This window comes from Homo sapiens, chromosome 1 (assembly GCF_000001405.40).
Source record: "Homo sapiens chromosome 1, GRCh38.p14 Primary Assembly".
Lineage (NCBI taxonomy): Eukaryota > Metazoa > Chordata > Mammalia > Primates > Hominidae > Homo > Homo sapiens.
The window spans coordinates 110467395-110579800 of NC_000001.11; the positions used below are offsets into that span (position 1 = coordinate 110467395).

The 112406-nt window shown below is 48.4% G+C and overlaps 1 protein-coding gene, 4 long non-coding RNA genes and 1 pseudogene across 6 annotated transcripts, besides 7 other annotated features; 3 read left to right on the forward strand and 3 right to left on the reverse strand.

Moving 5' to 3' along the window:
- Positions 1–5147: 5147 nt before the first annotated feature.
- On the reverse strand, positions 5148–6252 carry LOC105378899 (uncharacterized). Its single transcript, XR_947699.2, has 2 exons — positions 6171–6252; positions 5148–5466 (listed from the first exon to the last, which is right to left on the reverse strand). It is a non-coding gene; the product is annotated as an uncharacterized LOC105378899 (long non-coding RNA).
- Positions 6253–6362: 110 nt separating this feature from the next.
- Positions 6363–6688, forward strand: LOC105378898 (uncharacterized). The gene is made up of 2 exons (XR_001738181.1): positions 6363–6400; positions 6550–6688. It is a non-coding gene; the product is annotated as an uncharacterized LOC105378898 (long non-coding RNA).
- Positions 9894–10394: an enhancer, noted in NCBI's record as "H3K4me1 hESC enhancer chr1:111019910-111020410 (GRCh37/hg19 assembly coordinates)". NCBI's record gives its function as "activates a minimal SCP1, AML or CMV promoter by ChIP-STARR-seq in primed H9 embryonic stem cells {active_cell/tissue: H9 hESC(primed)}" and the evidence as "EXISTENCE:reporter gene assay evidence [ECO:0000049][PMID:30033119]".
- Positions 9894–10895: a biological region, named in NCBI's record as "H3K4me1 hESC enhancers GRCh37_chr1:111019910-111020410 and GRCh37_chr1:111020411-111020911".
- Positions 10353–10647: a silencer, noted in NCBI's record as "tiled region #9354; K562 Repressive non-DNase unmatched - State 20:ReprD". NCBI's record gives its function as "represses a minimal TATA promoter and a strong SV40 promoter by Sharpr-MPRA in K562 cells {active_cell/tissue: K562}" and the evidence as "EXISTENCE:reporter gene assay evidence [ECO:0000049][PMID:27701403]".
- Positions 10395–10895: an enhancer, noted in NCBI's record as "H3K4me1 hESC enhancer chr1:111020411-111020911 (GRCh37/hg19 assembly coordinates)". NCBI's record gives its function as "activates a minimal SCP1, AML or CMV promoter by ChIP-STARR-seq in primed H9 embryonic stem cells {active_cell/tissue: H9 hESC(primed)}" and the evidence as "EXISTENCE:reporter gene assay evidence [ECO:0000049][PMID:30033119]".
- CYMP (chymosin, pseudogene) lies at positions 13372–23875 on the forward strand (annotated as a pseudogene). Its single transcript, NR_003599.2, has 9 exons — positions 13372–13433; positions 15381–15531; positions 16520–16637; positions 17433–17550; positions 19492–19691; positions 21129–21240; positions 22033–22177; positions 22778–22876; positions 23640–23875. The product of NR_003599.2 is annotated as a chymosin, pseudogene (transcript).
- Positions 15885–16463: an enhancer, noted in NCBI's record as "H3K4me1 hESC enhancer chr1:111025901-111026479 (GRCh37/hg19 assembly coordinates)". NCBI's record gives its function as "activates a minimal SCP1, AML or CMV promoter by ChIP-STARR-seq in primed H9 embryonic stem cells {active_cell/tissue: H9 hESC(primed)}" and the evidence as "EXISTENCE:reporter gene assay evidence [ECO:0000049][PMID:30033119]".
- On the reverse strand, positions 20286–22864 carry CYMP-AS1 (CYMP antisense RNA 1). Its single transcript, NR_108042.2, has 2 exons — positions 22742–22864; positions 20286–22513 (listed from the first exon to the last, which is right to left on the reverse strand). It is a non-coding gene; the product is annotated as a CYMP antisense RNA 1 (long non-coding RNA).
- Positions 26403–27369: an enhancer, noted in NCBI's record as "NANOG-H3K27ac-H3K4me1 hESC enhancer chr1:111036419-111037385 (GRCh37/hg19 assembly coordinates)". NCBI's record gives its function as "activates a minimal SCP1, AML or CMV promoter by ChIP-STARR-seq in primed H9 embryonic stem cells {active_cell/tissue: H9 hESC(primed)}" and the evidence as "EXISTENCE:reporter gene assay evidence [ECO:0000049][PMID:30033119]".
- Positions 49823–51781, reverse strand: KCNA10 (potassium voltage-gated channel subfamily A member 10). The gene has a single exon (NM_005549.2). The coding sequence runs from the start codon at positions 51391–51393 to the stop codon at positions 49858–49860; it is 1536 nt and encodes a 511-aa protein (NP_005540.1). The 5' UTR covers positions 51394–51781; the 3' UTR covers positions 49823–49857.
- A 6277-nt stretch (positions 51782–58058) lies between these two features.
- LOC124904292 (uncharacterized) lies at positions 58059–59433 on the forward strand. Its single transcript, XR_007066353.1, has 2 exons — positions 58059–58125; positions 59073–59433. It is a non-coding gene; the product is annotated as an uncharacterized LOC124904292 (long non-coding RNA).
- Positions 88115–88274: a silencer, noted in NCBI's record as "silent region_1175". NCBI's record gives its function as "represses an Ori minimal core promoter by ATAC-STARR-seq in GM12878 lymphoblastoid cells {active_cell/tissue: GM12878}" and the evidence as "EXISTENCE:reporter gene assay evidence [ECO:0000049][PMID:35858748]".

The window sequence follows — 112406 nt, forward strand, 5'->3', positions numbered from 1 at the left end:
CCCAGTGTCTGTACACCTGTCTCCTTCAGCTGGGACTGTCGGGGTTGGGCATCCGCCAGTCTCCTTCCCCCTTCCATCCTTTCCCCTCGGGACCTCCTGCTCCCATTCTGGACTGGTCCAGGCTGGAGAAGACACTGGTTGGTTCCATCACGGCCTGGGAGTCTGGAGATTTTTCTTTAGTCTGGGCTTTGCCAATATGTGAAGTGGCTCATCCTGTAGACTGTCACTGGGTGGGAGGAGAGGCTTGCCCTATAGACCTCTGCTATTTTGTCTGCACAGTGCAAAAACAAATGGTTGCTCTTATTTCAAAGCTGGTATATTTCTCCCCACATCCACATTTCCTGTATCTCTTGGAAAATGGCAAATCCTGGCATCCCTAGTGTGGGTTCCCACAGTGGCACTAACTTGTGATATTATCTTTCTTTTCAAATGTTCCTGAACCCGCCATTGATCTTGGCCTCCACTATACCTTCCTCAGGGTGGCCATCTGGTGGCTGGGGTTAGCATCTGACCTGCAGACAATTTGGTCTGCAGGTGTTGGCCTGCATTATGCTTAAAAAATAAATTGGGGCCAGGTGCGTTGGCTCGCACCTGCAATCCCAGCAGTTTGGGAGGCCGAGGCAGGCGGATCACGAGGTCAGGAGATCGAGACCATCCTGGCCAACATGGTGAAACCCCGTCTCTATTAAAAATACAAAAATTAGCCAGGCCTGATGGTGTGCGCCGTAATCCCAGCTACTCAGGAGGCTGAGGCAGGAGAATCGCTTGAACCTGGCAGGCCGAGGTTGCAGTGAGCCGAGATTGCGCCGCTGCACTCCAGCCTGGTGACAGAGTGAGACTCTGTCTCAAAAAAAAAAAAAAAAAAAAAATTGGAAGGACACTGGGCCTGGTGGCTCATGCTTGTTATCCCAGAACTTTGGGAGGCTGAGGTGGGAGGATTGCTTGAGGCCAGGAGTTCGAGACCAGCCTGGGCAACATAGTGAGACATCTGAAATGAAGCAATTTGGAAGATAATTAAATTAATTGCATTTTTTTCTTTTTTGATCTGGTTTCTCCTAAAATTATTTTTCAACATTTATTTTTAAATTTAGAATTTGAAGCACAATCTCTAGTATTTTGTAGGCCCATAAAATGTTACATGCCTACTCCTTAGTTTAGTAAAAATAGATATAATTTGGTAGAATCTCTGGTAGGCGATTTTTTTTTTTTTTTTACATCAGCTAACATATTCTTCTCCATTACCTGCCTGGCCCCTGTGGTCATCTGGGCTTTCACCCTTGCCAATGTCACTGAGCCTCATGTTTCTTATCTGTTAAATGAGGCCTGAGAGGCTGGGGTAGAAAGATCATGGATTCTGGAGTTGAACTGGTCCTGGATTGAAATCCTGGCAACACTGTCTTCTCATCTTGGAGCTGAGTAACGACTTAAGTTCTTTAAGCTTCATTTTTCTCATTTGTAAAATATAGATAATAGCAACCACCCTGCATGCTCTTGGTGATGACTAGATGAGAGGAGAATAATAAGAGCTTGCATTCATCGAGTGCCTGCTGTTGCCAGGCACCTTGCATGGCCTCACTGATCATCACAAAAAACCTACAAGGTAGAAGATGTTTCCAGATGAGGACGCCGAGGCTGGGAGGGATGACTGTCACAAGGGCAGAGCAGGGGCGCTGAGCACACAGTGGGCACTCAGGGACCCAGGGCTGTGTAAGAGACATTGCCAAGGTCGCCTCTACTCCTGAAAACCCCATGATTGAGACCCTGTCCCTCTACTTTTCACAGTGACCAGGCCAGGGAGGAGTGAGTTTTGCAGATGTTCAAAGACAGAACATAAAACCTGAAGGTGTCCCTCTTTATATTCTGAGTTTTCAAAAGGTGCATATTCCATTCATTAGATTATAGTTTATGATATTTGGTTCATAAGAGTATACTGATTTTTATTTACAAGTAAACCTATTTTTTTACTGTGTTGTATATGTGACATAGAAGTTACCATTTTAATCATTTTTAAGGGTATGGTTCAGCAGCATTGAGTAAATTCATGTTCTTGGGCAAACATCACCACCATCCATTTCCAGAAATTTTTCATCTTCCCAAACTGAAACTCTGTACCCATTAAACAATAAATCCCCATTCTCTCCCTGGTCCCAGCTCCTGGAAACCACCATTCTACTTTCTGTCTCTGAATTTGACTCCTCTGTGTGCTTCACATAAGCGGAATCATACAGTATTTGTCTTTTTGTGACTGGCTTATCTCACTTAACATAGCATCTTCAAGATTCATCAATTTTGTAGCACGTGTTAGAATGTCCTTTCTTTTTAAGACTGAATAATATTCATATATATATATACACACACACACACACACACACACACAGACATACACACATATGCCACATTTTGTTTATCCATTCCTCTGTGGATGGACACTTGATCCTACCTTTTGGCTATTGTGCATAATGCTGCTACAAACATGGGTATACAAATATCTTTTTGGAACCCAGCTTTCAATTCATCTGAGTGAACTGAAGAATCCCACAAGTGGAATTATTGAATCATACAGTGTTCTACTTTTAATTTTTTGAGGAATTGCCATACTGTTTTCCATAGTGGCTGCACGATTTCACATGCATACCAGCAATATACAAGGTTTCCAGCTTCTCTAAGTATTTGCTAACACTCGTTTTCTCTCCCTTCCTTCCTTCCCTTCTTCCTTCCCTCCCTCCTTTTCCTTCCTTCCCTCCTCCCTTCCCTTCCTTCTTCCCCTATTCCCTTCTTTTGATAGCAGCCATCCTAATGTGTGTGATGTGATATCTCATTGTAGTCTTGATTTGTATTTCCCTAATAATTAGTGATGTTGAGCATATTTTAATACGTTTCTTGGCCATTTGTATCTCTTCTTTGAAGAAATCACTTCTATTCAAGTCATTGGCCCATTTAAAAATCAAGTTATGGCTGGGCGTGGTGGCTCATGCCTGTAATCCCAGCACTTTGGGAGGCCGAGGTGGGTGGATCATGAGGTCATGAGTTCAAGACCAGCCTGGCCAAGATGGTGAAACCCCGTCTACTAAAAATACAAAAATGAGCCGAGTGTGGTGGCGGGTGCCTGTAATCCCAGCTACTCGGGAAGCTGAGGCAGGAGAATCACTTGAACCTGGGAGGTGGAGGTTGCAGTGAGTTGAGATCACGTCATTGCACTCCAGCCTGGGCGATAGAGCAAGACTCTGTCTCAAAAAAAAAAAAAAAAAAAGGGAAAAAGAATAAATCAAGTTATTTGTTTTTTGTAGAAGTTCTTTACATATTCTGGATATTAGCCCCTATCAGATATATGATTTGCAAACATTTTCCCCCATTCCATGGGTTGCCTTTTCACTTCGTTGATGTGTGTCATTTCATGCACAAAGGTTTTAAGTTTTGATGTAGTCCCATTTATCTATTTTTCCCTTTGTTTCTTGTGCTTTTGGTGTCATATCAAGGAGACCTCACCAAATCTAATATTATGAAGATCTTAAACATTAAATTTTGAACCAGTTTTCCTTCCCAACTACTAAGCGATTCCTTACAACTTTCTTTCTTTCTTTCGAGACAGGGTCTTGCTCTGTTGCCCAGGCTGGAGCGCAGTGGTGCTATCTTGGCTCACTGCAGCCTCTACTTCCCTGGCTCAAGCAATCCTCCCTCAGCCTCAGCCTCCTGAGTAGCTGGGATTACAGGCATGCACCACCACCCCTGGCTAATTTTTGTATTTTTTTCTGGAGACAGGGTCTCACCATGTTGCCCAGGCTGGTCTTGAACTCCTGGGCTCAAGTGATCCACCTGCCTCTGCCTCTGGAAGTGGTAGGATTACAGGTATGAGCCACAGTGCCCAGCACAAACTGTATTTACAAAGCAAATCAATCACGATCTCAAGATGTGTGACCTGGTGCTAATGCCTCATTGTCCTGCAGAGGGCTCGTGTTCTGTATGTCCATCTTCGTCATCCCATTTTAGGACTGCCCTGTCCAGTCTTGGTGCCTAGGTATTGTGTGGTGGTGGGGACAGAGCTGGAAGGGACCTGTTTCCTACCAGAGAAACTTCTCACCCCATCCTCCTCTCTCCCACTCTGCTTTCCTCTTCTTTTTACCTCCCTACCTGAAAAATACTCTGAAATGGGATTTAGGACCTGTCTGCTAACCCCACTTCCCTGCAGCCCCCAGTGAATTTGGATCCATTTGCCTGTTTCCCGGGGCAGGGCCCTAGGCTGTGAGTAACCGGCTCTCTCCCTGTCTAGTTTCCACCTTCTTCCTCTGGACATGCGGGGTGGCATGTGTCAAATTTATAAATATGGTTTTGGAGAGGCCTTTGGATTATCTCAATCTTTAAAATCTTTTTATTTAGACATAATTTCAAACTTGCAGAAAGAGTTCTTACATACCTTAACCCAAATATCAGAAATGTTGACACCTCACCACATTTGCATTATTTTTCTGTCCGCTATTCCTCCCTCTCCCCTTCCCCTCTGCTTTTCTCTCTCTCACTCTCTCTAGGTATTAAAATATATATTATATTATATAATATGTAATATATTTATATATTTTATGTATAAAAATAAAACTTAAATATATATAAAATATATAATTATTGATATTTAATACATAAGTATAAAGAAAACACATAGCTATATAAATTATATAGAACATATATGTATGTTTTTCTTCCCCTGGATCTTTTAGGAAGCAAGTTGCAGACATAATACTCTTTTTTTTTTTGAGACGAAGTTTTGCTCTTGTTGTCCAGGCTGGAGTGCAATGGCGCGATCTCGGCTCACTGCAACCTCCACCTCCTGGGTTCAATCAATTCTCCTGCCTCAGCCTTCCAAGTAGCTGGGATTACAGGCACCCACCACCACGCCTGGCTAATTTTGTATTTTTAGTAGAGACCGGGTTTCACCATGTTGGCCAGGCTGGCCTTGAACTCCTGACCTCAAGTGATCCACCTGCCTCAGCCTCCTAAAGTGCTGGGATTACAGGCGTGAGCCACTGTGCCCGGCCTGACATAATACTCTTTACTTCAGTATTCCCCCCAAATCAAGGACATTTTCTTGTAAATATTAACATGAAAATTGGTACAAATATCGAAGTCAGGAAATTAATATCAGAACAATACTATCATCTGATGTAGACTATTTTGCCAATTGTCCTAATCATGCCCTTTACAGCAAAAGGAACATTGTTTTGGATTCTCTCTTGACACACAGGCAAGGGTGGGCTAGAGCCATGGCCAGCAGCCAGGAGGCTGGGTAGCCTCGGTCTTCCTCCCCGTGGTGGAGTCCAGTGGAGGCTCTACACCGCACCCTGGGCGAGAGAGAAAAGCCTGCCTGGTCCCGCCGGCGGCTGCCCAGGAGGAAAGTAGCCTTCATCCCCTGCTTTCCACTCGGCACCTTCTCTGCTTCCAGACATCTGCCCCCATCTCCACGGTGCCTGCTGGGCACTGTAGCAACAAAAATGCAAGTGTCAGCTCCGGCTTTGTGTTGTCACCATCCAGGGCCCTCATTCTAGAGTCATGCTACCTGAGTCTGAATCCTGGGCCTGCCCCTTACTGACTGTGTGATCTTGGGCAGGTTATTGAACTGATCTGTGCTTCGGTTCCCTTAAAATGAGACAGATAGTACCTCATTTACAGGATTGTGGTGGTGTGTGGCTGGGAAGAAGTGATTTTATACATGTAAAGGGCTTAGGATGCTGCCTGGTCAGTGGCCATGCTTGCCAACATTCATTGTTATGTGATCAAGCTTGATGCTTTGCTGAGGGGGCAGCTGGATCTCTCCTCACCACTTCCCAAATTAGCTTGAAATGTTAGTGGCAGGAGCATCATGAAACTGATGTCTAGTCCTCTAGTTGGGAGCATCAAAGAGGGTCCAGACTAGGGGGAGGAGGATCTCCCAGGGGTCATCTCATCTCTCACTCTGTATCTAAGTCAGCATCTCAGTGTTACCTTGATCAGTGCAGCACCTGTCAGCTGAGTTTCCCGGCTAGATCTGCCTAGGGATGTGCTAGATGCTCCCCAGGACTAGCCCCATTATATCCCTTCTAGCCAGCTGTTCTGAAATTTATACCTGGGGTTTGTTTTAATTAGGTATGGTAGGACATGCAGACATGGACATGATTGTCATGAAGGAAGAAGTTTATACTTACAGACCCCTAGACATAGGAGGCATGTAGGGCCACATTGGGAAGCACTGGGGTCAGTCAGGAGGTGGAGGTTGGGGGGGAGTTGTCTGGGGTGGTCAAGGGAAAGGAAATTGTGACATAGAGCCTTTATTGCATTATTACATGAAGGAATGGGTGACACAGGGTAGGTATTCTGAGTAAGCTTAGAATTGTATAGTTTGAGTAATTTCAGCGGACTCTGGGCTGGAGGAGTGGTATTTGACCCTGGGGTGGTTTAGGGCAGGGAGAAAATTGGCTTGCTTTTTGAGAGTTTGATAAAGGAGAGGGTTGGGGGTGTGGGCTGTGGGTGGGTTGGTTCGTATATCAAAGACAGGCTCACAGGGGAGTCTTTCGCCATGCCTAGGAATTAGCTAGTCCTGTGAGGGCAGTCTCTCAAGGATCAAGGCCCCAGATGCCAGAGCATCAAGAATATGGAAAATCAGAGAACATGATCAATATACCAGCTCATCCCTGGATGAAGCTCCCTGCCTTTCCTCATACAGGCGAGTGCTCTACTCTCCCTTCCCCAGTAGCACTGGTCCGTAAGCCAAGGAAAGGACTCATGCATTGAATTATACTTAGTTGCCTACACGTCTGTGTGTTCCACTGGACTACAAGCTCCCTGAGGGCAGGGAGAGGAGCTTACTCACCTCTACATGCTCAGTGCTTGGCACAAGGGCCAGGTGACCTCATTGGCAGAGGAGGAGGTGTTGCTGTGGTGGGCCACAGGCCACTGACTGTCCATATGTGGGTCACGTGGGCACTTACTCCCTGATTTCAGCCACTGGAGACCTCTTTTGGGAAGGAAGTCCCATGGCCTCATTTGCTTACTTCTGTATATAGCTGTTGAGTGAATGGGAGGATGAATTTAACATTTACTGAGTGCTTATTTTAGGTCAGGCATTGTTCTAGGTGTTTAGAGTTACAGAGAAAATTCAGACAAAATTCCTGCCCTAGAGTTCTTAGTCCAGAGGGAGGCTGATGTGTAAGCCATCACTGAGCAGTGAGATAAGCACTCTGAGAACATCCCAGACCGAGGAGCAAACTGCGCTGGTGGTGGAGTGGGTGGTTACTGCAGACAATGTGGGTGGGCTCAACAGAACCTGATTGTCTGCTTCCACTATACAGACAAAAAAGTGCAATCCTCAATTTTCCGGCCTACCTTGTAGCTGGGAGCTATAAAATGAAGTTCATCAGGCATGAGCGGTCTGCTGGTACTGCTTCTTCCCGCTTCCCCTTCTTCTTGCTTTGGGATGGGATGCGATGTTTGCTGCTGTAACAGCCATTTGCAGCCATAAGGAAAAGGCCAAATGAATTGCAGTGGTGTCCATTGAACCAATTCTGTATTTTTCTGGACTTCTTGTTTTGTGAGAAAAATAAACTGCTATTTAAACCACTGTAGTCAGATTTTCAATTACTTGCAGCCAAACCCATTCCTAATTGATCTCATAGGAGATATAAGAAAAGGCTTCACACAGGACATATCATTTTCTAAAATTATTTCTTTATTTATTTACAACAGAGATGGGGTCTCATTATATTTCTCAGGCTGGTCTTGAACTCCTGGGCTCAAGTGATCCTCCTGCCTCAGTCTCTCAAATTGTTGGGATTACAGATGTGAGCCACTGAGCCCATGCCCAGCCCATAGGACATATCTTTTGAGCAGAATCTTGAAGAAGATGGGTAGGCAGAAAATAGAGAGAAGGGCATTTGGGCAGAGGTATAGCATAGGTAAAAGCACAGTGAGGGGAGAAGTTGCATGTCACGTTGAAACACATCAAAAAGTATTAGGTAAGTTTCTCCAAGATGGAGAGAGGTGGGGAGGGTGTTCCAATCTCAATGAAGCACTGAGCAGAGTGTGGAGACAGGATCATGCATGTCATGATTGAGGCATGGTGAGTGTTTGTGCCTGGTTCCTGTTTGGGAAGCTGCAGAGATGAGGCTGGGAAAGTGGATGGGGCCAGACTCCTGGTGGTCAGGAGCTTGGTCTGCAGGTCTCTGCTGGTAAAGGCTCCTGAACTGGGAGTGGCCTGATGAGGTCCTGGTTGACCAGCCTATGGGCTTCTGTCTGCTGGGTGCCGCCCTCCCTGCCCAGAGGCCTGCATGGTAGTTGTGGTAATTGCCTCTTCTCCTTCCTTCTATCCCCCTCTCCCTTCCCATTCAGGAACCAGGAATAGGTTTCACTATTGCTGTTTCTCAGAACTAATAATATGCTCTTCCATGAGCAGGGTGGGGCCCACGCCCCATTCTTTCTCCCAAGAGGACCTGGCAATTCCATCATGCATTGGGCAGAGGTTTCCAGGACTCAGGCCACTTAATGCAGAACAAATAACTGTGCAGGTATGGAGGCTGGGAGTTATTCTCACCTAAATGTTCTGCTGACCTCAGCACGTGGACGGGCCATTACACCACGCACAGTGGCCATTTTGTGGGGAGGAAGAAGAAGGGTGGGGATTTCTACAAATGTGCGGGGCGACGTTTGTTAGGTCTCCACCTCCTGGGGTCTCTTCCACTTGAGCAATTGCTCTCTATTTGTCCTACAGCAAATGCCCCAGGGCCCCTTAGTCTTCTTCAGGCTCTGGGGCTTTTCAAGTGTGGACATGATTCAGTCATCTTTTGCTGAATTGCAGAATTCTAAAAATTCTAAAAAGTGTTTAGAAAAGCCACGATAAGATTTCATCACTGGTTACCTGGTGCTGGAGGGGGATGACTCCCCTTGGTCTAGATTCCTTGAGCCTGGGGACTGACCCACAAAGTGGCTATAACAAATCAGTGCCCAGGGACACCCTGTTTTGTTAGCAGTGGTAGTTATCTGTACAGGTCTGCAGCAACCTCAATTCTTGTCTACCCAGAAAAAAGAATTCAAGTGAGGGGCAAAAGAGCAGAAGGAGAGACCAAGGCAGTTTTAGAGTAGGAGTGAAAGTTTATTAAAAAGCTTTAGTGCCGTAAGGAAAGGAAGGAAAGTACTCTTGGAAGAGGGCCAAACAGGCGACTTGAGACCAAGTGCGTGGCTTGACCTCGTGACTCGGGGTTTTATACATTGGCATACTTCTGGGATCTTGCATTATTTCTCCCGACTCCTGAGATCTTATTGGGAAGCTGCTGATCACCAGTTCCAGGTGTTTTCTATCTACTAGGAGACTGCCTTTTGCTGGTGCTGGCTGTGACCAATTATTACTTTAGAGAGACAGTTAACAACCGCCTGACCATCACCTGATGGTCACCAAACACTCCTGACGTGTGTGTGGAGAGTCTTCTGCTGTACTCATACATGGCTAGCTACCTACTGTAACACCTTGACATAAGCGTCTGATCTCCACTCAGATATGAGCATCAATAAAGATAATTCAAGTCAATTTATTGAGCATCTTCTATGCATTTGCTATGGACACAGAGACTAGGGAGCCCACCATCGGATGGGAGATGGAAGGATCTAATGTGTGACCCCACTGTGAAAAGTACTTCAGGAGGAAGTCCAAAGGGATGATGCCGCATGCTGGAGGGGGCCAGGTGGCAGGGGAGTATAGCCCCTGGGAGTGCATGTGTGACCATCCTGGGCTCAAGTCCTGGGTTGACTGCAAAGCGGTGTGACCTTGAGCAAGTTACTTCTCCATGTCTCATTTTCCTCTTCCAAAGGCTTGAGGCAGAGATACTGAGAGGGTCATGTAAGGATCAAAGATAAGAGTATCAAGTGCTGGCATGTGTTTGGCTTTCTACAAATGTGACTCACAGATGACTACAGTTGTGTGACTCTGAATGACTCAGTTCAATCCCTGGTTCTATTTCCTTATCTGTAAAATGTGAGATTTACAAGCTCATGGTGCTAGTCCAAATCTCAGGTGTGCACAGAGCAGCAGGTCTTTTCGTTTTCTGTAAATCAGTTGAATTTCTGCAGTGTGCCCCCATCTTTCAAGAGCACAGAAAGAGGTGGCTGAGTCTGGCATCCAGGGCCATTGTCCAGGAGAGTTCGCTGCTGAGTCAGGCTGGTGGTGCATCCCTCCCTTCCTCCCCCACTGGCCCTCCTGCCTATCCCTGCCTTCCTCCCTAAGGTTGAGAGGAAAATTAATCTTGGTCATTTTTGTCAATGCCCCATTGTTGTGCTTTGATCCAGGTGACTCTCCAGCATGCCAGGTCTTTCTTGTCCCTGCCCCAGCCCCCGTTGCTTCCATGCCCTGTCTGGGCCAACCTAATCTTCTGGAAGCTGCCTTAGTCATATTCCCCCAGACAGGCCACACAGCCACCCTTCTCTGGGCTTGCCACTTCCCGGGGCTACCACCAGGGAGCAGGGCTCAAGGCCCTGCCACTTGAGGCCTGCCTGTCTCTCTTGCTTCTTCCTTCTGCATCCTCCAGGGAGCCTTGGGTTCTCATATGGGCTTAGGTTTCAGGCAACAGTGCCCTGAAAACACTGCAGGTGACTTCTGTTTCTGCTCTGCACACACCTTTTGTGAGGCAAAGAAAGGCAGAGCAGGCTTTTCCTTTCATGAGATAAAGAGAAAGCAGAAAACAGACTTTCTACATACGTAACACTCTCAGAATATTATTCAGCCCACTAAAAATCTATAATATTTATGGTATATTTACTTAGTGTCAGACACTATGCATTTACTCCTTTAAAAATCTCCATTTCACAGGTGAGCAAACAGAAGTTTAGAATGCTTAACTAAGTTTCCAAGGCACCCAGCTAATAAAAAGTGGAGCTGGAATATAAACTTGGGTCTCTTTGACTCTTTTTAATTCTATCACATGACCTACCCTCCACCCTAAAAGCTTTTTGCAGTTCTTGGCCTGCCGGGATAAGCTCTCCTAATGCTTCATGCCCTCTGGGTCAGGGTTCCTAATAGTGTGTACTTGAATGCTGTTAGACTGACTCCAATCTTGTGAACAAACACAGAGCAACCAGTGCTAAGGGATCTTTGATTCTTGGCTTTGAGAGTCACCTTCCAGTGGAAGAGTTGGCTGAGCCTGATGTCCAGGGTCATTGTTCAGGAGACTTTGTTGCTGGGTTCAGGTTGGATCACTGGTGACACGAGGCAAAGTGGTGCAGCCCTTCTTCCTCCTGATCTTGCTAATCCCAGAGAGCCCTAGCCCTAGATGCGGCAGACAGGGCCCATTGCACATGGATATTACTATCCTGAGGGGTGCCAAGAGGTGGGGAGGAGTGAGCTTGAAGCAGAGCTGCCTCCACACCTGATTTTGTAAACAACTGGGCCCTGTGGTGTAGTGTGCATTGTGTTAGACTAGGAGTCTCAGGATAGTTCCAAGCTCTGTCTTCATTACAGGCCAACCCTTTGACCTCTCTGAGCCTCCATCTCCTTGTCTGCAGGATATCATAAGGATGTCACTTGCTACTTCTCTGGCTGCTTCTCAAAAGTAGTGGCAAGGCCATGCACTCATTCATTTGCTTAACCAAACATTCCTTGAGCACCTACTATGCATTACGCTTGGTGCTGTGTGGCAGGAAGCACTGCTCAGAGGCAGGGCCATCAGCATGGGGCAGGGCGCAGCGCCTGGCAGGGCGGCCACCTCAGGGAAGAAATCAGGAAGCAAGTTGTGCTATTTAGCGTTGACTTTGATTTCTGCTCCCGGCATCTGGGGAGGGTGGGTGCCACAAGACAGCTGGATGTGTTTGTGGCCACTTCCCAGGGCATGAGGAGCGGCAGTGTCCTGGCCTTTTGGGGACCTGGCCTTCGGCTTTGTGAAGGGATGCGGCAGGGTGGGAGGCATTGCCATGGTGGGGATCAGATCTCACCACATTCCTCATTCTGTTACAAAACATCAGTTCTCTTTACTGGCCTTCTGAGGCTCCCTCCTGAGGTTCCCTCCTGAGGCCCCTGCAAATCAAATGTATGCAACTCCAGAGCCTGTCCCTCTCCATGGCACCGGTGTTTCTGCTGCCACCACATGCCAGCCTCTTTGGCTGCTCCTGCCTACCCTTTCTTACATCCCCACCAGGCCTCCTTCTCCACGTGGACATCTGTCCTGCCAGGCATTGGGCAGCTGGCACTCCCACTCTCCCATGGACCTGAAGCCCTTGCCTTCCTATTTTGCCCACCTTACCCTTACACAGTCCTGATTTGCCAGCGTTAGCCTCCCCTGGTCCTTGGAACATGATCTTCTCCACCAGCTTCATGGCCACATCCTTTGTTTTCCTTCTTATCCTGACTCTCTCTCTGGCTACAAGCCTCAGAGAATCTCTGGCCTAGACTCCAGGGGCCTCTACTCAACACATCCCCTGCACATGTGCTTCTGAGGCGCTGTCTCTGTACACTCCAATGGGACTCAGAGGCTGAGTCCTGGCCTAAGCTGTTCCCTACCGTATCACTGCCATATTTCCCTTCTTCTTCTATGTGGGGGCACTTGTCTGCCTTCCTGGTTCAGCCCTGCCCCGTTCTTCCAATGCCAGTGTGATCTGGCATCGATTTACCCCTCCCCTCCTCAGCACCCTTCCACCGTGGAACAGGGCCTATGTCCCTAGGGGTGCATGTGCCTTGGGCCTGCCTTCTCTCTTAGACTGTGCTCTGTAGGAGTGGAGGGCACACCTGCTCTGTGCTCTAAACCCCAAGCTCCACTCACGGGGATGACAGAATGAACAATTCCTCTCTGCCGCAGATGCCACTTTGAGGGAAGACCGAGTACCCCTGCCACTAGAAAATTGGGCTGGGGGCAGATTCATGGATAGGGCAGGCTATCAGCTTCCAGTGGAGTCAGATCACGGGAGGGGAGGCAGATAAGGTTGGAGTGGGATCTGTGGGGAACAGGCCTCTTACAGTGCATAAGGTGGAACATGGAACACATTTCTGGCAGTGCCTCCCCTGTGTTGGCTCGAGAAGTCCCGTCTGCAAGTGGGGAGCAGGTCAGAGAGGCCTATGTTGACATTTCTCAGGCTGAAGACCAGGCATGTATATCCTTCAACTTTGAAGTCCCTGGAATACAGATATTCTGAGACAACACTCAGGATACCTAAGCCCCATGCTGATAAGGGCCACAGATGGCCTCACTCGGTGTGAGTGGTCCTTATCAGCATGGGTCTTAGGTATCCTGAGTGTTGTCTCACTGTATTTGTGGAGTGACCTACAGTCAGGAGCTATCTCTGAAGTCTGGGCTTCCAGCCACAGGACACCTGGCTCCCTCTATAAAGGCTGTGGAGTGGGCTCTGGCTGGAGCAGTGGCCAGTCTGCAGTCCAGGATGAGGGGCCTTGTGGTATTCCTTGCAGTCTTTGCTCTCTCTGAGGTCAATGCCATCACCAGGTGAGTGTCAGAGCCCAGGGGAGGGCAAGGGCATCTCATCGTCCTCTCTGGGAGGTCTGTCCTTGGTCTTCCAGCCATTGGTCCCCCAGGGAGTCTTGGGAGAAGTGCTGCAAGTTCCCAGGGTAACAGCTCCCTGTCAGTCTTGCCTTTGCATGCTGGGACCTTTGCTTCTGTTTACCCCAGCACTTCACAGTGTGGTGAAAAGAACAGGGAGCCAGATGGGCAACTGGGAGGATAGGGCATGGCTCTGGAGTCAAACTACCTGGGGTTTGATCCCCAGCTCCATCACTAACTTAACTCTCTGTGCCTCAGTTTCCTCCTCTGTTCATAAAATTTGAATAATGGTAGTGTCCATCTCATAGGGATGTTGTGAGGATTATAGGAGTTAATATTTAAAAAATGCTTCAAACGATGCACACTGTAAGAGCTATGTATGCATTTGTTAAACAAAATAAAGTTCCCTATTGTACTAATCCTTTGTGGGTGAAGATCTCAGGTTCTCCTCCCAAAGTAATAACTGACATTGATTGAGCTGTTTGCTCCTAGGTGCTAGGCACTCCACTAAGCCACTAATCCTCATGGATTAAGTACATATTATCATTTGCAATTTACAGATGAGACACTGTTGTTTAGGAAGGGTTCCTAAGGAGGGTCCCTGAGCTGTCCGAGGCTGCATGGCTAGTAATGGAGGAGCTAGGACTTGGCCTCCGTGGATTTGCACTCTTGCCATCACATCACGTGGTAATCTACAGGTGCTCAGGTTTGAGTCTGGTCAAGCCCTGAGCACAGAGAAGCCCCGATTACTCCCTGGGAAAGCTGGATCCCAGAAAAGGGGTCAGGGTGCTTTCAACTGGCCCGGAATCTTTGTGGCAGTCCTGAAAATAAAGTTCCTCCAGGTCCCAGGTGCGCTATCTGCCCCAGCACTTGGGATGTGAACAGCCTGCGAAAATCCATTCTCTCTGTGAGTTTTAACACTGCTGCCATTTATGGCTCTCAAAGCACATCTCAACAGTCTCACAGAGGAGGACCACGTGATTCTTAGAGGTAAAAGGGACTGTGGGAATCACTGAGTTCTACTTCTGTCTATAGGAGAGGAAACTAAGGACCAGAGAGGTTAAGCCATAGGGCTAGTCAAACGCAGGGCCAGGAGAATGGCTGGAAAGGAAGGGGTTAACCTAAGGGAGTTGAAACTCAGAGGGCTTTGGGGAGCCACCCAAGTTGACACAGACAGGGCAGTGCCAGGTCTAGAACCAGTTTCTGCATTTCCTCTCTTGATCTCTTCACTGTTGATCTGCCTCCATCATCTAAAACTCGAGCTCCCTCAGGAGGCCCCTGTGAGACCAGGCTCTGTGCTGAGAAACCGTTTGAGAATTTTCCACTCGTCTTAGGGAAAAAGCTATCCAGAGAGCGGAGAAAGGGTATTGACAGAGGGCAGGATCATTGTCGTAGCATTTGTCAGCTTGTGGGAGACACCGTTTTTCACTGCAGACAGTGGGCTCCCGGCGGGCAGAGACGGTGTCCTTTCCAGTGTTGTGTCCCCTGTGCCCTGTACAGTATCTGGCACAGCAAGAATTTGGTGACTGAATGAGTGATAATGTGCTTAGTGCTTTTCAAACCACGGGTTTCGAAACTTATTAGTGGGTTGCAAAATGCCTCTAATGGGTCTCCACCAGCATTAGAAAAAGAGAAAGCAATATAAAATATGAGAGTGCATTGCAGTTAGCAAGGATAGGCATTGATTTTTGAACCGATATAAAATACATTTCTTACTTTGAGTTATGATTTAAAAAAAGTTTGAAAGCCCTTGACCTGGGGTCAGTGGGCCATTGATCAGAAGGCTGGCTGGGAACAGAGTGTACCGAGTGGTTTATGGAGCCCACTTCTGGGAGGCTGGGCAGCCTGCGGGAGATGCACACCCTCCTTACAAATTCTTCCCCATCTCCTCAGGGTTCCTCTGCACAAAGGGAAGTCGCTGAGGAGGGCCCTGAAGGAGCGCAGGCTCCTGGAGGACTTCCTGAGGAATCACCATTATGCAGTCAGCAGGAAGCACTCCAGCTCTGGGGTGGTGGCCAGCGAGTCTCTGACCAACTACCTGGATGTGAGTGGCTCTGCCAGCCTTTCCACTAACGAAGTGGAAAGCGCCCCTCGGCCCCTGCCTCACCACAGCTGTTTCTCTTCGAGAAATCTTGGAGTCTGTGGTAGAGGCAGTCTCCCTGCCCTCAGTCAGCTCCACGAGGGGCTGGTCGACCCAGAAAAGACAGTGCTCCTGCCTGCCAGCTCTGAATGCCACCACCAGGAGGGTCTGAGCTCAGGCGCCTTCCTCACACAACATCCCCCAAGAGTGCATGAACTGCCCCCCTCCCCAACGCCGCCTACCATCCCAACCCTGCACCTGCCTTCCGGGCTGGGGAAGTTCTGTCTTAGTCTGGCTCAGCAGGGATGGAGACAGCGGGTGCCATTCTGCAGCTGCCCAGGACGCGGCTGCCAGCTTGCTCTTCCTCCCACCCAGGACCCAGGCAGGAGCGCCCCTGGTACCTGTTCTTTCCTGGAGCTTGTCTTTCTCTCAGCCGTCACTCTTGCCAGTAAACAACCAGCCTTTTTTCTCTTCTGTGCTCTCATTTTCTTATCTAGGTCATCTTCGCCACCCGCCCCCAGCCTCTGCTCTGACAGTGGGGAGAGCTGGCGAGGAGGCGCGCGTGGCAGGGGCCACTTGGGCCGGAACATGGAGCCCACACCTAGCTGATGCCCCACCTCTCTGTCCAGATTCTTTTTGCCCTGGCAGGGGTGGCCCATGTCCCACCCAGGCAGGATTTAAGTTTAGGACCCAGGTCTGCTTCTGAGGCTGATTCCAGCAGTGGTTGTAGGACTTGTGGAAGGATGAGGCCAAGTGTGTCTGGGGGTGGGAGCCCAGGTGAGGGCTGGAGGTCAAGAACCCTCTTCAGTATCTTCCCCCTCCTTGAGACACCCAGGTCTCTGGGCAGAAAGCACAGGGGCTCCACAAGTGCCCCTGCTCCCCGCCCACCGTTAATCCACACCCTCCTGCCCCCTGATGCTCCCACCTCTGACCCAGTGCCGTCTGTCTTCAGTGTCAGTACTTTGGGAAGATCTACATCGGGACCCTTCCCCAGAAGTTCACCTTGGTGTTTGATACAGGCTCCCCGGATATCTGGGTGCCCTCTGTCTACTGCAACAGTGATGCCTGTCGTGAGTGACCGCCCTCTCCTGACCCAGCCCCTCATGCTTGGATGCCCTGGCCTAGTGGCCAGGGTGGTCAGGGTGGCTGGGGGGAAACGTGGGGTGGCAGGACAGCTGGCTCTGACCTTCCCAGCCTCCTAGTTGTGGTCGATCTCCTCACTCATCCTCCCAACTGGCCACAGACTGGGAAGATTTGAAAATCACGGGTTTTAGTTAAAAATTAGGGACCTTTATTTTATTTTTTGTCTCTACTGGGAGCCAAGGCAACCTGCTTACCCTTTTGGATGCTGAATTTTCCTTTCTATAAAATGGGGCTATGATGTGCCAGTGAGTGCTGGGAGAGTAAAGTGAGAAGGTCTATTACAAATAATGAATACATGCTTAACACACATTAATTATTTATTTCTCCACCAATCCTGGGAGATTGGTGCTCTTTTTATCCCCATTTGACAGATGGGGAAATTAAGGTTTGAAGAGGAAAAGGGACTTGGCTAAGATTACTCAGCTGATAAAAGCAAAACATCCACGGAATCTTCAGCGGGGCTTTTCCCTTTCATTTTTGTGTAGAAGCTACGTAGGTAGCACTGAAAGTCAGAGAGGTAGGGCAAGCAACAAAGAATCATGTTCTTTTTTAAACTGTGGGACCAAGGCTTTAGAAAGAATGGGCTGCTTATTCTCTATAGAGAGAATTGCCAGTATTGAGGCCATATTCTTACAAGGCCTGCTGAGGGGTTCGGCCCTGGCTGGCACCGTGAGTGGTGAGAAGATTCTAAGGGCCCCACTAACTCTGGGTCTGTGTTTCAGAAAACCACCAACGCTTCGATCCGTCCAAGTCCTCCACCCACAGAACATGGGCAAGTCCCTGTCCATCCAGTATGGCACAGGCAGCATGCGGGGCTTGCTGGGCTATGACACTGTCACCGTAAGTGGTGCTGCGCCGGCCAGTGCTCACTGTGCCTTTCCCACCAGCCACTCTCTGCCCACACGGTCCGGTGGGCCACACCTCCACTGTGCTGAGAAGCCCTTTAGGTGCTGCCTGCCCTGGTGGCTCAGGAGGTAAGGAGAGGGATTTTAGCCAGCAGCCAGCTGTCGGCTGTCCCTTCCTCCCGCCTCTTCTTCCTGTGGCAGCACCCAGAGCCCCACCTGAGGGCACTCTCAGGTCCAGGTTCCCGTCTCCCTGATCCTTTTCCATGCATCCTTGACACAGTTAGTTCCGAATTCTGAGCTGGTGCCAGGACTGAGCTCTTCAGTGTCCTATGTATAGTCTTGTTTTTAAATTTTGTTTTTCCAACAGCCCTTTGAGGAAGATGTCATTATCCTCGTTGTTCAAATGAGGAAACCGAGGCTTGTAGTTGATAACTTACCTGAAGTCACACAGCTGGTGCCTGGGGGAGCTGAGTGTGGGACCTCGCCTCTGGCTCTCAGGGCAGTGCTCTTGGTTTGACCTCATGCTTTATAAGTCAGAGCAGCATCTTCTTTCAGGTCCGAGAGCACCTGTCCCTCTAGGATAAGGGTTCCCCTTTCCCTTGACTCTTTTTGGCCTCCAAAGTACCTAATACAGTGATGGGCACATAGTAGGTACCCAGTGGATGTTTGCCTCTTTCTTTCTTTCTGCATGCACCATCTGACGTGAAAACTCTGGTGGTGTCTCTCAGTGCTGACCACCTTGACTTTCCTTGGTCTCTTCCTTGGGTCTGGCTGAAACCTTTCTTGCTTTGAGTCCAGAAGGGCACAGTCCTTCTCTGTGGACAGTATTTTCCTCACTGGGCAGGTGCCCACCAGGGTGCTCTGCTCAGGCCTCCTCGGGATTCCATGCCAGACAGCAGAGGCCTCAGGGCTGCTTGCTGAGCTGGCCAGCAGTCAGGCCTTTGACAGCCAATTCCCCTGCCCAGTCCTATTTCCTCTGCTGGCCTGAGCCATTCACTTTCTTCCCTGCTATTTTCAGTGCATCTTCACTGGAGAGCTGGCCCAGTGCCTGGAACCTCAGCAGTGCTGCAGTGGGCTGCTATCACTCACTACCTTGGGCAGGGGGTCGGGGAAAGCTTCCCTCAGGGGTCTCATGTGGAAGCAGGAGAGGTGTCCTGACCACTTTGGGACAAGAGGCAGTAGTGGTCAGAGTAGGCTGGTGGATACATTGGGCATCTGAAGAAGTGGGCAGATTAAGAAAATATTTTGGAGTTAGCACTTTCTTAGCATAGTGCTGATCCATATTCAATAATCACTTAGTAAATGTCAATAAATGTTCAGTGTTAGTATTATTTAGTCAAAGCCCTGCCTTGAGATGTGAGATGTAGGTATTACTATTCCCTTAAACAGATAAGGGGATTGAGGTTGGGCAGGTACTTGTCCAAGGTCACACAGTTAGCACATGGCAGAACAGGAGCCTACACCTGGGTCTTGGAGACATAAAGCGTGTGCATGTTCTTTTTGGACTTCCTGCTGCTTCTATGGCTTTTTGCTGGGAGGTGTTCCAGACATAGCTGGTGGGAGGGCTGCAGGCCTGCAGAGGGCCTTGGAGCATCCCTCATTCTGCCCCCTTCTTTGAGCTCAGTCCCAACTTTTGCACAATGAGCACCAGGGTCTGTGTCCACCTTGTCCTCTGTTCCCCTCCTCCCCTGCCTCATTAGAACAATTCCTCAAGATCATTGCACTAACTGCCGGGAAAGGAGAGGTGGGTTTTTTTTGTTGCTGTTTTTTGTTTTTGTTTTTTTCTGTCTCTTAAGGGCAAATAACTATGTTGCCTATAAGAGGAAAGGAACTGGAACTGCGATACTGGCTCCTGACCTGGGACTGGCTGCCCTCATGCCTGGGATGTTTCTGTCTCTGGCTGCAGGACCTAGTGGAGGTCATGATTCTCTTGCAGGTCTCCAACATTGTGGACCCCCACCAGACTGTGGGTCTGAGCACCCAGGAACCTGGCGACGTCTTCACCTACTCCGAGTTTGATGGGATCCTGGGGCTGGCCTATCCCTCTCTTGCCTCTGAGTAGTCAGTGCCAGTGTTTGACAACACGATGCAGAGGCACCTGGTGGCCCAAGACCTGTTCTCAGTCTACATGAGTAGGTAAGAGCTGTGCCCAGCCGGGGCCTAAGTTTGATGTCCTTGTAAGGACTGTCCACTCCTTGGGGACACTCAAGGGTAGTCACCAGCATCCAAGCAAACCTTCTCCTTTCCAGGCACATCCAACCTCTTGTCCAAAGGCCCATGATACAGTCATTTGTACAGCCAGAGTTCACTGGATCAAAATTTGACTTTCCTTTCTGGCACTCAAAAAACAAAGCCCGATTCCACCTCTGCACAGGGGCTTTCAAGTTCTTTTTCCCAAAGTGGCAGGGCCTCAATAACCGTTTGCTAATGTCACTGAGATGCACAGACTTTTAGAGCTGACTCCAAAGGAGTCCAACCTACTCCTTTCACTAGGGAGGAAGCTGAGGCTTGGGGAGGGACCAACACCCTGAGTGGTGGCGGCTGAGCCAGGCCTGGAGCCTGGGGCTCCTGCTCCCAGGCCTGTGCTTCCTACTCTACCTCCCTGCACCCCGTGATGATGCAGCTTGGCTCAGAAAGAGGGGAGGATGGCAGGGAGGAGAGAAAGAGACCCTCCCCAGGAGAAGTTGCTGGATGGCCGAGGCAGGAGAATGCAGTTAGGGGGCTAATTAGTGCATTCACTCATGCATTTATTCACCCAGTAGATACTTACTGGGCCCTTACTATGTGCAGAGGCTCTGCCAGAGATGGGGACACATCAGCAGATAAGACAAACTGGCAGTTAACATTTTAGCAGGAGAAGCAGACAGCACACCATTACATACACTATTGTAATCAAACAGTGTGATAAGGGTGCAGCAGGGGAGATTTGGGTGTGTCAGAGGCTGAGTAACAGGGGAAGGCCCAGCCGAGGGCAGCCAGGGCAGTCTTTGCTGAGGGAGGAGTGGGTGCCGTCTGGGGAGAAAGCGTGTACCAGAGCCGGGAGCTGGGATGGGCTGGATGAGTTCTAGGAGCCCAAGGCAGTGCTCCGGAAGTGGGTGGGTACAGTGTGTGTTTCCCAGCCATGTGTGAGACACGGCCCCACGAGGAACAGAGGGGATTTGCGTTTGGGTGGCAGTTTCAATCCAAAGTGTAGATTTTGTTGAAGACCCCCTTTCCTACTAAAGGCAGAAAGCCCTGGGTGGCGGCTGACAGGGAGTAGGAGCCTAGGGAGACAGCTGGGCACACTCAAGGGTGGCTGGGGCACAGCCTGGCAGTCCCAGGACCTGTGGGGTGGGTTACTTCCTCTGGGGTTGGGGTGGGGGCTGCAGCGCTCAGGAGAAAGGATGCTGCCGCTGACTTCAGAGAAAGCCCAGCGGAGGAGGAGCCAGAGGGGGCTGGAGACCTCATCTGAAGCGTGGGGTAGGGGTGGGGCGGAGGAGGGTGGGCTGGATCTCAGTGGTGTCTGCCCCAGGGTGGGGCTGGGCACCGCTTTTCTGAGCCTCGCTGAAACAGCGCGCTGCGCCTTGGTTTCAGGAATGACCAGGGGAGCATGCTCACGCTGAGGGCCATTGATCTGTCGTACTACACAGGCTCCCTGCACTGGATACCCATGACTGCAAGAATACTGGCAGTTCACTGTGGACAGGTGGGTGAGCGGCCACACTGTGTGGGCCTCAGCCAGAGGCTGATCCAGCTGTGGGGATGTGAGGGCCCGGGCGTCAGCCCACCACACTCTGAGGACTGCAGCACAGTAGCTGGTAAGACCACCCATGAGAAGCTGAACTAGACACTTCCAAGGTTGGTGACCTTTGTCGGTGCTAGTGCCACATATTCTACCTGTGCTTTATGAACAAGACCAGCTGCCTTTCTGGGGCATCTACTGCCTGCTAGGCGCTGTGCTGAACGATTATATGACTGTCTCATTTATTCCTCACTGAGACACCATGAGGTGGGTGCTACTATTACCCCACTTTATAATGGACTAACATTGAGTTTGAACCTCAGGACCACCTCTTGAGGAAGTCAAAGAAGGGGTTATTAATGTACCCATTTTGTAGAAGGGAAGCCTGAGTACACAAAGGTTGGGTAACTTGCTGGAGACACACAGCAAGTAAATGGCAGAGCAAAAACTTGAAACCAGATCTCAGGCAACCAGTATGCTACTCGCTCTACTCCTTAATGTGGGTGAATTTGTTGTTTTATTGAAGTTTCTGTCCCATGGAAAGTGGGATGTCCTCAATTTAGCCACTGAATTGGAAGAAAATGGTTTTAGGTTTTTTCTCTGGGCTCAGAAAGTACTGGGGCCTCCAGGAAGGGGCCCCAGGGAAGGGGCTGAGGGCTGGGGGCCTTCCCTCCCTACTGCAGATCCTGGCAGGGGAGGGTAGGAAGGACCTGGGGAGGGAGGGCTGGATGAGGCCATCTTGCATACCTTTGGAAGTGTCATCATTGACGGCGTGGTGGTGGCCTGTGACGGTGGCTGTCAGGCCATCCTGGACACCGGCACCTCCCTGCTGGTGGGGCCTGGCGGCAACATCCTCAACATCCAGCAGGCCATTGGAGCCACTGCGGGCCAGTACAATGAGGTGAGGTCAGGCCCCACCGCCCCACAAGGTTGCCTTGAAGTGGGGGCCCCTTCACACAAACGAGATGATGCAGGGGTGGTTAGGGAGCCCGTTTCCCAGCCGAGGTTGGGGTTTCTCCGGAGGCCTCTGCTGGGGCCTTTGGCTTTGGCTTCATTGCCGTGGGAGCCTCCATGCCTCAGGTAGCGGCTGCCGTCTGACCTCCTGTTCCTCTGGGAGTGGTGCCCTCCCTGACGCGCTGGACTGTGCTGTGCCCCTTCTTCCTCCTCCACCCCCGAGTCTGTTCTTCTCCCCTTGACAGCCAAATGCTCCCAGCATCCCTGTGAGCTCTGGCTGGGCCTAGATGGGGAGACACAGAGGCAACCCCCTTGGGTCCCAAGCTTGGGTCTGTCCCTGGGTTGATGACAGCTATGACTCTTTTGAGAACCATGTCTCAGGACCAGGCCTCACCCTGAGAGCCTCCCTGTGGTCCTAGGTGTAGGCAGGGCCCTCTCCCCACCCCATGGCTCATGGGGTGGCAGGAGGGGTTCTGGGCCCTTCCGGAACCCCTTCAGTCAGCTTACTTACTCGCCGCTTCTAAGAGGGCCTCCCTTGGTTCTTTAGTTTGACATCGACTGCGGGCGCCTGAGCAGCATTCCCACGGCTGTCTTCGAGATCCACGGCAAGAAGTACCCCCTGCCACCCTCCGCCTATACCAGCCAGGTATGAGTCTCAGAGGGGAAGCCCGGGCTCCTCCTCCTCCTTCTTCTTCACCAGCTTCCTCCCCCACCCCCCAGTTGGGCCCCTGGTGAGGCAGTGATGGTGGTGATAAGAAGTGGTATGGACTCCACAGAGAATGGAGGGGCATGCGTTTGGACCAACCGGCCTTTCTGAGTGGGCCATGTTGTCCTGGGGCCTCATTTGTGGCCACTTCAGCCTCATCCTGGGAAAAATGGGGAACAGGAGGGGCGGTGTGCCAAGGTGTCAGGGAGGGTGGGGTAGGCAGGTCCACATCTCCCTATGGGAACCTCCCTCCGCTGCTCAAGCTTCTAAGTCCCGGGGCCTAGAGCTCTGTGCAGGGTTTGCTTAGCTAGCCTGGGCTTTGTGGGGCTCAGCCCTTGGCCCCACTGACCACTGACCTCCACCCCCCAGGCCTGCTCTGGCTGGTCATCAGGGCAGTAGGTGCTGAGAGCAGGAGGCAGGGGCTGGGGAGGACGAGAGATGGGGAGTGGAGTCCAGTGCAGAGGACAGGACTCAGGATGCCAGAACCCCACCCGGTGATCCTAGATTATGTCATTTTATTTTTTGAATCTGAATTTCTTCATCTGTTGAGAGATGAATCCAATACTTGTTTATCTGGGAAGGTCATTTCAAGGATAAAATGACGTCACAGAAGAGGAGGAGTTGTGGGTGAGGTATAAACGCCTATCTTTAGGCACAGCAAATGGGATTGGGACCAGCGTCATCTCTGCCTTGCCTTCCCCAGGACCAGGGCTTCTGCACCAGTGGTTTCCAGGGTGACTATAGTTCCCAGCAGTGGATCCTGGGGAATGTCTTCATCTGGGAGTATTACAGTGTCTTTGACAGGACCAATAACCGTGTGGGGCTGGCGAAGGCTGTCTGATTGCATCACTGGCCATGGACCTCAATGTGACCAAACACACACACGCACATAGATGAGATGTGCAGGCAGATGGTTCCCAATAAACACCGCATTTCTGCAAAGCCTGACTTCCCTTGTTGTCACTGGGGCTGAAGCTCTGCGCCGTTGTGGGGGTGGATGTGACTGCCAGGTGGTGTGTGGGCACAGCAGGAACTACATGGTGGGAAGGGTTGGTGGGTGGAGGCTACCTGGAGGGCAATGACTATTTCAAGCTCAGGTCAGGGAAGACCAAGGCGTGCCTTACCTACCTGTCCTTCACTCTAGAGCTTTCTGGGCAAAGGGCACAAGAGGGGAGACCCTCGCACGATAAGACCCATTTGTTCCTGGGGAATGAGAGGTAAGGGCATGGTGGTGTGGGGATGTAAAGGGAACACTTGGCCCCTGGAGAGGAAGGTTCTGCTGTATTAAGAGAGGGGCCTCAGTGCTGTTGGAAGAAGCCAGATGAAAGAGTGAGCAGGGAGCATGGGGAAAGATCTGAGTCCTAGGCTGCCATCCACCCTGGGGGAGAGCCACAGTCCAGACTCCCATCCTCAGGCTCAGGGGCTCAGGCCCTGGCAGTGGTCAGAGCGGTGCCATTGCCGATGGCAGGTTCGTGTTAACCTGGCTTTCAGAGGCTGATGTGTCAAAGCCAGATGCCAGTGTTCAGAGTTCCTGTGAGTGCCCAGGCTCACAGAGCCCTGCACATTCTCCTGGGAGAGAGCCACGCAGGAAATCCAAATATTACCGGGTCACACAAGGGGATTCAGGTGGCTTTAGGAAGTTTTTCTCAGTGATGCTACTCTAAGGCCCCTCAGCTACCTTGGGAGGGAGGTGGACAGCTCTTGGGGAGATCACAGTGCTTGGAGTCCTCTTGGCAGACTCCTTGGACAGTGCTCTGCTGGGAGCTGCATGCGTCTGCTCTCCAGCCCTCCTCCCTTTTTCTTTGCACCCCCTGCCTTAGATAGTCTTTTTCCCATCGGGGGAAGACAATTGACCAGGCCTTTGTTTTCTATGTCATAGCTAGCCTTGTCCCCTCTGCTTCACCCACCCCAAATATAGTGATCGGACTTTGTCACACCTTTATAGTAGTTCAACCCTCACAAGGCCTTGGGAAGGGGGTGGGGTCATCTTGCTATCTAGCCCCTGCCCCTACCTCAGGCTGACCACGGGCCTGCCCTGCAAACAGCTGGAGCAGGTGAGTAATGCCCATGTCTCCAGGAACCGGAAGCTGCAGGTTTGGCAGTGACACTTCACAAAGGAGACTGTCCTTCATGAGGAGTGAAGCGGGGGGCAGGAGCAGAGTGGGCTCTGGCTTCTTTCTCCCAGTGGCAGCTGCTAATGGGATCCGGTCGACAAGCCATCTGGGGGCATCTCCTGGGGCCTTTCTTAGTGGTACCCAAGAACAAAAGAGATGAGGGACCCAGTCAGTGGAGATGCTGCCTGTGGCGCCTGTCTGGGTTTGCGGCTGTGCAGCCAGCTTGGCCGCAGAGGCAGCCCATGGCTTCCTGCAGGGAAGAGACTGGGCTGTGGGGGTGAAATGGAGCAGGAAGGCTCAAGCTGCCTTTCCTGGGTGAGCCAAGGAGACTGGTGTGGGATGGTGCAGAGGCCACAGGAGAACATCCCAGGACTTCAAGGACAGAGGGTGGTGCCAGCAATGGGCAGGCCTTGGCGTTTGAATCTTACTGGGCCAGCGAGGTAAGCGAGGTGCCAAGGAGTCAGTCTGGCTTTGGGAGGCTTCTCTAAGCCTCGCTGTTCTTATCTAGGACCAATACTGCCTGTTTGCCAAGAACGAGACAGAATTGGGCCACTTTCATTATTTTTACACTTCTTGTGTATTAAAAAAAATGCCAAATAGGCCTACAAAAATGGTTATAGATTTCAATGGTTTACATTTAGCAACTGTATTTTAAACACCCACATCCCAACTGGAGATAATGTAGAAAGTCTAAATATGATGACTTTCACAAATGTGAGGTTTGGACCAAATGGGTCCTGTCTCACCCCCTGCCCAGTTGGCCCTGGTGGTGACCCCTGTCCTGGGAGGGCAGTGAGGGCACAGCGAGGGCAGCTCCCCACTGGGGCTAACGCAGTGTTGCCACACAGCACCCCTGTGGCCTCAGCAATGTTCCTGGCTGCAGAGAACTCTCTGCCTGGAATGTTCTCTACTCTCCAACTCCTCTCCAACTCCTCTGACTTTCAATCAACCTTCAAACCTCAACTCAGTCCACATCTCTTCAGGATGCTTCTGACGAGCCTGGGGGCTTAGTGTCATACCACTTATTTCCCTGTTGGTCTTCCTCATGGCCTCTGGGCTCACTGAGCACAGACATTGTGCACTTCTCATTTTCTTTTCTTTTTTTTTTTTTTTGAGACAGAGTCTTGCTCTGTTGCCCAGGCTGGAGTGCAGTGATGCAATCTCCGCTCGCTGCAACCTCTGCCTCCTGGGTTCAAGTAATTATCCTGCCTCAGCCTCCTGAGTAGCTGTTATTACAAGTATGTGCCACCACACCCAGCTAATTTTTGTATTTTTAGTAGAGATGGGGTTTCACCGTGTTATCCAGGCTGGTCTTGAACTCCTGACCACGAGTGATCCGCTCACCTTAGCCTCCCAGGCAAGAGCCACCATGCCCAGCCTCACCTCTCATTTTGATATCTTAGGTGCCCAATTCATGGAATGTCCCATCAAGTATTGTAGGGTGAATGAATGAATGAGTCACTTGGTAAGGTCCACAAGAGTCACACTGCTTTCTTTGTCTCCTCTTTCCTCTTGGATCTTTATATCCCCCCTTCCCAGCACACACTCAGGCCCACTCCCCATGTCTTCTCCCTCCCCTAGCTGGCCTAGAACACTCCCCATTCCCTTGCTGTCCCCCTGGAACTCCTCTGTGCATGTTAGAAGGACAAATGGCCACCAGGGATTTATGGTTCTGGGACGGGGTCCACATTGGTCTCTGTGGTCAGGCCTTCTGAGGGCTGTGCCAGGTGGTGAATGAGGAGGCTTTGGGAAGGGGCCACCAGCACATCCGTGGTTTGCTTATGAAGAGGGCCTACCTGGAGGCCAGGGAGGAGCTGCAAGGCTAGAGGGGCCCCTTTGCAGGGCGGGGCTGACTTGTTTCTGGATATCCCACCAGCCCTATCTGCCAATAAGGTCCAGGCAGGGAGAGGGCAGCTGAGGAAGCCTTGGTGGCCATTCACGTCCACCCAGCAGGTGTTGCCTGCCGTCTGTCCTTCTGCCACAGCCACATCCAACACCTGCAGGGTTCGCCTCTGGGAGTTTGTGACCCCTGTTCCCTTTGCCTGCTATGCCTTTCCACCTTCTCTAATCTGTGAAGTGCTCCTTCTCCTTCAAGGCCAGCCTAAATGTCACCTCTTCTAGGGTCCCCACTCCTCCACTTTCTCATTGCGTTTATCCTGTCATAGTTGTTCACCGACACATTCGTCTCTCTGACTAAACTGCTGACGAACAGTGCCTGCGTCCTTCCTCCCTGAATCCTCAGCGCCCAGCAGAGTTCCTAGAATGCTGTGGAGGCTCGGCCAATGCCCGAGGGTGGCTTATGCTTTGTGATGCAGCACGAGTAATGAGTGCTGAGAGATGCGAACTCACAAAGACCAGGTGTGGATGTGTGCACAAGCACACACACGTGTGCACACAAGTACATACATGCACACCCATGCCCTGCCCCTGAGTAGACACAGACCCAGGCCCCAGTTCTAGAGCCCTATTCCCAGCCCCTCTCCTCCCCTGTCACTCAACGCCTTGCCAGTTCTTATGCTAATGAGAGGAAGCGTTTGGGCAGAGAGAAGCTTGGAAAGGAAGTCTTTGAAATGGAAATGTTATGACAAAATGATGGATTGTTTTCCGAGCTGTGCAGTTTGTTTCTTTCTTGCAGCAGAAGGGAGAGTATAACAGAGACAAGAGTGGCAGAGGCTGCCCATGTCAGCAAGCCCCAGATGGCAAGGAGTGCGGGTGAAACACTCCGGGACCATGGAGCGAGGGGAAACTGCAAAGCAGGCAGAGGGACACGGCCTAGCTACTGTCCAGAAGCCTTGGTCATGGCTGGGGCCCGACTGGCCAGAGCATACAACGGCTGTCTGGAGGAGGTGGGGTCTCTGAAGACCAGGAGGGACATCTGACCCGTCCTTCTGCCAAGGCTGCCATACTCAACACCCTGCAGGGCTCATCTCTGAGCCTCTGTGCATGCTGTTCCTTTGCCTGATATGACTCCACCTTCTCTAACCTGCAGACTGTTCTTCGTCCTTCAAGACCAGCTGATATGTTATCTCCACTGGGAAGACTCCTACTGTACATGAGGCCTGCTTCACCCAAACTCCCTAAACCATAGGAGAACTCATTGGCTGATCCCTAGCTCCTTGATTGACTTGGGGCTAATTAGAATTGTTGCCTATCTTACTCATTAAAAATATGCATTGCATACTTGCTGTGTGCAAAATGCTGTTCTAGGCACTGTGTCCATTGGTGAACACAAACAGACCCTCCGTCGTCATGGGACTTATGTCCTGGGGGGACACAAACAATGAGATCATAGATGCATAAGTTACGTGGCTTCTGGGTGGTTATAAGCACATGGGAAAAGTGGAGTAATGAGGGAACACGCTTTGCTTTGAAATGAGGTAGGAAGGGCAGGCTCAGTGAGAAGGTGACATTTGAGCAAAGACATGAAAGATGGGTCAGCCATGCAGATATAGGGGCAGGGATGGTGTGTAAAGACTAAACACATCAGCATTTAATAAAGAGAAGCTACAGGTGGATACATATGGATACATTATTTTTTGCTTATGCCAGTTATCTTTCTAATGAAAGATAAGTTGCATCTCAATTGTTTAGCATCCTTTATAGCACTTAGTGTTTGACACGGAATAACTGTTCAGTAGACGTATGTTGAACGAACAAACAAGCTCCAAACTGTCTCCCTCTAAACCCCTTAGCCATGGTGAGGGCTGCCCAGGAGCCAGCTCTTGTCCTGGAGCGCCCTCTAGTGACCAAATCTCAGATGCCAGCTTTGTACATCTTGTTTATATCCTGTAACATTTCTCCTTCCCACCCCAGGAGAACTTAGGGACAGTGGCCAACCAATCAATAGAATTAACTAAGTGTCTCCTATGTGCAGGGCACAGTGGCAGCTTCTACACGAAGCACGCAGACTCAGGATATATGGTCCCTGCCCTCAAATCCCTCACTCACTGGACATCTCTCTGGTTAACCATTTCCTTCTCAACCTTTGCTCTCCGATAATCCCCCCTTTCTGATCTTTCTGGATCATCTGTAATACTGGAATTACATTTTGAGCTAGGGCTGGCTGGGTGAGGATGTGCATGCTGTGTGTGCCTGAGGGGCTTGGGAATAGCATTAGCTTTCCAGGTCAGCAAATTAGCCCATCATTCCGTAGTAGTGGAGGGGTGGAAGACAGCTAGGATCTGGTCCACTAGGCACTCCATGGAGTTTCAGAGCTGAGGCTGATGCTGGCTGGATAACATGCAGACCAAACTTGTCACCCCATTCTGGCTGGTGGAATTGTGCTTCCTTTTTAAGGACTTCTCATGGCCCTGGCCACCTTCTCTGTGCTGGTGGCCTTGGTATCCTCAAAGCCAAAGCTGAAGCTCCATTCCTGGGCACTAAGCCTCCACCACCTTTTGTCCTTGCCCTCTCCTCTGACCCCATCCATGAAACTCGAGAGCCCCTTTCTTTCCCAGGGCTCTGTTTAACACTGAGGCCAGAATAACTGTGTCCTGGTAGCTTTATTTTTAGGGCCTGTAAGAGGGAATAAGGAGCCTCTGGAGACAGGCCTCCCATGTGTCAGGGAGGGTCCTGGGCCCACAGGTGCCAGCCACACCTCCTGCAGCTTTGGAAGTCCAGTGCCAAATCTCAGCCACACCCCCATATCTGCTCCCTGGGGTGCACATTTCTCATCGAGAGCATAGCTCTTATGCAATGAGGTGGCTGTGGGCAAACTGGCTGTCCAGATGCCTAGGCTTAAGTCAGTGCCCTGGGACCTCCCGAGTTATGCTGGTGGCCAGTCTCTTGGCCTCAGCTCCTGAGTTAGGAAGGTAGGTGGCCTCAAGCTGAAGGGATGCTTTGGCTTGACTTCCACCACCTGGGCTCATGCCCCTTGTAGAGTGGATGATACGCAAAGAGTAGAGAATCTCCAAGTGCTTTCCTGAGTCCGCGCTTTTCCTGGGAGTCCCAGACGCAGACCAGTCAGGGTGAGAGTGGACTGGGAATCCAAGAATCTTCAGAAATTATTCTTCGGCTTGAAAGTCTGATGAATGAACTGATTACGGCTGGTGCAGAAAGTGCCCCGTGGACACTCTATCACTGGGTGGCAGCCTGGGTATGGATTTGGACTGGGCTTCAAAGATTTTATTTGGACCCAAGAGGGAGAAAAATGGCTTTCTGCATCCCACGGAGTGCTTCCTGGCAAAGGGCAGTGGGCACTTGTGCATATGTCTCCCAAGCCACCTTCTCTCCTTTGACCACTTAGATCTGGATCTTCCTTCTAGCCTTAAGCAGCGTCCTAAGAGTGGTGTCTTCTCTTCCTCTCTGTCATCCCCATGCTGCCCTGGTTCCCATTAGTCCTTACCTTCCCCAGGCCCTAAAAGTAGCTCTTTCCCAGGGCTGGAGTTGCCCCGGCCTTGGGAACACCCCAGCTTGGGGACTAGTGAGGCCCCAAGGGGTGCAGGTACTAGGTGGGACTTGATGTGTCTCTCCAACAGGAGCAGAGGGACACTGGAAAATCACTGGCCCCACTGGAGGTGCCTGAGCTAGGAAGATGAAAGAGGATGACACAGGGGACTGTCTTTTTTTCTCACACAGCTGGCAGCTCTGGCCTGGGGTCGGAGAGACAAATGTGTTGGGCGTGTGCCTTGTCAAATGAATTGTCTTTCTTTCTCTCTCATCAAATATTTACAGAGCATCCCTATCACCAGGTGCTGAAGCCACGATGGTGAGCAAAACATGCTCTTCATCCTCATAGAGCTTTATGGAGGTAAGAGTTATTGGGAGTTTGGTCTTGGTGAGATTTATTGGGAGGGACCATATTTTGGATTTGGATTTTCAATATTCTGTCCCATAGTTCCCTCAACTGATTGCAGTGTCCTAAAAAAAGCTGGTAATCCTGAAATCACACTGCATCAGTCAGACTGTTACTTACGCCAGCAAACATCACAAAAATCTTTTGTTAGGCCTCACGTCCCAGTTTTTAGTCCAGAAGGTGTGATTCCCATTCAGCCGGGGCTTCCAAGCCCCTGACGTAGAGCAGGGATTTGAATGGAAAAGAGAGAAGCAGCTGCGGCCCCGTGCCTGGAAAGCCCAAGTGTGCTCTCCTCCTGTTTGTGAAAGCCTCTCCTTCCCCAGGTCAGGGCAGGGCCTGTGACCCACTCCTCTGTCTACTGCTCCAGACAGGCCACCTGGACTTCACCAGTCTCCTAACAACCTACAAAGTCTCCCTGGATAACAGGATGTGACCTTTCTCATGTCAGCGAGGTTTGCTGGAGGATGTGAGAGCTGAAGCCAGAGGCAGTCCACAGCTGTGAGGTGATGGAAACTGGTAGGAAGGGGGATGTTATGGACTGAATTGTGTCTCCTCAAATTCACATGCTAAAGCCCCAACCCCGAAAGTGGCTGTGTTTAGAGATGGGGCTTTTGAAAAAGTAATTAAGGTTAACTGGGTCATATAGGTAGGCCCTCATCTGATGTGACTGGTGTCCTTAGAAGGAGAGGAAGAGATGCCAGCGATGTGCATGCACAGAGGAAAGGCCATGGGAGGATGCAGTGGGAAGGTGGCCTTCTGCAAGCCAGGGAAAGAGGCCTCACCAGAAACCAGCTCTGATGGCACCTCGATCTTGGACTTCCAGCCTCCACAACTATCCTTTGAGCCACATGGCCTGTGGCCTTCTGTCATGGCAGCCTGGGTGGACTGAGACAGGGAAGTTGCTGCAGGCTGATGGAAACAGAGGCTCAGCAGGGCTCCCATCTGAATCTGGATGAGGGAGGTGGGAGAGAGTCACCATCCCTGGGATTTGCTCTTGAAGGTTTTGGCAGCTCTGACCATCTCCTTAGGTTGATTGGTGGGCAGCCCCAATGTCTGCAGCCCTGGGGCCAAGGACTCTCCTATCAGGCCTCCTGGCCATTGCAGAGGATGTCAGGTGGTGGTGGTGGGGGGATGCCTAAAGGCCATGACTTCTTTCCTTAATGACATAAGACCTGATCCTCCAGGGCAGGCAATGCTCAGAAGCTCTCTCATTGGACAGCAGAGGCTGAAACTCGCAGGCAGGTCACGTCCTCTTGGAGGGTCTCTGATTAATCACTGCTGCCATCACCATGAGGTCCCTTGAGGGGTGCTGCTACCTTTAACTCTCTAACTCTCTGGTTCTAATGTGAGTGCACAACTCTTACTGTCATTCTTGAGTGCATAGGCTATGGATGACCCAAAGGGGAAAAAAACATGCCCCCAGATGGTCCTGCTTAAGAGCTGTGGTGTTGACCCAGTCCATCTCCTGGCTAATTTCTTTATGACAGACATCATCTGTATTAGTTTCCTATTGCTACTGTAACAAATTACCACAAACTTCGTGGCTCAAAACACCACACATTTATTATCTTATGGTTCTGGAGGTTGGAAGTCCAAAATCAGTCTTACTGGGCCAGAATGTACAAGGCTGCATTCCTTACAGAGCTCCAGGAGATAATCTGTTTCATTGCCTTTTCCAGTTTCTACAGGCCACCTGCATTCCCCGGCTTGTGGCCCCAACACTCGACCTCTGCTTCTGTGGTCGTAGCTCCTGACTCTGTCCTCCCACCATCTTCTTATAAATACCCCTGTGACTATAGGGGACCCATCCAGATAATCCAGATTAACCTCCCCATCTCAAGGTTCTGGGGATTAGGATCTGGACATCTTTGGGGGGCAATATTCAGCCTTATTATTCAGCATTAATGCACTTTGCCATGAAGCTTATCTGCAGGCAGTTTACCTCTTTGAGATCTAGATCTGAGAGAGGGAGGTTCAGGTAAGACAGGTGCTCCCCTCCATCTGCCCCAGGCTCCTTTCCTTGGATGACTGACACCAAGCATCCATTTCATTCACAGCACCCCCTTTCCTCATCCTCAGGGGGTGCCCTTTCTCTGTGGCTGCTGTGGGACAAGTTCATTAGAATACCACCCAGTACCCCCATCATCAGTACTCACCCCAAACCACAGCAGGCTGATCTCCTCACAAAAGCCAGAGAGCCAAGATTGGAAGCTAGGCCATCACAACTAGACACTCCTCCTCCCCACAAAATCCCATGACCTGCCCACCAAGCCTCACCATTTCCTTTACTGAGAATTGTTTGTACAAAAGGAGAGAGAATATTTGGCTTTTAGATATCTAAGCCAGGGAGAGGGCAAGAGAAGGAAAGAGTCACCTTCAAAAACTGGAACTGTCCAAGCCGGTGGTGGCCCTGGAGTCCCAGCACTGGCATCTGAGTCCACCCTGGGGGCTTGATTCCACATGGGCAGGGGGTGTCTGGTCATCAAACCCAGTTGTCTGGGGAGGATGGCACTGCCTTGACACTAAGTTTTAGACAAATAAGTAAAAATGTTTTGTCCTTGCTGTAGGTGGTAGTTGTATGGAACTCTTGTCTGGATGTAGTGGTAGTCTGGATATGGAAATAAGTTTCTAAAAATTTAGATAGGCTGGGCACAGTGGCTCACACCTGTAATCCCAGCACTTTGGGAGGCCAAGGCAGGTGGATCACCTGAGGTCAGGAGTTTGAGGCCAGCCTGGCCAACATGGCGAAACCCTGTCTTAACTAAAAATAAAAAAAATTAGCTGGGTGTGGTGGTGGGTGCCTGTAGTTCCAACTACTTGGGAGGCTGAGGCAGGACTCTCTTGAACCACTCCAGCCTAGGCGACAGAGTGAGACTCTGTCTCTAAATAAATAAATAAATAAATAAAAGTTTAGATAAATTTCAGGATGTCAGACTGGGTTCTTTTCCAGCCCTGTCACTCATTAGGCCACGTGACCTTGGACTTTCTGGGTCTCAGTTTCCTCAACTTAAATTAGAATACACAAGAACTTCCCCCAGAGGACTGTCACAAGGAGTGAGATAATGAGTGTGAAAGTGCTTTGTACAAGATATGCTACGCAGGAGTAGTATTATTATTAGAGGAATGTGAGCGTGCTGAGAAACATTCAGCACCTGGGAGGGCGGGCCAGGGAGGACAATTGTACCTCCCTACAGCCTGTACCTTGGTGGTAGGAAACTAGGCTGGGTGGTCCAGGGGTTGACCCAGTGTGGGAGACCTTATATTTTCATGTGTGAAAAGGCTCACAGCTCTATTCCAATGTGCCCCTTTCATTTCACCCATGCCCTCTGCTGGTCCAGCTCCACACTGGCAAATTGAGATCACATCCTATAACATGCATTACCCCCTGTGGTTGATAACCTTCCAAAATGGCCTCCAGTAATCCCTGCTTCCTGGTCAGCATGCCCTTGTGTAACCCTCTCGTCTTGAGTGTGGACTGGATTTTGTGACTTGCTTGTAACAAATAGAAGACACCAAAGCAATGCGTTTGGTTTGCAAAGCCCGTGGATTCTGTCTTGCTTGTACTCTCTCTTGCTTGCTGTAAGGAAGCAAGCTGCCATGTTGTGAGTGGCTCTATGAAGAGGTCCCTGGAGCAAGGACCTGAGGATGACTTTCAGCCAACAGCCAAAGAGGAATTTCCTCCGCCTCCAGTCCAATAGTCCAGGAGAGACCAAATCCTGCCAACAACCATGTGAGTGAGCTCAGAATCTCCCCTCTCCCGCTGCAGTGGAGTCTTGAGGTGACAGAAACCCTACCCAACATTTGGATTGCAGAGAGGCCGAGAGCTCTAGGAACCAGCTAACCTGTGCCTGTATTCACTCCCAATTCACAGAAACTGTATTCACTCCTGATTCACAGAAACTGTGAGTTGTAAATGTGTGTTGTTTTAAGCTATTAAGTGTAGGAGTAATTTGTTACATGGTGATAGATAACTAATGCACACTGTAAAGTGTCATTTGACATTAAGGAACTGCAGCATCATTACAATCTCAGTTTACTAAATACAACTGAATATCAGCTCTGTGCCAAGCACATGGTGCCTTGGGGTTCTGAGGCCATGACGATGAACGAGGCAAGACCCCAGCCTCCAAGATCTCACAGAGGGCAGGTAGACACCAAATGGGCAAAGTGAAGAGCGGAGGAAGCAGAGCAAGCCTCATGCAGGAAGGGGTGTTTGGGGTATCTTGAGGGATGAATAGGATTTCAAAAGGCAGAAATAAGGTGAAGGGTATTCCATGCGGGAAGAAATGTGGGTGGTGCAAAGCGTTTTCAAACATGTGACACTGAGCTGATCACAGATGAGAAAAAGTTGGACAGATTCAGTTCCTCTTTTCTGCATGAGGTTAGCACTAGGCAAAATTGGGAAGCTGCATCTTTACACAGCTTGCAAGCAATGGTGAAATAGAACAGAATGGTCAGGCTAGTGTGGGACCTGTGGCATGTGGAGGCGGGGGGCCATAGAAAGGAAGGGGGACCCCATAACCTTTACCTGCCTGGGTAAAGTTACCTGGGCTCAACCATCCTGGCTCTCCTGAGACAGCACTGCTAGTGGAGGTGGCTTCTGGCGGAGGAGCATGGAGACCTGCAGCCAAAACCCTCAGTTCGAATCCTGGCTCTGCCAAGTTGCTAGTTGTAGCATCTTGGGAAATTACTTTGACTGCTTTGCGACTCCATTGCCTCATCTGTGAAATGGAGCTAATTATAAATCCTGCCCCACAAGGTGTCATGAGACTAAGTTAGTTCATTTACATTAACTATTTTAGAATAGCGCATGGCATGCAATAAATATGTTACTGGTATTTTTTCAAGGGGCACAATCTGATCTTTGTATCATCCCTTTTTCTTTTTCTTCTTCCTTTCCTTCCTTTATTCCACAAATACTTGTTGAGCAGCAGACACCGTAGTGGGATTATGCACCAGACACTGTGTGGGGATTATCACATTAAAGAGACACAACCATGACTCTCAAAGGGTTCACCACCTTCAGGCGGGTTTTTATCCTAGGCTTTAGCCACCTTTCACAGAGTGTGGGCTGAGCAGAAATCTTCCGTGGAAGGATCAGGCCACCGTCTACCTGCATTCTACTTTGCACAGCACCTTTTACAGTTTGCTAAGAAATATCATGTATTATCTTATTTAATTCTCACAGTCATATTGGGAGCTTGGTATTGTTTGTCGTTGCTATTAACAAATGGAGGAACCGAAGTGTAGAGTGGGTAAAATAATTGTCCAAGGTCATGAAGCCTTTGGTGGCAAATTAGACACAAATATTTCCCACGATGTCAACAGTTCTTTTAAACAGGCTGAGGGTGAGACAGATACCTTGTGGAGGATTCAGGTCCACCAGGCAGGGAGGTCTGATTCCCCAAATGGGGGCCTCCTGGGGTGCCGGTGTCTGGCTGGGCTGCCCGCTGGTTCTGGACTTGGAATTCAAACCATTTCAGAATTCTGAGGCATCAATAATCCATTTTAAAGTTAAACAAGATGCCACTGTAAGAAGACATTTTTAGTCTCAGAGGGTGGCAATCTGACTTCCAGATTCCAGTGAAGTCCTTTCTCCAGATGGACGTGTTTGTCCAATCCATGTCCATCATCCCCCTGCATGGTGGAAGGCACCACAGGGCGTGGAGGAAGGGTGGAGGATGGCGAAGAGGGTGTGCATGTCGTGTGGTGGGGATTTAGTTCTTGACTTCAGGAGTCCTTTTCTGAGAGTGCAAAGCAGGAATCAGGACATTAAGAAATTCTAAAAGGTGACTCAAGCAGTTGAATAAAAGCAGCTTCATTTTATAAATCACCAGTGGGAGCCATTCCAGAACCTACCCAGGTGCTCTCCTGATTGAAAACCAACCAGCTGGAAGAGGGGAGAGAGGGAGGGGAGTAGACCCCAGTGCTGGAGACTTGTGAGGCCTGCCCAACACCACCACCCCCAACCCTGCTCTGCCCACCCACTCCTTGCCTGCCATGTCTTCCCCTCTGTCCTCATTGCAGGGAGACAGGGGGAGGTCAGGGAGGCTGGCTGGGAGCCCGGCTTCTGCTCCCCACTCTAACCTCTGCCACCGTCATAGGACAGCTCTGTGGTGGGGTGCCCTCTATGCCCATGGGCGGTGGTGGGTTCCACTGAGGAGTCGCTGCTGCTAAGCCAGGGAACATGATGTCGTGGGGCCCACACAGGCTCTGACAGTGCTGGTGGCTGCTGCTTTTCCTAGCTGCATGACTTCAGGCATATGACAACGTCTCTGAGCCAGTTTCCTCATTTGGACAGGGACGATACTAATGCTGTGGGTTAAATTTACACCCCATGCCCCCTCCAAAAAAGATGCACTGGAGTCCTAACCCCCAGTACCTCAGAATGTGATCTCATTTAGAGACAGGGTCTTTACAGAGGTAATGAAGTTAAAATGAGGACATTACAGTGGGCCCTAATCCAATATGATAGGTGTTCTTATAAAAAGTAGAAATTTGCCACGCCTTTAATCCCAGCACTTTGAGAGGCCGAGGTGGATGGGTCACGAGGTCAGGAGATCGAGACCATCTTGGCCAACATGGTGAAACCCCGTCTCTACTAAAAATACAAAAAATTAGCCAGGTGTGGTGGTGCATGCCTGTAGTCCCAGCTACTCAGGAGGCGGAGGCAGAAGAATCGCTTGAACCCGGGAGGCGGAGGCAGAAGAATCGCTTGAACCCGGGAGGCGGAGGTTGCAGTGAACCAGTGAACTGAGGTCGCGCCACTGCATTCCAGCCTGAGTGACAGAGCAAGACTCTGTCTCAAAAAAGAAAGAAAGAAAGAAAGAAAGAAAGAAAGAAAGAAAGAAAGAAAGAAAGAAAGAAAGAAAGAGAAAGAAAGAAAGAAATTTGGACAGAGAAACAGACACATATAGAGGGAAAATGGTGTGAAGAGATACAGGGAGAAGATGGCCATCTACAAAACAAGGAGCCAACCCTGCTGGCACCTTGCTCTTGAACTTTCAGTTTCCAGAACTGGGAGACAATACATTTCTACTGTTGAACCCACCCAGTCTGTGGTACTGTGTTATGGCAGCTCTAGCGAGCCAACACAGGAATACAACATCCGGCCCATAGGAAAGACTAATGTTCCTTGGGGTGGCAGGGAGGGGTCCTTCTCCTGTCCTGCCCCCATTTTCTCAGTTTCTGAGAAGCTGTTCTTGGCCAGGTCCTGCTCAGCGGGAGGCAGCTGTGGTGTCAGGGAAAGGCCTCAGGCTCGGGTCTCTGCTCCAGCACTGAGTAGACGGTGTGCTGGGGCAGGCATTGACCTTTTCAGAATTTCTGTTTTATCAACTCTAACCTGGGGCAAATATGAAACCTCCCTGAACAACTTGCAGGGTGGCTGTGTGGTTCAAATGAGATAACCATATACATGAAATCATTTTATAAACCACATTGCATTAATTTCTGTGGCAGCTGTTTCTGTCATAGGAGAGAATTCTGAGATTGACAGAGAGGTGTCACAGACGAGCTTGGGAACAGACATTCCTGCTTTGCTAGGAATTCGATGCTGCCCTAAGGGGCCCACGGTGGCAGAAGGCCAGTAGCCTTGCTCACAAGTGTTGCTAGTACTGCCTCACCTTGGGTTCAGGTATGCTGCTACCAAGTGGCAACAGGAAGCCTGCTTACATTTTGAACCTTTTTCTTGAGATGCCATATGTAGGAAAAATACTATTTATTTAGTGCCTGTTCTATGAAGTGGGCTTCATATTTGACAGTTTTTTTTTTTTTTTGAGACGGAGTTTCATCCAGGCTGGAGTGCAATGGTGTGATCTCAGCTCACTGCAGTTTCCGCCTCCTGGGTTCAAGGGATTCTTCTGTCTCAGCCTCCCAAGTGGCTGGGAATATAGGTGTGCACCACCATGCTGGCTAATTTTTGTATCTTTAGTAGAGATGGGGTTTTGCCATGTTGGCCAGACTGGTCTCCAACTCCTGACCTCGAGTGATCCACCCGCCTCTGCCTCCCAAAGTGCTGGGGTTACAGGCCTGAGCCACCGCGCCCAGCCTCATTCAAGCTTTTTAGAGAAGCCCCTTCCATTTCCAATGTGCTTGACCTCAGGTCCCCTGGCCACTTGCCTTCTATTCTTTGGTGTGTTATCCCAAAGACGAGGAAGAGAGCCATAGAGCCTTGCTTCTTTCTCCACAATGCAACAAGGTTTCTACTTTCTCGACAATGAAGTCAGATGCCCCCTGCCCCCTCTCCAAAGGGAAGCATCTTGGCGCTTTGTTCTTCTGATCAATAGGGAGATGCCTTGTCTCTCTCTGGCCAGAACTGCCTCCCTGACTTGAATTTGTGTCCAATGCTGGACTGACTTCCCTTCTGGGCTGCTAATTCTTTTCCAGTTGAATGTGACAACATCTCCAAGTGGAGCAGAACACTAAGGTGGAAAATGAACTTCTTTAATCAAGCCCTCAGCACTCAGGCTCTGTCCCATGACTGGTCAGAGACTGCCCACACAGGGCCAGTTTATCTTGGGCTTGAATAAGCCGGGGAGTGCGAGGGTTGGCTTGCTATTAACTCAGAAGGAGAAATCACGGAGTTGGAGGGTTTAAGCTGAGGCAGGCCTCAGACCCACCCACAAGGAGGGCGAGGGTTTCTGGCTGATCTGAGAAGCCCATTTCCACTCCTCAAGGGCAGAGAGCCCTCTTAGTTGGCTCTGTATCCCCAGAGCCAGCTTTGGCATCTGGCCCACGGCAGAAACATGGTGAATATTTGAGGAAAGAACAAGAGCATCATCTATACCCTGAGAAAGTTAATCATCCAGTGCACGGTGAATGTTAGTTATCTCCTCCTGCGTGGAGTCTCAGAAAAAAACAGAATGATTCAGGTCTGCACAGAAAATTCCGTGCCAAGAAATTACTTCAGCCCAAACTCTCCAGGTAGATAGGTCGCAATTATTGTCATTGTAGGGCATGTGAGGGAAGTCAGGGGAGCCTCTGATTTGGCTCTCCGGTGGCCTCGGTTCTCCCTTGGGTCGTCCGTCTTTCTTTCCCTTTTTCTGTTTCTTGCTTCATTTGTTGAGCATCTATTAAGCACCAGACACTGTGCTGGGACTGTAATATTAAAGGGCACAGCCATGGCTCTGGCAGGGTTCACAGCCTTCAGGTGGGTGTATCCTGGCTTTATCCTTTCAAAGAGTGTGGGCTGAGCAGAAATCTGCTGTGGAAGGGTCAGGCCACTGTCTACCTGCATCCTACTTTGTGTAGCACCTTTTACAGTTTGCTAAGGCATCTCAGGTGTTATTTTATTTAATTTCCACAATAATCTTGGAAGCCTGGTATTATTTATTGTTGCTGTTAACCATAGAACAACAGGTAGGGGTGGGAGACATGGGGGATGAGAAGGAGATGGCATAGCCACACCCTGAGTTCAGAAGAGCAGAAGATCCCATCTAAAATTCCCAATGATGGCAGCCATTCTCTCCCCAGGCATCTGACTGGCACCTCAGTGATGGGAGTGAAATAGCATTTATTATCTGGTGACATTTCGCAGGCAGCTTTTTACCTCCGCTTCCCCTGAGATGTGATAACAAAAGATTGTCTGATCTTCCTTTTACCCATCTCCCCAGCTCCCTACCACCCCCAGTTCCCTTTCATCCCTGCGTTTGAGGGCAACTGTTCTTCTGTCTCGAGGTTGGGCTGGCCAGAGCAAACATAGCTTTCCCGGGGGAGACCAGGCCATCTTTCTTCCTCTTACTTCAAAGGGGCTTTGGAACGCTCCACCCCATGGGCTGAACAGAATGTATTTCATTTTTTAGGAGGCTGGAATCAGCTGCCGAGAAGGGCAGGGGCACCTTGGGCTCTCCTTCCCTTCCCCATCTCCAGGACTCAGTAAGGAGGGAGGGCATGAAATCTCAGGCTCCTGGGCGGGGCTGGGGAGGCCGGCCTTGTCACAGGCAGGAGGGGCCGCATTCCTTCCTCAGCAGCTGGTGGAGCTGGGCCTGAGCAGGACTTCCCCAAAGGACTGAGAAGGAAGCCTCCACTCTGTCGTCGCTCTCTGGTGAGGGGCCTGCTGAGGTGGGGAGGCCCAGCAGAGTCAGGGTGTGGTGGGGAGGGGCTTCCCCATTGAATGTCCAGAAGAGCTGCCTTGAAGGTTCAGTTGCTCCACTGGAACTGAGACAGAGCCTTCTGAGAGACCTTCAGAGCTGGGGTTTCCCAGAGGAAGGCGTCTTGGGTCTCTTTGCCCTCCGGGAGCCCTGCCCACCAGGAAGAGCAGCCTGCAGGGAGGAAGGCAGGCAGCTTTCTCCTGAGCTGGAGAGGGACAGCCCTGAGGGCTTCTTCCCCTGTCAGAAAACCATCCCCCTCGCTTCTCAGATGGACGTTGGGGAGAAGACGGCAACAGACCAGATCTCAGCAGATCACTAAACAAACCAAAGCTCCTAATACAAAATCAGATTCTCCTCCCACCCCCATATATTCCCTGACCTCCCGGCAGGCTGGCAGGCCTCAGCGCTGGTTTGTCACCCTTAGGAGGGCAATGGTCACAAGCCCAGATGCCTTCTGGAGCTGGCAGGCCAAGTGTCAGGGACACCAGAGGGAGGGCAAAGAGGATGGTGACCTGGAGAGCAGCCTCTGCTATTGTGGTCATCCAGGTTGGCCAAATCTTCTGATTTTCCAACGGAAGTCAGAAATACATTTTACAAAATTTCTGTGATGAAAAATTTCAAGCATACATAAAAGTGGAGAGAATAGTAAAGTGAGCCCCCATAGACCCCACTACCTGGATTCGATGATTATCAAGATTTTGCTGCCCTTGTTTCATCTATCTCTTTAAAAAATAAGATTAAAAAAATGAGAACTCTCCAGGCTTTTAAATGTTGGCTCAAAATTTTGGAAAGCACATGTGAGTTTCATCCTGGGGGCAGCTGCAGGCAATGCTGCTCAGGGGAGCTGGGTTTCTACTGTGGGCCAGGAGCGTATGGGGGCCCTGGGCCAGGCCTCCCCCATGCCCCATCCCAGCTATGCCCCAGGCTTCAGGGCCCATGCCCATAAAGCCTCCAAGGGTCACTGCAGTCACACTTCTCTTGAAAGGGGAATAGGGATGGGAGACTAGGGGTGGGGCAGAGTGAAATCTTACTAGGCATATCGGTGGCTTAATTTTGTCTCTTTAGGGTATAGGGAGGGAGAGCTTAGAGGCGCTATTCTTTAATTCAAAAGATATTTATTGTGCACCTACTATGAGCTATGACGGGTTCTGGGAATATAGAAGCGGACAGACAAAAAATCCCTATCTTTTGGAGTTAACATTTTTATAAGAAATTATAGATAATTAGATACAAAAGTGATTATGTGTATGTGTGTGTGTGTGTGTGTGTGTGTGTGTGTGTGTGTTTATATATTCCTACAGGTTGAGCATCCCAAATCTAAAAATCTGAAATCCAAAATCTTAAAGTTTTTGATTCAGAACATGATGCCTCAAGAATAAAATTTCATACTTGACCCCATGTGACTGGTCACCATAAAAATGCAGGTGCACGACACACAGTGGATTCAGTGTCCTCAAAGCAAAAAAGACCCTTCACCTGCAACACATCTTTTGTGCCCCTTTTCAGATGCACGGATGCCCACAGCGTAATAAAATGGCACGTGCGCAGGCCAGACATGCCAATGGCAGGTTCCCCACAATGCCCCACATGAGGCCAAGATTTACGTGCATTACTCACTGTGTTGTTTTGTTTATTCTCTGCTCTGTGTAAAGATATTGTTGAAAATGTCAAAAAGGCCTGTATGATGCCCTTAGGGTAATGCAAATATTCCAAAATCTGAAACAAACAAACAAACAAACAAAATACCCAAATCAGAAACATTTCTGGTCCCAAGCATTTTGGATAAGGCATACCCAACCCATAAACGTGTGTGTGTGTGTGTGTGTGTGTGTGTGTGTGTGTGTGTGTGTATGTGTATGTGTGTATATATACATACCTGCCGCATGGAGGATGCCTGCCTCCAGGGGCACAAAGGCTGACCAGCAGAGGCAAGCTGAGGACAGTGGAGAGAGGTGACGCTGTGAGCTCTGAAGGTGGAGTTTGGATCTCCAGACTCACTGGACCTAGGATGATGACTGGCTCTGCTGCATTTCTCAGTCATGTGAGCCAATAAGGTCCTCTCTTCTGTTTCAGTTTGAGTTGGATTTCTTTGACCTGCAACCGAATGCGTCCTCCCTAATATATTCTTGCACCAGAGTGTACATCCTCAGTGAGTGCCTGAGGGAGTGTGGGGAGGGAATTCCTGCAAAGCAGAGTGAGGGCTATGCAAGCCCATCAGACCAGCTGCTGGCCAGCCTGTGAGAGCAGCGCAAGGGAACCTTGTGTGTGAGCAGCATTTTGGGCGGCCAAGGCTCCAGGCCACATTGCATTGGCAGGTCTGTGCCCACAAGGTTGCCTCAGAGGTCCTGCTGAGCCTTCCACCTCAAGTGGCTTAACTCCTCTAAGTGGCCTCTGCGTAGTGTGTGCCAGAAAAAGCTTATACAGTGAGGGGTGGCTCAAACCTCAGCCACTCTGCTGTCCCAGAACCTCAGGGAATGATGCTGGCCTGTTTTATGGTATCAGCATCTTTGGTTTGGCTGTGAGTGAAGGTGAATTGAGGGTGACAATATAAAGGTTAGGTTCTTGACCAAGAAGGTGGGGCATAGGACAATTAGGGAACCATCTATGTATAATCATCACCTCAGTTTTGTGCCCCCTCCATTTGGGGTTCCTAGGATGACTTCCCCACTGATATGGTTTGGCTGCGTCCCCACCCAAATCGCATCTTGAATTGTAGCTCCCATAATTCCCACGTGTCATGGGAGAGACCCTGTGGGAGGTAATTGAATCATGGGGGTGGGTTTTTCCCATACTGTTCTCATGATAGTGAATACGTCTCATGAGATCTGATGGTTTTATAAAGGGGAGTTCTCCTGCACACGCTCTCTTGCCTGCTGCCACTAAGATGTGACTTTGCTCCTTATTTGCCTTCCACCATGACTGTGGGGCCTCCCCAGCCATGTGGAATTGTGAGTTCATTAAACCTTTTTCCTTTATAAATTACCCAGTCTCTGGTGTGTCTTTATTGGCAGTGTGAGAACAGATTAATACACCCACAATATGCCACAAAGAAATGTTACCTAACTTTTTGAAGCTTTGGTTTTCTTATCTGCTAATGGAAATAATCCTTACTTTATAGTGGTTGTTAAGATGAAATGAAAAATGTGTAAAGCATTTAGAATGTTGTAATTGTTTATTAAATATGATGTTATCCTCACCACTACTTCTGTCTATGCCCCACATTATTAATTTATTAAATCTTTTTTTTTTTTTTTTTTTTGAGAAGGGGTTTCACTCTGTTGTCTAGGCTGGAGTGCAGTGGCGCAATCTTGGTTCATGGCGACCTCCGCTTCCCAGGCTTAAGCAATCCTCCCACCTCAGCTTCCCGAGTAGCTGGGACTACAGATGCCCGCCACCATGCCTGGCTAATTTTTGTACTTTTTGTAGAGATGGGTTTTCGCCATGTTGCCCAGGCTGCTCTCAAACTTCTGAGCTCAAATGATCTGCCTGCCTTGGCCTTCAGAAGTGCTGGGATTATAGGAGTCAGCCACTGTGACCAGCCTGCCTATGTTTATTAACTCTCTCTCTCTCTCTATCTGTATCTATCTATCTATCTATCTATCTATCTATCTATCTATCTATCTATCTATCTGTTTTTTTTTTTTTTTGAGACGGTGTCTCACTGTCTCCCAGGCTGGACTGCACTGGTGTGATCTCGGCTCACTGCAACTCCGCCTCCCAGGTTCATGCCATTCTCCTGCCTCAGCCTCCTGAGTAGCTGGGACTACAGGTGCCCGCCACCATGCCTGGCTAATTTTTTGTATTTTTAGTAGAGATGGGGTTTCACCGCGTTAGCCAGGATGCTCTCGATCTTCTGACCTCATGATCCGCCCGCCTCGGCCTCCCAAAGTGCTGGGATTATGGGCATGAGCCACCGTGCCCGGCCTATTAATTCTATATTTATACTGTCTTTGAAATCAGCTGCCTTCTGCTTAGGGTCATTCCCTGACTCAGATTGCAAAGGTAAGCCCTATACTTGTTTGGGTAGTGTTAATTGGTCCTCAGGAAAGCTTTTAAAGAATCATAGTTCCTTTCATTTGTGTAGTGCTTTACAGCCCTAAATTGCTTTTAGTAAAACTCCATCACTGAGTCCTCAGCCTGTGAGGCAGATGTAATTTTGTCCATTTTTCAGATTCGGAAGTAAGCTCAAGGAGGTTGAGCACAAGTATAAGAATCAGAGAAATAGGAATTCCAGCAGAGGGTGGGTCCTGAGCAGCCACTCTGGTGGGCTGTGGAGGGCCTGTGATCCCTATTATGCAGGTTGGGTGAGGGAGGACAACCGGTGGGGCCCGGAGCCTGCTCCTTGTTGGGGTGGAGTGGGTGGGGAGAACATTACCATGTTTGCTGCTGGTTAGGTAATTTTAAATCTCTATTTTCTACTTAAGGAAACTGAAGCTCATTGCTGCCCAAGTCATACAACTAATATGAACTTAGCCAGGTCCTTTGACTCCAAGTTTAGAAGGTTTTACCCTTAAGTTTCAAAATGCTTTATGGTTTATAAAACTTTTGAAAAGGGAATGATGAGGCCAGGCGTGGTGGCTCACGCCTGTAATCCCAGCACTTTGGGAGGCTGAGGCAGGTGGATCACGAGGTCAGGAGATGGAGACTATCCTGGCTAACACAGTGAAACCCTGTCTCTACCAAAAATACAAAAAAATTAGCCGAGCGTGGTGGAGGGTGCCTGTAGTCCCAGCTACTCGGGAGGCTGAGGCAGGAGAATGGTGTGAACCCGGGAGGCAGAGCTCGCAGTGAGCCGAGATTGTGCCACTGCACTCCAGCCTGGGAGACAGAGCGAGACTCCGTCTCAAAAAAAAAAAAAGAAAAAAAAAAAAAGAGAGAGAGAGAATGATGAGCATAGCACAACTGTTAATTCTAAATTGCACAGTTCTCTGCAAAGACAGCTGGCATATTATGATGGAAAAGAAAACACAAGCTTTGAAAGCCCTTTGCTAATTGTACCACCCCTTGAAAATGTCTTCTTGTTTCTCTCACGTTATTTGCTTATTTTTACTGTGAAAATTAAAAAGGGCCCTTTTGCTCTATCCAGCATCTTTATTCAGGGGCTATAAAGTGCCTGCCCCACAGTAGGAGCTCAGTAAATCTTAACTCACTGAATGAAGGCCTCAGGCCTTGCTCTGCTCCTCCTAAAGGCAGGGCTGCCCCAGCCTGGCTGCTGACAAGTCCTTTCTCCGCATGGGTCGAGGGTCCTCATGGGTCGAGGGAACATCTTCCTCTCTGTGCTCCACACTGCCCCTCGCAGCCCCGCTCTGCCTTCCCCGCCTCTCTCCTTTTTCTCTGTCAGTGAGTCATCTGGGTGCTCCTCTACAGACAACAGATCTCACTGCAGACAGGAGGCTGGGCAGATGTATGATGGGAGGGGCTCCCATAGCTCTTCTCCTGCTCTGGGTGGCTAAGAAACCGATGACCTAGTGTCGGTGCACAGAGACAGTGACACCTACCCCACTGGGAATGGAGGGCTTGCCTCTGCAGCTGCAGTCACTGGCACCAGCCTGAAGGCAGGGCCTGCTTCCTGGGTATCAGAATCTTATGATTGGGCCTTCTAAGGCTGTGAGGGTAACTAGATTAGCCAAAGAAGAAGTGGCTCCTCTCCGCCCTGCTCTGCCTGTACTCTTCCTGGCAGGGCCTCAGGAAGAGAAAGGCTAGGGCTGCAGGCCCTGGGACTCCATCTTGGCCTCTGGGGTCACTGGCCCAGCCTGTCCTGGGGTCTGATTATTCCACTGTGTTTGCAACATGAGATGGTGTAGGGCCAGCATGTGGCCCTGCTGCTGAACACAGAGTCAGTGGGAAGGAGAAGCCAGAGGCCCCTGGAGAAGCAGCCTCCCTGATCCCAGGAGAGAATCAAGCCTGTCTGCATGACCACAGCTGCAGCTTGCTTGCCCCAGTGGAGACCACTCTGGTTAGGAAGCATGAAGAGACACATTTTGGCATCAAAGAGACCTAGATTCAAATCCCTTCTCTATTGCTTCCTGGCTGTGTGCCCTTGGATCTCTCTAAACCAGTTCCTCACATGGCAAAGTGGGGGTGCTAATATTTACCTCAGAGGGCTGATGTGAGGGGCACAGGGGAGAGGTTTTGGTGTAAAGGATTGTGATGGCATATGCCTGCCAGAGGCTTGTATGTAGGCATGTGGGCTTCTGTGTTAAGGCCGCCCCTCAGGTACTTGAGGTCTTGGGCAAGTAGGTTTTGTAAGGGCATTGTACAGATACACGTTTGCATCACCCTAAATCAAAATGTTATCGTCATTCTGGCACCCAAGTTTGTGTGACTCTGTAAACTGACCAGTGAGGACAATCTGCTCACCAGGCCACCATCCTGGAACCAGAGCCTGGCATAAGGCCTCAGAGGACTCCATAGGTTTGAGGCCTGGAGCTCCATGGGGCATCTGGTCAGCCCTACTCACTTGGGCGAGAGGGGTGGGTGGAGAACTGGAGAGTGCCCTGAAAGGACACTGAAGGGGAAAAATGGGAAGGGAACTTAGAAAATTGTGGGGAAGACTTTCTGAAGTCTGGAACCCTCAGGCTCATGGGCTGGGACAGGAGCCTGCTTACCTAGGTCAAAGGGCAATAATGCCTTGTGTGAAGCCCAGGCTGGATCTTTGCATGACTGGTGCTTAATCAAAGCTTGGGGTTAAAGTGCAAGAAGCGATTTGAGATTATTAGGATGGAAAGGAGATTTAAAGATTACTAAATTCAGCTTTTTAGGAGATAAAGACAAAAGAAAAGAGAAGAGGCTTTCACCCACATCAGCTGGCTTATCATGAAGTGGAAGTTGTGTGGAGGCATCTGAGGTTGCAGCACTGTGTCTTGCAGGATTGTGTGGAGCTGGGTGGCTGTCTGTGTGATGACTAATTTTATGTGTCAACTTGACTGGGCCACAGGGTGCCCAGATATTTGTCAAACATTATTCTGGGTGTGTCTGTGGGGGTGTTTCTGAATGAGATTAACCTTTAAATCAGTAGACTAAGTAAAGCAGGCAGCCCTTCCTAATGTGTGTGGGCCCCATCCAATCAGTTGAAGGCCTGCATAGAACAAAAAGGCTGATTCTCTACCCCAAGCAAGGGGCCATTCCTTCTTACTGACTGCCTTTGAGCTGGGACATTGTTTTCTTCTTGCCTTCTGACTTGAAATGAAACATTGGCTCTTCCTGGGGCTTGAGCCTGCTGGCCTTCCTACCAGAACTGCACCATGGTGCTCCTGAATCTCCAGCTTGCTGACTCACCCTGCGGACATGGGACTTTTCAGCCTTCATAAATGCGTGAGCCGGTTCCCTACAAGAAATCTCTCTCTCTCTGTATATATATGTACACATATAAATATACACACATGCACACACACACACGCACACACACACCCTATTGGCTCTGTTTCTCTGGAGAACCCTGACAGACACAGCCAGGACAGTGTGTTGGGAGTTGTGTGAGGTGGAGCTGTGGCCCAGGGGCATTGTTCTGGTGTTGACACATCTTTGAGTGGCCACATGTTGGGTGCTGGGACTGAGGACAGCACAAGGCCTCCTTATTTGACCGGGTAGATGGGGGAGGGACAGAGTGGAGGCTTCTTTCCCTGTCCTTTGGGGAATCCCAATTCTACTCCCTCATTCTGGGAGTTTGGAGGACTGAGCAGCCTCCTTTCCTAGGAGGGCAGTCCTTAGGCCGGCCTGCTACAACCATCCTCCTTGAGTAAGCCTGGGGCCTGGGCACATGACGTGGAAGCCTGCTCTTCCCTTCCCAGCAGCTCCACAGGCTATTGGCCAATTCCTGATGACTCAATGGGAGCTGAACCTCGAGGCAGGTGGACAAGTGCACTTTCCTGGAGCAGTTCTCTAGGGCCCACAGTTCCCACACTCAGGATCCCCAGTCTTTGTGTAACTCCATGGAGATGAGCCAGGTGAAAACATCGAGGGATGTTTCTGCTTGTCCACTATCCAGAAAAGGGGCTGAGGAGCAAGGGGTCAGGGAGATGCTGCCTTCCCAGGCTGTGAGGAGATCCTGAAGCATCCGGGGAAGGGTGTCTCTGCCCAGAGGTTTGCTGCCTGGACCCTCTGAAAGTCCCCTCAAACTCCTCTCACCTTTCCCCCAATTCTGACACATCTTCTTCATTAGTGGAAAGGGCACTGGGCTAGTAGGTAGGAGATTTGACAGCATTGACTATATCACTGTTTCTGGGTGACCTTAGGTAAGTTGCTCTCCCCTGGTTTGTTCACCTGTAATGTGGGAATAATAATCAAATCAAATAATAATCAAATCTGATTATTCTAAGATGCAGTGAGATAATGTAGGTGAAAGTGTTTTTGGAAAATTTATGCAGTGCTACACAAGTACAAGGTATTATTATTATTGTAATTGAATAACTCTGAGCTCTTCCTCTTTGCTCACAGCAACCCTTGGTCTTTTCATATGCTTCCTCGTAGGAAGACCAAAACCAGTGCTTTTAAATCTTTAATATGCAAACGAATCACTTGGGATCTTGTTAAACTGCAGATTCTGATTCAGTAGGTCAGAGTAGGCCTAGATTCTGCATTTTCATCCTCCCGGGTGATACCAGTATTTCTGGTCTGGGGACCTGAACTATCCCTTCATAGGAAAAGAGATCCAAATCTTTCTATAATGTATTGAAAAGAAACAGTTTAGAAAATACAGTAGAAGTATGGGCTTATTAAAATAGCTTGTAGTCAAAGATAGTTATTGATCACAAAAGATACATTTTGATCTTTGGAAAGATGAAATGAGAGAAGGGAGAGGGAAAGAGGAAGGAATGAAGGGAGGAAGGGAAGGCAGAAGGAAGAGAGAGAGGAGGGGAGAAAGCGAGAGAGAGAGAGAGAGAAGAGAGAAGAGAGACAGGATGGACCCAAGAAGCCCTGGACTGATCATTTCCTAGACTTCTCTGTGGAACAGCCACCATTGGTCTTATTAAGAGAGTCTGTGCTGCCCATTCTTGAGCCTACACTGTTGAGGATTCTTTCAATTTCTCCTGGGATGTTCTGCTTTTCTTCATTCTCAGTCTCCCGGTGGTAGAAGTAATTGAAGTTGGAGACAATGACAGGCACAGGGAGGGCAATGGTGAGGACCCCTGCAATGGCACACAGAGTGCCCACAATCTTCCCCCCTGGGGTGGTCGGGCACATGTCCCCATAGCCTACAGTTGTCATGGTGACCACTGCCCACCAGAAGCCATCAGGAATGCTAGAGAAATGGGACTCTGGCTCATCCACCTCAGCAAAGTAGACTGCACTGGAGAAGAGGATGACTCCAATGAAGAGAAAGAAGATGAGCAACCCCAACTCCCGCATGGACGCCTTCAGTGTTTGCCCGAGGATCTGCAGCCCCTTGGAGTGGCGCGAGAGCTTGAAGATGCGGAAGACCCTCACCAGGCGGATGATCCTCAGGATGGCCAGGGACATGTTCTGTTGGGCACTCGGCTCTGTCTCCTGGACTAGCTCTGTGATGAGAGTTGCAAAGTAGGGGATAATGGAGATGATGTCAATGATGTTCATGATGTTCCTGAAGAAGTCAGTCTTGCTGGGGCAGACCACGAACCGGAGCACCAGCTCGAAGGTGAACCACACGATGCAGGTAGACTCCACCATGAAGAAAGGGTCGGTGAACATGGTCTGGGAGAGGACTGTCTTGCTCATGTTGAGATTGGGGTCTCTGACCACCTTTAGCTCCCTATCCTCCCGGAACTCTGGCAGTGTCTCCAGGCAGAAGATGGTGATGGAGATGACCACAACCAACACCGAGACCACGGCCACAGCACGGGCAGCGCTGGAACTTTCAGGGTACTCAAAGAGGAGCCAGAACTGACGGTGGATGTCATTGGTGGGTAGCAGTGTTTCAGGGTCTTTGATGAAGCCTTCATCCTCCCGGAACTGGTCCATGGCCTCACTACCCAGCTCATAGAAGGAGATTTCATCAGCAAAGATATCAATGGGAACATTGGCTGGGCGCCGAATTTTCCCACCAGATTGGTAATAATATAGGATTCCATCAAAACTGGGCCGGTTCCGATCAAAGAAATACTCATTTCTCATGGAGTCAAAGAACTGCATCCTTTTTTCCCGGTCTCCCAGGAGAGTCTCTGGGAACTGACTAAGGGTTCTGAGCTGGGTCTCAAATCTCAGCCCAGCAATGTTGATGATCACCCGCTGGTTTCCTTCATTTAGGACCACTGGCTCAGGCCCTGGGGGGTCAGCATAGTCTCCCGGAAGCTTGGAGAAGGCCGTCTCATGGTTGGTGCTTTCGCTGATGAGGATCTTCCCGTTGGAGAAGGAGCTGCCCCCAGGCCGGCCTTTTGGGCTGGTTGAGTCGAAGTCTGTGGCATAGCCTGGCTCTTCTTGGATTTCATCTGAATTATCAAAATTGACCAGCGCAACCTCCATTTCTTTCCAGCCACACACATCCATTCTAGGGGAGCCAGGGAAGAAGCATGAAGATCCTCAGCCTTCACTGCCTGCTGTGAGCTATGGAGAAGAAGAAGTTCATTATACAAGATCCAGGGCAGAATACAACTGGCCCTTGTTTATTGAGGTAAGGTACACCAATGGGCTAATCAATGACTTATTTGTAGCTTGGGAAGGAACGTCATGGTTATTTTGGCAGCATGCTTCCCTTAAAATCATTTTGTACCCCTGAGTTTGCATAAACTAATAACTAGGAGAAATTGCAAAAAAAGGATCCTGGCAAAGAAGGGGAGATTCTCCCCAGCAAAGGATGGTCTCCATATGTGATGGCAGAGGGGCCATACTAAAAGAGGAAGTTAACATTCCTTAATAATAAAAAGCATGATCTTGTATTTGCATGAAGCCTTCTGTCTCACCAAACACGTCTCCATGCCCAATCTCATTCGTAATGCCTCTCTTTCACACCAACAGCCAGTCCCTCACACATCCTTTTGGTCATGTCTTCAAAATATATCTAGAATTCAACCATTTTGCATCACTTCCACCCCTGCTTCTGGACCAAGTGGTGAAGGGTGGAACCAGATCTATGAACCCAATGGGGATTCTTTAGGGAAGGAAAAACAAGACGCTGGGTTGGCCAATCGACAATGTCCTCTAAATGACCCCTCACCTGGAAATAACTCCTAGAGTTGTTTTGAAGGTACCTCAAATGAGATAACACGTATGGAATGCTTGGTGGAAAGAAAGATCACTATATTATAGCTATTGTTTTTTGTCAACTTTCCCACATAACAAGCACTTTAGAAACTACCAGCAATTGGAATTTTTTTTGGCCTGAGTCCAAGGTGTCCATAGGAAGTAATTTCATTTTGAGAAATCATTTTAGGTGGGAAGGAAGTAAATAATTGTGTGTGTCTGTGTGTGTGTGTGTATATGTGTGTGTGTGTGTGTGTGTGTGCGCGCGCACGCTGGAGGTGGGGTTAGGAAATCATGCCCAGTGGGCTTGGACATCTATACACATAGACTAATATTTCTTTCCTCAGGTTCATTCTAGCTTCAGTTTCAATTTAAGAACACTGAACCCAGGCAGGCTGGGGGTGGGAGTGGGAGAGAAGTAAGGGACTTAACCTCAGGCAAAATCTGTAGTGGTCACAGCCTTGGAGAGGTTTCCTTTACAGGCGACAAGGCTATCCTGCAGTGTAGTGTTGTAGTCTTTTCAAAGTGATTCCACATTCACTTATCTCACTAGATGACAATAATCACGTGAGGTTAGATGTTATCTCTGTTTTGCAGATGCGGAAACCAAGTCACAGGGACAAAGTGACTTCCTAAGGTCACATAACTAGTGCTACAGAGTCCTGACCTAAACCTGGCCATGGCCTTCTGGCCCAGGGCCTTTCCCACTAGACCATGGAGTCCCTATATAGGAGCTGAGCCTTGTGGGGAGCTGTAGGCTAGGGCCACAGAATTGTCAGGGGTCCAGAGCTCTTTCCATCCCATGACCCCTTTTCTCAGTTCAGGTGCCATGTGTTGAATGATGAGCTCAAGTCTGGTTGGTCAGCACTGGTAGAGTACCCATTCTACCTCTCAGGAGTATGTGGCCATTGCAAACGGCCTAATTTCACGGAGCTGCTGCTTCCTCAGTTGTGGAATGAGGAAGGATGTACCCACTGCCAAGCATGCCAGGTGCCAGCCTGCTCTGCAAGGCTCGGTGAGCAGTAGGATGGCTGGGAGGCAGGATGGAATCTGAGAATAGAATCAGTCCACCCGAGTTCAAATCCTGGCTCTGTACATGGTAAAGCCCTGGAGAAATGTAGCTTCACAGTAATTCGCATGATGATTTGGGGGCCTTGTCCTGAACTGCTTGGCAGCTGGATGGCTGTGGGTGGGGGACTCCAGCTCTGTGTTGATCTCATGTCTTCGGAGCACCATTTTCTCCTTTGGGGTCTTGGACCGCAGATGGTGCTCCCTGATGATTATCTTCCAGGTGTGAATCAGTCCCGCTTTCTGAGAGGAATGAGTACCATCAGTGAGCTTTGGGCAAGGTTTGGGAACCACTTCCATGGTTCTAGCCAAGGCTAGAGTGACCCTTATCAGGAACTTCTCTGGAGGCCAGCAGCAGAAAGCATTTGGGGATTAGGGAGAGCTTCTTTGGCCAAATAATTAACTTCCTTTTTTGGGAGCCAGGCCATTTCCCTTCTCCCTGCCTCCTAGGTTCCTCTTTGTCACTTCCACCCCCAGGTCAAGTGACAGGTAGGAGGGTGTTTGATGAGGGTCTGATGGTGAGGAGGTGGCAGACAGTGCCAAGGTCAAACAGCATATTCCGTGGTCTACAGAAGTGTGCTGTGCAGGCGGCTCCACCTGCCCCATTAGTAGCAAATGTTAATCATTAAAACAAAGAGAAAAGAGAACCGTCTTGAGGACAAGGACCTGGTGTGAGGCTCTGCCCCACCACTTAGGAGTGTATATTTTAAAGCAAATCATTGGATTTTATGACTCAGCTTTCTAATCTATAAAATGGGTAAAAATAATAGTAATTCCCATCTCAAAGATTATACTGAGAACTAAATAAGGTAGTAACAGTGAAAGCACTTTGTAAATTGTAATTGTAAATTGTAAAATGACAAAAATCTCCCTTTACGTTTTCCTCCCCTCTGCTCCACACATAAACCCAATATAACATGCTTGTAGAAAGCATGTTTCACGTAAAGAACTGCAGGAGGAATTCTCAGCTCACTATTCTCCCCTTCTGCTCAGCCCAGTCCTGACTCCATGCCTTCATCCTTGTTTTGCTCTTGCTTCTCATATGCTTTTTACTCCCCCTCCCTTCCTCCATCATCTATTCCTCCCTGCCCATCTGGGAACTATTCAGATCCTACCTTGTCCCAGGAGCCTGCCCTGGCCAGTGTCTGAGAGAGCCCTCTGTCTCCCTGTGCTGCTAGCCTGCTTGTGTAGATGCTCACTTTTGTCCTCAGTTTGGAGCACCAGCTTCCAGGGGATCAGCCTTCACTCTTCAGCTCTCTTGTAAGTTTTCAGGATGCATGACTGTGTTTTGCAGAGCTTTTCCTATCAGCCTGCTTGGTCTTGGAGGACAGGATTCCCCTACAATCCCACCTGCGTCACCCCAGTGTCCAGCTCAAAGTTGCATATAGGAGGGTGGCTGATGAGGGTCAGGGTGGTGTTGGAGGTAGTGGGGCAGTGCCAGTTTCAAACAGTGTATCCTGTGGATGTAGAGTGATTATTTGTTAAGCACCTGCTTGCTAAGTAGGTGAATGGATGAATGAATGAAGAGTTGTAAGCTCATGAAGGCAGGGAACATGTCTGTCTTATGCACCACTTGGCTAGCCCACCTATGTGCGCAATTCATCTCTGGTGAGTGAGTGAATGAATGAGTGATGAATGAATGAGGGGTGGCGGTTGGTGCATGGGCTCAGGGCCAGGACACCTGCATTGCCTCTACAGTTCTGTGATTACTGACTGCTTGCATTACCTCATCCAGACTCCATTTTTTCATCTGTAATAAGAAAATATGCAGAGTCAAAGGAGCTAGATAAAAAGGATACACATATAGAATAATTCTATTTATATGAAATTCTAGAAAATGCAAACTAATCTAGAATGACAGGAAGCAGATCAGCAATTGCCTGGGGATAAGGATGGAGAGGGTGAGGGCAGAGTTACAAAGGGGCTCAAGATTGTAGGGGTGAAGTTTATGCTTCTTATCTTGATTTTGTGATGGCTTCACAAGTCTATACACTAGTCAAAACTTATCAAGTAGCACACTCTAAGTTTAGTGTGCGTCATTGTATTTCAACAAATCTGTAAAAAAAAAAGGCAATCACACAAACAAAAGAAATAAAAGTGCATGGTTTGCCAATGATTCCTCAAGATTTCGGCAAGGACCAAAGGGGATGGTATGATGCTCTGTAAACTGCATGGGTCATGTGGAAAGAGGGGATTACTCTTGCATAGTGCTCACTACGGTGCCCAGCACCATGTCTGCTCATGTTGCAAGAGCTCAGAAAACTGTTTAGAAAGAATGAATGTACCCTGGAGCCCAGGGTCAGTCTTGGTGCCCAGAGACCACCCAGCAGTGCTGTATCCCTGCAGATCAGGCTGTGGGCACTTTACCCTCTCTCAGAGATGTGCACAATGTCAAGGACGCCCCGGGCCATGGCAGGCTGGCTCTCTCAGCTTGGTGCTGGGCATTTTGTCTGTTTAGTGGTGGGAGAGAAGCCTCTATTTGCACTGGAAAATATCTGCTTCTCTGGAAGGGTTTCACTCTTTCAATAGGCTTTTGTACTATAATTAGTATTTCATAAGAGTCAAGATCAGAGTTGTTTCTGCCCCTTGGACTCACAGTCTGGGCTGCCCCCACTCTGTCCCACACTCTGGAAGGAGACGGACGCCTTGGGTGGGGTGAGTCACTTGATGAAGCTGTAACTTCAGAGCTGGGGTTATTTGGGGACTGGCTCCCATTGCAACAGGCAGGGGCCTGGAGTCTGCTCTGCGTGACACCCTTTGAGTCTTAGATCTTTTGATCTGCCCAGTGATCCAGGGCCTTGATGGAATTGCCATTACACCAGGCTGAACTCTCACCCATAGCTGAAATGATCATGACGTTCAAGAGTCTTCCATAACGTCCGATTCTACATGTAATCTCTGTGCTTGCCTGGCACAGTGCTGAGACAGTGCACCTGGCTGAAACAGATCTCTTTTCCTTGCTGAACATACTTGTACTTTCCTCCCTCCAGGCCACCATGTGGGCAGGTCCTGCCACCTGCATACTTCACTTCTAACCTCACCTGAAGGTGAAGCTTTCTCTAAGGACTCCAGGTGAAGGCACTCTTGCCCTTCTGAGCACCCCCTGGAAGTTGTCTACATTTCCTTCTCGGCATTTTATTTGATTCATGTTTTATCTCCTAGAACTTTGTCATCTTTGGGTCCCTCAGCATCTGGCATGTGGGAACAGGCTGGCCCCCTCACTGTCCCGGAGACCCCTATGCTTTCCCATCTTCTGACCTCTGCTCATTGCCCTTCCCTAACAGCCAGACAGGCTTGGGTTTGAATCCCATCTTTTTACCCACTAGGTATGTGACCTTAGGCACATCACCACCTCTGTGAACTCTGCTTTCTTCCCCTCTAACTGGGTCTAATCATACCTTTCTTTTGGATTCTTGGGGGAAAGAATGAGATAGTGTATAGAACTTTGCCTGGCATGCAGTAGGCATCCCATAGATGGGAGCTGATCTTTTTTGGGAAGCTTTCCCTGCCCACGTGACACAGACCTCAGCCATCCCAACTGCCCCTCCTGAGCCCTGTAGCTCTTCATGTTGGCAGCCAGACTGAGGATGAGGCTTTATGGTTCAGGTAACCTCTTCTCTGACTGGACCAGGCACTTCCTGCAGGCAGGGCATGGGGAGGGGCTCAGCCCTGTGCTTCTCCCAGAACAGACCTGCAGACATCTGTGGCTAATGTCAGGGCTGTGGACCTGGCTTTTCAAGGTCACAGAGCTATACCAAGCAGGCAGTATCCAGAACCCATTCCATGGCCTTTCCCCATGGGTCAACTTTGGTTGCCTAGCAACTCCAACACCTCCTACACATTCAGGTGAGGCAGCAGCTGTTCCTTAGTCAGAGAATGGTTGAAATAAGTAATCATGCAAAGACAACAGTGTGTACTGCATCTCAGGGCCCCAAGGCCCCGGTGACAGGGAGCTCAGATGTCGCAGGGCTGGAAGCAGGTAGGAGGATGAGGGGGTGGGCAGGTGGGCCTGGCTCTCCGGTCCTTGAGCAAATGAGTGAAGGACTGAAGGAAGGTGGGGGTGAAACGCAAACCGTGACACCTCTTGTGACTGGACAGAAGAGGGCGCTGCTGTCCTGCTGGAAGCAATCCCTGGGCCATTCCGAGGACCCTTTACTTACCTCTTTGATGCCGCTTTTCTTTCACTTTAGGGTCGGCCAGGCCTCAGGTCTTGCAGATTCTCCCCAGTGAGTGGCTCTCAAACCTCACCCTTTCTGGTCTCTGCCCCTCTTAGAGCCAAGCCCCATCTCTTCGGCTCATGCTGAACCACGGCCCGGCCGGAAGAGTGTGGATTCTGTACCTCTCTGTCTCACGTGGTCGGGATTATGTTGCCTCACTCTCCAAGAACCTCAGTTTCCCCAACCAGGGAATGGTAAGATGGGGTCTTAGGCAAGACTCGCTGGCTCTGCTGCTCACTGTAGCCCCTCTGGTCCCTCGAGTGCCCAGCTCCTCCAGCCTTTCTGAGTGGAAAGCAGAGGTGGCGATGTCAGCCTTAGGGCCATGGAAAGGGTAGAGCTGGAAACTGAGAGCAGCGTCCGTCAGGAGACCTGAATTCAGTGGGGAGGTCAGCAGGCTGGGTGTGGGGGCTGCCCCTCATCCAGCCTGAGGCAGGCTCTCCATCCTGGTCAGGAGCACAGGCTCTGGGGGCAGACAGGAGGGCCAGCTCCCAATCCTGGCTTGGCCACTTAGTGTCTGCGTGACAGAGAACAAGTTACTTATGCTCCCTTCACTTAGGGTTCTTCGTCTTTACAGTAGCCTTGCTAGCACCTCCCTGGAAAGGGTGTGGTGGGAAAGTGATGTCACATAGAAAGCACGCAGCGTGCAGTAGGCACTCAGCAAATGCTGGCAGCTGCTATCAGTTGGGCCCGGTCAGGGACCATGGGGGTGGGGATGGCCATTCCTCCTTTTCCTGTCCTGCCAACGGTAAAATGGGTGAGTTTCACCCTTACTAGTATGGCAGCCAGGCCCTTTCAGAGGCTGTCCATGCTGATGCTGAGCCTGCTGGGACAGGCATGGTCAGTAAGGGGAAGGCCTCGGGGACCGATGTGCCTGGGCCATCAGAGGCTGGGTAGAACTTGTACGGCCCGTGCTCTAAGCCCCTCTGTCTGTGGTGAAGCTGCTTCCTCCTGTCCTGCTGTGAGGGGTGAGGTGGTCACTCGGTTACCTACACTCCTGCTGACCACACAGTTCCACACAGGATGTGAGCCTCACGATGCGCCCTAAGGAAGGTGGCGATTATTACCCCCATTTAGCAAATAAGACAACTGAGGTCCAGAAAGCTGTGTGATTGGCTCACAGTCCTTCAGTCACTACGTTATAAAGCTGTGACTCAAACTCACGTTTCTGTCACAGTCCCACAACAGCAGATCCACTACCACGTGTGGCCTACTGTCATTCAGCCAGGGGCAGTGCCCACACACATACACAGAGACATGGAGACACACATGCAACACAAACATACAGACACACAAATAGCCACAACAGACACACTCAGGCACACACCAGCATGGCTATGTGAGTCTTCTCACACAGTCACGGACATATCCATGCTGCACATACAATTACCAAGATACCTGAAGACAGAGATAGACACGTGCTGGCGTAAATATGCAGGCACGCATGAGAGGGTTCCCATGCACAAATTTGCACTCCCCAGTACCACCCACGTTGCACAGATGTTTCTGTTCCAGGTGTGCCCTGACACCCCCTTCTCCCATCTAGTCTCTCTGCCTCTCAGAACAGGAGAATGTTCTGTTACTTGGAGCAATTGAAAGAAGACAAGGAGGGCTGGAGGGGGCACAGAAAGCTGGTCACGTGACTCTCTTCCTTGTTAGAGTGTCGATGGGCACAGTGTGGGCAGTCTGTCTCTCTCCCTGCAGGGACTGCTCAAGGACAAATCTATCTTCCTAAAGGGATGAAATGATGCAAGCAAGAGTTCTTTCATTTAAAACCCGAGCAGCAGCAGCGATGCTGAAAAGAACAATCACGGAAGAATTCATTCCTGCAGGAATGTAAGAGCTTACAATTTAACTGCTATGAACCATGGAGACTGGAACAGCTGCCTCCCAACACTGGGTGAAATACTTTTGCTCTGGAAGCCAACTGGGAGGCAGGACTCCTGGGTTCTTTTTCCTGGACCTCTTGATTTTGTGCACCATCAAGTCCCCATATTGCCTTCTTGTTTGCTCTGGAGAGAAGGGAGCATCTGCCTCTGATGGTAATAAATGCAGTTTCTGGATACTGGGAGAGACAACAAAGAAGTAATGGGTCTGGAAGCCTGAAGAACTTCCTACAGGTTCTGTCTATACATGGTGGTTGGTAGCTGAGGGGCTGGTTCCATCAGTACCTGCACCTTCAGCAATGCAGCTTCTGCTCAAGTCTATCGTGGGTATTTACCCTTCGGACTTTGGAAAGTGGGAAGCTCATTGCAGTTTTGGGCTGGCCTTCTGCAGAGTTCTGGGTGTCAGCCTTGCTAAGCAGGTCCTTGGGGAGGTGTGGAGCCAGGAGGGACACTGCAGAGAGCTGGGGCTGAGCTGAACACTCTCCATACACTCACCATGCCCTGTCCTCAACTAGGTCCCAGTTTCAGCCTCTCACCCTGTATCCAGCTGCTGCTCCCTGAGGGGGCTTCGACAGAGCCCCACCAAGCTTCCTTCTTGACCAGCTCAGCTCAGCTGTGGGGTATGGGATGGGGAAGGGCAGATTAGCAGTAGTGTGCTGGGGTTTTTGTTCCTGTGAAACCTCTCCTTCCCATCCCCTGAAATATGGGTTTGTTTTTACCCATTCCCAGGAATGTAAGAAGGAATTATTTTAGATGAAACTGTAAGGTAGGGGACATTTCTAATTAACACTCCACTCTTGCCACCTGGCCCTCAGCCACCAGTTTTCATGAAGCCAGTTTATCAGCTGGAGAGCATGGGATGTGGAGTCTGTGGACATGAGTTCAGGTTTGCCTCTGCTTCTTGCCGGCTGTGTAGCTTTAGGGGAGTCACGTTAGCTTGCTAGATCTTAGTTCCTTCATCTTTAAAACAGTCATGGAAACATCTGCCCTGCAGACTATCCCCTGATACTCTGTATGGAAGGTTCTTAAAAACATCTGTGTTGAATGAATAGGTCTGAAGCCCATGTGAGATAACAGATGTCAGAATGCTCATGAAAACACAGGGGATAGATTCACCAGCCCTGAGCCAGGTTTGCCCACTGATGAGGAGCCTTTCTGAACCAAGGTGCTTCTCTGATTTTTCTCAATAACATGCTGCAATTCACCACTGATAAATTTACCTAAACTTGCCTCATCCCTTCCCAACATCCTCCCTTCACCCTCCCAGGAGGCAGTTTATTTAGCACGGTGTTAACAAACATTGACTCTGGAGACAGCAGGGTTTGCAATATCAGCTCTATAACCAGCTAGTCCTGTGGCCCTGTGCAAGACACTTAATCTTTGTGCCTCAGTTTCTTCATCTGTAAAATGAGAATACCTATATCATAGGGCTGTCAAGATAATTAAAGGGGTGAATGTAAAACACAACAGCACCAGACACATGGCGAGCACGATGTAAAAGCTGGTTACAGTGTGTGTAGGAGCCCAGGCCTGGCTGCCCTGGGGAACAGCTGCCTTGCCTGGGCCAGGCTGTGAAAGCATAAGTGGAGCCTTCCTTTGGCGCCCCTGTGATTATCTGAGCTCACAGTGTCTTCTCCTGTCCCCAGGGTGTGCCCTGGTCTGGTTCTCTGCTCAGGTAAAGGCCTCTTTCTCCCAGACCTTCACACCCATCAGTTTCCAAAACCTGTGGGATCTGCCTCCATGAGGTCCCATCTCTGCCCCACCTCTCCCCTTTCTCCGTCCTGTTGCCAGCCATTGTGCAGATGTCACTCCTTGCCTGGATTGCTGCCATGGCCTCCTCAGTTCTTTTTGTCCTCCCTATGTGGCTACCAGAGTGCTCCTCCGCACAGCCAGGGTGGGTTAAGTCACTCCTGCGAAAGGCTTCCAGTGATTCCCTCCACACCCAGCCTGGCACACATCCTGTGTGTGTCTCTGTCTCCCAGGTTGTGGTGGGACCTTGGCCTCATCTGCTGTCTGCAGCCAACTTTAGCATCTGTGGACACATGTAGCATCCACCAGGGAACTGGAGTGGGGAGTGGACTTGGCCCCTACTCCACCTGGCTGTTGCCCACCATACTTTCTTCCTTGCCTTTCTTTCCCTGAACAGCCAGCCCAGGGTGAGGCAAGCAAGCCCTGTGGCTAAGTGTTGACACTGACCAATAAAATGCCAAATGCCAGCCTCTCCTTTATTGTGAGCACCCCAATCTTGAGTTATTTTCTTGGGGTTACCTCCCTTAAGAACTACACTGTAGCTACGTTCCAGGATTAATTAAGCTGCATGAGCTTGAGCATGCTGCTTAACCTCTTTGTGTCTCAATTCCTCATCCATAAAGTGGGGGAAATAATAATGAGTACAGAGAGATTTGGGGGAAAGATTCATATCTTTGTATCACCCCAGTACCTAATATGTTGCCTTGCACATAGAAGAACATCTGAAAATATTTGTCGAATAATTCATTGATTGGTGCACAAAGGCATGAGCTACAGAACAAAGCATCCATGGTGGAATTGCAGGCATTTGCCTGTGGTGGGTGGGGTGGGCAGTGAGGCTGCCTGTGTGCCTGACAAAATACCATGGAGGCCATTCTCTATTCTCCTGGCTAAAGTTCTGCTGTTGGCTTCTAAGCCTGTTCTTCTGTTGGGTCTTACATGGGGCTTTGAGCAGAGGACTGATAGTGGGCCTCCTTAAATCCCAAGAAGGCTCCAGAATTTCTGGAGCAGAAAGGGGCATGGTGCTTGCGGTTGTGGGGGCAGCTCTGCTTTCTTCTTGTGGAAAGACAAAGTCCAGACATAGGTGGGGAACTGAAACTGGTGTTCTTAGAAGGCTCAGGACTAAACTAGGAATGTGGGCTGTAGAATAATGTGTCTCCCTGAGAGTGTGCTGGGAGATGAGCCGATCTGGCTAGCGTTTGCTTATTGCCATGCATGCAATCAAATTTCTGCAGGATGCTCCAGGAACTCCAGGAGAAAGATATTTGGGGCCCTTAGATATGGTGGTTAAGATCCAGGTGCGGAGATTGAAGTGTGGGGCAAAGGAAAAAAAACGTGTCCAAGAACTCACCAGCAGGAGCAATAGAAGGGAAGGTGTGTCTTCTTCAGCCTGAGTGAGCCATGGGTGCTCTGGCTGGGTCAGCTCTCCATGGGGAATCTGCTGTTCTCGAGGTAAAGAGGAGGATTGGCAAGAAGGAGCCTGCCCAGCTGGTGCCTGGGATTCAGAAATCCTATCCTTCTGTGAAACAGGATCTCCCTGGCTGTCTCTGTCTCTGGAGGAAGCTGGAGAGAGGATCCAGTCGTGGTCAGTGGGCAGGATACAGGGTGGCAGGGCTCCAGGGACAACTGGGCAAAGTGAACTCAGGAAAGTACAACCTCCAACGTCAGGGCTTAAGGTGCACAGGTCAGATACTGATGCACTCAGGGTTTGAGTTAGCTACTGACTAAGGGTGTTTCCTAAAGCCAGTGATAACATGCAGGCAGCAGAGGGTGGTGGTGGTGGTGGGCTTGTGTCTCCCAATCATTACCCCTGCTCATAGGAGACCTTGCGTGACTGGCTGATCAAGTCAGGCATCGCTTTCCTGGTCTCCTCAGTGACTGGCCCCTGCCTGGCACTGAAGAGTTTACGATGGGCCTCCGCCCACCTGCTGCGGGAAGGGTCAGGGTAGAGGATAAAAAAGGATGCTTGGTTCAGTCCCATGGGACCTGAGGGCTGGAACCTTGGCCTGACTGAGCTGATATACAGAGCTTTCTCCAACTCTAGCCAGACCCCTTCCGGTTCCCTGGGAGGGCTGCGGCCTGGAGGAGAGACAATGTTGGGAAGGGCTCCCTCCTCAGGGAGAGGACCCCTCCCCACTTACTTCCTTCATAAAACTGTCTAGTCCTGTGTCCCAGATCCTTGGGGGTGGAGAGGAAGGACACTGCCCCGGCTGTCTGACCTTACCATCCTGAGGGGGTGTATTTGGGTGATAGTATGAAGGCGAGGCAGAGAGGTGGGATAAGACTGTATGAGAGCTAGAAGACCTGGCATTGAGTTTATAGCATTTAATTGCTGGTGACCTTGAGCACATCCCTTAATCTCTCTGTGGCAGTACAGCACAATGGTTCAGCACATAGGCTCTGGAGGTGATTGTCTGGGTCCAGATCCAGGCTCAGCTACTAGCTGCATGACCTTGGACAAATTACCTAACCTCTCTGAGGCTCCATTTTCTTATCTATAAAGTGGGAATGAGAATAATAGTACATCCCTCAAAGTGTTGTGTGAGGTTTAACTGAATTAATACATATAAAACACTTAGAACAATGCCTGGCCTGGTGAAATCACTCGGTAAACATAGCTGTCATATTTTTGAGTCAATGACCTCTATATGTTCTCCGTCTACTTTCATAGTCAAGAGACCATTATTAGATAATGGACTTAAAGTGCTTTGTAAACTATAAAGTGCTGAAGAGATTTAGGGACAAATGTTGCTATTAAAAATAGGTAAAACTGTCTTTGGGGAGCACAGGCTGCACCTTCAGGGCCTCCCCATGTGTTAAGAGCTCCCTGCTCCTCACTGGGTAGCCCTGGGGCTCTTCCTCTGGTACTGCTCTATCATCAGACCCCATCCCTTCCCCTTATTTCCTTTGTAAAACTATCCAGTCTGGCGTCCCAGGGCCCTGCAGCTGCTGGGTGAGGATCAGCTGATCCCATGGAAATTGTGGGTTTTTTCTCGGGAACCTGGAGATGCACAGTGCCTTTTCTGCAGAAGGGGCTCTAATGGCAGGTGTTTTGGGCCATGTTGGGATGAGAAACATTTTGCTGTTCCTCATGAAGGAAACTTTTGCTGTTCCCAGCCCATTTTCCTATGCACAGGGCAGCCTCTGTCTTAGAGAAGGGGTAGTACCCCAGAAAGCCTGGTGACCACCCCACTAATTCCTTGAGTTGAGGTCTAAATTCTGGCTCAGGAATTGTTTGTGGCCCACCATGATTGCTCAGATCCCATCACAGCACAGCTCCCCAGGCCAGGCAATAGGGTGGCACAAAGGCCTTTCCTATCAATAGCTGATGAGTCCATTAGTAAATGGTGCACTGTCTTCCCGTGAGCAATGCCCTCCCTGCTCCCTTGGTCTTTCTCTTTTTTTTTTTTTTTTTCCCCTCTTGTGACTCCTGTTTGCTGTTGCTTCCCCCTCAGGGTTACTTGGTTGGTCATGTCCTATGAGGGGTGGATAAGAGACTAGATCCCAGGGGCAAGGGAGCCAGAACGCCTGGCACACTGCCACTGCCCAGAGGCAGGAGGCTGTGCCCAGGGACTGTGCCTGTCTTCCTTGCCCCAGGGAGGCCCTTCTTAGCAGGGACATGTATGTGCCAGGGGAGAGAGAGTTCTGGCACTGATCTAGGTTACCTCTTTGCTTGGGACCTATATTGGGGTTCTCTGAGGAGTGAGCATCTGAAGGGGCTGCCAGCAGGAGAAGAAGGGAGGAAGAAGCAGTGGGTTGAGGTGCACTCTGCTCACAGTTCCGCTTAGGTAGTTAACATGGATCCGTTTAATCATCCTAAAGCTGTGAGTGCTCTTCAGACATCTCAGTGGATGTGATCAAGCCAGGAGGAAAGGTTTCTCCTGGGCCAAATGAGTCAAATAGGACAATATCGATTTATTTACTAGGTTCAGCAACATTTGTTGTGCCCCTGTGTGCCTGGCACTGTGCTGGGTGCTGGGATACAGAGTGGAACCCATTGGCATAACTGAGGCTGTGCCCTGGACATAACTTTGCAATTGTTACTCCGACCTGATTTGTAGGAATAGCTTTACTTAGATAAAATTGACATACAATAAACTGTACATATTAAAAGTGTACAATTTGATAAGTTTTGACATAAGTATATACCCATGAAGCCACCACACCAATCAAGACAGTGGACATCCCTATCACCCTGAAAAGCTTTCTCAAGTCCCTTTATAATACCTGTCACTTCTCCCTCATTCCAATTCTCAGTTCACTACAGATCTGCTTTCTACAGATTGGATAAAATTTTCTAGGATTTTATATGAGTGGAATCATACAGCATGTATTCTTTTTTTGTCTGGTACCTTTCATTCAGAAGAAATATTTTATGATTCATTAATGTTGTTGAATGTATCAATAGTTCATTCCTTTTTATTGTTGTGTAGTATTCCACTGAATGGATATAACACAAGTTGTTTATCTTTTCATTTGCTGCTGGACTTTTGGGTTGGTTGCAGTTTTTGGAAAGCTGCCGTGAACATTCATGCCTTAGTCTTTGTGTGGGGTTATGCTTTCATTTCCTTTGAGCAAATATGTAGGAGTGGAATGACTCCTACCAGTTTGATAGAGTTAAATGTCCAGCATCTGCAAAGAATCTTGGATTGGCCCAATCTTCCAGAATCCCACCAGGATGCTCTTGGGTTCTTGGGAAGTTTTTTGTTTTGTTTTGTTGAGGAGAAAACAGGTGGACATGCACAGGAACCCTAGAGACAAACAGAAATTGGTGGGGGTGCTTTGTAAATAACCACAGCTAAAAATTGTTTTCCTTTGAGCCAGTGGTATATCGTCCTTTACAAGATAACTGTCAAGGTTTATCAGCTAGTCATTACCTTTGACCTCCAGGCTGCCATCCTGGAGCATAGCTGTGGCCAGAGAAAAGGCCTTGTCCAGCTTCCTGGCATCTAAGGGGTTTGTTTGGGCCTGGGAGAGATGTGAACACCTGGCTCACACCTGGCTCCAGATGCCAGGGCAGCTGAGCTGCCGCTGGTGGGCACTGTAGTGTCAGTTCCAGCTGTGAATAAACACAGAGAGCAAACAGTCCTCACCACTCTAACCCAGGCTCCTGACAGACTTTGTACATCATTCCATTTGGTGCCTGGGTACCCTTCCTTTCTCCCAGCTCTGAGTCCTGGTACAGGAGTGGCTCACCTGGGTAGTGGCTCAGGGTACCTCCTTTTCATCCGGGTAGCTGGGCTCAACCTGGCTGGGGCTCAGCTGCTCTTATCTTGGAGGCTCTGAGAAGTAGCTCCAGAGACCTAAATCCAAGAGAAATGAGGAGTAGGGGCCCTAGGATTCTCAGCACCTCCAGTGACTTATTAATTGGTTAATTTTCCGATTAATCAACAACCAGTTTTTGGGCAAAGAAACTGCTGGGTGCTTGGGTTATAGGGGGAACAAATGCAGATGCCTTTGAGGTGCTTATGGTCCAGAAGGCAGCCCAACAAGAAGGCAATGAACGGCACACTCACCATGAGGAGATCAGACAAGCTCCAGGGACCGCAGGGTAGGGGGACCTAACTGCATCCTGCTGTGTGCAGGAAGATGGCTAGGATGCTCTCAGAGAGGTCTGTGCTCCCTGACCAAAGACGGCAGGCACTGGTGGGGATCGCAGCTTAATAACACAGTGCCATAAGGCAGGGTGAGAAGGCTTTCTATGGTTAGAAAAAACCCCACTTTTCTCCTTTCTTTTCCTCTTCCTGACGTTGCTTCTCTACTCTTATTGTCACAGGAACCTGCCATCCTTGTCAGAAGAGTCAATTGAGAAGAAAATGCAAATGCATTTGAGCTGTGTGTGCTAAAGCCATGACAGGGAAAAGGTGCAGGAAACAGAGCCCAAAATTGGTTACCAAAATTCACTGAATAACAATATTCATAGCAGCTAACATTTTTTGAGCATGTAAAATGTGCCAGGTACAGAGCCTAGTGCTTTACTTATGTGACTTCATTTAAACTCCCCAACAATAGGAGCGGGTATTATGATGATCTCAATTTTACAGATGGGGAAACTGAGTCACCAGGGAGGGAGGTTTGCTCAAGGTCAGGGAGCTCCTGAGATGGCAGTGCCAAAATGTGAATCTAAACTGTGTTAAAAGGTGTGTACCATGGGCAGGGCAGCAGTGAGTATAGTGGGTGGGGGGCTAACCCTGCCTAAGGGTCGGTGAGAGCTTCCCCAGGATGTGGCATTTGAGCTGAAGGAAAAGTACTCCAGGCTAAGGAAAAAGGTGCAGGTGATAAAGGCATTCAAGGAGAGGAAGATTTTTTTTTCAAAGTCAGGGTTCCAGGCTTAAGAGAGGAGGATTTTTGAGTGCAATGGCAGGCCAGAGGAGCGAGTCTCTTATGACTGGAGTGTGAGGTTCTCAGCAAGAGAGGCCTCTAGGTTAGGTAGCATCCATACAGGCCACAACCGGGTGAAAACTGATAGTGTGGTCTGTTCACTGACTGGGGTGCCCGCTGCTAGCTTCCTCACCTGGCTAAGCCTGAGGCTGGATGACCAAGGATGAAAAAGGAGCTGAGGTTTGAGACCCAGGGCATTTACAATCCAAGGCAGGGGGAGTTCTTATCATCATCATCATCATCACCACCATCATCATTATTATTCTTTATTCCAAGGAAATTTTGCATGAAAATCTGAAATAAAACTAACAAAAGAGAAGCTGCTCTGCTTGAATTAGGGGTGGGGCAGGGCCCTGAACCCCGACTGCTAGGTCCCTTTATTCCCTGCTCCTTCGACCTCCCTAGCTCTCCACAGCAGTCTGGTCCTTAGTGGCTATAGTTGTTAATGTTTCCAATGCTGCCTAGTAGAGGTCCAGTTGCTCTGACCCCACTGGATATATCTTCTGGCCCCCTTCTCTCCAGCATGCAGGCCAAGTGACACAGCCCAATTTGGTCCCTGCTCAAGAAACTGATCTCCTTGCTCTCTACTCTGACCTCTGGGTCTTTTACCAACATCAGCTCTGGAGCAGGGCCAAAGGCCCAGGGCCTCTACCTGACCAATTGGACACTAAGCCATGAAAAACGAACTCCCCTATCAGATCCTGGGGCCTCTCAGGCTTCGGACTAGGCTTGCCCTTCTGACCCAAGCTCCTGTCCTCCGGTTGCTGGGGCAAAAGGATGAGCAGGGCTGTGTACACCTCAGGGACCCTTCAATCACCCCAACAGCACGAGCTGGGACTAGACTTGGAAAGGAGAGAGAGAGAGGCTACCCAAAGGCAGGGAGAGAGTGAGTCAAAAGGGGCAGGTGAACAAGAAGCTGTTTTCTGCAAGGTCAGGGAACAAACTGCCATCAGGCCTGAATGCTCAGGGTCGCAGATTCATTTTCACTGCCCCAGGTCAGCGTGGACCCGCTCCAAACTGTCTCCCAGCACCTGAGGACATTAGTGGTGCAAGCAGATTCTCTTCATACAAGCACATGATTGCTAATGTATACTCCGGCACTGTGCTCAGTGTTGAAGACAGAGATGTAGTTGGGAGAGAGGGGAACAAAAAGCAAAAAGACATGTAGATCTAGGACTGTCAGATGGAAATATCAAGAGCCACCTCTTAGAATGCTGAGGGGACTGGATGAATATCGCATGTATATGCACCTAGCTCTAAGCCTACTGCCTGGCAAGCTTTCAATAAACAGAGCTGTGAAATAAACAGGAAACTAATAGAAGTATTTGCTATGGGATCACAGAGGAGGGTGCACTTCAACTGGGGTGGAGGATGGAGCTAAGCAAAGGGAAGAGGGGAAGATCTTATCTCTCAGGAGCAGCTGGAGCTGAGTCATATAGAATAAATGGAATCTCCCAAAGCAGAGAAGAGATTTGTTTGTAGAGTGGAAGAAGGATATGGAGAAGAGCCTTCCAGGCACGTGCAAAAGAAGGCAGGGATGTGAGTGTCAGCCAGGTTTATCTGGCAAACTCCAAGCTTGAAGGCTCTGGCCTACACGACATCAGGAACCCTTCAACACAACATTGTATAATGGAGAGTTGCTTTAGACTCAGACAGACCAAAGTTCTGTGGCCCTGGTGCATTTCTTAACCTTTCTGAGTCTCAATTCCTCAACTCAAAAGGGGAGTTTGCTGTCTACTTTGCTAGAGTGTTGTGATGCAAGAGTGAAATGAACCCATGCAGTCACAGGACATGGCCCATGGAACTTTGCTCCTGGTTTCTCTAGGAGGAACAGAACCTGAGACTTGGAATTCTGGAAAGGAGGTGTTGGGAGTAGTTGGCTCCAGTCCCCTCTCAATGCGGAAGTCCCTCTACAGCAGTGCTTCCAGGTGATTGTCCATTTCAGGATTCTGTGCACCATTTCAGGATTCTGCAAATGTTGCTGGACCATTACAACCTTGACTTCAGTCATTTATGGCATCCCACTCTCGCTATGTCCTAGGGGAGAGGTAAAAGGGGGAAGAGAGCAATTAGGAATAGTGACCACTGGCCCATGGATGCAGAGTCTTAGTAGGGCCTCAGAAGCTGCTGATCCTACTCCTGACTTGTACAGGTACAGAGGACTGTGATTTGCCCAAGGTCACCCAAGTGAGTTACTGGCAGGTCTTCTGATTTCCCTTGGCAGGGCTGTTCTACAGCAGCCTTTGGCTTAGCTGGCTGCAGCCTAGTGACATCACAGGGGAATTGGCCAATCCCTGCAGGCTCTACTCCTGGGATGTATGGCTTTGTCCTTGGAGAGTCCTCCACTGTGTGTCACTCCTATCATCATTACTAACCTGGAATTCTGGCGATATGGGATGGACCAGGCTGAACTGAGTGCTGTGACTGAGGCCTTGTCCCTGTATGGTCAGGGAGACTGGTGCAGAAGGGGTAGACTGGAGCAGGCTGGTGGGACTGAACCCACTGATGGGGTTGGGATAGGCTGGCAGTAGTTTTAGGAAGGGTATCACACTGAGGAATCTGAAAGGTGTGCAGCTTCAGCTAAGAAGGCAGTGCTGGAGGCTGGGCACAGGTAGCAAGGTATTCCCACATGGCAGAGCCCAGAGACCCCATGGAGTCCTGGCATAATGGAACAACCAGGCATCAACACTGGGGTATCTCTCATACTAGATCCTGATGGGCAGTCACTGGCAAGGGCAAAGCAGAGCCCTAAGCCTCCTGCAGGAGGAACCAGCCACTGGCTGGCTTTCCAGATGTGGGCTCAGGCCCTGGGAACCAGGGAATGGTTAGTTGTGCCTGACTGAGGTGCTACTAGGGTCAGGCAGTCCAGCTATGGGGAAAGGAAGCCACAGACCCTGGGAATCATGCAGACCATAGGCAGGCTGAGAAAGAAGGGGCAGGGCCTTCTGATCCCAGCCCCTCTGTCTCAGATTGACTCATTCAGTCCAGCAGGGCCCTATTGGGCAGAGATCACAGTTCACAGCAGAATTAGGTGAGAGATGAGACCTTGGAGTACTGGAGTGCATCCTGGACCAGCTATACTACTCAACTTGCTGGGTAACCTCTGGTAATTCTTTTAGCCTCTCTGAGCCTTGATTTTCCATCTGTAAACTGGGGGATCATACCCTGCTATGCCCTCCACACAGGTGGAGGTTTGTGGGTTAAAATGAAAGGTATGCAGATTCACACTGAAGTGACGAGCTGCCTCCTATCTCATTATGAGTCGTCCATCTGTGAGTCCCCTGGAGCAAGGACTCTGGCTTCCCCTGCGTCTCCCACAGTGTCTAGGATGGGGCTGTGTCCCGCTGTGCAGACCGACTGAGAGGACGGGCCGCAGCTGAGGCCAGCCTGCAGGGCCCTGGCAGCCGGTGAGGTTGCTGACGAGGGAACAGCCTGGTGATGGATGACGCTGCCAGCCTTTGCCCATCTGGCAGCCTGAGCAATTTGCATAAAAACAAAGACAGCTCCAGCGGCATGAAATATTGATGCCCTGAGACTTTCCAGAGTGGCGTCTCGGTCTCACTCAGCAAGGGCCCGGCTCCTGGCCCCGTGGTAATGGCGCCTCCTGCCTGTTGAGTTTGTTTCCAAAGGGCTGCAGGGAGGGAGAGTTGTCCTGGCCGAGGGGGCCACCTGGGAGTCCTTGTCGACATACATTAGTCTTGGGTTTCAGGTGATACTGACTTTAATCAAACTGGGTTGGAAAAAAACACATTGGATGAGGTTCTGAATGGCTCAGTTTCCAGTCTGATGAAGGCAGATGGGAGCTCAGTCCTCTCAGCAGGCCCAGGCCTCCCTCTCTGACCCTCACAAAGAAACCCACTGACCACATGGCAACCTGTCAAGAGTGACAGGATGGGGATGGGGAGACCCATCCCTGAGGAAGCTGTAAGATGGGGAGGGGTGTAATTATGGGGGTGTATTCTCATCAGCATCTTGAAGGAGCCTGGTAATGAAAAATGCCCACACAGTCCAGCAGTCATGCAGGGCAAACCCTTGCCTCCGTCATTTGTAGATCCCTCTTCTAACAACGGAGCAGTGAGCAAGGTTGGAGGCAGCCCCCTCCCTCCCTCCCGCCCCTGAGTCCTATGGTGGAAAGGGGAGGGTGCTTTAGGTACAGGCACATTTTGGGTCTTTGTCCTCAGGGCAAGGCCAGGACTCTGTTTCTGTAGTTTGGCTTCTCCCAGGAGGTGGGGGTGGTCACATAAAATCCGAGCTCCCTTCTCAGCTCTGTCGCTGCAGGCGTTCCCTTCTGGCCTGGAACCCTCCATCTCCATCTGCCAAAAGAGTGTGAACGTTCAGCTCCAGCCAGATTCCTACCGCTAGTGCAGGCCAGTCCTAATAGGTCTCTCCGTGTGAGCTCCTCCAGGATGCCGGCCAAGGCTTAGTCATCTTTGTATCCTCACGGCCTGGTGCACAGGAGCCACCTGAACAATGCTGGATGAAATTAACAGAATTTTGGAGTGTGGGGTGGGTCAGGGCCCCAGGCTGACCAATAGGAGGAAGGGAACATTCACAGGCCAATGGCAAAGACTGTCAGCTCCAGTTGGAGAGGTTTAGTAGGGGGAGTGGGGCTTCTCCTCTAAATCTGAAAGCTCCCTGCAGTGGTTGGTTGATGAGCCTTAGGAATCTTCCTCTCTGGCCAGGGGTCCTCCTTTCCATCAGAGCTGCATCAGGCCAGTATTTTGAGTCTTTTGTTTTTTATTTTCCTCCTATCTAAAAAGAAATACATAGTCACAATAGAAAAATTGTAAAAAAGTAGAAGAGTATTAAAAAAACAACCACAGTGTTCTCAACAACTTGAGTCATTTCTTAACATTTATTTTAAATATGGCTGACTTGGCTGGGTTGGGGGTTGGACAAGTCCCCACTCCACATTCTGTGAGCAAGTGATGCCAACCCCACACCCACCTGCCCACCCCTTGACCCACAAAGCAAACCCCTTGATCCAGTATTTCCCATCCCAAAGGTGGCCCTTGGTAGACAATGGTTCAATATGAGAACTGCTTGCCTGTTCTGGGTGGGCCCTGCAAGGTCTTTGTGAATAGGCAGAAGAACCCAGATCCATTTGGGTCACTCTCTTTACTTTGTTAGGTAACCCGGCACTGGCAGTGCCCCACTTGAGCAGGGCCAGGACACTGATTCCTTACTCAAACTGTCAAGAGTGACAGTTTGAGTCTGCGGGAAGGGAGAGGGGAGAAGAACGATGGCTACATAGAAGGTCATCTTGCCCTGTAGGAAAGACTATTAATTTAGGGTCTTTTCTGAGGCCAGAGATTTAGTAATCTATTTCAGTCTTTTCTCCACACAGCAGCCCATGGAGTTATTCCAGTATCCAAATCAGATCTGTCACTCCCCTCCTCAAAATTCTTCAGTGACTCAACATCTGCTATAGGACAAAACTGAAATTCCCTTCATGGTATATGTGACTTGTTGTCCCTAAGTATTGGTTCTCCTTTCTTTCTTATTAACATAATTTTTGGGCCTGTAATCCGAGCACTTTGGGAGGCTGAGGCAAGAGGACTGCCTGAAGCCAGGAGTTTGAGACCAGCCTGGGCAATAAAGTGAGATTCCTTCTCTATAAAAATCCAAAAAAACATAGCTGGGCAAAGTGGTGCATGCCTGTAGTCCCAGCTACCCAGGAGGCTTGAACCCAGGAGTTTGAGGCTGCAGTTAACTATGATTGCGCTGCTGCACTCAAATCCAGCCTTGTTGACAGCGATGCCCTGTCTCCAAGAAAAAAAAATCTAACAGGACAAAACAATGCAAAAAACCCCATAACTTTTGGTTAGGCGTAAAGTTGCAAGAAGAAAGACCTTATTTCTCAACCTCCCTTGTAGCATAGATCAGCTGACTCCCAGCAGACCCTCAGATATAGGAGCAAACCTGGCCAACATCAGCTGACCTACAGGTGCATGAAAAATAAATGATTGTGGTTTTAACCACTGAGTTTGGGGGTGGTCTGTAATGTTACAATATCTAACTGATATAATATCTGTCCTCCAATTCCCAAACTGGGCAAGAAGGTAATAGTCAAGCTACATGATTAATATATGATGGATCAGAGCAGAGACACAAAGGTAAAAGAAAGCGAATGTGAACAAGACCAAAAACACTCAATGGTAAATGAATACAGGGTTTACACATACACGAATACTGTATCAGTCAGAAGAGAAATTAGTTGGAAATTGAAGCAGAAGAAAGGAGAATTAGTCAGGTAAAATCAGCTGAGCCTATCTCACTCCTGTCTGGATGGAGCTCATCTGGCAAATGTTAGGAGGAGCCAGTCTGTTGATGAGTAAGCCCTAACATGCACATGGCAGGCTAGAAAAGCCCAATAGCATTAGGCAATCAAGTGCTTTAATTAACTCATCTTGGTCAATTCTTCAATGTTTCTATAATGTGGCTCCCATGGAGAGATTGTGATCAGCTTGAATAAGTTTCCAATCCATTTGACAGTTATATTTCTCTTTGTGATTTAATTGACATTCTGGTCTTATTTATTGGTCTTCATCGCAGCCGTGTTAGTGTGCATCAGTATTCCCAAATCTGATCAAATTTGATTCGGGATCCTGATAGAGTTTGAGTTTATGAGTCTGCAAGGATGAGAGCTAAAACCTTGTTGGCAACGAGCTCATCAGAATAAAAGCTGCTTTCTGATGTCCAGCCAGCTGGCCTCATGTAGCCTCTGAATTAATATCCACCTTTCTTTGCATTTCTATGGTTAATGTTGTTATCCAGGCATATGCAAGTCTTGGGTGAGATCAGGGGAGTGACTGCTCATGGTTAGTAAAAAAAACTGGAGGGGGGAGGCACTAAGCTTTACCCACATATTCAAAGACACGCTATCTAATGGTACCTTTCCAGTCCTCTATATCTCACTTAGAAAGACAATACTAGGATGTTGTTTCAGAAAGCGTCTTTCAAGACTATCTACTCCAACCTTCTTACCTTATAGACATGGACACTCAGGCTTAGAGAGTTTACATAAGTTGTCCAAACTCACACAGCCCCTGAATCCTCCACACAGGAGAGCCACAGATTCATTCTCACTGTGGAATAGCCAATAGCCTCAGTACATCCTCAGGGCAGGTGCCATGCCTGTGTTTAGCACCAAGAGCCTGGTGCTGTGTATGCCCATTGGGGTCTCAGCATGTGCTGCTGGCTGAGATTTGGGATTGGGGAATGGTCTGTAAACCCTGTTCCTCAGTCCTGGGTTTGGCTGGTTGGGGCTTCCCTTCTGCCATCCATTCTCTCAAGCTGTGATCTTGGCAGGAGAAATCCACTTATTTGTGCTTCATTACCTGCACTGTCTTTCCAACTGGTCACACTCCCAGAATGTAATAAGAAAAGCTTTCCTGATTGGGGAGCCGTGGAGATTTCTTTCCTTTGTATTTTCTACCTCTCTCCCTCCTCCAAAATATGTTCACTCTTGGCACCTAATGTGAACTGAGTCCTCACAGCTCTGGGAAGCTTTAGGGGCAATGGAATGATCTCAATGTGATTCCAGGTCTCAATATGGTACAGAGAAAGAGTGCAGAGCTGGGAGCTAGAAGGCCTGAGGTCCAGTGCCCTGGCTCTGGGATGTTAAATAGCCCATTAGATTTCTTTGGGACCCAGATTCCTTATCTGTAAAATGAAAATGTTGAGTTATTCATTTGCCCTTAGCACTAATATTCTGTGGTTTCATTTTGAACTTACAAAAATTTATCGATGGCTGGGTGTGGTGGCTCACACCAGTAATCCCAGCATTTTGGGAGGCTGAAGAGGGTGGATAACCTGAGGCCAGGAGTTCGAGACCAGCCTGGCCAATATGGTGAAACCCCGTCTTTACTAAAAATACAAAAATTAGCCAGGCATGGTGGTGGGCACCTGTAATCCCAGCTACTTGGGAGGCTGAGGCAAGAGAATTGCTAGAACCCTGGGGGCGGAGGCTGCAGTGAGCTGAGATTGCGCCACTGCACTCCAGCCTGGGTGATAGAGTGAGACTCCGTCTCAAAACAAAAAACAAAAACAAAACAAAAATTTCTTGACTGCAGAGTTGAGAAACTGGACATCACTTCCTGATTAACTGAGCTCTGTCCTTGGTGCTGAGATGTTGGGTGTTGCCTCATTGTCCACTGGTTAGCTTCAGGAAAGAAGAATCAGTGTCACAGAATGGGATGCCATTGAATTTTTGGACAACTTGTAAGACTTAGGTCCAAAAATATCGCTCTAATAAGCAGTCTATTAACTTAGGGTTGAAGATTTTTCATAAACCTATTGTTAAAAAATTTGAGCTGTAACTCCAGGCCTGCAGGATGGTTTGGCAAAATGTCTTTCATCAATAGTCTGTGTTTTGATGGCATGACCGTATATATCCTGGATTTATGGGTACTGTTCCAATTTCAAATATGCTATCACATGTTTCCATAAATCACTGTAATGTCCATTGTGTCATCTATATTGTGTCATTTATATTACATCCCCAGGGTGTGTCTTGGTTCTGGAAGTAGTTTAAAAATCTTTTTTTCCAACCATGTGTCTAGGTTTTGGCTGTGAGAATATGGCTTTGGTACAGGTGTAGTCTGTTTGATATGCCTTGTGTTGAGATTATAAACCCTCTGGATGAAGCTTTACAATTTTCCAGGATTCTTCCTTTCTCATTAAAACAAAAACGTTCATGACTAGAGGGTATGCCTAGGTTATGATGTGAGCCCCCAATATTCAGGACAAGAAAGCAAAAGAGTATTTCTGCATGGGTCATGCCTGCCCAACATCACAGAAGAGTTAAAATGGATAAAACATAAGACAAGCGAGATTTGTTTGTCTCCACTGCACTGAGGGCCTCGGTGATCATTCCCCCAACCCCAACACACTTACTTGGCCTGTTTCTTTGACACTGTATTGACACAATAGTGGTGACAGAATGGGGGTTGTCATACAGTTAATGAATCAGTTTTCTGATGCTGGCAGACCAGTGATGGCCCAAGAGCAACTGTGGCTCTATTTCAGTGTTCCTCAGAGCCTTGTGGAAAAGTGTCCCACTTCAGCATTCCTCTGTGCTCATCAATGGCTTTGGTTCAATCTTTTGGGATTGAGCTTCCTCACTCTTCATGTTGGAGAATCCAATTCAAGTTGATCCCAGATATTTAATTCGGGAAGTGTTTGTTGAGCATCTATCATATGCCTATCATTGTGCCTTGATCATGAGGTATGTAGGAGCTGAGGGCTTACTGGCAGTGAGGGCTTCAGTGGGCAGGAGTGGCCATAAAGAAGGTGGTGGAGCATGGCTGGGAGAGAACAGGAAGATGATTGCCTGGAAACCCCAAGAAAGGAGGCAGTTGTAAAGATTATGAGTATGTACTTTAGAGACAGCCAGTCCCAGGCTCAAGGCCCAACTTAGCTGCTTAATAGCTAGGTGATCTTGGGCAGGTCAGTTGACCCCTCCTAAGCCAAAATACACTCACAATGTTGTTGTTGGAATACTCTTATTAAGTTGGAACTATCTTCCTAAGAGAGTTTATGCAGTTTAGTTCAGTGTCCATGAGTGCTCAATAAAAGGTGGCTCTCTGATATATATACAACATGTGACTTGTTCAAGAACATGAATCAGGTAATTTAAGATCCATGCTATCTGTCATCTCCCTCCTGTCTTCTTGGACTAGGAGTTTGTTGAATTTGGTCTTGCAGTTTCTGGTCCCCCTCCAGGATGTGTTAGTGATCTTGTCACATCTTGTCATCTTCCAGGTGTCTGCACATGGATTTTTGGGACATTTGATCTATATCTTGCCTGGTGCAGACAGATTTGTTGGCTTTGTACCTGGAGGGTTACCTTAGCATATGACTGTTTCAACATGTACCCCATCACAATCTTCAGGGATGTCTTCCATCCTCTGCGAATCTAAATACAATCCCTCACACCTTTGGCAAACATTCACAATTTCCTCTGTGCCTTCAGGGGACAAGTCAAAGGGGCCAGCTAGTTATGAAACACCGTTCCTAAAAGGCCTCTTTAATTATTTCTTGCCCCAGTCAAATGTGACTTTTTATTCTTCCATCAAACAAGGCACCCAATTATATGATTATAGCTGATCTTTTAAAATGAAGACAGCAGTTTGAAAAATGCTTGTCTTCTCATTGTCTCCTGTTATGCTGTCAGTCAGCTGGATGGAAGGGGGCGGCTGCAGGGGGTGGAAGTGGTATGACTTCCCCCCTTCTTCCTCTTTTCCCTTTTATACATGGGTAATATGTCTTCCTGTTTCTACTTTTCCCTGGAAAGATCCTTTCTCCTTCTTGCACCAGCTTTTATCACATACCGAGTTTGTGTTTCTTTGGTTCTGGTCTTCTGGTCTAAAGACAAAATTTGTCTGGGACAATTTCTGATTTTCAGATCCTTTGACCACTCTGTTTTAGCTTTAGACAGCACCCCTCTGACCTGAGGACCAGTGCTGCATTGATGCAGTCAGTGACAATACCAACAACAACAACAGACAATAACAGCTACAGACATCTGGATCGTGCTGACCGTGCTGGCTACTCCTTCTCAGTCTCCTTTGCTGGGTGCTCCCAGCTTTCCTGAATTTAATGTTGGAGTGGGCCAGAGCACAGCCCTTGACCTCTTTTCTATCTATGTTTGCTCCCTTGGTTATCTCATTCAGCTTTAAATATCTTCTACATGCTCACAACTTCAAAACTATCTCAGTGCAGGCTTCTCTCCTGAACTCCAGGCTTGTGTATCTCACAGTTGACCTCGTGTCTCCACTTAGATGTCTAACAGGCATCTTAAATCTCTTTTCCACAACAAATCTCTCTCTCTCTCTTTTTTTTTTTTTTTCAGACGGAGTCTCACTCCATCTGTCTTCTTGGACTAGGAGGTTGTTGAATTTGGTCTTGCAGTGTCTGCTCTCCCTCCAGGATGTGTTAGTGATCTTGTCACATCCTGTCATCTTCCAGGTGATTGCACATGGATTTTTGGGACATTTGATCTATATCTTGCCTGGTGCAGACAGATTTGTTGGCTTTGTACCTGGAGGGTTACCTTAGCATAGGGCTATTTCAACATGTACCCCATCACAATCTTCAGGGATGCCCATGCTGGAGTGCAGTGGTACAATCTCCACTCACTGCAACCTCCACCTCCTGGTTTCAAGTGATTTTCATGCCTCACCCTCCAAAGTAGCTGGGATTACAGGCGTGCTCCACCATGCCCGGCTAATTGTTGTGCTTTTAGTAGAGATGTGGTTTCACCATGTTGGCCAGGCTGATCTTGAACTCTTGACCTCAAATGATCTGCCTGTTTCAGCCTCCCAAAGTGCTGGGATTACAGGTGTGAGAGCCACCGCGGCTGGCCTCCACAACAAATCTTCTGATACCCCCTATCAAACCCGCTTCTCTTGGTATCTCCACAATGTCAGTAAACAGCAACTCTATTTTTTTCAGTTGCCCAGACCAAAGATTTTGGTGCGCTCCTTGAATCCTCTTTTCTCTCACTTTCTACATCTGATCTGTAGCAAGTCATATTGGTTGACCTGTAAAATATAGCCAGAATGTGTCCTCATCCTGACACTTCTGCTGTCCCACCTTAGTTCAAACCATTATAAACATTCACTTCAATTATTCCAGTAACTTCCCAACTGGTCTCTCTGCAATTTGCTCTCAATTCCCCTGAAGTAAATTCTCCAAACAAGAGCCAAAGTGATCCTGTAAAAACAGAACTCATGTCTCCTCTGCTCAAAACTCTCAAATGGCTCCCACATCACTCAGAGTGCAGGTCAAGGTCCTTTCAATGATGCTGGGGCCTTATGTTTCCCAGCCCCATTACTTCTCCTTTCCAGCACTCTCCCCCTTGCTCACTCTGTTCCATAATGGCCTCCTTGCTGTTCCTTAGATACTGCTGCATCCTTTCACCTCAAGGCCTTTGCACTTGCTCTTCCCTGTTTGGAATGCTTGTCCTCCAGATGTCTGCCTAGCCCACTTCTGTCAGGGCCATCCCTGGCTACTTACTCAAAATTGCAGCCCCCACTCTAGCCTGTCTCTCTCCTGCTGCTCTATTGATCCCTTAGCACTTACCACTAGTGCATTTATCTTGTAATTGTTTATACCATGAGGGCAGGCATTTTTCCCTGTTTTGTCTGCTAGACTCCTAGTACTTGGCACAGAGTAGGCATTTGATAAATATTTGTTTACCGAACTGCTCTAAAATTACTACATCTGTTAACTTTTTAAATTCCCACAACAGCCTTATGAGCCCTGTTTAGTACATGAAGAAACTGAGGCACAAATAGGTTAAATAAATGACCCAAACTCACACAGCTAGTAATGACATAGCTGGAATTTAATTCCAGGCAGTCTGGGTCTGAGCCCATGTGCTCCACCACTAGGCTTCACTGTCAGGGTGTGGGGTGTGGTTTTCTGTCCCTGTGTTTGGGAGCTGTCACGTGGTCCAGGGACTCAGCAGGAGTTGGTCGCTGTTGTGGTCAGCTTGAGTGGACATAGGTTGAGCAGCCTGAGGTCTAGGAAAGAGGTTTCTTACAGAGCCAGCCAGGCAGCAACTGTTCATATGGTTTAATAGCAGCAATTGATAGGAGGCTCCTGCTGTACTCACAACTCTGATCTGGGACAATACGAAGAGGTCTCACTGGATAGCAGCTGATTACTGTAGTTTACAATGTGCCAGACACTGGGCTAAGTGCCTTCCACGTACCACTTTCTTCCATCCTCTCAACAAGCCTGTGTGCTAGATCCTGCTCTTTCAAAAGAAAATCTGATCCACATGTTAGAGTTTTACAAGAGGCTCAGAGAGGTTGAGTACCCTACCTCAGGCCACACAGTTGGTAAACCGAGAGGTTGTCCTCCAATGATAACATCTGTGGCATCTACATCCTACTACCCGCTCCCCCGCATTATTACACGTGATCCTCACCATAGCCATGCAAGTGACATGCTGCTGGCCTTGATTTATAACCCCAGAAGCTATGGGAGTTTGGCCCAGCCAGGCTATACTCTTGGGTCATTTCCTCCAGTGGGCACCTCTGGGGGCTTCTGGATAGCCTCTTGCCCTTGGCCTTTCACTATTTGCCCCAGTCCCTCCGCAAACCTTTCTTATCTCCCTCAACCATCTGCTGACCTAATGTTTAAGCCAAAGTGATAATTAACTGGACCCTCCTTTAATGTAAAGATTTATTCAAGGAAGACAAACATAAAAAATACTTGCTTTTATCTGCTCACAGTTTCCTTTGAGAAATAGGAAATGTCCTGTGTCCCCTCACCCCTGAACCTCCATTCCCCAGGGACCAAGGTGGAAAGAATGGGAGACCAGCAGTGAGGTCAGGGCCTCTGGCCTGCCTGTCCTGACTTCTGATCCAGAGCCTTCTACCAACAAGGGACAGCCCTCAGTTTCTCAGGGCCAGGATCTGGTGAGCCATGGAGGTATCTTCCAGTATTGGAAGGAGTGTGCATTGGCCTGGGGACCTGGCCACCTTCCCACTTCTGCCCCTCAGGTCGCAGATGAAGGTGGCCCGGGTTGACCTGCATTATCTGGATCACAGACCTGGGCATGCTGGGGTCAGCAAAGAAGAGCCCATTTGGCTGTGGCAGCTTTGTGGGCAATGGTGGGTGTGGTGGCTTGGAAGAAGGACAGAGAGAAGGAGAAGGGGCAGGAGGTGACCTAGGGCACAAGGAATCAGCAGGGGAGAGAAGGGCAGCTCTGAGTAAATGGGCTTCTGGTTTTCTCTCCCGAGCAGCGCAGGCTCCTGGCCTTTTCAGGCCTTCTTTGCCCACCTGTGGTGAGTGAAGGGAACTGCAACTGCGCTTTCTCTCCACTTGTCATGTTGAAGTCCACACCTGAGTGGACTGGGCCTCAGGTGGCCAAACAAAATAGAGGATGCCCAGTTACAGCTGAAGTCCAGGTAAGCAATGAATGGTTTTTTAGCAGAAGTACAAAAAAGTCATTCATTGCTTGTCTGAAATTCAAACGTAACTGGACATTTTGTATTTTTATTTACAAGATTGGTAACATTACCTGGGGTCTGACAGTAGCCTGGACGGGTCTTCTTCTCGTGGACAGCCTTGGTAAGAGCCTTCAGCACAAGCTGCCCTTAGTAGATATTCACAGGGCATGGGAAGGAGCTATATTTGCAGTAGGCCTCTAAGACCTTTCTGAGCCCCGGAATGCTTTATCCACCTGCAGCCTGAAATTTCATGATGAGTCTTTGGTCAGTTAATAAGTAGTGGGGAGCTGACTGGATGGAAGGCAGATTCATCTGAATAGGTATCTGATAGCAATTGATCAGATGTGTGGGGAAGGGCATATCCTCCTCAGACCTGGGAAGTGAATGTAATAAGACCCACTACACGGGCTTACTGTAAAGATCAAAAGATACAGTGTATGTGAAAGCTACTCGGCATATAGAAAGTGCTCAGTAAATACTAACTGATATCATTTTTAGGGCAAAGCACAGACAGCCGTGGAGAACCCAGAAGGTCCTGGGCAGATAAGGAACTCATCAAGAGAGAAGAAGATGGAACAGAAGGGGAAGGCATCCTGGGAAGTGGCCCTACCTCTCCCTATAGTCGTTACATTGCTGCTGCTGTTCTGGACCCCCTTGAAGGCCTTAGCCTTTACCCTGCCTCCTGTTGTCTGGAAGCCAGGCCCTCAAGGTGGGAGGTGGGGAGCAGGAGCAGGTGGCCAGGGAGATGGAAGGACTTGAGACCTGGGCAGGAGAGGTAGAGAGCCTGGGAATATCAGGACTTGGCCATGACAGATGGTGGGGCTGGGAGGAAGGAGGCATGAAAGATGCAGGAAATCATGGCTACTGTGAAAATGGAAAGGAGAAATATCTTTTAATATATGTGAATATCAGTATAGGATGAGGATTCTATTACATTTAGTATGAGAAAATACCATCTCCTTCAATGCCAGTTATAAATAAAGGAGATGCAGCAAAGTAAGAAGGTATAAACTATAAGAAGGGGCATAGCTATATAAATACAAGAAAAATACAACCAAACACCACCATTTGTGCCTAATTACCATGAATCCCAGAGATGGTAATAAATTCATGGCATATGCATTTTGCCTGACTAGAGTTTAGGGTGGCTATGACATTATACCCTGTCCAGGCAGCCTTAGCCTTCTGAGTGTCAAAGGCATTCTCTCATGCGGTCATTGGTAGCTAACGACACAGTGTTGGTGCTGAGCATTTGCTTTTTAATAGAAGGTGGTGGCCTACATGCAAATGACCATGAGGGAGTTAATCCTCAGCCTTTCCTCAAAGGGACTCTTGCACACAATTTCAGGGCCTGGGGCAAGAGAGCACATGGTGGCCTATGAACCATATGTCTAAATATTTAAAAGTCAAGCTAACAAACTGTTACATAAAATGTGTTCACTTCCTATCTTGACACAGGTACCTTTGTAACAACCTGGGAGGTCATGTTCAAATTCAGGACCATGGATTCCCCCATCTTGTCACAATTTGGTAGAAGGCTCTGGCCCTGTTCTGTGTCTACGACCCCTTTTGCCAACCGCCTTCTTTTCCCACTCCTGGCTCTGTCTGGCACCTTGAGGGGATGCATGAGTTTTCTATCCCTGCTATAGTAAATTACCACCGACTTAGCGATTTGAAACAACACAGATTTATTCTCTTATACTTCTGGAGGTCAGGAGTCTGGCTTGGGTTTCACTGGGCTAAACTCGTGGTGCTGGCAGGGCAGCACTCCTTCTGCGGCTCTAGGCGGGAACCCATTCCCTTTCCTCTTCCAGCCTCCAGAGGCTGCCAGTATTCCTCTGCTCATGGCCCTTCCTTCCACCTTCAAAACCAGCAACACTGTACCTTCGCACTCTTTCCAACTCTCCTGCCTCTCCTCTATCACATGGAAGGACTTTCCTAATTATATTGGGCCCAGCTGGATAATCCAGGCTAGTCTTCCCATCTCAAGATCTGTGATTTAATTGCATCTGGAAAGTCCTCTTTGCCATGTAAGGTACCATATTCACAGGTTCTGAGGATCAGGATGTGGACATCTTTGGAGGTGGCATTATTCTGCCTCTCACTGGGTCCTTGTACACAGTGTGGATATTGCCCTGTCCCCTGCAAACAGCTGCTCTGTGGGCCTAGGGATCAGGGCTTGAGTGGCAACACCCGTCCTTGAGATGATGAATTAGGCCCACATGGATTAACGGAAGCCCTGGCCCAGGATGAGGGAAGAAGGACCACCTGAAGGTGATGGGAGGTGGTGTTCCTTTCTTTCTCTAGCAAACACATGTTCAAAGTCCTTTTCCATGTCCCTAAACTCACCTGTCAAGCAGACCGCAGGATAGGAGGCAGATGGGAGACTACAAAGTTTTGTCTGGCCATCACCATCCTGGCCCCACCTGCTTGATGTGGCTGACAGGTGATCCTGAGATGTGCTCTCCTCGGCAGGGGATCTGGAGGAGGGGAAGAAGCAACATCAATTTCTACCATATGCTTTTTATTTTCTAAGAAATTAAGCACAATTTCTTCTTCCCAGTGAATTTCTTTAACAAGGATATTTTAAAGCCTTGGAAAACATTCTTGTCCTAGTTTAATTGTATAAAGACTTTCTGTGCTGGAAGGGAAAGCTGAGAGAGAGAAAGAGACAGAAGAGAGAGAGAGGAGGGAGAGATGGGAAGAGTAAGGTGGGAGAGTGGAAGCAAGGAGAAAAGATGGGGAAGAGGGAGTGGGAGGGAGGAGGAGGGAGAAAGGAGAGAGAATACATTAAGGAAATTACAGAGTACCTCTTTCCTTGAATGAATGTTCTCTCCCAATTTCCTTCTCTCCCAGTTGGCTGCCACCCCCAGCTCACCTTGCAGAGATTAATCACCTGAGGTCTCAGGGGAAGGAGCCCATGGCATTTTCTCCAGTGTCACATTCCCTTTGGTTCCAGCCCTCAGTGCCTGCTGATCTGTGAGGCTTCTTTGATGATGGGGCATCTTCCGTGGGGACATCTGAGGCAGGTAGGGCAAAAAAAGGCCCTAGTGGACTCAGGAGCTTGAACTGTGGTGCCCAGGCTGGGGTAATTGTGCCCAGTTGAAGAGTCTATGGTTGGGAGATGCCCAGGGATCTCTCAGCTCCACATCTTCAACCCTTTCCCGGCACTTCCCTCATGAGAGTGGGACCTGACCAGCTGTCTGACCTCAGTGTCTCTCTTTAACCCCACCCATTGCCTGAGCTCCTCCTCAGTCTTCCTGTCATTCTGACCTCAGCCTGAGGGGTTCTTGTGGCTCCACCCTGGCCAGTGAAGTTGGCCCCCACTTATGGAAGAACAGATGCACTGAAGGTGGGGACTGAGGAGCACTCCATAGAATTTTTATCTTCTTCTGAGATGACGCTTGAATTTCCGTCTACTATCTCCTAGAAATCCCTGCTTCTGAGGAAGAAAGTTGGGGAAACTGAGGCAATTATGAGACATCCATTATACATCAGAAACACTCTGTGATGCCTTATTCCTTTGGCTAACAGGCAAGAGGGAGTGGCCAGAAGCCTCCTATTTTGGCCTCTTGTCAGCATTGAGTGGACACCTCTCTGTCCTTCCAAACCAGAGTGTCAGAAGGTCCCTAAGTCACCCTCAAGCAGGAACAGGGCCCCATGATGTCCTGATGTCACATTTGCCTTGCCTTTAGTGCCTCTGAGGACAGATGGAGAACTGGGTCAGGGGAGGGCAGAAAGGAGGAAAGCATTGGGAAAATCTACCAGACGGGAGCTCTGTGAGGGCAGGGACGGTGCCCTAGTTATCGATAGACCCTCGGCTCTGAGCAGCACCTGGCAGAAAGAGCATGCATAAGGACGGTTGACAATCCAGTGACTGCCCAAGAACTTGGTTTGCTTAATCTGAAAAATTTGAGACCTTGGTCTGCTTATCTGAAAAACCTTTGTGTCTCATCTGTTACTTTCTCTGACTTCATAGAACAGAGTTGTTCTGAAGAGGAGTTATTTGCCTAAAGCTCTGGGGTGGAGTTTGAAAATTAGCACCATACTTGTTTGGAAAAGTGAGAGTTTGTTTATTCAACAAGCATGTATTCTGTATTTGCTTTATGCTATTAGGTAGAGTGAGAAGTGCTAGGGTTAAATGACCAGGAAGAAAAACAGGGTTCTTGGAGCTGTGAAGTTTATAGTCTAGACGGGGCACAGAATTTGGCCAAATAATCTTGCAGATGGATAATTTCAGACTGGGATGAGTGTTTTGAAGGCGAAGTTCAGGAGGCTGAGAGAAAGTTTAGCAGGGAGAACAGGGGGCCCTGGTCTATTGTGGATTCCTTTCCTAAGGGAGTGATGTTTGAGAGGGGTGGTGAAGCAGACTGCAGTGGAGAAGAGAATTCCAGGTGGAGGGTACATCACATCAGGGGCTCCTCAGTGAAGGTGGCCTGGGAAGTGCTAAGGAGGCTAGTGTGGCTGGAAGGCAGAGACTGAGGGAGAAACAATACACAGTGGTGTGGCTGAAGAGGTGGGGAAGAGGCAGAAGGCACAGGCCCTTGCAGGCTGCAGACAGTATGGATTATGTCCTAGAAGAACAGGAAGCCATTCAAGGGTTAGAAGTAGGAGGGTGACGTGGTCAGCACTTTGACTTGGAGTGGATGATGGTTGGGAAGAGGGAAGGGTGCACACCGGTGACCAGTTGTAAGGCCAATGCAATGGCTCCCATAGTGATGGTGTCAGTGGAGATGTAGGAAGATGAATTAATTTGAGAATTATTTAGGAGATAAATGGATAGGCTTTGAGAATGAGATGGATTGCATGAAGGATGAATGATTCCTAGTATAGAAAACCCGTCCACCAATCACTGTGCAAAGGGTTTTAGAGAAGGTGAGTATATCAGTGAGGATGCTTTCTGTTGTAATAGAAAACCCAGCCCCGGAGGAAAAATGGCTCCAATGTTGGCTAAGTTAGCAGCTGTACAATGTAATGAAAGAAACAGGCTCTTTCCAGTTTTCCATTCTGCTTAGGGGTTTTGTCCTCAAACTATCCCCTCACTCTGGAAAGATAACTGCTGAAGTTCTGGACATCATGCCCAGTCATGAGTTATCTGAGTAAATAAGAGGGAGTGTATTTCTTTTTCTCTAAAACAATTTTTATTTTTTGAGACAGAGTCTCACTCTGCTGCCCAGGCTGGAGTGCAGTGGTGCGATCATGGCTCACTGCAGCCCTCACCTTCTTGGGCTCAGGTGATCCTCCCACCTCAGCCTCCTGAGTAGCTGGAACCACAGGCATGCACCACCACACCTGGCTAATTATATATATATATATTTTTTTTTTAATTAATTAATTTTTTTTTGTAGGGACAAGTTTTCGCCATGCTGCCCAGGCTGTTCTCAAACTCATAGGCTCAAGTGATCCACCTGCCTCGGACTCCCAAAGTGCTGGGATTACAGGCCCAAGCTACCTTGCCTGGCCTGTATCTGTTTTAAAGTAACCTTTCCTAATCCCCACCCCTCTCCACAAACTTCCCTTCCTGTTTCCTTGGCCCAAACTGGTTCACATCATGATTGCTGAATAAATAGCTGGCAAGGAAATGGAATTACCACAACTGGCTAAGATAAATCAGAATTAATATCACATTCTGTGATTAAGAGATAGTTTAACAAAACTGGAATTCTCTCACCAAGAAAGGCAAGGGAAACGAATTTTGGGAGGGCAACTGAGTGTCTATTAATTAGGGATCATTTTCCAAAATCCTCCCAAGGAGAAGCAGACAGGGAGAAACGTCTTTGAGCTGTCCTTCTGAGAGGAGGGTGGCCTGCTCTAGGTTGGAGACTGGGGCTCAGGCATTAATCCAGGCCTTTTCTTTAAGTCTAAGGTTATTGAATCTTGGAGCAGGAGAAGACCTTATGAACTTCTAAATCAGTGGTTCTTAAATCTGGCTGGATGTCCGAGTAAATTGGGGAGGGTGTTAAAATACAAATTCCCAGCCTCTACAACCATCATCTGAATCAGAATCCCAGGAGGTGGAGGTCTAGGAATCTGGATTACTAAAGAGCTTACAGGCATTTTGGATACTGATGGTCTAGTACCTAGGAACCACAAATCCATCCCCCACATTTAAGAGATGGGGAGAGAGAAACCCAGAGAGGGAACTTAATTTACCCAAGTTCATCTAGAGAATTGGTCGACCCAGTGCGGAGAGAACCTTCCTGGGAGGACCTGCCTGAGGACCCCGTCTTCTGGGTACCCTTATGTAGGGGGAGGGAACTGTGCAGGAGCAGCAGGGCTGGAAGCCCCATGTGCCTGGATCAGCAGCCCCCGCACGGTGGGCTAGGTCTTTGCCTGTGTTGGGATGGGGACCTGTAACCATGACCACCACACATTAGTCTGAACCTTAGCAAACCTCACCACATTCAACCCTGAAATAACCCTGGGCTTAGGAATCAGCATTCCCGTTGTAGAGATCGGTGGACCGATGCTCTCAGAGGCTTCCACAAGCGTTTGTATTGTTTGGGGCGGTCGGAACTCAGCGCTGCGGAAGCCGGTGTATCTGAGTCTCTCCACGTGGCTCTACTTTTCTGCAGCCCTGTAGAAATAAACCTGGGTCCTCGCTCCCTGGCCTGGGGAAGGAGGTCTGCAGGGGTCTGTGGGGGCCCTGGAGGCGCCTTCCCAGCTGCACAGGCTCAGTCGGACCAGCAGAGGTCACTGCGTGGGAAAGAGTGGGGCGCCAACCCGCGCAGAGCCCAGCCGGCGACCGCCCCCGCGTCCCCGCGGAGCTCCCTGCCTTCTGCCGCAGTCCTCCGAGGGCTGGGCTTCTGGGGCAGGTCATGGCTATTGCAACCAAAGGGAGGCCCGGGTGCCAGTGGGCGGCCGCCGCGGTGTGGAGGGCGCCAGGGCGGTACGGCGCAGCGGGCCGCACTCTTGGGACGCCCCGCCTGCTCTGCGGAGCCTGCCTGGGATGCCCTTTCCTGGTCACGGACTCCGCCGGCAGCCGGGGCGGGACGGACCAGAGGCTACCAACTGGGGGCTTCTGCTGCCTGGGACACGGGGATCCACATTGCCGTCCGAATCCCATCGCCAAAGCCTGTATGTGCAGCCGAGTGGGAGAGTGGCTTAGGTACTGAGTTTTAGGGCAAGCATACCCCAGACCACGAGAAGAGACCAGCTTGCCTGGGCTTGAACCCTGCCCTTCCCCGCTGTAGCTGGGCACTGCTGGGCAAGTTATCCCACCTCCCTGCCTCTTGGGTTCCTCGCCTACACCGGAGAGTATGTGCCTGCCCCATGGGGTTGCCCCGAAGCTTCGTGAGTTTTATGAGTTTCTCTGTGTAAAGGCTTGGGCAGAGCATGGCACAGGGTCAGTGCTGCGTGTAAAGTGTTAACTATATTATTGTTAACCTTAGTGTCTTTTCAGTCCCATCTAAAGTCCTTAAAGGCAAAGTGAGGCTCCTTAAGTCAAGCTCAGGACAAGGCTACAGAGCCTTCAGTGTTCCTCATTGCAGCAGAGATGGGAGCCCTGAGCTCTCAGAGGCTGCTCTGATGGCTCCTCCACAAGCCAGGGCCAAATGCCCGCCCACTCCTGGGCCTCATGCCAGAGAATGGTCCTGACCCAGCACTCTCCCGCCCCTCTTTGTAGCTCAGTAAGATTCTGGAGTCTCACTTCCAGAGATGCTGTAAGCCCTTGGTGCCCCTCAGTGTCCTCCCAAGGGTCTGGACAAGCCCAAGAGGGGTCAGAGACTTTGCTGAGTAGTGCAGTGACGTCCCATGTACTCGGTCACATCCCTGTTTTCTGCAGATGGGCCTGGCCTCTGGTGCTGTCCTTAGGGGACTCTGCAGTTTCCTTCCTGCAGCTGTAGCTCCCCAGGCCTCCCTGGTGACTATGTCTACTGAAAGGGCTCTTTGTACATGGCCATCTGGGAAAACAGTGGCAGTTGGGGTGCCCCCGCAAGTGCCTGCCAGCATCTCCCAGCCCTTGGGTGACTGCAGACCACATTCCTGAGCTCCCACATGCTGCCGTTCTCGCCAGCACTGGGCTGCCCACTCCCTGGGTGGGGAGTCAGCAGGCCTGGGTTCTTGGGCAAGTCACTTTATCTCTCTGATCTTAGGATCTTCATTTGTAAGATAGAGATCATGATAGTTGTCCTGCCGGCCCCCTGCCAGAGGTTCTACAGAGGCTGTGCATACCAGCCTTTGATAGGAATAAAGGGCTAACGTAGGTTGCTGTAGTTGCTGTGATTGAGCTGTCATCAGGCGCTGCACTGGTCACTTCTGTAAGCAGCCAAGTGGTTGCCAAGCAGAAGGGTTTGGGGAGACACAGATGAAGGAAGACCTTGATCTTGGGGGATCTCCACCCCTCCTCATTTTATTGAAGAATCACAGTACACATTCCTGAGGGCATAGAAATATAAAAATATAGGCTTCAAGAAACCCATAAGCATGGTTTAAATATCCATCTATAAACACATAAATGTTTCAAAACAACAGCTGGAAATTCAAGTCCTCCAGGATTCTGAATTCCTCAAATTTAGGAGAAGGTAGTCTAGGAAGGTTTCCTGAAGGAAGAATCAGCTTTTTTTTTTTTTTTTTAAGGAAAGAGGTTTAAGGTGATGGTGATGATGATGGAGCTTCAGACCATGACAGCCAAATTTATAACCAGTGGAAAGTAGGAGAGATTTGGTGGTAGCTCTTGCCATATAGAGATCCTGAAAGAATAAGTGATGTGTAAGAAATAGTGAGCAGGTCTCCTTCCCGGGGCTGTCGAGTCAGAACTGAAGTTTAGATGGGAGGGTAAACAAACAGGTAGGTTGTCAAGACTGCATCAGCATAGGGCCCAGCTCAGTATGGCCCCTGGTCATAGGTCAGTTTTCCAGGGAAACAGGCTCTGAGACAGAGATTTGCATGCAGGAGGTTTGTAGGGGAGGGCGCTTGGTGTCATCATCTGTGGGATGGGGCAGAGGGGCAGGTTGTACAGTGATGCAGTTGCAGCAGAGGTCTCAGTTGATCTCACAAGGAGCTTTGGAGCTAGGATGGCCCTTAAGGCTGGGAAGCCAAGGCCTTTATGTCCTCTCATTGATCAGTTACTGGATGTGGGCTGCCCTTGGGGTACAACCTTAGGGGATGCTGCTCCCTTCAGTGGAGGGCAGTGCCTAGAGAGGGACTCAGCTGTGAGTTGTCGGCAGCGAACACTCCCAGCAGCTGTGGGAGTGTGTGGCTTCATTTTGAAGGGGAGGTCTGGGTGATGCCCCCATGATGGAGGCAGGGAAGGGCCCCCAGCAGAGTCTGATGCACCTTGCCAAACTCTGACACCAGTGCTGGCCCCTCAGATTCTTCTAGGGCAGGATGGTTTGATCCCTCTCTCTGATATACCCTTTTATAGAAAGTTAGAGGTAGAAGTGAGTTTTGAGATCATTTAATACAATCATCCTCAGCCTGGGAGAAGGATACATCTCAGAATCATCCAGGGCTTTTTCAAACCACTCACAGGAGCTTCTGATGTGCACTGACCTCTGCCATTCCACTAAGACTAAACTGTAAGCTCCTTGAGGTTGGGGTTCTCTCTGTCCTGCACAGTGGTGAAGGAATGTTTGGGGAAAGAATGAATGTGACCTTCGCCCTTGTCCTCAGCCTCATCTCTTGCCACTCACTCAGTTGTTTTCTACACTGCAGTTACTGTGACGTCCTTGCCTTTGCACAGGCTGTTCCCTCTGTTTGGAACTCCCCCATCCCCTTCCTTCCCCTTACTTGCTGCTGCTTGTCTTTCTGGATCCAGTTCAGTTATCACTTCTCCCCACCTCCTAGAATAGGTGTCCCTCTTCTGATTAAATGAGTTAATGCATGTACAGTGCTCACAACAGTGCCAGGCATGTGGGGAGCTCTAGATAGGTGTTAGCTTTCCCTGTGACTCCATTCTTTGGCACACTGTGCTGTGCATGATCCTAAAATGGATCATGCTTTGTTTCAATGGCTTGTTTACTTGTTTATGTACTCAGCAATCTGTAAGTTCTTGGCAAGCAGGTACCATGTTCCTTTATTTTTGTACCCATAGCATCTAGTACAGTGCCTGGCACATGGTAGGAGCTTAATAAATATGTGTGGAATGAGTGGGAGAAATAGGTGTCTAGGGATACATTTTGGCAAAATGTATTTTAAAGTTTTTTAATAAGGAACTAGTTGAGTGAGATTCACTGACAATGACCAGGTGTGGCATCATTGTTGCACAAAAAATACTGAATATTGGATGGATGAATTGATACATGGAGAGATGGGTGGATTGTTGATGGGACAGGCAGATAGGTAGACAGATAGATGAGCGGAGAAAGGGATTGATGGATGAACATTGCCATGTGTGGAAGAAGGCCAGAACTTGCCAGGGTCTGGGCAGGAGGGAAGGTAGATAGGAGAGGGCATTTACATTTCACAAAGGCCAAGCCAACTGGGCTTGAATTGGGGAGGGGCACCTGAAGAAAACCCTTCCCATCTTGCCCACTGAGGCCCCAGGAAATGCTGCTCCTGCATGTTCGTACCCACAGGGGAGGTGCTGGGGACCATTACTCATTCTGACACATCCCTGAGGTCAGTATAGAGGCAGCAGAATGGAGGTGCTGCAGGGTGCTGAGTCAGGGGAGGAGATGGGCTGTTGCCGAGTGGGGCTTTACTGGAGAAAGCCTGGGGACTTGGAGTCAGAGGCAATGATCTCTGTTCCTGAAGGGGGTTGACAGAGAACTCCCAAGGGGAATCAGGGCGAGTGAGATCACCTTGTGAGAGGGTGGAGGATCTGTCACCCCAGAGCGCATGGCTGAGTGCAGATCTGCATCAGGTTTAGGGAACTCTTGTTCTGGAAAAATCTGGCCTTCTTCTGCCTGTTAGGTAAGCAGGTACTTGGCCAGTTAAAGTCTGGCTGATAGGTGGGGCACGGTGCCTCATGCGTGTAATACCAGCACTTTGGGAGGCCAAGGTGGGAGGATCACCTGAAGTCAGGAGTTTGAGACCAGCCTGGCCAACATGGTGAAACCCCATCTCTACTAAAAACACAAAAATTAGCCAGGCGTGGTGGCACATGCCTGTAGTCCCAGCTACTCAAGAGGCTGAGGCAGGAGAATCGCTTGAACCTGAGAGATGGAGGTTGCAGTGAGCCAAGATCATGCCACTGCACTCCAGCCTGGGTGACAGAGCAAGACTCCACTTCAAAAAAATTCTAAAAAAAAAAAAGCCTGGCTGATAGGCAGAGGTTTGTCAACAGTCACTGGGGTCAGACAGTTGGGTCAGTCAGCTGGGTGGTGGGTAGGGGTGCGTTCTGAGTGCACTTGGTTGATGAGATGAGTACTAAAAAGCAAGGCAGGGTCCCTGCTTGGGGAGGCTCCACTGGTTTGTTCTTCAGGGGTTGGTACTGCACCCTTGCAGACAATTGGAAATTTGGGTAGGGAGTGGTGGTTGTAATAGTACAGCAGGGAGGGAATGGGGGAGGGGCAGTGCTGCATAAAAGGCCTGGGACCAGGGAAGCCAAGTGTCCTGCAGGAAGGCCAGTCCTGCACAGCCAAGAGTCATCTCACTCCAGAGGCAAGCAGCGCTCCTTTGAGAAATGCTGTGCTTACTCAAAGGGAACGTTGTCTGCTAACGATTTGCAAGGTCTCCAGCCTTGCTCTCCTCCACACACTCAGACCTCTAGGTCTGTCCTCTCTCCCTTCCCTGTCCTCTCCTCTGGAAGACATTAGAGTTGCCAACTTTGAAAGTTTGTGGAGGGCCATGAGCTCTCTCACAGGGAGGAAGGTGGCAAGCAAGTGAGAAGTAGCAACACCGTCTGCCTGTGGGTCTGGCTCCCTTTTGCAGTGAGAGGTTGGACCCCAGGGCTGAAGGAGGTGGGCTTCTGGAGGGCGCATGGGGGAGAAGCTTCCCATGTGCCCATCACTCAGGGCCTTGGGAACCTCCCAGCAGAACATCAGGCTCTGGGTGAGGCTCCCAGCTCAGCGATGAGCGGGGCGGCTACCCAGATGCTCCTGGGTCCAGCGAGGGCTTCCAGATCCTCCCATTCCCAACCCCATCTTGGTTCCTTCCCTCACCTCAGGACAGAGCTGTCATGTGCAGGCAGGCAGGTGGTGAGGGAGCCCCGCAGAGGCTGCTGCTCCCAACACCACATGTCCTGGAAGGACAAATGTAAAAATATAAAAAGCCTTTGGTCTTGGGGCCGGATCACATGGATCACATGGCTGGGTGGTCTGTCACTTTGGCTGTCGAGTTGTCGGTATCTAAGGTTGAGGTACTGGCTGCAGCCAGGGCTGGGAGAGAACTGGGTTTGGCAAAAATGACACTTCTGTCTGGAGAGCTCATTTTTGTGCGATCTCCTGGGGTGCCCTCCAGCCCCGTGGGGTAGGCTGGGGAGGTGCCACCCTCATGATTCATTTTCAAACAAGAAAATGAAGGCTCTGGTCTGTGCCTGGCTAGTGGTGCAGTGGCTCAGACCCAAGTCTTCTGACTCCTTGTCCAGTGCTCTCTCCTCTGCAGCACAATCCAGCTCTTTCCTTGCAGAGAAGAGCTGGCGATGCTCATCTGTGAGGAGGTAGAAGCTGACCCACAGGACGTTTCCTTGGGAATGTTTGTGGAGGTTTGTGTGGAAGAGGCCTGCCCATCAGGGCCAATTCTGGACTGGCACCCTGCAGGACTAGAGACAATATCCCAGAATCTTCTCAGAAGAAGCAGAGACCTATGCCAACAGCAGGTAGCTGAGTAGTTTGCAGGAACTTAGTGAAGCCCTGGCAGGCCCAGTCTCGGGGTGTCTGGGAGGCAGCCAATGAGGGAGAAGAGGGCTCAGCTGGGCTTGCTGAAGAGGGTCTGGGGCCACTGGACTTCTCTCCAATCACTCTGCTCACATCCCCCTCACCAGCACTGGGCACCCCAAGGAGTCAGAATGGAGTGTGGTGCTCAGGTCACCTGTGGTCCTCCTGATAGTGAGGATCCTGTACCCCTGGCTTCCTCAAGAACTCTGCTTAATGCCCATGGATTGCCGTGGGGGCTCCCCTGGGTCTCGGCTCGGCCCAGCAGCCTGGGCCAGGATGAAAGTGAAGCTGTCAATAATTCATGCTCCAGCTCCCCCTCACTTCCCTCGCTTGGCTGGTTGTAAATATTTCACGGGCTTCAAGGGGCAGAGATGGCCCAGCAGAGACTCCCAGATAGGGCTCGAGGAGGCCTCGCCCTTTCCCAGAGGCCCCCAACCATTCCCCTGGCAGGAAAGGAGCCCAGTCCCAGGCTTGGAGAGTGGTGGGTTGTCCAGAGCTACTACTGACTGGGATGGCCTTGCAGCCTCTGGTGAGGATTTGGGTGCTGGGCCACATGCTCTGCAGACTGGCTGGTTTAAGTGGCTGGTGTAGTGGATCCTGAGAAATGGAAGGAGTGCCGCTGCCTGCAGCCAGCCCTGGAGGTTGTTGTCAACTCCACTCTCTTCCTCATCTCCCACACTATGTCTTGGGTTTATCTTCTCCTCAACCTGCCCTCTCCATGTCACCTGCCTTGGTTCAGGCCTTGATCATCTTCCTGGACAATTGGCCCAGCCACTCTGTGACTCCACACAGCCTAAGGAATCTTTCTAAAACAAATCTGGCCCGGCTACTCCTTTGTTTCAGAGCCTCCACAAGCTCCAGGTTACCTTCAGGGGAAGATCCACTTGCCTCTTGCCAGTGCACAGGGCTTTGTATAACCTGGTCCCTGGGCCTTTCAGCTTCATTTTCCAGCCCCTGTGGCCTGCTCCCCAGTGCTGCAGTCAGCTCATTGTTCTCTGCAACCCTAAGCTCTCTCCCACCTTCCAGCCTCTGTTTTAGTTGCACCTCTGCCAGGAGGTGGTGGGGACACCAATCTCTGGGCTGTGTGCATCTCTAAGCTGTTCTAGGGGTCACTCAGCTGCTTTGGGACCAGGCCTATAGAATGTCAAGGTGAGACACTTGACAGATTTGGGTCCAATTTCCAGCTCTACTAATTGCTTATCTGTCATTGTGACTGGTGTCATATTCTTCTGTACCTTGGTATGCGTATCTGTAAAGTGGGAATAGTAATTCTTACCTCAGAGGAGAGTTGTGAGGCTTGGAAGTAAGGCCTATAAAGTACAGAGCCCAGTCCATGATGCAGAATAAGTGCCCCAGCCATGCCAGCTGCTACTGTTATTATGCCCTCTTTGGATTTGGGGCTGCGGAATTTCCTTCAAGGAGGTAGAAACTGAGATTATTATGTAGAACAGGAAGAAATAAAACAACAGAGGGGTACCAGGAACCTTCAGAGAGTTCTTCTGGTAAGTAGTGTAAGTAGTAGACCTGAGAGGCCCCAGGGAAAGTGAGAGAAAGAGGAACATCCATTATAAGGGCGCATTATGGAGGACACTGCTGTGGGGAATGCGAGCTAGATCCCACCAAGATGGTCTGGGGAGAACATAGAATGCATCTCACAATGGTCCATCTGAGCATCAGCCTAAAGGAGGATTTCTGCATTGGCATCTCCACCCCATTGGTTGAGGGTTACCACCAAGGTATTGGTTTCCTGAACTTATGGATTACACAGGCACGTGTGCTGAGCAAGTTCCCACGTGTATCCACAGTTGCACAGAAAGACTTTTTTGAGGAATTACTTAGGCAAGTTCAAAGCCACTTGGAGCTGTGGCTGGGAGACAGAAGAGAAGAGCAAAAGAGCAGGGAACGTACCATGAGACTAAGGCTGAGGCTCATGGAGGAGGAGACTGTGTGGTGGGAGTGGGAGCTGTGACTTTCTCCCTGACTGACCGACCTACCTACCCTACCTACAAACCTTCCCTCCCTCCCTCCCTCCCTTCCTTCCTTCTTTTTTTTTGAGACGGAGTCTTGCACTGTTGCCTGGGCTGGATTGCAGTGGCGTGATCTTGGCTGACTGCAACCTCCGCCTCCTGGGTTCAAGCGATTCTCCTGCCTCAGCCTCCCAAGTAGCTGGGATTACAGGTGCCTGCCACCATGCCCAGCTAATTTTTTGTATTTTCAGTAGAGACGAGGTTTCGCTATGTTGGCCAGGCTGGTCTCAAACTCCTGACCTCGTGACTGGCCCTCCTCAGCCTCCCAAGTGCTGAGATTACAGGCGTGAGCCACCGCGGCCAGCCCCCTTCCTTTATAAATGATCATTTATCAAGCATCCACTAGGTGCCAAGGAAGAAACAGGTGAATCTGAAGATGACTAGCTCTTCTGCTCCTACCCTGGGCCCAGAGGTGACTTAGAAACAACTCAGGCATGAGGCAGATCTGACAGGGGGGTGACAGGTGGGCGGGTGGCCCTCTCTTTAGGGTGTGGGGAGCAGGGCTGGAGAAGTGGTCTTTCTTCCTCCTTCCAGGACAGTCTGCCTTCCTGCTGGTCCTAAAGGGTGTGAACCTCAAATGTCTGAGACAGGTCCCGGTCAATTTAGAAAGTTGATTTTGCCAAGGTTAAGGACGCACCTGTGACACAGCCTCAGGAGGTCCTGACAACATGTGCCCAAGGTGGTAGGGGCACAGCTTGGTTTTATACATTTTAGGGTGACATGAGACATCAACCAATATATGTAAGATGTACATTGGTTCGGTCCGGAAAGGCGGGACAACTTGAAGCAGGGAGGGGGCTTCCAGGTCATAGGTAGATAAGAGACAAACGATCGCATTCTTTTGAGTTTCTGATCAGCCTTTTCAAAGGAAGCAATCAGCTATGCATTTATCTCAGTGAGCAGGGGGATGACTTTGAATAGAATGGGGCGCAAGTTTGCCCTAAGCAGTTCCCAGCTTGATTTTTTCCTTTTAGCTTAGTAATTTTGGGGTCCCAAGATTTATTTTCCTTTTACATGGGGCAAGCAGTATACCTGGGAGAGCCCTGTCTTTGGGATAATGGGTAGACATCCTTAGCAGTGATGATGGAGACAAGAATAAGAGGCCAGACGCCTCCTCTCCACAGGTCAGCATATGGAGTGTATATGTATGTGTGAGAGCTCCTTCCCCATGGTCTGCATATACATTTAGAACCAAAGAAAGGTTTTTTTTGTTTTTTTTTGTTTTTTTAATAGGATCTCATGATGCAACAGTAGAGAGAAGTTGTTGTCTCACCTCACCTCTCAACCATCTCCAAAATAACCGGTCAGAGTAGCAGTACTTGAGCATCCATCCATCCACGCATCTAGACAGTTTCCCAGATCTGGACCCCGGTGAGAAAAGGGAACTAATCGGACTTCTTTTTCTGAAATTCCAGCTTGGAATTGCCTTCGGAAGACATCCTCAATCCTGCCCCAGCCTTACGATTGTTTTGTGTCATTAGATGAAGTCACTTCACTTCTGAAGCTCACTTGCCTTTTCTAAAAACCGGAGGCTGATAAGGATTGCAGGAAACTCATGGAGTTGTTCCGAGGTTAAAATGAGAGTCTGCCTGTGGAAGGACATTGCAGATGATAGAAGACACAGATGTAAGGCATCTACCTTATCTTTACCAGTTTCATCTTCTTCATCTTCATCTCATTACCATGGTCATCCTCGTTAGCAGGGAAGAGCAGGAGTTCTCACGGCAGGATAGGCTTCGCGGCTGTGCTGGGAAATGCCTGTCTGAAGTAGGCCACACATGGGCTGTGTGGAGGTAATTGATTTAATTCACAATCAGCTTCATTATTAGGTCCACTTCAGAGGTGGGTTTATGGGAGCCTCAACCCGAACATACATCCGCTAGACTCTCCTTTGGCTGGGGCCTCCCCAGCTAAATACGTAGCTTGGAGATTTGAAAGGGGTGGAGGCAGGAACTGCAGAGGAAGCAGCAGCTAATGAAAAATTTAAGCTAATTGTTTGTTAAAAAGCCTTGTCTGCTTCGAATGGGATTTTCTGGGCTGGGGAAGGGGATGTGGGGTGGCCTGTGGCTATTGTCTTTTTTTCAGGCTATTGCTTCCTGGAGGACCCAAGTGGGCAGGGTATGGAGAGGATGGGGAGCTTCCTAGGCAGGCGGCCAAGTGGCTGCATCTCTAGCATCTGCATTTGTTGGAGAAAGAGCCTCTGTGGCCAGCTCTGGCTTCCACTGTTTCAAAGTACAATGCCCCTCTCTGTGTAGAGCTGTGTCTGTGTGGCAGGCATGTGCTTTGTGTGTGTGCTGAGGGGTATGCAAAGGAAGAGGGACAGCAGGGAGTATCCTGTAAGTAACCAGAGTAGTCCAGACCCACTCCTGATTAGCCTGTGATTGGAGGAAAACTTCCTCCCTTTCTGGTATTCAAAGTGCCCACTATGTGGCTGGTGCACTTAGCCTGACCTGGGAAGAGAGGTAAGCCTGCTCTGAGGCAGGGGGAAACCAGAAATTTGTTTTGTAGTGAAAGTAACTAGTGATGAATTAACTCATGGATACTGGAGGCATGGCGGCCCCTGCTGAGGCACCTTGGCTGGGCTAATGTGTCCACTGAGTGAGAATTATATATCAGGCCCAACCAATATCAGAGGGGGAGGCCACGATGTGGGGAGGGCTGCTAGTTGTGTGGACTCTGGGAGAAGTCCCAGAGGCAGGGATGAAGATTGGAGAAATTAGATCAGACCACTTGATAAACGAATTGAGGTTGCAAGAAGTAGCCATTAGGACTGGCTCAAAAGTTGCAAGCAGAGGCAGAGTAGTGAAGGAAGATGCCTGTAAGTGGTCAGGGAAGGGGAGATGGCACCATGGGACTTGGGGGGTTCTGGAAGCCATGGAGAGAGCAGTGTTAGCCCCCAGAATGCAAGGGTGCACTTGAGGTACAGTGAAGAAGGGCTGAGCTTCCCAAGCTCAAAGCTAAAGGAGAAAGCTGGTCTTCTTGTGATACCCCATTACAGGGCCTAATTTTGAGTTAGACTGTGTCCAGTTGGTCTTCAGTATGATATGTTGGTCTGACTGACCTCTCTTGTTGAGTATATCTGCACCCCGAGATTTCTTCACCACGCACTGTGGCATAGTGGAAAGGGCATGAGGCTTGGAGTCACACAGACCTGGGTCCAAATCCCAGCTTGCCATTTTGGGGAAACCTTTGCTGAACCCTGAGGCTAGGTTACCTGTATTTCCATGGTACCAAATGCTTATCTCCATCTCTGAACTGCGCACAGTACAATATGATGAAATTACATACTTCTGAGGCAAACTGTCAAGCTGGTTTTCATTAGGAAGTTGCTGTGCCTAACACTGGACTCTGTAGGGTATTATCTTTGCCCCAATATTTCTTCATTGTTGTTGAGAGTCTCAAGGGTAGGGAGCACAATTGTTTTTTCTATAAATACCAAACACCTTGGGCTGTGCCTGGAGCACCTGATTAATGTGTGTTTGTGGAACTGAACTGACCGTTGATGATGTCACCTTTTGGATCCTGGTTTTCTCATTGATAAAATGTGTACAAGCAATAGTGCCCACCCTGGGATTACGGTATGGCCTGAAAGAAATAAGCACCAGAAATGAAAGACCCTGTATAATATCTGGCACGTAAGTAGGTGCTCACATACTCTGGTGAATCCATGACTTTCTGAGCCTGACATCTTTTAACATCTTGTGGTGGAGAAATTCTCATCCCTTGGGTGAGGGTAGTGGAAATTGACCAGGGGTTCTGGGAGACCTTCTCTTTGGGGTTGCATGAGTTCACTTTGTACTGGACTTTGCTGCAAAGGACCTGAAGCTGTCCTTCTGACTGGAGGGTTCCAGGGGCAGGGAGACTGGTTAGAGGCAGAGATTTGCTCTGGCTTGGGGCTGTGGTGGAGTGGTAAAAGTGGGAACAGGTAGAGGTGGGGACATTTCTCTATCAGAGCCTGAAGGTTTCTCTTGCCATCAGTGGACTTGATTTCTAAGTGCACCCTGAGGATAGAACAAGTGGAAGCAAGATAACGCACCAAGAAAGCTGAGGATAGACTTAGAAGAAACTTCCTGATGCTTCTATAAAGTTGGGTGTCTCATTTCTATCTCAGGAAATTATTTCTAAAATTTAGACAACTCCTGCTAGTTTGGTTCATAGAAATCACAGCCATCATGACCTCTCTATTATTTTATTGTTTTCTAAAATACAGGAATACAGGAATATTGTTTTACAAAAGATTCAAACAATGCACACATTAGCAAATAAAGTAAATGGTGAAAGTCCCCTTGGTTCCAAAGCTATCTCTTTCGTTCTCACTTCCTTCCAGAGGGACATCACTCTTAATGGTTTGATGTGTACTCTTTCAGAATTTTGCCCATGCATTTATAGGTATATGTACATAAATGAAAACGGATACAAAGCTTTATTTATTTATTTGAGACAGAGTCTGGCTGTGTTGCCTAGTCTGGAGTGCGGTAGCGTGTTCATGGCTTACTGCAGCTTTGACCTCCTGGGCTCAAGCAATCTTTCCACCTCAGCCTCCTGAGTAGCTGGGATCACAGGCATGCTCCACCATGCTCGTCTAATTTTTGTATTTTTAGTAGAGGCGGACTTTCATCATGTTGCTCAGGCTGGTCACAAACTCCTGAGTTCAAGCAATCTGCCCTCCTTGGCTTCCTAAAGTGTTGGGATTACTGGTGTAAGCCACCATGCTTGGCTGATGTAAAGCTTTTAAACATGAATGGGATTGTACTATTTCCATTGTTTTGGAGCATGTTTTTCCAAGAAATGCATCTGGAGATCTTTCCATGTATGTACATACAAATAGGACTTAATAAAAAAAAAGCCTCTGTAGTATTCTATAATATAAATGGATTATAATTTTAAACAACTTTTTATGGGTATTCTGATTACAAGTGAAGTGGAGCATCTTAAAAATGGTTTGTTAGCCATTTAAATTTTATTTTTAATTTTTAAAATTGAATTGCCTCTTTATAACTTCCGTCCATTTTAATGTACATTGGATGTTTGGTCTTTATAATTGATTTGAAGTTATTACATAAATCCAATATTAATCCTTTTGTGTTAAATACATTGCAAATATTTTCTTCCATGCCCTTCATTTGCCTTTTAACTTTATTTGTAAGTATTTTGTTGTGTAAAACTTTTCATTTGTAAGTAGTCAAATCTGTCAGCTATTTTCCTTATGGCTTTCAGGTATCATGTTTTATTTAGGAAGGTCTGTCTCAGTCCAAGGCTAAAAACAACATTCTCCTATAATTTTATGTAATATTTTCAAGTTGTTTTCACTTTTGGCTTTTTTACATATCTGATCAATGGTGTGAATCTATTGTTTAATTGTTGTTGGTGCATGTCAGTGCTGTAGGTAGACAAAGGCAAATACTGGTACAGATAATTCCAAACATCAAAAAATGTTTACCTTTGAAATCATGTGATTATAGAGTTTTATATTTTAGAGGGCTGGTTTTTAAAAATGTCAAAATGTTTTTAGCAATAAATTTAAACAATGAAGAAATATAGGATGTAAAAAATGAAGGTCCCTCAAGCTTCCTTTTCCAATCCTACTTCGATTGAATTGAATTTCTTATGACAAACATGTTTTATAAACATAGAACATATATTTGTTGGCGATTTGTATTGCTTTTTCTTTTTCTTTCTCACTCTGTCACCTAGGCTGGAGTGCACTGGTGTGATCTCGGCTCACTGCAACCTCCACCTCCTGAGTTCAAGCGATTCTTCTGCCTCAGTTTCCTGAGTAGCTGGAGCTATAGGCGCATGTCACCATGCCCGGATAATTTTTGTATTTTTGTAGTAGAGATGGGGTTTTGCCATATTGGCCAAGCTGGTCTCAAACTGCTGACCTTGTGATCCACCCACCTTGGCCTCCCAAAGTGCTGGGATTACAGGCCTGAGCCACCGCACCCGGCCTTGTATTTCTTTTTCTATAAATTACCTCTGTACCCTTTATCCATTTTAAAAATTGGGCTGTCACTTAAAAAAAACTTATTTGATGGCATTGTTTGTACCTTAGGACATTAACTCTTTTATATAAGTTCTATAGAACTTATATAAGTTATATAAGTTCTATATAACTTATATAATGTTCTATAAGTTCTATATAACTTATATAATGTTCTATAAGTTCTATATAACTTATATAATGTTCTATAAGTTCTATATAACTTATATAATGTTCTATAAGTTCTATATAACTTATATAATGTTCTATAAGTTCTATATAACTTATATAATGTTATATAAGTTCCAAATAATTTGGAAATTCCGGTCTGTAATGATTGGCTATTAAATTATAACACTGATGATCATCTTTTCGGTTTCTTTCATTCATTTATTTTTGAAGAGCTGCACAATAGAATGGAAAAGAGCACTGAATCAGGAGTAAAAAGAGCTGGGTGTTGACTTGGTACATCCACAAACTAGCTGTGTAACCTTGTGGATGCCGTGAATGTCTCTGTGCTTCAGCCTCCTCGCCTGCAAGGTAATGTAACAGTGCTCTAAAATCCCAAAATTCTATGATTTTTGTTACTCAGCCATTGTGTCTTTAATGGTCTTCCTTTCTGAACAGAAGTATGGCAGATTCACATCTTGAATTATATGGTGCCCAACCGTATTAGTGATTCTGATTCCCTGGTGAATATGGCAACCAGTGAATTGGGAAGTGGGGGTGAGTATCAGCTAAAGAAATGAAAGCACCAGCCTGGCAGGTAAACAGTTCACAGTCCCCCAGAGATGGCACAGAAGGGCTGTAGTACTAGGGGATGGGAGACTTGGCATCTTAGACAAGTCACTGTTCCTGTCTTGGCCTTGGAATTTTGATCTGGAAAATGGGGATGGGGAATTGTGGATGACTAAAGATTTCTGAGCTGCCTTCCAGCTCTGCTGTTCTGTGATGGCCCATGTGAGTCACAGGTAGGTGCTTCTGTGGTGGCCGGCTGGCCGTTTATCTGGTGGCCTCCCCTCCTCCCTCCCTGCGGGTGGCCCCTCTCCCACACCCTTTCTAACACACTGGGCATAACTGCTTTACAGCATCCATCTGGCTGCTCTTGGTGTGTCTCTGTGTGAGCAACTTCAGAACAAGACTTCTCAACTTTTAAAAAAAGCCTGATTAAAAAATTCTCTGTTGATTATTAAACATGCTCATTGTAGGGAAAAACAAAATTCATAAAGCAGATAAAGAATTCTAATAAATCTGAGACATCTACTGTTAGCATTTTGTTATCTTTTCTTTTAGTCTCTTCTCTGGATTTGCTTTTTTTTTTTTTTTTTTTTTTTTTACTATATACACAATTTTGTATCCTGAATTTTTCACTTAAAACTCTCCATAAACATCATTTAAGGTCACTAATATCAGAGAGAAGAAATATTTTATTGTTTAAAAGTATCTTTGCATGTGTATGTCATTTTTGTCCCCAGAACAATGTTAGGAGGCATTGGGGAAGAGTAGGTGTGACTATTCCTAATGTGGAGGTGAAAGTGAAGAGTAAAGCAATAGATAGAGCTGTGCCAGGGTCATGAAGCTAGCCAGCTGCAGGGCGGAGCGGCTCTACTGCTGACATTTGCATTGGGCATTATAGTTTACTGAATTTTCACACTTATTCACTTCTTTCAATAATTCTGTAAGGAACGTGGCTAGAAATTACCATCCCCTTTAATGGCACTAACTGAGTTGCAGATCATGGAGTGATCTGCCCAAGGACGTAGAGAGTCAGTGGCAAGACCAGGATTCAAACCCGCATTTCCTGACTCCAGGTTTCGTGATCGTCTTGCATTCCCAGGTGAGAACTCTTTCCACTAAAGTCCCAGTGCAAAATGAAACTTGAGTGATGCTAGTGGGCAGCAAAATTTCAGAAATGAGAGTTCAGGGTTGTTGCTAGAGGGAAAGCTGATCCTCTAATCAATCCAGACATCATTTATTTATAACCATAGAAGCTCAAAGAAGGTGCACATCAGCAGAGGTGGAGGAGGGAGAGGAAGCAACAGAACTCATCTTAGAAGGAGACACGTGGAGTTCTGACGTGGGGGTGGGGGCGACTGGGCATGGGGGTCGGGAGGGGAGAGGGTGGATAAAACTGGGGGGAGGGGGCAGGGGAGGGCCCCTCCTGGCGCCCATCCTGGCAGAAAGTGCTTCTCCTGGATTGATGGAGAATCCTTCTTCCTCTGTCCCTCTGCATTATGTTCTTTAAAAGAAATGTGATTTAGCTGCTTCTCTTGCCCAGCCCTTGACTCCTCTGGACAGAAACAACCTGAAAAAACTGCTCTGTTGGCCAGAACAAAGGGTGGGTTTGGTGTTTCTTTAGAAAGCACTGGTCTCAGCTTGATTTTTCCAGGGCTGACCTGTCCAGTCTGCTTTTTTAACAGCATTGAAACTGCTCAGTTCTCTGGGTTGGGCCCTCAGAGAAGAGGGCTGCGAGGGTTATCCCACGGAAACGGATCTGCCCAGTCACTGATCCAAGGCAGCAGATGGGCTGCAAAAAGATGTGGTAGGAAGAGCTGCCTCAAGGATAAGGAGGCCTGGGTTTCCATCCGGCTTGGCCACTGCACACTGTGTGCTTTTGGGTGGGTCATCATCTCTGAAAAGCCCTCAGTTTCCTTATCTTAAAAGTGAAGGAGTTAGAGTAGAATCATCAAATAGACTCTAGAATTTATTTCAAATAGACTCCAGGGTCTATTTTGGTTCTGGTGTCCCTTGATTCATTTAGAGACAGTATAGCTTAGAGGACAAGCCTGTGGACTCTAGAGGACGAGCTAGAGCTAGAAGGCCTGGCTTGAATCCTGGTTCCGTCACTAGCCGTCTGTATGACTTGGTGAGAGTGAGTCACTCAGCCTCTTCTGCCTCTATTTTCTCACCTGTACAATGGGGCTAGTTCCTACCTCACTACATTGTTAGGATGATTAAGTGGGTTAATTTGGTGAAACACTTGGAAGGGTACCTGCCACATGGTAAGTGCTTTCTAAATGTTTGCTAAATAAATATGTATTATTGCTAAGTTTGGGGGAGGTGGGAGTGGGTACCAGATTGTAATCCTCCCACCTGGAAGGTGCACAGCTTGTAGATGTAATAGGGGTTCACAGTTGTTTCTTCCTCTCTGAGGATGGCTGAGATTTCACAGGGCGAGTCAGTGTTGATTAGTTGCTCTGCACAGCCAACTTTCTTAGAAAATAATGACAGCAACTGACTTGGAGGCTTTCAGGGAGCCTGCTTCCTACATTATTTTATGAAATCCTTCCTTAACCCTGCAAGGCACTTGGTTATCACCCCTAGCTCCCAGGTAAAAGCCAGAGGTTCATGGAGGTGCACAGCTTGAAGTGGTGGCCCCAGGACCCAGCTTGTCCTCTCTGCCTCTGTAGCACAGCTCTGGGCAAAAGCCTTCTGCCCAGTGGGAGATCCATACTTAAGGTCATCTTGTTGAACACAGAGTGGCCAAGGCTGAGAGCGAGGACTGACCGTGAGCCAGGCCAGGGGACTTGGGTGCTTTTAAAAATTGATTTGTACTGATCGTATAGAAAAAATGTACAAACTTACCAAGCTTTTAAAACTCAATACCTTACTGTTGAACATTTAGGCTATTTTCAATGTTAAGATATCATTATGTGCATATTAAACTAGTAAAACATAATTATTTCAGAACTTTAGAAGCAGTTACATGTATCTGTTGATGAGGGCTCCATAAATTGGTTCAGTTTTTCAAGAGAGCAATCCAGTAATATTTAAGAGCTATAAAGTTATTCCTACCTTTTGACCTGAGAATTCCACTTCTCAGAATATACTCCAAGGAAATACCCCAAAAGAGACAAAAGGAAGTAATTTGTATTTACTTGTTCTTAGAAATGCTATTTTTAAAAATTGGAAGCAACCCAAATGCCCAACCATTGGGGTTTGGTTTGAAACTCACAGTCTATTTGCATTCTAGAATATGATAGAGCTATTAAGAATGACAAATATGGGAACAATGTCAAGGCATGGACAAATGTGTACATACAAAACAAGAAGTGGCAAAGGGGCTAAGTAGTATGTATTTTCTGATGACAACTATGCAAAACATGGACCTGTATTTGTTCAATGAATTGATGAAGATGAGATGCAAGTTGCCGTAGGTTTGAATATTTATCAAATGGTTTTTGCTTATAATAAAAATAAAATGGATTCTTTTATACTCATAGATGAACAGAACTAGCTACACAATCTGCAGGCCTCAATGCAAAAGAACCATGTAGGGCTCCTTTTTCAAAAACTAATAATTTCAAGGTGGCAATTGCAGAGCTGTAAGCCAAGAGTGGGCCCTTCTGACCATGAGGCCCTGTGCAACTGCTCTGTACATCCAAGCCCTAGCTAGAGCTGTCAGTCCAATCTGCCCACTTCACCAGTGAGCAAACTGAGCTTATGAGCTTGAGTTCTGCTTAGAAAACTCAGAAGCATCTACAATCCTGAGTTCTTCAAGCTTGGAATTAGTGCTGAGGTTACTGAACATTCGGAGGTTGGATCTAGAGAGGATGTAGTCACAGATTGTTGTCCATTTATTTGTCCCTAGGTTTTGCTGCTCTAGCGGGAGAGTCAACTGTACTTCATCCATTCTTCTATCTATTTAGCAAGCATTTATGTACTGGGCAGTCTTCTCACTGATGGGGATACAGAGGGCTCAGAACAGGAGCTTAGGGTTTAGTTGCAAAGACAGACGAAGAAGATACATGTTTACAGGGCACTTTGGTGAAAGCTATGGTAGGTTTGAACTAATGGTTTAGAAAGCACAGAAGTGTAGTTGGGGAAGTGGCAGCTTTTCTGGCATTGAGGACTGACACCTGAGTTTTGAGAAAGCCATACCTTAATAAAGAAGGTGAAGGATAGCTAGGCAGAAGAAACAACATGTTCTACAAAGCCCAAGCAGAGACAATGTGGAGATCTCCAAGTAATGACTTGTTGGAGTAATATCACACGATTGGTTAATACGGAGACAAGCCAACTAAAGCTCCAAAGTCTTTGCCTGAAGAATCTCTTAAGATGGACTGTGACATCTGTTCTGGGTCATGCCCTCTCAGGTTTGATCAGCATGCTGTCCGTGTCCTCATCCAAATCGTCAGTGGGAATGCTGATCAGGACAGCGTCAACACTGGGTGCTATTGCAGCCTCCCTCACCACCCTTCCTTGAGATTTCTCTAAGTTGTCCACAGGTCTGTGAGAGAAGCTCTGCTGCATGCCTTCCTGATATCAGAACATACTGATTCTTCTGGCCCATCACAAAATAACCTTGGTAGTTAGGCAGTGTTGTTTTCTGAGACCCTATTGGGTTTCTAGTAGATGCTTCTTACTGTTCTGAAAGCCCACATGCCTAGTACCTGAGGACATGAACTGGAAATTGTCCATAGTGAGTTCAGAAACAAAATTGACCACCCTCCTTTCCTTCCCCAACTCTGCACCATGCAGTGTCATGGCTACATGCTTGTCCTTGGCCCAAACTTCAGTGCCACCAGATCCCCCTAGTATGGGAAGCCCCAGGTTCTCCAAGACTCAGTCACGACCTTGACCATTTACCTCCCCAGTTGGGCTCGTGCAAATCCTTAGGGAAGCTGGAACCAGATAGTGACCACAGGACTCTTCCATTTACCTTTTCCTGGAGACGTCACATATTGTTCTTTACTTACCCAGCTGAGTTTGTGCTTGCTATTCAGTTTTAAAAATTAATTACCTTTTGTATTTACATGTAAATAGCTAGTTTTAAAAGATTTCCTTTTGAGATGGGGTCTTGGTATGTTGGCTATGCTGGTCTTGGAGTCCTGGGCTCAAACAATTTTCCAGCCTCAGCCTCCCAAGTAGCTGGGATTACAGGCCTGCACCACTGCACCCAGCTTGTAAAATAAAATATTTGATTGAGAAAAAAATCACCCTATTCGTATTACTCAAAAGGAATCATCACTAAAAATCTGTGGTAACTATTTTGGTCATGTCTTTATGTGTATATGCATAGAGAGGAGTAGATGGATGGGCACAAAGTGATAGAGAGAGAAATAATTTCACCAGGATGGAATCACACCATATGTAGCATTTTAACTAAAATGTAGTAAATTTAATTTAACTGAAAGCTTTACTGGGATAATAGGAAACTCAAGGAATTGACATGGAATTTCTGAACATCAGATAAATGTTTTTTTCACAAGAAATATTAGTTCGTAAAATAGCCCTCAGAGTTAAGAGAAAATAAGTATTGAGAGAGTAGAGTAAATTTTAAGTGAAATTTCGAATTTTAGACACTATCTAATGACTCTCTGCTATGAAAGTGAGTAAATCAGCATGTTGCTCTTTCCCCTCTCCTCCTCCACAACACAAGATATTTATTAAATGCATTACTTTCACATTGTCCAAAGTAATGACATTTACTTTCTGTTCTATGTAAATCTTTATGGACTGTGGACTATGGAATGCTTAATACTAGTTGTTGTTGGTTTTTGTAAACCACAAATTTGATCTTCAAGTTATTTTGATTTACTATTTGGTTGGCTAGATTTATAGTCAAATAATTTTTTCTAGGAGTCTTCTTATTTTGCATGTATGATGGTATCTGTCCACTGGCTTTATACTTGAAGGTGACATGCCTGTTTAAGCTATGCTTTTCTTCTCTTGGAATGTTGTAGGCATGATTTCCCTGTCTTTGGGACTGTGTTGTTAAGGGAAAGTCTGAGGCATTTCCTCTGAGATAGCTAATGGGCTGGGCAAAGTTCACATGACCAAAGCTCAACTCCCCAAAACTATTCCTCCATCATTTCCCAGTACAACAAATGGCACCACCATTCACCCAGTTGTCCAGGCCAAATCCTTAGAATTATCCTTTCTCTCATATCTCACTTTCAGTCCTTCAGCAAAAAGGGTGACTCTACCTTCAAAATATATCTGGATTCTCACTACTTCACATTTCCTCCACTGATTCCACCCTAGCATGAGCCATCACACTTCTCTCTGGCACTGTTGTAATTACTTCCTAAGAGACTTCTTGCTTCTGTTTCATCCAATTCTGTTGTATCCTATCCTACCCTACCCTACCCTACCTTACCCTACCCTACCCTACCCTACCCTGCCTTACCTTACCTTACCCTATCCTATCCTATCCTATCCTATCCTATCCTATCCTATCCTATCCTATCCTATCCTATCCTATCCTATCCCATCCCATCCTATCCCATCCCATCCCATCCCATCCCATCCCACCCCACCCATCCTATTGAATTCTATTCTCCAGGTAATTCATACAATACCAAGTTATTATCTTAAAATTACATCATGCCACTCCCCAGTTCTCAGCCCTCTAATGGTTTTCTATCACATTTAGCATTTATATCCTAGAAGACTTTACAAGATCTTGCCCAGATGACTTCTCTGACATCATTTCTACCACTCACTCACTCACTCACTCACTCACTCACTCACTCACTGTGTTCTAGCCACAATCTTCTTGTTGTTTTTGAGCCTTTATGTAGATTCCCACCTCAGGATCTTTGCACTTGATTTTTTTTTTCTGGGATGCTCTACCTTTCAGATATCCTTATGGCTCCTTCTTCACATCCTTCAGACCTCTGTTCAAAGTGACTTTATCAGGGAGATCTTTTCTGACCACCTATAAAAATAAAATGTCTTTACCAGTCTTAATCCCCACATCCTGGCTTATCATTCTTCATAACTCATACCATAACTGATAAATGTTTTTTATTGACTGTCCTTTTGCCAGAATTTAAGCTCCATGAAATTAGGGACTTTGCTTTATTTATCACTCTGGCACCTAACAGTGCCTGGCACATTGTAGGTGCACCATATGTATTGGTTAAACTAATGAGTTAACTAACAAAATAATATTTTTCACATTGTATTTTACCTTTTTTCTTTTCTAATGTCCCTGTGATTCTTTCTTTATCCTTGAAGTTGAATAATTTCAGCAAAATGTTTTGATATAGATTGTTCTTCACAGATTTTTTGTTTCCTAAAGCACTGTGTACCCTTTTTGACATGCAGGCTTTTCAGGAATGTTTTCTTTTACTTTAGTGTGTCTTCGAATACTTAATCTATCCTATTATCTGTTCCCTTCTCCACAAACAGCAATGCTATTGACTCTGGATCTTCTTTGTCATTTGTATTTTTAATGTTTTGTGCAATATTTTCATATCTTTATTCTTTTCTTTATTGTTTTATAATTTCTTCTATCCTGTCTACCATGTTGTTGACAGCATTTTAGTTATGTGTATTCTATTTTTTTCACCTTTACAATATTTTTATTTTTCTTTCATTTGTTTCCTGAACTCTGCTAGCTTATTTTTCCTTTTATTACTTATAGTCTCTTCTTTTTGTTTTTAAAATCATTTTATTAGATTTAGGTTTCTAAATTGACATGCAGTAAAATGCACTCTCTGTGGATTACAGATCTATGAATCTTGGCAAATGCATAGAGTTGTATACCTACCACAACGGGGATACAGAATAGTTCCATCACCCCGAATAATCCCTTTGTGATCCTTTTGTAGCTGATTCCTCCCCTGCTGCTAACTGTAATCCCTGGAAACCACTGATCTGTTCTCTAACCCCATAATTTTGCCTTTTCCAGAAACTTCTATAAATAAAAGGATATATTATATGCTTCTATAAATATAAGGATATATTTTGGATCTGGCTTCTTTCACTTAGCAAAATGCACTTGAGATTCATCCATGTCATTGTGTGTATACATCGTTCATTACATTTTATTGCTGAATGGTACTCTATTGTTTGGGTGTTCCAGTTTGTTTATCCAGTGACTAAGTTACTGAAAGACATCTGCATTGTTTCCAGTTTTTAGTGATTATGGTAAAGCTGCTATAAACATTCATGTAATGTTTTCTTTTGTGAACACAAGTTTTCATTTCTCTTGGATAATTATCTAAGAGTAGGATTACTAGGTTATATACTACATATATGTTTCCCTTTAAAAGCAACTATTAAATAGTTTTCCACAGTGGCTGTAGAAATTTGAGGCCAGGAATATATGAGTCCAGTAGCTCTGCATTCTCACTAGTACTTGCTATTGTCAGGAATTTTTATTTTAACCATTTTGATAAGTGTTTAGTGGTCCTCATCATGGTTTTAATTTGCATTTCTTTAATGTCCCTATTTTCCACCCATATGTCTTTTTTGATAAAGTGTCTGTTCAAATATTTTGCCCATTTTGGGAAAAAGTTGTTTGTTTTCTTAGCGTTGAGTGTTGTTCTTTATATATACTGAATACAAGTCCTTTGTCAGATATGTAATTTACAAATATTAGGTTGCCATTACTTTCAAGGGCAAAAACCATAGTTACTTTTGTACCAATCTGATATTTTTCTTCCAATCTGTGATTTGTCTTTTCATTCTCTTAACAGTCCCTTTTGCAGAGCAAAAGTTCTTAATTTGGACAAAGTTCCATTTATCATTTTAAAAATTGGATTTTGCTTTTGTGTCATCTCTAAGAACTCTTTACCCAGGTCATAATGATTTTTCTCCCCAGTTTTCTTTTAGAAGTTTTATAGTTTTATGTTTTACCTTAAGGACTATGATACATTTTGAGTTAAATTTTGTATTCACTGTGAGGGTTCATGAGTGTTCTGAGGGGGTTTGCTTGAGACTAGGTTGTAGGCCTTTGCTGGCCACATGGGGCTTTTTCTAGGGGTCTAATGAGGACAGAGAGAAGAAATCAGATCTCCATGCCAGACACCCTGAGGGGTATGAGTGGCTCTAACTCTCTCACTGTTGGACATGACACCTGGGACTGGAACATTGTCTCCAGAAAGCCTCAGCAAAGTGAGAGCTTGGGGTGGGCATAAGAACAGAGTATCAGGGAGTGTTTGTCCAGGAAAGCAGCTGTGGGTGTGAGATCTGATGGGGAAGAGGACCTGGGATTTTAGAGGGATAAGCTATTGAAAATAACAGCAAAAACAATAGTGGCTATCTTTTACTAAACAGTTAGGACAGCAACTTTATATACATACTTTCTAAGCCTTACAGGCACCTGGCAAGGAGGGAGTTATCCCTTTTATACAAATGTGGGAACCAAAGTTCAGAGAAGCTGTCTGTTCAAGGCCACACAGCTATTGATTGGGAGGCCGTGATTTAAACCCAGGCTGGAAGCTAAAGCTGGTTCTCTGTCTACTCCAACAGCTGCCCCGCATGACTCAGGGCTCAGGGGACACTGAGTGGAGGTGGAAAAAGGGCAAGGAGGAAGGAAGGCTGAAGTTTGGTCAA

Bases quoted from the DNA above. Each gene is read 5' to 3' on its own strand.
- KCNA10 (NM_005549.2), bottom strand. From the start codon at position 51,393: ATGGATGTGTGTGGCTGGAAAGAAATGGAGGTTGCGCTGGTCAATTTT.